General features: G+C 43.4%; 2 protein-coding genes across 4 annotated transcripts; one reads left to right on the forward strand and one right to left on the reverse strand.

Annotated features, from left to right (window-relative positions):
* Nucleotides 1-35,559: 35,559 nt before the first annotated feature.
* grxcr2 (glutaredoxin and cysteine rich domain containing 2) lies at nt 35,560-44,949 on the reverse strand. Its single transcript, XM_080201056.1, has 3 exons — nt 44,611-44,949; nt 39,516-39,707; nt 35,560-35,816 (listed from the first exon to the last, which is right to left on the reverse strand). Exons 1-3 carry the CDS (start codon nt 44,947-44,949, stop codon nt 35,628-35,630), a joined length of 720 nt encoding a protein of 239 aa, XP_080057182.1. The 3' UTR covers nt 35,560-35,627.
* A 6,921-nt stretch (nt 44,950-51,870) lies between these two features.
* Nucleotides 51,871-120,813, forward strand: LOC145351467 (E3 ubiquitin-protein ligase SH3RF1-like). 3 transcript variants are annotated; one of them, XM_080201057.1, is made up of 11 exons: nt 51,871-52,412; nt 58,277-58,684; nt 92,040-92,309; nt 93,475-93,570; nt 95,877-96,176; nt 104,690-104,790; nt 106,971-107,111; nt 110,603-110,799; nt 113,562-113,902; nt 114,766-115,112; nt 117,466-120,813. In XM_080201057.1, the coding sequence occupies exons 2-11, from the start codon at nt 58,292-58,294 to the stop codon at nt 117,635-117,637; spliced, it is 2,358 nt and encodes a 785-aa protein (XP_080057183.1). In that variant the 5' UTR covers nt 51,871-52,412; nt 58,277-58,291; the 3' UTR covers nt 117,638-120,813. The 3 variants fall into 3 exon arrangements, with proteins under 3 accessions (XP_080057183.1, XP_080057184.1, XP_080057185.1); XM_080201058.1 differs by having other exon boundaries at nt 106,974-107,111; XM_080201059.1 differs by lacking the exon at nt 92,040-92,309.
* Nucleotides 120,814-130,010: the final 9,197 nt, after the last annotated feature.

Below are 130,010 nucleotides of genomic sequence, written 5' to 3' on the forward strand. Positions count from 1 at the left end.
CTCTTCCTTTTTATATATTTATAAAAACTCTTGCTATCCTTTTTTATATTAAGCGCTAGCCCAGCTTCATAGTTTCTCCTACCATTCCTTATCAACTTCTTTGTCAATCTTTGTTGACATTTAAACCTCTCCCAATCCTCTTCTCGCCCACTACTCTTAGCTACTCTAAATTCCTCCGCTTTTAGTTTAACACTTTCCTTCACCTCCTTTGTTATCCACGGCTTATTACCTCTCCTCCTACTATCCTTTTTGACCATTGGAATAAATTTCCATTGAGCACCAAGAAAGATCTCCTTAAAGATCCTCCACTGCTCCTTAACAGACCCTCCCTCCAACGCGCTCTCCCAGTCCACATTCGCCAATTCTTCTCTCATCCTACCGTATTTCCCTCTATTCAAACAAAGGACGCGTGTCCGGGAACCCACTTTCTCCTCCTCCAGCTGCACCAGAAACTCCACCATACAATGATCACTCTCCCCAAGAGGATCCTTCACCACAAGGTCCCTAATTCTACCAGCTTCATTACATAGCACCAGATCCAAGATAGCTCGCTCCCTCGTCGGCTCCAAGGATCTGCCTTTGTGAAGCAGGGCCAGTGTGATTAGTGAGGAGAGTGTTGGAGTGTAGCCTCAGTGTATTCCTGGGTGGTGGGAGAGCTGTTCTTTAATACTGAGCATATCCTGATCTTGAAATTCGAAATGCAGCAGCACAGTTTGAATGGAAGGTTCAGTATTCATGGGGACTCATCAACCAATGGAGATGAGTTTACATAGAAACTAGAAGCAGGATCATTTAGCCCTTTCAGCCTGCTCCACCATTCATCTTGATCATCAAATTCGATATCTTGATCCACCCTTCCTCCCATATCCTTTGATCCCTTTAGCCCCAAGAGCTATATCTAATTTCTTCTTAAAATCAGACAACATTTTGGCCTCAGCTACATTCTGTGGTAGTGAATTCCACACATTCACCACCCTCTGGGTGAAGAAATTTCTCCTCACCTCAGTTCTAAAATGTTTACCCCTTATCGTCAAACTATGACCCTTAATCCTGGACTCCCACACTATCGGGAACATTCTTTCTGAATCTATGCTGTCTAGTCTTGTTCGAAGTTTGCAAATTTCTATGCAATCCCCTCTCACTCTTCTAAACTCCTGTGAATATAATCCTTATTGACTTAGTCTGTCTTTATATGACAGACCTGCGACCCTAGGAATCAGCCTGATAAACCTTCGCTGTACACCCTCTGTAGCAAGGACATCTTTCCTCAATGAAGGAGTTTAAATGATTGATATGAAAATGAACCAATGATTGAAGATTAGAGGCTAAATGGACACCCTATCAGCCTCAAAGGCTAAGATAGGGCTGGATTTAACAGGGCACCATGTCCCCACACATCCAAGGCTTAAAGGTCAGGGGGAATGTACCCCCCCTCCAGCTGGTTGCCCTGCAGACAGTTAATGGCAGATTGGAAATTCATTGATTTAAGATGGGACTTCCTTCCCTCATAAACAGGAAATCTCACCTCAGAGACAGAGGTAGCCAACCATCCAAGACCAACAGCAGTGGCAACTTCTGACACTGCTGCAAAGCCAAGAGAAAGGCGAGCCAACTGCAGTTTTTTTTTTAATTCATTCGTGGGACATGGGTGACACTGGTTGGCCAGCATTTATTCCCATCTCTAGTTGCCTGAGGGCAGTTGAGAGTCAACCACATTACTGTGGCTCTGGAGTCTCATGTAGGCCAGTCCAGGCAAGGACGGCAGATTTCATCCCTAAAGGACACTATTGAACCAGATGGGTTTGTTGAAATCAGTGGTCAGTTCTGGCCACCAAATATAGGAATAAAGTGATTACACCAGAGAGAGTAAAGAAGAGATTTAAAAGGACATTTCTAGGAAAGGAAAATTTTAGCTTTGAAGAAAGATTGGATGGGCTGGTGTTGTAGAGGGGAGATTCAATCAAGGTCTATAATATTCTCAGAAGCTTTGATAGAGTCAACAGCTGAGAAATCATTACCCAGGAGGACATAGACTTGGAAAGTAATTGGCAGAAGTGGGGAGTTGAAGAGAAATTTCCTTCACAGAGGTTTGTGGGATCTAGAACTCACTACATGAAAAGATTGGTAGACACATATTGGACATGCACACAACTTAGAGAAAACATTCCTCACAACAGCACGTACCACCTACTAACACAGTAGGAAGTACCAACAACATGAGTGCGTCTTGAGGGTGTAGGATGGTGGCGGGGGTGTGGTGGGTGAATTACTGAGCTGCAAATGGTTCAATTTAGTGAAACACAGAGTAGACAACTGCTAGAATTTTATACAGATGTTGTCTCTAAAGATGATGCTATATCAGGGACACTCAACCACCACACAATTGTTTTATTTGGTATGTGTCAGAAAGATGTACTTTACGTAAAACAATGATCCACCAGCTGGAAACCTTATAAAAATCAGACCTTTTAAAACACAGCTTAAAAATGATTTGAACTCACAACCAAGATGGTCACCTAATTTATATCACTGTTCATCAAATTACAAAACCCATTGAGATATTGATGACAAGTCTGCAGAAATCCACTTACGATGATGACCCTTGGAGAATGAAAAGGACTTATATTTCCTGTCTCATTAACAAGGCATCAATGACAATCACCAGAGACATTCAACTGTTGGAGATGGACAATTGAAGGCAAATTGCTTAGAAAATGTGACCCTAGTTTGTGATATCTTTCCAGATACGAGCTAATTGAATCACCACTGGATTATGTGACACAACATTCTGCACTCTCTCCTTTCCTTCTCTATGAATAGTATGCTTTGTCTGTATAGCACACAAGAAACAATACTTTTCACTGTACACCAGTACATATGACAATAATAAATCCAATTACGGCAGTTAGAGAGGATGGTTACATGCCAAGCCAACCTCTTCATGTGTTTTAAGCACAAGTGTATGTGTGTGTGTGTGTGCATGTGTGTGTGTGTGTGTGTGTGTGTTGTGAAGTTAGTATTTGTCAAGTTATTTAAAAAATGGAAACTATTAAGAGCTGTAACATTTCATGATTCTATTAAAAAGGTAGATTTTTTTCTGCACTGAAGAGATGCGGGTGCATGCAGTACACAGACTGAAACATTGCATTGATAGTCCAAACAGCAGGGTTGCCTTGTAACAGGCTTCAGATATCTGAATCAGAACATGTTTTTGAATTTTAACCAATCAATTTAAAATAGGCATTTGAATAACAGCAGCCTATTAGATTTGAATTTAATGTTTTGGTAACCTGAAAACCAATCCTATTGTGGAGACATTGGTATGTCTTCAGGGGTAGAAGAGCCAGCTCCCAGCTCCAGAGAGCCAGACAGCAACTGCCTCTGCCACAGCAAATTTAATGTCTTAAAAGAGAGCCTCATCTCAATAGTGAAGATAGAAGAAATCAGCAAAGAAGACAGGAGATGACACCTGGTTGCATTTTGAGTGTGACTAAAAGTTCTATTTTTCTGATAATAAGTGGGAATTGTATTTATCTAAACAACATTCCATTAGAACAGTATTTTAATTGGTTTTCTAACAGTTTAGTTAACCTGCTCTCTGTTAGTGAGATAAATAAATTGTTATTTGTTGCTTTTACAGAGTCTCAGATAGTTATTTTGATTTAACCACTACAAGTTGATGAAGTGCAGAAATTAACCCTTCTCATAAACTTCATAATTGTGTGTGTGTGTGTGTGTGTGTGTGTGTGTCAACAGTTGAGGGTCTGGCCACCAAAGGTGAGAGAAGGGCTACAATAGGAGAAGCATAGAGGTCTCCCCACCTTAGTTCAATAACAATGGATGTATTATTTTTCAGATAGTGCCAGGAAACCACCACATCAATAATTCTGTGGCATCTGTCATTTCAGAGCCATCCACAAACACAATCAAATGAATTTGTGAACCATCTCCAGCTTTTTAGGTTACACATAGGGTGATTATGCATGACTTTGGACATAAGATTTAGGAGGAGGTTTAGGCCATTCAATCAAGTCATAGCTGATCTGATGGTGGTATGAACTCAATTTCCCTCTCTGCCACCACCGCCCCCCCCCCCCATATATCTTGACTCTGTTGTCTAAAATCTTTTGTCAAAAATCTAACTCAATCCTGCATAAATCAAGTAATCCAGCCTCCACTGCTCTCTGGGGAAGAGAATTCCAAAGGCTAATGATGTTCTGAGAGAAAAAATGCTATTTAAGATAATCCGCTAGCCAGAAGAGAATAATTTGTGTGGGGTTCATTGATATCCAGGATGGTAGCAGGAGATGGGGTGGGGTTGGGAGGGGAGGGTGGGTAGAATCTGAGCTAGCTGATCCATCAAGACAACTTTGATAGATTTAAGAATTATCTGGTCTTTTCCGTCATTCAATGGTGATCTGTTGATATATTGAGTTTTGAATATATACCATTAGCAATGGAAAGAGACAGGGTGTTGGGGTAAGGTGTAGAGATACTTCCATCACCTTTACCACTGACCTTGTCTTTTGCTGGAGTCATCTATTGCCACTGGGGAGGAATGTTAGTGGGAGCAGTGCAAAATTAATGTTGCATTATGTACTGACGCCATTTTGTTATTGGTTAAGAAACCTCAAGATTGTGGGTCTGATCTCAAAAGGCATCACTTTAGAACTTGAGGGATTGGCCAAGATTGAAGAGTATTTGGAGAGAGATGTGAGTCTTTAAAGAATGGAACTCTTTTCATCAGAATAATGAAGAATTAAGAGAAAATCTGCTGGATATGCTGCATATTATGAGAGCATTTCATGAGAGCAAAGGGAGAAATAGTTCAACTCATCTGCGAAGCACTAACCAAAAGACAGAAATTTCAGATAATAGTCAAAAAGAATGAAATAAAAATTAGAGAATGTTTGTACGTAATGATTGTTAAGTGGACTGGTCACCTGAAACAATGTAAAAGTAAAACCCAGACTAGCATTCAGGAGAAAAGTGATTAAATAGTTAAAAATGCAAAAGTCATTGACTTCAGGAAGGATAGAGAAGGACATGCCTCTATCTACATCAATGGTGATGGAAATGGTAAAGAGCTTCAAATTTCTAGGCGTCCAGAAACACCTTGTGCTGCTGCGCCCGCACTGACACTATGTGCCACAGCTTGGTATGGCTCCTGCTCTACCCAAGACTGCAAGAAACTACAAAGGTGCACGCAACCCAGTCCATCACGCAAACCAGCCTCCCATCCATTGATTCTGGCTACACTTCCTGCTGCCTCGGAAAGATAGTCAGCATAATCAAGTACCTCCACGCATCCCAGGTGTACTCTCTTCCACCTTCTTTGGTTAGGAAAAAGATACAAAAGTCAGAGATCACGTACCAATTGACACAAGGACAGCTTCTTCCTTGTTGCCATCAGACTTTTAAATGGACCTCCCATGTATTAAGTTGATCTTTCTCTGGACCCTAGCTATGACTGTAACACTACATTCTGCACCCTCTCCTTTCCTTCTCCCCTATGCATTCTACAAATGGTATGTTTTTATCTGTATAACGCGCAAGAAACAATACTTTTCACTACATCGCAATACATGAGACAAATCAAATCAAAGAAGGATATGAGGAAGAGAATGGGACAAAGCAGGTGGATTTTTTGCTAATAGTTTTTGCAGGTCTAAATGCTGTAAATTATTTGATTCTGAATATTACCAGAATGATATATTATTGAAGAGTGGCTTTGCATCAGTGAATTGTACATTGTTTGCCCACAAACCTTTAAAATCTTTAATATTCCAAATCAACTTTATAACTCCACGGTGCATAATTCCCTTTCTGATACTTTGACTCCCCCTGTTGCTGAATGCCAGGATATGACATTACATTTGTTGAACGCTTTTGACTGCAGCCAAATGTGAGGAGGTCAACCAACACGTATGGGTAAAACTTGCAACTTAATTGTCCGCAGGAGATCAAAAGGTTTAGGTAACAAATAGTTAATGAATCTGTGCCAAGCATTCTCCCCAGAATTCCTCCTATAGTGTGGCTCTCTGCTGCCATCTTGCTGGATTGAAAAGTATTTCAGAACATAATCAATCTCAGGTGACCTTTCTTTGAGGCGCTTGTCTGCAAATGGTGCATCATTTGTGCTAATCTCTCATTGCGATTAATCTTCAAAGCCTTGACTCAATTTCTCCCACAGGTGTTGCTGTATTTTTTTTGTAATGAACTTGCTTAATTTGCCAAAGATGACACATTGCGTGTATCAGAGACATTAATTAGAACATGGAAGGTCAGCGACAAACATTAGCATATACATGTGTGGTGATTACCTTACGCAACAACTGAGGAACAATATGAATTATCGATGTAAAGGAACATAGTCACACTGGAAAATATAAATAATCAAACCAACCCAAAGCAACGTAGGTTTCTGTGTCTGAGAATCAGCACAGTTATTTTGCCTTCAATAAAACAGGAATAATATCAAACTGAAATGATGGTTCGGGTCATTAGGGGCCCTGTTCTATCCAAAACCTGCAACAGTTACGCTGCTAGAATAATCTTGCCTCCTGCCAACAGTTATTGCATCATTGCACCTTGAAAATATGTGCGGTAGCCTAATGGTATTATCGCCAGACTATTCATTCAGAAACTCAGCTAATGTTCTGGGGATCATGGCAGATGGTGGGGTTTGAATTCAGTAAAAAATGTCTGGAATTAAGAATCAACTGATGACAATGAAACTGTTGACAGAAAAGCCCATCTGGTCCATCCTTTAGGGAGTGAAATGTACTTTCCTTACCTGGTCTGGCCTATATGCCACGGCCACAACAATGTGGTTGATCTCAGCTGCCCTCTGAAATGGCCTAGCAACCCACTCAATTGTATCAATTACTACTGCAACGTTTCAAGAAGGCAGCTCACCATCATTTTCTCAAGGGCAACTAAGGATGGGCCATAAATGCCGTCCAGTCAGCAATGCCCATGTCCCACAAATGAATAAAATAAACTGTTCAAACAGGGATAAAGAAAATTATGGTATAAAAGGTCTGGCACATATTGAGTTAATGTGGGACTGAGTACAGCACAGTGATGTAAAAGATCACATGACCCTGTGATGGTACTGTACCTTTAAGAAATGTATTTTTTTTAATCATGTTCTCTGCAGTTTGATAGCCAGTCTTTTGGTTTTGTTGTGGAACCGGCTGCCTGATTAGATGTTCTTTTATTGCTGCTTAAATGGTTTAAACGGGGGTTTATTTTCTTTTATTCTGGGCCTCATGTAGTGTCTGGATTTTTATGACCCTGAATTGTTGGAGAAAGAATGATTGACAGATCAGGTGAGAGAAGTTCTTTCGCTTTTGGGCTATTGTTTTACTTAGAAGGTAATTTACTTTAGGATGGATGCAGTGTTCTGTCTCTCTCTCTCAGGTGCTTTGGGAAGCAATTCTGACTTCAGGCTTGTGTGTGTATGTGTGTGTCTGTGAAGAAAGCTGCAGAACCCAACTAAATGACTAAGTTCAAGCATCGCATGAGCATCCTTGTTTTCTGTGTTAAACCTGTGGCAGAGGTGCTAGTTTATGGGATTTGCTAGAACAGTATTTAACTGTTAATGTCTATAAAATAATACGGCTGTCTTTTTCTTCTTGTTTGTAATTGGTAAAAGTTATTGCTAATTCTCTTTCAAGGTTAACTGTATGCTTAAATAAACCTTGTTTGATAGAAGTTCCCCAGTGGGTCATTTGTATCAAGCTGATGTGAAATATCTCATGCTTATGATGGCCAAATTCAAAGTGCAAAACTTTGATCCAGGCTGACTTCATAAAATACCTTGGAGTTTCTGACCTGGGTTATAATAACCTGCACTGAAGGGTAAGTATGGTGCTGGATGGAGCCACGTGCAGACCTAAGCATTGAGACTGTGCCTAGCTCACACCCTTTACTGTATATTTGTAAATAGTTTTAGTAGTTAATTACAACTAACCTGTGAAAGACTGCATAGACGTCATCAAACCTCCTGGGATGCAACTATATAACATGGTAGCAGCAGAGGGATTAAAACCCAGAATACAATATGAAGCAGATCGCATCCTCTGGATTTGAGAAGGCAAAACCCAAACTGGCCAGCACAGCGAGTGTAAGTAAGACCAAAATCCTGTAACCACAGGCTAATCTATCCAATAAGCAGGATTAGACACAATGTTGAACTGTGCAAGGCAGGAACTCTGAAACACATTGAAGACCAAAAGATGATCCATAAAGGTTTAGATTGCAAACCCAGGCACACAGCCATGTTTCTTGGGTGAGGTTAAGAATCGTAGTTTCTCATTTTGGAATATGGACATTTCTGTCGATGGTCATTTAACAAATTATTAATTAAATACAGGAGTCAGCGTATTAGTCCCATTGTATAAAGAATCATGAGTAAAAGACCTCTGGCTTCAAAGAATGGACGTATCACTTTATGGGCTCAGAAGAATCCCATTTCTAGCCATTATGTGACCCTGGAACCAATAGGTATGGCAGAGAATAAATCTTCAAGCAGTTACGTGCCTTTAGTAACCAGCCTCTATCTCCCTGAAGAAGGACACCTCCATAGCCTTGGATCTTCTCAGATCAGAAGATGATGCCATGACAGCCACTGTCATTACTCGTACAGAAGTGCAAGTTGCCAAGTACCCTAACAAACAAAGTATCCAGACTGAACTATCCTCTCTCTTTGTGGAGCAGGCTTGTCCATTCTCATTACAGGTGCCAGAAAATCTTCAATGGTCAGACCAGCAAGCAGCCCAGGAGGTAACCACGATGCCCCCACTAAAGTGGGTAAAAGAGAGCAATCAGCTGTACGATGAACATCAACCACTGGCTCCGACCACAGTATAGCGAGTCAACACAGCAGTCATCGAACATAGGCTGCAATTCCCAGCCAGCAAGCCAGAGCCTAAAGACTTCCAGGAACCTTGTATCAGCTGTACATTGTCAGCAGAGAAATACAGAGGCGTACCTCATTCTCATCACCGGAGTGTTCTTCCTTGGCCACAGAGGACCTCGAGACAACCCACACAATGCAAGCAAAGGTGAAATAAACAATAAGGAGGTAAAGTCAACAGGAAATGAGTTAGAATGGTGGCAACAACTACTCAATGCAACAGCCCAACCTAACAGAAAAGAATGGAAGAAAAGGATGAAAAGATGCCGAGATGCCAGTTCAACCTCCAAACCAACAGAAGGAGCTAGCAGTGATGGAGGATACCACTCCCCAACAGTCGCGTGGACAAGATGTGGAAGATGTGAATAAAACAATGTACAATGCAGTCTGATGCATTAATGGTGTAGCAGCCAATACAACGTATGGCTTGCAGTACAATGCTAGCAGTATCTTCTGTATAAGGACAGCTGAGCAATGTGATAAAACAGTGTGTCTGCAGCAGCATGTATTGCATGGTGGCACCAATCCACTCCAGATTCTGTCAGTATTATCTTCATCTGGGACCATCCTGTCATTGTACGATACAACAATAATGGAGTTGTTGACTGATTGGTTGGTTGCTAACAATCTCCATCAATTAGTCTACTGCAGAATGCAAAATGAGACAGGACCACCCCCAGTGATGGGAAGTCTTGAGAACCTTAGGCCCAAAGTCACCTTGCTTCCTCCCACGCATATTCTCCCACCCGATTGTCAAAATAGCTCTTTGGAGAAGACATTAGCTAAAGATTTCCTCTTTGCACTTGCCAGCTTCTGATTTTCCGCTTGTTAAAATTATTCAGAGGAAAATAATTTTGCAGGAAGCCTGGGTTGGTCTGTGCCCGATGTTTAGCAAAATAGTAATGTGTATACAAAGAAGAAATTAGATATAGCTCTTGGGGCTAAAGGGAATCAGGATATTGAATTTGATGATCAGCCATGAATAAAATAAATAGCAGAGCAGGCTCACAGGGCCAAATGGCCTACTCCTGCTTCTGGTTTCTAAGTTTCTATGGCCAGCATCACACATCCATCTGGGATAGCACACAACACCTCAGCAGAATAACATTAATCTTCTCAATGTGTCAGAATCCACTGTAATGTATCTTGTTCCATAATTCTAAACCACACAAGTTTATGAAAGGCAGATTATGCTTGATTATTTCTTTGAGGTAGCAACACAGTTGATTGATGAGAGTAATATAATGGAAGTTATGGATATTTCTGAATTGACTTGGAAAGATGTGTTATGAAAGATAAAAGAGGAAGCAGGTAATAGATTGGAAAGAAAAACGAAACAAAATATGGTGATTAATGGTAGCAGTCTTAATTATAGGACTATGCAAAGGAGAATAGCCCAGGAACTAAATCCTCACACTGCATTGTTCAGGGCACAGATAAATGCTCTTGAAAGATGTCAACCCTGACACATCATTGGATGGGTATATCTGAGTCATACAATCGAAGGGGGTATCCAGTTGGGTTACTGACTTGTGCGAATTTCAACTTTTGTTCGCAAAAACAGCCAGGATTCATATCATGGACTAGCCCATCATGCGAGACAGAGAAGATATTGTCTTCTTGTGGGAGGGGGGAGGTGGTGCGGTGGGGGGGAGTGTGGACACTGAGTTTTGTTGAGGAAATAATAAATATTGACTGTGATTAATTCACAGTTTAATTTTTCAACCATTTCACTGGCCAGATTGAGAAATTAAATGTAAATTATGCCTTTTTTTGGTAATTTATGGAAATGAATAACAGGTTTGGATTATAACCTAAAAAAAATCTGTGACCCCCAGAAAGATAGTTAAGAGAGGAAATCTAGAGAAATGAAAAGCAATGTTTGCAGAGAAACAAATCAGTGATATTTACTCTCCATCCAATGGGGTAATGAGCCAAGAATTAATCAGAGTGTTAACAAATGTCTGGCTGATTTCATTTGTCACTCTCGATACAACTGACCAATTTTCATCCATGGGTAACTATTACAGAGCCATGCATTGCCTGGGTAACGGATTACCAACCATTCTGGGTCTGAATTGCAGAGCTATTACTAATGTGATGTGCTGACTCCCAATGAAAGTTGACTTTTTTGATTCAAGTAAATTACATTATTTTGCGTTGGAGAGCAAGTCCCCAGCTTAGGGGCACATCATATTTGGTGATTCATCTGATTTTCTGTTGGATGTTGCTGTGCATGAATTAGCTACTGATTTTCGCCATATGACAGAAACCACTGAGCACCGCAATGAGTTTCTCATTATGAAAAGCAAATAATAATAAATATACATGTTTGATTGTATAATAATTATTTCACAACAAAACTGGTTGTGTTGTCCATTGAATTTCTGTAGTGGAGAGAGGGTCGCTCCAGAAACAAGAAGGTTGAGAACCCCTGGATTGAATGAAAAAGAATATTTAATGAATAAAGAATGCATAATGACTCAAAGGATTAAATTAATAGCCTTACCTTAGGGTAGTACGGTGGCATGGTAGTTAGCACTGCTGTCTCAGAATGCCAGGGACCTGGGTTCGATTCCCAGCTTGGGTCACTGGTCGCGGGGAGTTTGCACATTCTCCCTATGTCTGCGTGGGTTTCCTTCGGGAGCTCCGGTTTCCTCCCATGATCCAAAAGTGTGCAGGTTAGGTGGATTGGCCATGATACACTGCCCCTTAGTGTCAAGGGGACCAGCTAGGGTAAATGCATGGAGTTAAGGCCTGGGTGGGATTGTGGTCAGTGCAGACTTGATGGGCCAAATGGCCTCCTTCTGTAGGATTCTATGACTCACCCAGTGAGATCAAAAGAACAATGTGAGAACTTCCACTGGGAGTAAGGAAGCCACCATTTTGCATATTATTTTAAGGAACTTTAGTTGCTTTCAGGGAGATCGAGTAGCACATCTGACAACCCCTTTACTGAAAAAAACATCGTATCGGTCCCAACATCACACATAATTACTGTCACTTCAATACTATTTTAATATAGTGGTCGCATTTGTCACGACCTTGCACACAACAAGCTTCCACAAACAGTGATGACATAACGGACAGCTAACCTTTTTAGTAATGTTAATTGAGGGAGAAGTGTTGATCATTGCAGCAGGGAGAACTCATCCACTCACCTTCAAACTGATAGGTTATCCTTTACCTCTATCTGAGACAGTGCAGTATTTCCCCCAGTTTACTGAAGTGTTTTACTGTCATTCATTCATGAGATGTGGGCATCACTGGCTCAGCCAGTATTTATTGCCCATTTCTAAATGCCCTTGAGAAGGTGGTGGTGAGTTGCCTTCTTGAACTGCAGCAGTTTGATGTGGTGTCGGTGTACCCACACCTGTTATTGAGCCAGTTCCAGGATTCTGACCCAACATCAGTGAAGGAACGGCGATATATTTTGAAATCAGGATGGTACGTGGCTTGGAAAGGAACCCCTGGCCTAGATTATGTGTGCAAATCTCTGGGATGGGCATTCAGTCAATAATCTTCTGTCTCACAAAAGGGAGACTTACCACTGTAATTCCAGAGTCTCTACTGGAACACACACCACACCCTACCACTAATGACAGCCCCAACTCTTGATGGTGCCCCTCCATTGCAAACAGCAGAAATCACGACCTGGTAACCAACTCAAGTGGTGTAGCTGGGGGTTTCAACCCATTAAAAAATAATCTGGACACCTCTATAATGTTTGAGGTCCAGGAAAGATGTGGCCAGTTGCTCCATGATGAAAACATGAGGATCAGCTCAAACTGTGACAGTGGTTATTCAAGTCAGATCATTGGCCATACACTGAACTTCAGATACTGAAGCCATCCATGGCTGCAAGACCTGGACAACATTCAGGCTTGGACTGATAATTGGTAAGTAATATTCATGCCATACAAGTGCTAGGCAGTGACCATTTCCAAGTGAGAGAATAACCATCTCCCCTTGATAATCAGAGATATTGCCATCACTAAATCCCCCTGCATCAACATCCTACGATCACCATTGACCAGCATCTGAACTGGATCAGCTAAGTTAATGTTGTGGCCACAATAGCAGGCCAGAGGTTAACGCCGTTATCCGGCATTTACAAGGCACAAGTCAGGAGAGTGACAGAATGTTCTCCATTTGGCCAGAAGGGTGCAGTAAGAACATGCAAGAAATATGACACCTTCCAGGACCAAGCAGTCCTCTTGATCATCCACCACATTAAACATTCACTTCCTCCATCACTAATACTGTGGCATGGTGGCACAGCGGTTAGTGCCAGGTACCCGGGTTTGATTCCCAGCTTGGATCTCTGTCTGTGTGGAGTTTGCATGTTCTCCCCGTGTCTGCGTGGATTTCCTACGGGTGCTCCGGTTTCCTCCCACAGGCTGAAAGATGTGCTGGTTAGGTGCATTGGCTATGCTAAGTTCCCCCTCAGTGTACCTGAACAGGTGCCAGAGTGTGGCGACGAGGAGAATTTCACAGTAATTCATCGCAGTGTTAATGTAAGACTTACTTGTGACTAACAAATAAAACTTTAGCAGTAAGTGTCATCTGGAAGATGCACTGCAACAACTTACCAACCTTCCTTCAACAGTATCAAAGTAATGACCTCTGCTGTTTAGATTGCCAAGAGCAGCATGGGAATGCACCACCAGCAAGCTCCAAGCCACACATCCTCAGATGGAACTAAAGTGCCGTCTCTTCACCATCATTGTATCAAAGTCCTGGTATTCCCTTCTTAACAGCATTGTGGGTGCACCTGATAAATCTCACAGTTCAGCTTCTTCACCTTATTCTCTTTTACAACTCTACATACACACACCCAACACCCAATGCCACCTGTAACCCCTTTACATATCCCCGTGAGTACTATTAAACAATTAACATACAAATTATGTCTAAAGTGAAAAGTCCCAGTTCATCCATTCGAAACAGTACCTACCCCTCAGGCTCTTAGGATGGTCGTGCTTGACCCCCGAATGTGCACATGGTCTCGAGGCAGCGCAGTCATGCAATGGGAACTCGCCCGAATGCTCCCCTGTTCAGATGGAATTCCACATTAGCTCAAAGCCTGTGCTCCCCTTCCCGGGACAGGTGCCCTACAGCATGTGCCGCCTCACAGAAATGTCCTCTGTGCCTTTTTCCACCACATGGAGGCTTTCCCTGTACAGGCTTCTGCTGCACACCTTCCACTACCACATCTTCGCCTGTTGCTCAGATACACCTTGGTGGGCCTTGTTGCCACCGGACGATGGAGGTCCCCAGTGGAGGTCCCTCTACGGAGGGATCGTCCCCAGTTATTTTGGGTACCTGGGCTGGAGGGTGATGCATGCAGCAGTTCCATACAACCATAGATTACACTGGCTCACGGGCTCCCAAGATTATCCCTTCTGTGGCCTTGTAGAGTCCGTGGACCATATCTACGTTTTGTATTTTAGATTGCACTCCTTTTGCTTTCTTGAAGAACCTTTCATTGATGTTTTGTTTGCACTTCAGTCCCATGGTCCTGATCTACGGGCACTTGGTGCAGAGAGGGGTGGGTTGGGATGGCGAGCTCCTCATGAACCTGCTCCTGAGCTTGGCAAAATGCTTCATTAACAGGTCCAGACAGTGGGCAATCAACAGGATCGTCCATCCTGACTGTCTGCCTCTCTAGCACAGCTACGTTTACGGCCAGATGTCCCTGGAGAGGGAGCATGCGGTGTCCGTGGGCACAATCGATGCCTTCCACGCCCGTTGGGCACCGCAGGGGCTGGGGTGCATTATAGACCCCTATAATCACATTATGATTTGATGTTTTAAGTTTTCTTTACACTTCAGTTCTGTTTGGGCTGTTCCCCCTCCTTTTGGGGAGCTGCCCCTTTTACTTTATCCCTGAGTTAATTTGAGTTGGTTTATTTGGTTTGCCCTAAAAGAGGCTTATCCCTCAGGGAGTGCAGCTATTCAAAAAGGCAGCTCACCAACACCTTCCCAAGGGCAATTAGAGATGGGCAATAAATGGTGGTGTAGCCAGTGATTCCATATCCCATGAATTAAATCAATACATATTTAATTTATTTAAATGATAGCGTCGTACATAAAATATGTTCCCACCCTATTACCAGAACTCTTAACTAAAACAGTTGAATGCAAAGCAAAAATGCCTTTGTTCCTCCCCAACTAACTGCTCAATAACAACATGAAATGGAAGCTTGTGATTACAGAGAATGGGACCCTGTTAATGAGTTGTTAATTACATAGAAATAACAGCGCTAAGTTTGTTATTAAAGAACAAATTAGTCCTAAACAGTTTTAAGTACAGAGCGGAACCAACCCACCAACTGACTGGCCTCCCTCATCTGTCATCTTCAGGTTCATCACTTTTCCATTGTTATGCAGATATAAAATCTATGCATCCTATATAGATATGTGTGTGTGTGATAGTCTAAATATGTGTTTATCTTCTGTGTGAGTGTATATATTTTTACGTAACTTCTATATGTGCACATACAGATGTCTATATGTATGTCAAGAATTATTATGCACACATGTATAAATGCTCGTGTTTACTTGCAAATTTGAAATATACATTTACATTAATGTATGTGTTTGTACATATTTGCATGTAAGCTTATGATATGCACATGAGAGCATAAATGTATATTTACCTGTGCTACTGTATAGACACAGAGGAGCAATGTGTATTTGTGCATGGAGCTGTATATACAAAGAGGTTAAATATGTATTTGTGATTGAATCTGTATATACACAGAGCAAAAATGTGTATTTGTGTATGGAACTGTATATACACAGAGTGTAAATGTGTGTGCAGCTGTAAATAGGGTAAATGTGTATTTGTGCATGGAGCAGTGGAGACCCTGGGGGGGGGAGTTTTCTGTCCCGCTCACCACAGGAATCGTAGTGGGTGGGGTCGCACAATGCAAAGGCCCGTTGGCCTCGTGTGGAATTTTCCAGTTTTGAAGCGAACAAGGCCGGAAAATCCCACCCACAGACTGTAAATGTGTATGGAGCTGCATATACACAGAGGGTAAATGTGCATTTCTAATTGGAATTGCATATAAATGGAGCAAAAATGTGTATTTGTGTATGGAACTGTATATATGCAGAGCATAAATGTTGATGGCATTGTATATACAAATGGGGTAAATATGTATTTGTGATGGAACCACATATACACAGAAGGTAAATAAGCATTTGTGTATGGAACTATATATATATACAGAGAGTAAATGTGTATTTGTGTTTGGAACTGCAAGGCACAGAGGGTAAATGGGTATTTATATATGGAACTGTATATGCACAGATCTACTATCTCAACATTCATCTCAACAATTTCAGATCATAACCACATTTTCAGATGGCAGCTACTAGTGATGTTTCTACTATTTCCCCTAAACCAATCTTTCATTGCTTATCTCTTCAGCATCTCATTTTTGACTTGTTTGCAGCTTCATGCATGAGAGGTTTGCCGTTTGCAGGACTGGGCATCAGGAAGTGGGGTAATGTTGAAAACTACCCCTCCTCCCTTGCATGGACCCTGCTTGGCAACTTTCTCTGTACGACCAGGTCAGTCCACTCAGCTAGGATGCAGGGTTCCAGTGACAACGCCTGCAGAAAACCTCAGAACACAACCAGCAGCAGTTTCTTCTCCCAGTGGCGCTCTAAGAGAAACAGGCCGGACCTGCCGATTGACCACCCTGACCTGACAATTGACCATCCTGGATCTGACGTTTGACCACCCAGACCCTGATAATTGACCACCCCAGACCTGACAGCCAAACACCCTGGGCCTGACCTCTCCAAGTTGGATTTCCACCTTCCAGGGTGATTAGTCGCATGGGATGCCTGACGTTGGCCAGTTACATGCCAAAGTGTTTGATCTACGCAGAAGTGGTTGGTTCTCCCAACAAGTCTCCAAGGCAGGGCTGCAACTTAATTCCATCCATTAATTCACTTTATCTCAATCTCCAAATATGCTGCCCAACCTGCTGAGTATTTCCAATATTCTCAGCTCATTTCGGTGACATATGTTTATTCTTAAATATGCACTTAAGCACACGGATCTGTGTGTGGTCATGTGCAATTGTATTTACACTATGGGCATATGCAGTGCACCATTCTGGATGTATCTCCCCAAGGATTTAGAAACTCTGCATCTAACCTGCCACCTAATGGAGATCCTCAGTAGTACAGGCATTGCAACCTTCTTGGCAAACTTAAAAGATTAATCTACAAAAAAAGAAAGAAACAGACAAAAAAAATCCTTTGTCGTTAAAACATATTGATCAATTAATTAATTAATCATACATTTTTGTAATTATTAATTTTTGTATGTCAAGCTTTGAAGATAATTGACGAAAGAAATCTGGTTTGGAGGAAACGAGAAGCCTATTTTAAGGAAAGATATTCTTATGATCTGAGATGCACTGCCTGAAGCAAATTTAATCATCATTTTGTATAGTGAATTGGTTAAATGCGTAAGAGCGAGAAACTCACACGGCTCTGGGCAGAAAGCAAGGAATTAAACTTTTTGGATAGCGTAGACCCAATGGGTCGAATGGCCTCCTTCTGTGCTTTCTCATTCTATAGATTAAGGTGTACTCAGAATAAAGAAGGATAATTGTGTTTCCCTCCCCCATTTGTTGAAATGATCTAAGCCTGCTGTATAAATCAAACTCAGAAGTTTGAATGAGTGCTCAAAGGCTTGCTGATAACAGTGCGGCAATAGCAGTAACCCACGCAGAGAGAATTTGTAGGCAGTTACTACAGTTCCACACATTCTGTGCTGTGGCAGTTAAAATGGCAAGAAAAGCAACAGTGATAGTAGCAACAACAGCCAAAGCAACAACACAGCAGAAATAGTGGCATCAGTGATAACTGTAAATAGTTATGTTTTATTAGTGTCACAAGTAGGCATACATTTATACTGCAATAAAGTTACTGTGAAAATCCCTTAGTTGCCGCACTCTGGCACCTGTTCGGGTACACTGAGGGAGAATTTAGCACGGCCAATGCACCTAACCAGCACGTCTTTCAGACTGTGGGAGGAAATCGGAGCACCCGGAGGAAACCCACGCAGACACGGGCAGAACATGCAGACGCCACACAGACAGTGACTCAAATCGCGAATCGAGCTGGGGTCCCTGGCGCTGGGAGGCAGCAGTGCTAAATACTAAGCCAATGTGTCTGCCGGACAACAGGGAAACGGGAAGGGAAATGAGACTAATGTGATAGTTCATTCAAAGGCTAGCATTACATCTGGGCACGATGGGCTGAATGGCCTCCTTTTCTATTGTATCATTCAATCATTCTGATTAACAGCAACTTGTTCTTTTCAATATACCCCAAGGTGTTTTATCCAGAAGAGTGCAGTTACTGAGCAGTCAACAGTGAGACAGGGGTTAAATTTCATTTTGTCCACTCGCCTTCTAAAATGGACCTGCCCCTCCCCACCCCACTGTCCCTTTGTGAGAGAGCCTAGGGGAAATAAAACAGCTACAAATGCCCAAATGACCAGTGTATCAATCAAGGTTGACTGCTAGGGCCATGAGCTGTGGGGATTGATGGAAGTGTGCTAGGATAGTGTAGTAATAGTGTGACACCAGGTAAGCACCCTGATGCTGCATTGTGGAAGAGAGGCACTGGAGGTTTTGGGTGGTCAAGTTTGTCAAAATGTTTGAGGACAGCAAGATTGCAAATTCTTTGGCAATTCCAATGAATCCGTGGACAAGGAGGACGTCAAATTGAAGACATTCAAGGAAAGGGTTTTGAGGCGTGAGTGTTGAGCTGGGCCATGGACACAAGTCATGTAAGCTTGCAAAAAAAAGAGTGTGCATTTGGTGAGGATTTGAGAATTACATTTTTTAAGAAGACAGAAAATACCTGGAATTAAAGGCCTACTGATGACCATGAAACCACAGTCAATTTCATGAGAACCCACCTGGTTCACAGATGTCTTTTCGGGAAAGAAATTTGCCGTCCTTACCTGACCTAGCCTACATGTGACTCCAGAACCACAGCAATGTGGTTGACTCTTAACTGCCCTCCAAGGGCAACAAAGGATGGGCAATGAATGCTGGCCAGCCAGCAACATCCATAGCCCACAAATGAATAAAGAAAAATGATGATTGCTGTGTTGAAGAGAATGGAACAGTGTTGAATAATCACTGGGGCAAGGTGGGGTATGCATTTCCATGGGTCCTGCTGGGAGATGGGATAATTGAGCAGTCTAGGTCAAGAAGGCAGAAGAAGTTTGACTCTTAATCAAGGCATCATCTTACAAATTCAACAAATTGATAAAATACTTCAAATTACATAAAATGCTTCCTGTTGATTTATTTCTGTGAAACCAAGGGAAGTTCTGGTGAACAGCACAGATCCAGCACCAGTAGGTCTCCACCATTACCCCCCACCCCACCACAAAATTTGAGAACCCATATATTTGAACAATGCATCATGTTGACACAAAGCAAAGGGAAATATACTCAAACATCACAATCCTGCAGCAAGACTTAAATTCTGCAACAAAAATAAAATCGGCAAGCATCTAAATCAAAACATTTAATGGAGAGAAGTCCTTCACCCCAATTCAATCTTCATTCAAGTCACGCCACTTTGGATTCATAACAGTTTGGGTGGATATGACGTCAAATTTATTGCTGGATTGGAACCTGACATGCTTTAATCTGATTATTGAGATGAAGTCTGTGTGCCGTGACATTTGAAAGAAGTTCCAAGTGACTAACGCCAGTATTCTGGTTGCAAAACAGTCACTTACACTATTCATTTGTAGATTTACAGCAGTAATGATCCTTTATTAATCTCTGATTTACATCATCACTGTGGCTATTAGAATAATCCATCACCTGACGATATCATAATTTAAACTTTGATGGATGAGCAATGTGTAGTTTCCCACAGTTACAGCGCCTGTTACATTCATCTTGTTTAATGAGCTTTTGCCATCAAATATGAATGGATTTTGCCTACAGATATGGCACTCTTAGAAAATTTGGGACGTGGCCAATTATATTGGACACACACTCAAGAAATACTTGCGGCAATTCTTCCGAAAGTGCTGAATTGGCGGGAAAATTGTTCTAGATCACGTTTGTTTGTTCAGTTCAGCTTCAAGCTCGAATCTCCGCATTCTGTGCATTGCAGAGGTCCCAATCACGAATCTCATTAAAAACCCGGGGGGGGGGGGTGCAGGCCTATTCATGCCAGAGCCTGGCAGCTCTGGAACTCTGCACATGCGCAGTGGCCACAGTTCAGAAGTAATTCATTAGCTGTAAAGCACCCTGAGACATCCTGAGCAGGTATAGGGTGCTACGCAAGCCTTTATTTAATGGGAATGTTGGAAAGAAAACAGGGGCTGACTCTAGTACCCCACTTTGTTATAAAGGTAAACGAATGAATCTTAAGTGTTGCAGTTTGTTCAAGTTCATTCCTCCAAGAAGAGAATTCTGCTCATAGACTTCAGATTTAACATTCTACTTGTTTTCTTACTTTCTTTTTCTGTTTCTTCTTTCTCACTCTCAATCCAATCTGCGGCAGGAATTTTCTGGCCGTCCAGACCCCACTGCCACTGCCATCGAGAGCGGGGAGTTTGGCACTCAGCCAAATCACTGCAGTGGGACTGGACAACCCCAACAATGGATGAGGTCGGAGAATCCGCCCCTGTAATTTTCTCTCTTTACCTGATTTATATCGAATTCATTTAGATTCCTTCTCCAATGTTCCTGTCTCAATCCTCAATTGATTTAATAATGTAGATCAGGATTTCTCAATTTGTTCCAGCCATGGTGCCACTTTGACCTCTAGTAGAAGCCGAAAGAAACATTCTTATTATATTGAAGAATTAATCCACACAAAATGATTAATGTACAAGCGTATAAAAACAAACTTAAAAGGTGCTTCCATGTCTTACATGCATACATTTAACAAAGAACAAAAAAACAAAGAAGAACCCAGCACGGGAAACAGGCCCTTCGGCCCAACGAGCCCACACCGCCATCTTAACAAAGCATTTTCCTACACCTACCTTGCCCCGTATGTATGCGAATGGTACCCCTATTGTAACCAGATTCAGGGGAGAATAGTGTAGGGTCAATCTGGTACACCAATCAGCCTAAGAGCACATCTTTGGGGTGTGGGAGGAAACCGGAGCACCCGGAGGAAACCCACGCAACCACAGGGAGAATGCACAAACTCCCATAGACACTGGCCCAAATCCATGTATCTGCACAGCTAGCAGTGATAGTCATTTATTATAAGTAAAATTGTTCTGTTATTCCACAAATAATTTCAAGTCTTATCTTTTTTGCTATTTTTAATGGGAGGAGAGCCGCCAAATAAGCACATTTAAAACTGGGAACTCTGCTGGAGAACTGGTTTCTCATTTCAAACATGCACAGACATACCCACTCACTACCCCACCTCCCTCACTAATACACACACTCACCACTCTCTGTCTTTCACACACACATCCCTCTCCCTCACATATACACCCACTCACCCTCTCAGGAAACCGGAGCACCTCGAAGAAACCCACGCAGACATGTGGGAGAAAGTGCAAACTCCACACATACATTGACCTGAGGCTGGAATTGAATCTAGGCCCTTGGCGTTGTGAGGCAGCAGTGCTGACCACTGTGCCACTGTGCCACCTACATGCACATATTACACACACACACACACACACACACACACACACACACACACACACACACACACACACACACACACACACACACACGCGGCCTCTTATGCATCCCTCAGCTTTCAGCTGCTCAAGCTCTAAGCTCTGAAATTCTGTGCTTAAGCATCTTCAGTTCATTTCCCTTCTTTAAGCTGCCCCTTAAAACAAGTTTTTTGGTCATCTGGCCTAATATCTCTGTAGCTCTGTCAAATTTTATTCGACAATGCTGCGGTGAGGCATCTTGTGAGTCTATTACATTAAAGACGCAATGTAGATACAGATCGTTTTGGTTGTACAGCATCTTTAATGAAATAACACATACCAAGAACTTCACAGAGTGTAATAAAGCAATCTCCATGCTATTAAACCAGCTCTGCATACAACCAGTTGCAAAGCACAAATTATTCACCTCAGATCTGACAGGACAAAGATTAATGAGTTTGATAAATAATTTGATCTCCCTTTCCTGACCTCAAAACGTTCAATCCTGTTCATTCACAGGTGCTCATCTGATACTTTATTTTAGAAGTAAATCAATGCCACTTTTATCAAATCTGCATCTTTACAAGCACGAGGGGAGAAAAATATTATTCGAACCTCCGGCCTTGCAGGCACCTTTGTTATCAAATATTCATGTAGTCAGTCTCTCAACCTCAAAGTTAAATATGCTGCTTACATCTGTATTATTCATTTTTTCTTTGATAATCTGTATGGATCGTTGTCCTTTGCAGTGAAAACACCTTACTTATTACATCTCCCCGTGCAACTTAATGTTCTGAATCCTGATTTTATTCTTGTTCCATCAGACATGAACATGAGAAATAGGAGCAGGAGTAGGCCTCTTGACCCCTCAAGCCTACTGTGCCATTCCACAACATCATGGCTGTTCTGATTGTAACCTCAGTGCAACGCTCCTGCCTACCCCCAGTAATATTCCACCCCCTTGTTAATCAACAATCTATTTCACTCAGCCTTAAACATTTTCAAAGCCATCTGTTTCCACTGCCTTTTGTGGAAGAGATTTCCAAAGTGTCATGACCCAGTGAGTGAAAATAAATTCTCTCTATCTCTACCTTAAATGAGACATCCTTTGGCTGGGATTTTACCATCCAGTCTGCCACAGGAATCAGAGGGGTGAGGGATGGGCCATTAAAAGGTCCGTTGACATCAGGCAGCATTTTACAGTTTCAGAATAAGCCAAGCTAAAAAATCTCACACTTTATTTTTAAGTAGTGTCCCTTCATTCTAGATTCTCAGATGGGAGAAAGCATCTTCTTCCCACCCATCCTGTCAATACCCCTCAGGATCAGGTCGCCTCAACTCTTCTAAACTCTAGTGAATACAAATCTAGCCCCTCCAACCTTTCCTCATAAGACAACTTGCCCTTTCCAGGTATTGTTCTAGTAAACCTTTGCTGAACTGCTTCTAATACATGTCCTTAAAGAAGGAAGCCAAGATTATACACAATAGCCCAGATGTGGTCTCAGCAATGCCCTGTACAACTGAAGAATAACCTCCTTACTCTTGTAATCAATTCCCCTCACAGTAAATAATAACATTCTATAAGATTTCCTAATTACTAGCTGTACCTGTATACCAGCCTTTTGTGAGTAATGCACTGGGACACTCAGATTCCTCTGCACCCCAGAGCTCAGCAATCTCTCACCATTTAGAAAATGAACTTATTTTTTATTCTTCCTATCAAAATGGACTATTTCACATTTGCCTACATCATACTCCATTTGCCAGGTTTTTGTCCATTTGCTTAACCTACGTTCCTTTGTAGTCTTCTGACATCCTGTTCAGAATTTACTTTCCTACCTATCTTTGTGTTGTCAGCAAATTTAGTAATCATACCTGCAGTCCCTTCATCCAAATCATTTTGTAAATTGTAAAACGTTGAGGTGCCATCACTGATACCTGTGGCATACCACATCCTGTCAATCAGAAAAAAATCATTTATGTCAACTTTCTGTTTCCTGTTAGCTAGCCAATCATCAACCAGCCAATACATTACCCTTACACCACAAGCTTTTATTTTACACAAAGCCTTTGATGTGGCAACTTTTCAAATGCTTTCTGAAAATCCAAGTGCAGTACATCCACCAGCTCTCCTTTATCCACATCACATACGATGCCTTCAAAATACTCCAATAAATTGGTTAAACGTGATTTCTGTTTGCAAAAGCATGGTGACTTTGTCTGATTATTATGAATTTTACCAAGTGCCTTGCTATAACATCTTTAGTAATGGTTTCTAACATTTTCCCTATGACAAGTGGATTGGTTGTGCTAAATTGCCCCTTAGTGTCCCAAGATGAGTAGATTAGGAGGATTAGTGGGGTAAAAGCATGGGGATAAAGTAGTGGGGGGGGGTGGGGAATAGGGCCTGGGTAAGATGCTCCATTGAAGAGTTGATGCAGCCTGATGGGCTGAATGGCCTCCTTCTGCATTGTAGGGATTCAATGATATGATGTTGAGCTAACTGACCTGTGGTTTTCTGCTTTCTGTGTCCCTCCCTTTTTGAATAAAGGAGTTGCTTTTACTGTCTTCCACTCTAGTGGAAGCTTCCCTTTATACAGGGAATTTTGGAGAATTAAAACCAATGCATCTACTATCTCATTTGTCACATCTTTCAAGACCTGAGGTAAAGTCAGTCTAGACCAGTGGATTTGTCAGCCCATAGACCCAACAATTTGCTTAATACCTCCTTCCCTTCCATTTCATGATTTCCAGATACTTGTGTCCTCTTTACTGAAAATGGATGCAAAATGCCTGTTTTGTTTCATCTATTACAGCCCCACTTTCCATTACCAATTCACTTTCTATAGGAGCAAAACTCACTTTGTTAACTCTTTTCTTACTTAAATATCCATAGAAACTTATATTGTCTGTCTATATATTAATGGCTAGCTTTCTCTCATACTGTCGTTTTCCCCCCTTATCAATCATTTTATTGTCTTTGATGCCCTTTATCTTAGAATCATAGAAACTTTACAATGCAGAAAGAGGCCATCTGACCCATCAAGTCTGCACCAACCACAATCCCACCCAGGCTCTACGCCTCCATCCCTACACATTTCCCCACTAACCCCTCTAACCTGCACACTTCAGGACACTAAGAGGCAATTTTAGCATGGCCAATCAACCTAACCCGCACATCTTTGGAGTGTGGGAGGAAACCAGAGCACCTGGAGGAAACCCATGTAAACACGGGAAGAATGTGCAAACTCCATACAGACAGTGACCCAAGCCAGGAATCGAGCCCAGGTCGCTGGAGCTGTGAAGCAGCAGTGCTAACCACTGTGTTACCATGCCGCTCAACCTTCTTTCCAATTTTCTGACATCCCACTAGTTTATGTGCAAATATATACTTTTTCTTTAAGTTTAATAATGTCTTTAATTTTGTTTGTTAACCATTGATGATGGATACTTCCCTTGGAGTTTTTCTTTCTTGTTGCAGTGTGTCCATTGGAATTCCAATGCAAAAAGAAGAACACTTTAGCATGTGATAGTGGCCAGACACGCAGAACTGAAAGAAACGAAAGCCTTATTTAATTAGATAATCACATGTTGCAGCTCTGTGTTACTTTCCTGGTCTTCTCACACTACCTGCTATATATTATTGAGCTAAATAAAAGATCATGCATTTTCAGTAACTATTCTTCGCAACATCACATAATAGGACACTGTTAATGTCTGACAGAGTAATCACCACCTGTATTCTCCTGAGACAATAAAGAAACACTCAGAACCCAAGTGGGCACTGAATGACTATTAATCCATCTTTAATTGTTGCATTGTCACCTACTGCTTTTCGGCTTTTATTCCCTAACAAATGTGTTTGATTACTGTCAGTGAGAGAGATACTGATAGGAAATGGAACACCTCCGAGCGTTCGTATCAGAGTAACTTGAGCACAGTGTATCTTCCTGCTTTTAAATAATTCAGATTTGATCATTTAGACACCTTTTTGGACTACGCATTAAGAAGTAGAATGAGACTCCGAAACACAATTCAACAGAACAACAAACAAAGACAGAGATGGACCAGAACAAGCTATTGCGTCATTTCTATCTTCAGTGCTCCTTGCATTTTAACAAACAGAACTGGGAAAAGCAGGCAACTAGCTGTACGCCGAACATTTCATTTACCCAGCATCACTTCCTCCATAGCTAACACGCGAAACCATCCCCAATCTTTGAAATTTATTTATTGGCGTCACTCGTAGGCTTACATTAACACTGCAATGAAGTTATTGTGAAAATCCCCTAGTCGCCACACTCAGCTGCCTGTTTGGGTACACTGACAGAGAATTTAGCATGGTCAGTGCATCTAACCAGCACATCTTTTGGACTGTGGGAGGGAACTGGAGCACCTGGAGGGAACCCACACAGATGCGGGGAAAATGTGCAAACTTTGCACAGGAAATGCCCCAAGCTGGGAATCGAACCCAGGTCCCTGGCACTGTGAGACAGCAGTGCTAACCAGTGAGCTACCATGCTACCCAATCTTTCTGCTTTTTTTAAAATGTCAGTGCTGTACAATCATTATTTTTTATTAACAAACAGTAATCCATTGTTCACACAGATCCGCCAATATCTCAGTATTTGATTAATTTGTACAATGAATATAAATACTTTATTTGAAATAAATTAACTGTGATCCCCAGACATGTGACACCATTAGAATGATCTTTGAGGCTTTGCCAACTTTTGTTATTAAAATGTCAAGAGAACAGATGAGGATTTTTTCATTCTCTGCCAATAAGATGCAATAGTTTTCCAGCCATGTGGCTCAAAACTGCATTGCCCAATGATGGGCAGTGTGGAATTCTTTAGGAAAAACTAATTCCTCCTCGACACGGTCTGAGATGGAAATTTAATGAGTATACTCTGCAAGCCTCACACTGGCATGCAAGTAATCACCTTTCTGACTATGATAGCTCTTCCTGAAGAAAGAAGCCTGAGGCAGCTGTCCCCCACTCCATCACCATTACTGAAGTTAAGTTTCAAAGTTTATTTACTAGCCGTAAGTAGGCTTGCATTAACAGTGCAATGAAGTTACTGTGATAATCCCTTAGCCACCACAGTCCAGCTCAATGCACCTAATGCATTTTTCAGAATGTGGGAGGAAACTGGAGCACCCAGAGAAAACCAACGCATACACAGGGATAACGTGCAGACTCCACACCAACAGTGACCCAATCTGGGAATCAAACCAGAGTTCCTCGTGCTGTGAAGCAGCAATGTTAGCTATGCTGCCCCCGGTACTACTTGAATTAATTCCAGGCCTTCACTCTGGAAAGGTAAGCCTTCCACATAGCACTAATATTGATCGAATCAGGATCCCAGTTAATGTTATAACTGGACAAGAAGGTCCCAGAACAGAAGCCTGGATCAAAAGGTGTTTTGTTTTATCGAATGTGGATGAACAGAGTCACAGGACTAGAATTAGTTTTAACAGCAAAACATAATATTTATTAAACAAGACAAAATTGGATAGTAATACAATACTTCTTTACTTCCCCTTTAGCTTAACAATTACACATGCAGCAAAGTACATGTGAAGCTACAATGCATGCATTGACCCATTAAATCCCTTTGGTCAAATACATGCACTTCTCTCTGAACCCAAGTTAGTGTGGATTTATCCTCAGATGATGGTCATGTGAGAATTTCCACTCTCCACTCCCAAAACTTGCTTAAACCACATAATAGTATTTTCACCTAGTGGCTTGCTTTCCAAAATCCAAAAACAGTTTTTAGAATAGAGCTTTTGCTCCACCTGACCAGCGAATCTACTTCAGGTTTTACACCATCCTCTTTTTGGATTTCTTTCTCTTGACTGTTTTAAAACTACAAATTCCACCTCCTTGGGGTGAATGGGATTAAAGTTATGGGGGGAAAGCAGGAGTAGGCTATTGAGTTGGACAATCAGCCATGATCATGATGAATGGCGGGCAGACTCGAAGGGCCAAATGGCCTCCTCCTGCTACTATCTTCTTTTGTTTCTGTGTTCACAGAATCACAGAAACACAGAATACTACAGTCCTGAAGAGGCCCTTTGGCCCACTGAGTCTGCACTGATGCATGAAAGACCCTGACCTGCCCACTTAATCCCATTTGCCCGCACTTGGCCCACAGCCTTGAAAGTTATGGCATGCCAAGTACTCATCCAGGTACTTTTTAAAGGATGTGAGGCAACCCACTCTACCACCCTCCCAGGCAGTGCATTCCAGACCATTACCACCCTTTGAGGCAGACTCCCTCCCCCATCCTCTGGACAGGGGTTGAGGCGGTGGGGGGGGGGGGGGGTTCTGCCTCCTCCGGGGGTGGGTAGGGTGTCTGCCAGGGTGGGGTTGGGGGGGAAGAGGATCATCACTGCTGGGGGTGGAGGGTTGGAGATCAGGGAGCTCCAGGATGGGAGGAAGGGTTGGGGAAGGCCCAGAAATACTCGTGGGGGCCGCGATGAGGCCACAATCAGGCCATGGGGGTTTGGAAGGAGAACACTGCGGGGGTCCCAGGCTGGCCAGCTCAATCGCTGGCCAGCAAACTGCAGGCTGACAGTATGGAACTGTCAGAATCTGGTGCGAATAGGCCCCACCCTCAAGTTTCTAATGATATTCACGATTGTGATCTCGGCATTGCACAGATACAAGTCTGAACTCCCACTGAAAAAAAAATCGTGATTTACACCAGTTTTCCTGCAAATTCAGCACTTAGAAATGTTTTGGGAGAATCGCCCTCAAAGTGTCTGGAGGCTAAGCAGTGCTGAGACAGCAGGAGGTGGACCTCATGGACGAGATTAGCTTTGAGTAAGCATGAGGAAAAATAAGAGGAAGATTCAAGTTCAATGCTCAGGCCAGGTGACACCTTTGAGGAATTTTGGCCTGGTGGGCTAGGGGAAGGGAGAAAAATGACAGGGGCAGGCAGTCAGATGGTTTCTGGTGAGCTCAGTGATAAAGAAGTTCATGAGATCCTAGCAATTGTTGGAGATGAGGCTGGCGGAGGTGATGAGAGGGGTGTGAAAAAGACAGTTTGAGGTAGTGAATAGAAGCTGGGGGTTGTCTTTGCAACCCAGGCTGATCTGGAACCATTTTTACAAATACAAATTCTATCCCCTTGGGGCGAATGGGATCATGCAGTTTTGGCAGAGGATTGGTGAACCCAATGGTGATTTAAGGGCTGGTGTGTGTACCATTGAATGACCAAAAATGAAATAGAGTAATCACTTTAATGGGGACCAGGGCATCCCAAGTGTGGATCATGAAGCTGTTGAAGAATTGCTAACTGAAACAGCAGTGTTGTAGCGAGTGGAAGTCTAGACTGCTGGGAATTTGAAAGTGCAGTCCAAAGTGAATTGGGAAAGAACTTCTTTCCCAGAGGGGAAGCAAGTTTGAAAGTGACAGATAGTGTGTGAATGGAGAGCAATACACAAAGTAGTCAGAGACTGCCTTAGTTGTACTTGATACGATGGACATGGGGAGCATGTCAGATGGCATGGACACAGTTCTGTGAGCAAAGTAAGCAGTCTCACAACACCAGGTTAAAGTCCAACAGACAAACTTAACTCTCCACTCACTTGATGAAGGAGTAACACTTCAAAAGCTCATACTACCAAATAAACCTCTTGGACTTTAACCTGGTATTGTGAGACGACTTACTGTGTCCACACCAGTGCCAGCATCTCCACATCACAGTTCTGTGAGTCCATGTTGAGGGAGTGAGATAAGGAAAGGAGAAGAGGGATTTGTGAACTCATAGGAGAGACAGCATGTTGAGTTAAGATGGAAGTTGGAATCAACTACATAAAGATGAGAAGTTGCTCAGTGCAAATGATGAGGGAGGAAGCAAGGAAGCTATCTCAGTGAGAAACTTAGCATGATCCTTGAGTGTGGTGGGAGAGAATGGGAATGAGAGAGGATGGAACAAGGTTGGTTAAAAAAAGAAAATGCTGAGGAGAGATAGGGGGACCATGGAGAGATGTGTGGACTAGGTGGATTGGCCATGCAAAATTGGCCCTTAGTATCAGGGGATTAGCAGGGTAAATATATGGGGATACAGGCATGGGTGGGATTGTTGTTGGTGCAAACTCGATAGAATGAATGGCCTCCTTCTGCACTGTCGGGAATCTAATTAGAATTGATTGCCAATGCTCTTTTTTGGTCCAAAAAATTCAAATGTTTTTACACAATGATAAACATAATTTACAATTGACACACATGAAGATGTTACAATTTAGATCTTATCTATACCCTACCTAGTTAAAATGTTTTACCATAAGCAAGATATAATGCATGTTTAATAAGGTTTAATGTTATTCAGCAGAATAAATATTTAACATTGCAAGTAAATATTTAATATTGCATAATGTAATTGATGATAAATATTTGATAGCTGTGCTGTACAATATTTAATGGTGTTTAATGAAATGGACCTCATAATGAAACACAGGGAGTGGCAATTTGCAACCACAGTTCCTTAAAACCATGGATCTAAACAACGGTGTAAGAAGCCTCACAACGCCAGGTTAAAGTCCAACAGGTTTATTTAGTAGCAAACACGACTAGCTTTTGGAGCGCTGCTCCTTCATCAGGTAAGTGGGAGTTCTGTTCACAAACAGGGCATATAAAGACGCAAACTCAATTTACAGAATAATGATTGGAATGTGTATTTTTACAGCTAATCAAGCCTTGAAGGTGCAGACAATGTGAGTGGAGAGAGCATTAAGCACAGGTTAAAAGGATGTGTATTATCTCCAGACAGGACAGTTAGTAAGATTTTGTAAGTCTAGGCAAGTCGTGGGGGTTACCGACTGTGTGACATGAACCAAAGATACCAGCTGAGGCCATCCCCATGTGTGCGGAACTTGGCTATCAGTCTCTGCTCAGCGACTCTGTGCTGTCCTGTGTCATGAAGGCCGCCTTCACAAACATGACAATCTAAACAACGCTACCATGAAACAATGCTGAATTAGCAGAGACCAGTCACAATAAGGCAGAGGGTAAGCAGCTCAGTTGTCTTCGCTTGCTTAAGAATTCCTTCTAGTATACCAGCTAAAACTAAAAGTTATGCACCTTGTGTTGTCATGCACACCATCACACATTTGATTGTCTGAAAGCACCAAGTGTCAGACCTTTCCCATTCTCGACAACACTGATTCACTGAAATGCAGCATCAGCCTCCACACACAAAAATATATAATCCTGAGAAAAAATAGCGCTTGAGTGCCACTTTGTGTGGCTCACTGGCACAGTGGTTAGCACTGCTGCCTCACAGCACCAGGGGCCCAGGTTCAATTCCAGCCTCAGGTCACTGTCTGTGTGGAGTTTGCACATTCTCCTCGAGTCTGCATGGGTTTCCTCCGGGTGCTCCGGTTTTCTCCCACACTCCAAAGATATGCCGATGACCATGTCAGGGGAATTGTTGGGGTAAGAACATAAGAACATAAGAAATAGGAGCAGGAGTAGGCCATCTAGCCCTTCGAGCCTGCCCCGCCATTCAATAAGATCATGGCTGATCTGTCGTGGCTCAGTTCCACTTTCCCGCCCTCTCCCCATAACCCTTAATGCCCTCGCTTATCAAAAACCCATCAACCCGCATCTTAAAAAAATGAGTGGGGTTGTGGGAGTAGGGCCTGGTTGGGATAGCGGTTGGTGCAGACCCGATGGGCTGAATGGCCTCCTTCTGCACTGTAGGGATTCTATTCTATGATTAACTTCAGTTTTAATCACATCATTGAATTCATTCTTGGGACACTGGTTCCAGGCACCATTTCATTTCTGTCTCAGCTTAATGTATAACTGAATGGTTAACAGCAATGATTCTTCCATTTCAAAAAAAGCCACAGAACTCACTGTATAATTGTCTCCATGTTCATGTAATACCAGTTAACAGCATTAATTGTTGCCACTTTGCAACTTCATCTCATCATTGAAAATCAACCAGCACAAAATGAGGCCATTCAGCCCATCATTCATATCCTTGCCTGCTCCTTCCCCATTGTGTGATCTTTTGTATGGTTTGCTTATCAGTTAATGCAAGCGACTTCACTTTAAGATATTTCTGCCAATGCATTTACATTTAAATGCTCAACTCTAGGGGTTAACTAACAATGCTAAACTTTAAAACTAACTTGGCCACATTTTAAAACTCAGCTGGGAATGCTGGGATTGGCTTATAAATTGACTGCATTTTTGCAAGGAAAACAGACACTTTCATAAGCCAAAACAAAGCTTTCCATGGCCACAGCTGCAAATTGTTTATTGAAGTTAGAGACACAGTTTGTACCAACAATTTCAATAATACAGATATGAATTAATTTATATTCTAGCCACAGATCCATGTTTAATCAATTCAACCCAGAGTATGTTCTGAGGCCTTTGACCAGCACAATGCCAGCTTTGCTGGTATCTTGCTCTCTCTCTCTCTCTCTCTCCCCCCAACCCCCCACCTCCCCCCCCTCCACCTCTCCCCCTCTCTCTCTCTCGAGTGATCTTTTCTTCACTTTCTGTAATGTCAATTTTAAGTTTTTATTTCATGAAAGAAATTCAACTTCTGACCAGTGCTGTCTCCGACTATTCTGAGGAATGAATGGACCCTATACCCATCAACGTGCAAACTAAAGATATTTATTTTCTCTTATAGGCTGGCTCAATTGCATGTTCACAGCAAACATTTTTATTCTCTCCCGACATGCAATCCCTTGCAATGCGTTACTTTTTTTTGTACTTATACCCTCTTCATTCCCTATCTTTTTTAACTTGCTCTGAGTTATTTATTGTTTTAGTCATCTGTTTCAAGCCCAGTTCAGTGTCCGTATCTTCACCAGAAGGCCTTCTGTAGAAAACCAATTACAAAAAGCAAGAATTCACATTCTGAAGAGAATCGGAGAGAGATTTCAAACTAGTCAGTCACTGAAGCAATTAAAATGACAGAGTGAGGGAGGAAATGAAGGGAAAGCAAAATAAAGAAAACAAGAGAAAGTGCCAGAAAGGGGGGAAACAACATTACAAGTGAAGAGGACTGAAACTAAGAATATGAGTCCGGAAATCCTAGTTGAGACCGGACTAGAGCCCTTTGGATTGAGACTCATAATATAGGATTTGAGCCAATTCCACGCAGGTAGGGGAATCTAAAACTAGTTGGCATAGGTTTAAGGTGAGAAAGGAGAAGTACAAAAGTGTCCAGAGGGGCAATTCTTTCAGTCAGAGGGTGGTGAGTGTCTGGAACAAGCTGCCAGAGGTAATAGTAGAGGATTTTCACAGTAATTTCATTGCAGTGTGAATGTAAGCCTATTTATGACTAATAAATAAACTTTAACTTTTAGCAGAGGTGGGAACAATTTCGTCTTTTAAAAAGCATTTAGACACTTACATGGGTAAGATGAGTATAACGGGACCTGTGCCAAGCACCGACAATTGGGACTGGCTTAATGGTTAAAAAAAATGGATGGCTTGGACAAGTTGGGCCAAAGGGCCTATTTCTATGCTGTAAACTTCTGTGACTCTATGACTCTATGAGATGCACTCCCTTGCAGCCATTTAGCTATGGAAGGGGGAAGATAAGTGGATCTTCTAGCTGTTCTCCCTGTGTCAAAGCGGCACAGATAGGAGATTATCCAAACTAATAAAGAAATTCTACCTTTCATATCTATAAATTGAAACTGGCATTTTTTAAAAAAATGCTCCTTTGGGATCTGAAGATTTTCTGCTTGCCATTTTTCCACAGCCAAGACAGAAAAGGAGTCACATACCTTTACCACATGAGAATACCTCACCATAGACTGGAATGTCCTTTGAAAATGCTGGCAGCAAGCTCCATGATTGGAAAGGCCCCCCTGTAATCGAGGAGATGGTTTATGACTGTATGCATGAGCAGGTAAAGGTTCTGCTTCATTATGCTTGCATTGGTAGATTGCGCACCTTAACCCCCCGGAGTTACAGGCCTCTGGTGTAAACATGCTCAGAGGCACACAGGCGAGGGAGACAACTGCCCTGAAGAACGCAGTTAATTAGTTCTCCAAAAAAAGGATGGAAGACAAACAGGAATGGCAGAGAAGTAAAATAGCGAATTTCCAAGCAGCAAAATAGTTGCAAGAGCCAGAGACAAGTAATTGCTATTTGTTTGTATGAGCAGCATCACAGGATATGAGCTGCTTTTAAATATTTAATGTGCAGCATTAACAATTCATCACAGTGAAAACAACAATATCAAATAGTATTGGCACTGACAGTTGCCTGAGAGCCCATCGCTTTCAGCCTTTCAATTAAGCAAAGAGCATTGGATAGAGACATGAGAGAGAGGAACACAAATCGCAAAAGACAATTTATGTGTTCCTCTTTGTAAGGAACTCCTTTAATGTTCTGTTCTTCCCAGGTTTTTCTTCCAGGCTTGATCCTCTTCTGGATACCGCGGCAACCCCCACCTCTGTTGTGCTTTGCAAGCGGGTACCTCTGCTGACCACATGGAGAACTAGGGCACCAGGAATTCACATGAAGGGAAACCCCGGCCATTGCCCCAACCTCAAGACAGTGGCTTTGCAAGAGCTGGATGAAGATTCAGGACCAATTGGAGACAATCCCGGAAGGTTAGCTGCAGTTAACGATCTGGTGTACCCCAGGATCTTTCTGACTATTTAGTCACTCTTTGCTACTACTAACAGTACACCAGAATGACAACAATTTGTTGAGGGCTAGCCTGCTTCATCGCCATTCAGATGTTGACCGACCTGCTATACAGTTCCAATAATTTTCTCTTTGCAATTCCTGACTGTCATTGTCTGTGGATTTCTGAGTGGACAACTTTGGTTCAGTGACTGGTGAATGGAAGCCTCCACTAGTGACACAGTTTACAGCTTTCAAAGATCAAACAGGAAGAACTATTTATCTCAGCTTGTCAATTGTTTCCAACATGCCATCAGTTCCTCCGCCCCACAACCTGACAAAACCACTAGGTCCATATGTTGAATTCTCTGTTCAATAGAAACTTAATTTAGTCTGAGGCCATTGTGATAATATTCATCACTGTAACTACATCAAAGTGTTCGGAAACATGCCATTCCAAAATATGGTCTAATCTGGCACATAACCTGCCATTTGGCACCTGCACTGACCAATCTTTAGTCAAATGCTTGAAGGTGCATCCAATGCACCGGATTATACAGTAAAGAATATTATTCTACACATTAAAACTCAGCCCCTCTATATTTTTTATTTTATTATCAACACAACCGTAAATGTAACAGTAGTGGGAGGATCATTCTGTTCCAGTTATATATGCATGCATTCACATCATCAACTGGAATAATCAGCAATCCCTATTCTGCGGAAACCATCAACATACTGCTATGTGGTTAAGAAAAAAGGTAGGTAAATAAATAGCGGCACAGTGGCACGATGGTTAGCACTGCTACCTCACAGCGCCAGGGACACAGGCAGGCTTGGATCACTGTCTGTGTGGAGTTTGCACATTCTCCCCGTGTCTGCGTATGTTTCCTCCAGGTGCTCCCGTTTCCTCCCACAGTCCAAACATGTGCGGGTTAGGTGGAATGACCATGCTAAGTTGCCCCTCAGTGTCAGGGAGACGAGCTAGGGTTAATTCATGGGGTTATAGGATGGAATGGAATTATGGTCAGTGCAGGCTCAATGGACCAAATGGTCTCCCTCTGCACTGTAGGATTCTATGATTCTAATAGTAAATTGAAAATGAAACATATATCACTTATTTCTGGTCAGCAGAGGCCGCTTGTTCCAAAGCCCATTGTATAAATGGACTGCTGCCTCTTTCTTCAACTGCCCATCCAATTGGATCAAAAAGGGGTCAGGTTCCTTGGCCAAATACTCCCACAACCTCCACCTTCCAATCATCACCCGTATCAACCCTCACTCCCACAAGTGCAACACTTTTCAACAAAGGTTCAGTATGGAACTGTAAATTCACAAACAGAGGTTATAGGATTTTAGCCATCATTAGTTTATTGAATGTATTAAGGTTTGCAGCGAGCACAGGTCTGGCATGGCTGTACTCCCTTCTCGTTACATCCTGGGCATCGTATGGCTCGAAATGACTCCTTGAATCGGTTGGCAAACATTGAGAGCTTGCTTCCATGGCACAAAGAGCAGGGGACACATCCCGCCCCATCGCACTGTAGGCACGCAGGCTCTGATTCACCTACCTGAAATAGAGTTAAATCAGGAATCAGTCTGGCAGGCATTTCATTACGTATAGATAACCTATTAATAATGTGCAAAAGTTTTCCATTTCTTCTCTTCTTTTATGTCTCTCCATTCTTTGTATTATGGGCTGGCCAAAAGATGATGAAGACCTGTTCCTGATGCTTCTAAAAATGTTGCCGAATAACTAGTGGTGCAGAATTACACAAGAACATTCTGAACTGCCTCTCTTTCCTATTGTTGCTCTGTCCATGTGGAGGAACATTTATTATTTACTCGCTGCACGCCTACGTGAGTGTTTCATTCTCCGAAAACCTATTTCCCGCAACATAGCAGACTTGGCGAAAGGTCAGTGACCTGTGAAACATTAACTCTGTTTCTCTGTCCATGGGTGCTGCCTGATCTGTTAAGCATTTCCAGCACTTCCTGTTTTGATATGATGGTAACTAACTCTGCGCACATCGGCAGGGTTTCTCCAGCTCTCCTACCATAACGTCAGTGGAAGATCAGCAGAAACCTTGGAGAAACAGCTTGGGGAAAGAAAACTTCAGTTAGGTATAGCACTAGGGGCAAATGGGAGCAAAGGTTATGGGGAGAAAGCAGGATTGGGCCATTGAGTTGGATGATTGGCCATGATCATGATGAATGGCGGAGCAGGCTCGAAGGGTCAAATGGCCTCCTCCTGTTGCTATCTTCTATGTTTCTATGTAACTTCACAATCTAGGATCTTTTCCTTTCTTTAATCTCTTTTACCTGATGATGTTACCACTTTGGTACACCACCTTAGCTCTGGGACCCAAATATAATAACATCACCACATGGCATCATGATTTGTTTAATATGTGTAATAACTAACTTCATCATTATAAAAAATACTAGCCATTTATACCACTTTTCCAGGGCTTTAGTTCATTTTCTCTGAAGTTTTAATGTTTATTTATTATTGGCACGAGTAGACTTACATTGACACTGCACTGAAGTTACTGTGAAAATCCCCTAGTCATGACACTCCGGCATCTATTCGGGTACCCTGAGGGGGAATTTAGCATGGCCAAGGCACTTAACTAGCACGTCTTTCAGACTGCAGGAGGAAACCGGAGGAAACCCATGCAGACATGGGAAGAACGTGCAGACTCCGCACATACAATGACCCAAGCTGGGAATCGAACCTGGGTCCCTGGCACTGTGAGGTAACAGTGCTAACCACTGTGCCACCGTGCTGTCCCATGGAAAAATGCATTTTAGCACAGCACAAACTCTTGAATTAAGTCAATAAGCTGAATAGGTGTCAAGAAAAAGTCTCCCACCATCCTCTTCAGGTTACCTGGGAGCCTTGTTTTCTGCTAACCACTGTGCCACTGTGCTGTCCCAATGTGGGGTTCAAAACCACAACCCTGTCTCATGCTCTACCAACTGAGCAAGCCAGGCCTACACTGGAAGAAGAATTCTGTGAATTTTTAAAATGTGTTTTAAGTACTGAAATAAATTTGATAGCTGACAACAGATGTCCTAATCCATAGATACTAGAATTCTGTGTGTATTCCTATTTTACAAAGGGCATTACAGTCAGGCAGTTCAGTGTAAATTGATTAGGCTGACGCCTTGGTTAAGAAGCTACAGTGGTAAAGACAGGTTTGTGATATTGGGACTATATCTACTGGAGCAGAAAAACCTACGAGCACTTTTGACAAAGCCCATTAACATGATGAAGCGTTTCAATGGACTGACTGGGAAAAGATTCTGGTGTGTTGAACTTCAAATGAGCGTTCATGAGATGTAAACAGGGTTCCTGCCATTAATCCACGGGACACTTAACCTACCTTTAAGCCATCATGAAAGTCAGGAGGACAAAATTCCAAATTAATTTACCAACATCAGGAAACTGATTTTTTTGGCCTCCCACCAAATCTTGCTTTCCCCGCCCGTCCTGTGGCTGGTGGAAGTGGAAGATTCCACCCAGGGGTGTAAGGTTATGGGAAGAAAGAGCACAGGGCAGTGAGATTTGTCATGGATTGTTTTAGCAAAAGATTGGCACAGACTCAATGGACCAAGTTTAGGTACTAATTAACCTCTATGGTTCGAGAATTTTATTTATTCTAATTTATGCAAATGACTATAAATTGTACTTTCGTACCAGAACTACCATTTTAATAAATTTGATTGAAATTATTTGTGTTCATCGTGCTGTTCCTGAGGCCCCTTTGCATTAACTTAGCCTAATTGGTATCAGTCTTGATGCTGAGTCAGGTTTAAGCTCTAGCCCATGAATTGAGCACACATTTACAGTGTTAATTGAGGCCCTGTTGCCTATTTTAGTGGCTCAGGGAGAAATTGGAGATTCCAAGGCGCAGTGCAATGAAAAATAAATTCTGTTGCTATCCTAATCAACATCCCTACTTCAACTGCAGAAAATAGATCAATCAGCCATTCCTCAAATTGTTGCTCGTGGGATATTGTTATTCCCAAAATCACTTTGCTTTTCCACATAGCAGCAGCCACTGTGCAATTCATTGCCTGTGAGTTATTTACAGTCAGCAAGGAGAGCTATGACAAGACACTCCACATTTTTGCTTTTAATCTCGAATCTGTTTTCTTTCTCCCTTTTTTCATATCAAGTGTTGACAGTCACTTATCCAGTCGGCCAGTTCTCAATATTGATTTTTACATTACCCCAATGGAGGCCAGTTACTAAATAAAATGACCAAAGAACAAAGGGCAAAGAAAATTACAGCACAGGAACAGATCTTTCGGCACTGACCGTGCTGCCTGTCTGAATTAGAACCCCCTACCCTCCTGAGGGACCACATCCCTCTATTCCCATCCTATTCATGTATTTGTCCAGACACCACTTAAAAGTCACTACTGTATCTGCTGCCACTACCTTCCCCGGCAGTGAGTTCCAAGCACCCACCACCCTCTGTATAATAAACTTGCCTCGTACATCTCCTTTAAACCTTGCCCCTCGCACCTTAAACAGAAGGAACAGAAAACAATAGACCAAAGAGAACAAAATATAATTTGCACAGGTCAGTGACGTCTTATTTCTTGATATTTTTCTCACTAAAAGACAAACAGGACAAAGAAATTCTTGAGCTAACATTGCACTTTGTAAGCTCTGAGAAAGGATGTTACTGTAACTGATGGTTGAAAGTTTAAAATTCTATTCAATACCATGAGAAAAAAATTGGTTTCTCTTTTCGACCTGAGCCTTTCATGTGGATAATGCTGTGGTTGTAACAGAGAGTGAGAAGATTGCTGTCGGAATTCAAACAAGTTGACAAGGAGTAAGAAGCTAAAAATCACACAGTGATCAATGTTTCATGAGAAGCTGGTATCCAACGCCAACAGAACCTAATTTGGGCAGGTCTTTTAATAACTCATTTTAGGACCAAATCCATCCCAATTAAATGGACACCAAATGGAGTTTCAAGTTTCAAGATCTGTTATTCTAAATCCCACAGTGGAGGACCACATGAAGAATCAATTAGTCCCTGTGGATACATATCCTGAGCAAGTCGAGAGAGTGTTTTAAATATGTATAACGGAGGAACACCGAACTGACATCAATACTGATTCAATTTTAAGTCTTTGAACATTGGAAATTTTTCAAAGGGGATGAATATATTTTGATAATTTGCAGTGAGCAATTTAAATCGGGGCTTTTATTTCTTCATTTAAATGAATAAAAATGTATAAAGTACCTCAGCTGTCCCTAACTGCTTTTCGTTGCTTTCTTCAGCCTCTCCCTTTCCGTCCAGGTTTGCTGTATTTCCAGATACCAGCTGACTTTGGAGAAGTTTACTTAGGATTTGTTTCTGAGTCAGCGGTGCCTTTATGATCCTTAGATTGCTGGTGTAGATGATAATTTTCCCAAAATTCAGTATTGTTGATGGCTAGGAATGCAGAGACATGCTGTGTGACTCATACAGATACTGCACTAGAACGGGCAATATTTGAGATTAATAAGATTGCAGAAAAAAGAGACATTAGCAATGCACAGAACACAAGAAATAGAAGCAGGAGTAGACCACCAAGTCTTTCAAGTCTGCCTCACCATTTAATATGATCAACTCCTTTTTAGTGCTATTTCCCCATTGTCCTCTATTCCTCGATCTATCAAATATTTATCCACCTCCACTTTAAATATTTCTAATGATCCAGCTTCCATTACCCTTTGCGGTAGAGAATTCCAGAGTTTCACCATTCTCTGCAAGAAGAAATTTCTACGTATCTATGTTTTAAATGGCCAGCCCTTTATTTTGTAGTGATGTCCCCTAGTTCGAGGTTCTCCCAGTAGTGAAAGCATCTCATTATCTAACCTATCAAGCCCTCTTATATCTGCATAACGTTACCCCTCACTTTTCTAAACTCCAAGGGATACACATTGGAATTATTTAGTCTTTCTTGAAAGGACAACCTTCTCGTCCCAGGAATTAGCCTGGGAATCTTCTCTCAATGGCCTCCAATGTTACAATATCCATTTTTAGGTAAGGGGAGCAAAACTTTACACAGTATTCCAGGTGAGGCCTCATCAACACCCAATACAATTGCAACAAAACCTCCCTATTTTCAAACTCCAACCCCTCTGCAATAAAGGCCAAGATGCCCTTTGCCGTCTTAACTGTTTGTTGGACCTGCATGATAGCTTTGTGTGATTCATACACATGAACACCTGGATCCCTCTGCACATCACTCAACTGCAGTCTCTCCCCACTTGGATAATAATCTGCCTTTGGTTCCTCCTACTAAAGTGTAGAACCTCACATTTCCCCACATTAAATTCCATTTGCCAGGTTTTCACCCAGTCACCCAATCTATCCATATCCTGTTACAGAATCACAATATCCTCATCACAACATGCCCTTCCACCCATCTTCATACCATCAGCAAATTTAGAAACCTTGTATTCTGTCCCTTCTTCCAGATCATTAATGTAAATCGTGAACAATTGCAGGCCAAAAATTGATCCACTAGTTGCATCTTCCTACTCTGAAAAGGACTCAGCATGGTGGCACAGTGGTTAGCACTGCTGCTTCACAGCTCCAGGGACCTGGATTTGATTCCCGGCTTGGGTGACAGTCTGTTATGGAGTCTGCACATTCTCCCTGTGTCTGCGTGGGTTCCTCCAGGTGCTCTGGTTTCCTCCCATAGTCCAAAGATGTGCAGGTTAGGTGGATTGCCAAGCTAAATTGCTTCCTAGTGTCAGGGGACTAGCTCGAGTAAATGCATGGGCTTATGGGGATGGGGCCTGGGTGGGATTGTGGTCAGTGCAGACTTGATGAACCGAATAGCCTCCTTCTGCACTGTAGGATTCTATGATTCGATGACTCATTTATTCCAACTCTGTTTTTTATCTGACAGCCAGTTTTCAATCCATGCTGGCAGACTTCTTCCAATTCTAAGGGCTTTTATTTTATATAGCAGCCTCTTATGCAGTACTTGTCAATTACTTCTTTGAAATCTAAATACACTACATCTACAGGTTCCCCTCTATCTACTCTCTCTGTTTCATCCTCAAAGAATTTGAGCAAATTGGTCAAACATGATTTACCTTTCATAAAGCCATGTTGACTCCTGTTGTAAGTGCTAGTAAATGCTGTACTGTCAAATGACTGAATGTAAGATTGTAAATTAAATTCTCATTTGAGATGCTTTTGATTGGAAAGCACTGTATATTGATAAAGATGTATGAGTAATAATTACATATCAAACAGATAGCTGAAAAAAAAGACTAAACCATAATGAAAAATGATGTATGAGAATACTCATACAAATGAAAATCTAAAATTACTCTGTCATGTTTATGCTTGGTGCACTGGTTTCACATTCCTTTCCCCACATTGTAATGGAGATGTGAATCCTTTTACAACCAATATTGTGTTTAATGGCTACTGTCTGAATAACAGAGAGAAATTTGAGATAAATATGCAAAAACATTCATATGATAATGCTGTTTACTGAGGCTATATCTAAAAACTCAGAATCTTTAGTCCGAAGTTTATATCAGGGGGTTTAATTACACACAGCAACAATTTTTATTTCTTTCATGATATGGAAAACGGCTTCTCAGAATATTTTACAGGTCTGAGAAACTCAAATGGACATAAACTGCCCATGGATCCACGTACAGAAGCTATTAAAATGTAATGGATAAGTACACAAGATAACTTAAAACGGCTAATAGAATGCTGGCCTGTGTGTCTAAAGGATTAGAATACTTTTTTTTTCATTTATGGGAGTCTTGGGCATCCCTGGCTAGGCCAGCATTTATTGCCCATCCCTAATTGCCCATGTTCACAGGACACTGAAGGACGGCACATTTCCTTCCCTCAGATATAGACTGGTTAGAGACTTGGGCTGAGAAATGGCAGATGGAGTTTAATCCGGACAATTGTGAGGTAATGCATTTTGGAAGCTCCAGTGCATGTAGGAATTATGCAGTAAATGGGAGAATCCTTAAAAGTGTTGACAGGCAGAGAGATCTGGGCGTACATGTCCACCGATCACCGACGTGGCAACACAGGTGGACAAGGTAATCAAAAAGGCATACTGCATGCTTGTTTCATTAGTCAGGGCATTGAATATAAAAATTGGTAGGTTATGCTGCGGCTGTACAGAACCTTAGTTAGGCCTCATTTGGAATATTGTGTACAATTCTGCTCGTCTCATATTACTAAAAGGATGTGCATACTTTGGAGAAGGTACAAAAGAGGTTTACCAGGATGTTCCTTGGTCTGGAGGGTATTAGCTACGAGGAGAGGTTGGATAAACTCAGTTTGTTCTCACTGCAACGACCGAGGTTGAGGGACAAAATGATAGATGTTTACAAGATTAAGAGTGGCATGGACAGAGTGGATAATCAGATGCTCTTTCCTAGGATAGAAAAGTCAATACTAGGGGACATAGTCTGTGGGGAAAAGTTTAGAGATGTGTGAGGCAACTTTTTTTACACAGAGGGTGGTGAATGTATGGAACACGCTGTCCAGGAAGGTGGTGGAAGAAGGCACGATTGCAGCACTTAAGGGCATCTAGATGAATAGGATGGGAATGGAAGGATACAGACTCGCAAGTGCATATGGTTTTAGTTTAGGTAGGGATCATGATTGCTGCAGGCTTGGAGGGCCGAAGAGCCTGTTCCTGTGCTATGCTGTTCTTTGTTTAAAGGACATTAGTGAACCAGATAGAAGGGGACAAAAGTCATGCTTCAGCAAGACAAAGCAGTGGTTAGACCAGATCTGAAATGCTGCCAGCAGTTCTGGGCATCACACCTCAAGAAGGATATATTGATCATGGATTAAATTAGTTTAAGTTTAATAAAATGATACTCAGACTCTAAGAGCAGGATTTTATGGTCTAGCTTGTCCTGAAAATGCCACCCAAGATCAATGGACCTTCCCATTGTTTGCCACTCGCCCATTCTGATCCCCGTGGTGGATGGGGTGGTAAATTTCAGCCCAAAGGCGGAAGTTTCCCATCCCGCCTGCCATGGGAACCGTAGTGGGTGGGACACAAACCATGCAAAGGTTCTTTTACCTCAGGTGAGAATTTCCGGCCTTGGGGCAAGTGGGGCCATAATCCCAAGGATAAAATTACAAGGAGATGATACACAAACTTGGATTTTATTCCTTGGAATTCCCAGATTAAGAGTGATTGAATTGAAGTTTGCAAGAGATTCAGTGGAATTGATAGGATAGATAGTGATAAATTATTACTGCACACTGGATGTTTGGAAATGTGGAATATAAAGTAAAATTTGCAATGTCTTTTAGGAGTTCAATTAGGAAACTGTCTACTTACTAAGGGTGGTGCAAGTGCTGGGTTAACCCTAAATTTTAAGGTTGAGATTGAGAGATTTTTTTTTTACTAAAGATATTAAAGGACATGGGGTAAAGGTGATTATATGAGGTTAGGTTACAGATCAGTTATGATCTCATTGAATGATGGGACAAATTGGAGAGCTAAATGGTCAATTCCAGTTCCTATGTTCACCTACTTCAAAGACTGGGACAGAAGGAAGACCACAGATGGCAAAACAAAATGAGACAGGGAATAAGAATGCTTCATATCTTGAAACAAAGAGGTCAGCATTGCCCACGTACTTGTCATCAGCTTATTAGACTGAAAAATAATGAAGATATTGCAGCTGTATGGGAGGTCTGCACCAGAAAGTGGGTAGCCATGTATGTCTCAAGGCAAAAGCATACAGGATGATGAGTTGTTAACCTGTAACTGGAAGAGTGAACATTGAGGGAAGGTTAGAAGAGTTACTGAAGGGTACGGGCAGAGAATCTGTGATTATGGTCCACGTAGGGGTGAATAACATAGAAAGTTATGATAAATGGCTCAAAAGAATTAAATCTCAGGAATTAACGGTATTTATCCAGAAATCAAAAATAGACAAAGGAGTTTGATTTGACACTGAAGGTCATTAAGGGGGAATTGATGATAACTCTGGAGGTCAGAATGGAGTAGAAACCAGCTAACAGGAAAACTACAGACCCATTATTTGTAATGGATTGATTGCTAAGAGTAAATTTGAGAACTATCTGTATAGTAATCCAATAGGTGACAGCCAGCATAAATTCAGAAAGAAAAGTCCCTGCCCAAAACAAACTAATTAACCTGTTTGTGGAAATGTTGCCTTGTTTGGGCAATGGAAAGGCTCGTGATAGTGCATCATTATAAAGTACAACATTCCCAGCTATTTATATCTTAGGTTAAAAACTCTGTTTAAAATGGAACACTAAAATCCGCTTGAGAAATTGATAAGGGTCATAGTGTTAATGAATGACTTACCTTGGAACGGTTTGCTGTTAGATGGCTGAATAAGTTCTGCCCGCCTGTCATGTTATACCTGCCTCCGTCCCTGAACACATTTATTCTTTGTGCTAAGAAGCGTGTTGAAGAAGCGTCCCAACGCTCCTGTGCTTTAGCTCGTCCCATATCAAACCCCTCATCCCTCAGTTGCGTTTTGAGTGAGCCACGGGGACCCTCATCCTCAGGTTCCTCGGACTCCGATCCATCCTCATAAACCTGCTTCAGGACACGGCCGCTGTAAGAGGAAGAGATCCGGAATCTCACTTTCCTGGGCTTGGCTTCAAGCTTCTCACTTATTTTACTGTGGAGTTCCTCCATTCACAGCTTTGGGTTAGTGAACTGCAGAATACCCAATGAACCCCCAAAAAACTTAAAGGCCTCAATCCGCCGGAGAACCTAGAACTCATTCACAGAGAGTGTTGTAGCTGAGCCTCCTCTGCTCTCACGTTTCTCTGCAATGTATAATTCAGTGATGAGATCATTTGTGTGAGGCTGATACCGACTAATTAAACAATTACATGAGTGTCTAAGGTTCTACAACACTGCAGGGCAATTTATCTTAGGCAGCAATTAAAATAAGTGTCTTTGTTGGAGTTGTACTGTTACATTCATTTTGTTAATTACATATCTGAATAATAGTCATTTCGCTGAAGCACATTACCACTGTGTGTGCGTGCTGAATCAGCTCCATTATTCTTAAATAGCTTCGAGTTTTGTACGGCTCCAGTAACCTTTGTTCATTGTTCTAATTTCAAGCTTAAACTAGGATAAAAAAATTTGTCTAATATTTTGATATGTCTACAGGTTATTGTTTTCTAATTCATTTAATTATTTTCTCTCTCCCTCCCCAGTGGAGACAGTGCGGTTTCACGGAAGCTATTAATGTCACTTATCAGCTTAAATCCAGATCCTGTTGGGTAGAGGAATACAGTGAATCTATAGAATAAAGGAACAAAGAAAAGCAAAGCACAGGAATAGGCCCTTCAGCCCTCCAAGCCTGTGCCGATCACGATGCCCTATGCAAAGAAAAAAAGCCTTTTGCCCTTACTCGGTCTGTATCCCTCTATTCCCTTCCTATTCATGCACCCATCTAAATGCCTCTTAAATGTTGCTAATGTGCCTGCTTATGCCACTCCTCTGGAGTGCATTCCGGGCACCCACCATTCTTCTTTGATAAACTTCCCCCACAAATCTCCCTTAAACTTTCCCCTGTGGCCTTGAACCTGTGGCCCCTTGTAAATTCCAGCCTTGGAAAAGGCCTCTGACTATCCACCCTGTTTATGCCTCTCATAATTCTGGGTCTCCCCTCAGCCTCCAACTTCCCAGTGAAAACAATCCTAGTTTATTCAACCTCTCCTCATAGTTAACACCCTCGAGACCAGGTAACGTCCTGGTGAGACTTCTTTGCACTCTCTCTAAAACTTCCACATCCTTCTGCTAGTGTGGTGAGCGGCTCATTTTCCATCCCTTAATTAAACGGACAGGCAATTATGTGCCTGTCACAAAGATAAACTATCTGTCTTTGATTCCTCAATCTATCAAAGTTGACAAGGTTAACCACACCATCCTCCTCCAAACCCTCTCCATCGTTATCCAGTTGGGTGGGACTGCTCTCACCTCAGGCAGAATGTTACCCTCCCCGAGGGCAGGATTACAGGTGGGCAAAGGCATATAGAACATAGAACATAGAAAAACTACAGCACAAACAGGCCCTTCGGCCCACAAGTTGCACCAATCATATCGCTACCTACTAGGCTTACCTATAACCCTCAATCCTATTAAGTCTCATCCAGAAGTCTCTTAAAAGACCCTATCGAATTTGCTTCCACCACCACCTCCGGCAGCCGATTCCATGCACCCACCACCCTCTGAGTGAAAAACTTACCCCGACATCTCCTCTGTACCTACTCCCCATCACCTTAAACCTGTGTCCTCTTGTAGCAACCATATCAGCCCTGGGAAAAAGCCTCTGAGAATCCACCTGATCAATACCTCTCAACATCTTATACACTTCTATCAGGTCACCTTTCATCCTTTGTCTCTCCAAGGAGAAAAGACCGAGCTCCCTCAATCAATCAAATATATAATTGGATGTGAGCTAACTTCCCAGTCCAAACAATTATAATCCTATGCATTCTCCCAGCCTGGGTCTGCCAAACTCTCATCCAATGTACCTCTCCCATTGCATCTAACTCCAGTAAAGATCTCCATGGAAGACTGGACATATTCCCAGCAGAGACCACCACACCTGGTGGTACTGCTGGGACCAGACAGACAGGGACCATTTGATTGGCCAGCACCCCTTAGAGATGGGATGTCCTCCGTGGATGGGGGCAGAAGTCTCGCACTGAACCAATCAACCCCAAACATTAAACAGCCGCAGGGGGATCCCACCCCTGGAGAAGGGGCGGGATCTCAATACAATTTTTGCCACGGGGCACAGGACACATGAGTGAAGCATAAAATCCTGCCCTAGTCTGGTGATTGTCCCTTTTTTGAGTTAGCATTTTTGAAGCCACAGCTAACTGCAGGTTCCCATTTTTACTGGTTAATTATTCCATTTTCTATGCCCTGCATTTCTTGTGCAACTTTTCAGCTTATTCCATAGCCAGCACTATCTCCATTGCTCATTTAAAATTTATGCCAACTTCTGCAAGTAATCTGCATTGAATAATGCCATTGCTCATGCAACAGACTAACCTATTCCATAGCATGTCATTTAGGGTCGCTCCAAAATCACAATACTCTGATAATTGCTTTAGTTTAGCAATGTAATTCATGATTGATTTGCCTGTGGTCCTCATCCTCAAACTAAATTTGAATCTCTGGAGTATGATCGATGGTTAAGGACGCAATTAAGCGTTCACTAAATCCATGAGCTCACTAAATGATGTAGAGTCAGGCATGCTTGCGGCTGTAAGACTGAATATATGATGATAGGTTTGACTTTCACAATCGCTTACAAGAATTGCTTTGCATTTTGCCTCCTCCCGATTTTGTTTGCTTTGAAATAAAACCCAACATATTGTGCCCAGCATCCCTGGAGGAGTTAAATAGATCTAGTCACCCAAAGAGCAGTATTCTGGTGAGCATTTTTTTTTTTATTTTGCTCAGATACTCACTGTTGTCGGGCCAGTGGCAGTGACAGGACAATTCATCCTCATTTCGAGGTGTAATGATGCCCTTACATTGGGAACAAAAAGGCATTTTTAAAAATTTATTTATGGGTTAGAGCAGGTGGTGGTGAACTGCCTTCTGGTACCTCTGTAATCCTTGAAGTCTAGGGGCACCCACTGTGCTGTTAGGGGGTGGGAACCCCCCTGCAGCTATTTAATGTTCAGGGGGAGTTAATTGGCTCAGTGTGAGACTCCTGCCCCCATCCAGGGAGTTCCAGGATTTTGATTGAATGACAGTGAAGGAAAGGTAACAGGATGTTGAGTGACTTGGAAGGGAACCACTAGGTGTTGGTGTTCCCCAGTATCTACTGCTCTTGTCCTTCTAGATGGTAGTGATCATGGATTTAGAAGGTACTGCCTAAGGAACCTTGGTGAGTTTGAGCAGTGCGTCCTGTAAATGATACTCATGGCTGCCACTGTAAATCACTGGTGGAAGGATTAAACATTTGTGGAAGGGGTAGCAAGCAAGTGGGCTGTTTTGTTCTGAATGAGCATTGCTGGAGCTGCACTCATTCAAGCAAGTGGAAAATATTCCATTATGCTCATCACTTCTGCTTTGTAGATGGTGGACAGGCTTTGGGGAGTCAGGAGATGAGTTATTCAGTGCAGGATTTCTGACCTTTGACCCGCAATTGGAGACGCATTGCTTCAGTATCTGAGGAATCACGAATGATACTGACCAATGTGCAGTCATAATGTGGAGATGCTGGTGTTGGACTGGGGTAAACACAGTAAGAAGTCTTACAACACCAGGTTAAAGTCCAACAGGTTTATTTGTAATATAAACCATAGCTTTCGGGGTTTGCCCCTTCGTCAGGTGAGTGGAGCTTCTGATCACAAACAGAGCAGGTAAAGGCACACACAGTTTACAGAATACTGACTAGAATGCAAGTCGTTGCAGCTAATCTGCTATTCAAGTCTTAAAGGTGCAGACAATGTGAGTGGAGACAGCATTAAGCAAAGGTTAAAGAGATGTGTATTGTCTCCAGAACAGTAAGTGAGATGTTACAAGTTCAGGCAAGTCATGGGGGTTACAGATAGTGTGACATGAACCCAACATCCCAGTTGAGGCTGTTCTCATGTGTGCAGAACTTGGCTATCAGTTTCTGCTCAGCGACTCTGTGCTGTTATATGAGAACATCTCCGCTTCTGACCTTATCACGGAAGGAAAGTCATTGATGAGGCAGCTGAAAATGGTTGGTCCTTGCACACCATCCTGAGGAACTTGTGCACTGATATCCTGGAGCTGAGATGATTAACCTCCAACAACCACAACCATCCTGCTTTGTGTTGTTGATGGCTCCTTCAATCACTTATGATCAAGAGTAGATTGATGGGGCTGTAATTCGCCAGGTCAGACTGATCCTGTTTCTTATGTATAGGGCATTCCTGGGTATTTTTCCACATTTCCAGATAAATACCAGTATTACAGCTGTACTGGAACAGCTTGGCTAGGGGTGTAGCAAGTTCTGGAGCACAAGTCTTCTGTACTATCGCTGAAATAAGGCCCATAGCCTTTGCAATATCCAATGCCTTCAGCTGTTTCTTAATGTCACGTAGAGAGAATTGAATTGGCTGAAGACTGACATCTGTGATGCTGGGAACCTTCCGGAAAAGCCGAGATGCATCATCCACCCATCACTTCCGGCTAAGGATTGTTCTGAATGCATTAGCCTTATCTTTTGCATTGATGTGCTGGACCCCTCCTTCACTGAGGATGAGGATGTTTGTGGAACCTCATTGTTTGATTTGTTAGAAAATTGTGATTTGTTCAATTTAGTTTGTGCCTTGACTGCATGTAAATCTCGATGAAGAAATTAGCTGGCCAAATCTTCTGAGTTAACTCATGAGGAGTTATTTTTATTATTGAAAACAGGTAAATTAGCAAGCAAATAGCAAGCAAGTGGGCTACAAAACAGCCCATCTGCTCAGGTAAAGACTTAGTAAAAAGGTAATAACACAGCCCAAATTTTGTGACACACACACGCATACATTTGCATGTGAAACAGAGGAGTAGAATTGATAAGAGCTAAAGACCAGAAAAAAAACTATACGTTCTGATGTTTCTTTGTGTGGTCTTTAAATTCCAAGTGTTGCTTATGATGTAAGTTGCTTATTTTTCTGGAAACAGTCTCTTTTAAACTGTAATCTAATTTTGCCAGAGTGTCAGTTATATCACTTAAAGGGCCCTTCAATTGAACTTCTCTATTTCTCTGATATATTCCAAAAGTAAAAGTGATTGGGCACCAAACTTGGAAATGGCATGCAGAGAGATGTCATTGGTCCATTCTGCTGACTCCTGTGATTTTTATGCCTTTTGCTGCCAATGGCTGCTGTCAGGCGATTGGGTTTTGAACCAATGATCCCTCTTGCAAGGGAATTTTCTCTGACCTGTTGTCAGAAACTCTGTAGATTAACAGTAGTCTCCGACAGGTCAGCCGATTTATTCCTCGTATCCTGTGAGCTGCGACAGTCAAAGATGATTGAATATTAATGTCGTAGAAGCGCTGGGTTCCCAAACGCTGACAACAAGGGCTTATAACAAACAATATTCGCTTGCTGAGCAGCTACTTCATGCTTGTAATCTGGCCCATGCACTGGAGGAGAACTTCCATGCTCCCAACATGTAGCCATTTTTGTAGCTGTATCATCATGTGACCACTCAGTCGCAATCTTCCCCGTTGAAGTTGGGGCAACCCCGTGGTATTGAGATGTAATAGTGTGCCTGGATAGAAACTGTGTAAAAGACAACTTAGAACAAATGGCAGGTTTCACTGCACAAGGAGAACTTCCTGAGCCCATCAGAACAACCACCCTCCTTCTCCCACCCCCGGCAATGTCTACCCCTGGCTCTACTTCCATACTCAACCCTCTCGCCCCCTTCACTGGGACCAGCCATCCTGGCTGCTATGATACTGCCCATCCACTAACATTAGGGTGGGATTTTACAGCCTCATTCAAGTGAGACTGGAAATTCCTGCCCGACGTCAAGGGACATTTCCATTGTCCGCCCCTAGCCCGCTCCAATTCCTTGGCGGACGGGGCAGTAGAATTCCAGCATTGGTGCCCATTGGCAGTCACCCTTGTTGACTGGGTGCAGTCCTTGCGATGGTCACTGCACCCGGTGGCACTTCTAGGACCAAAGAGCTGCCAGTCATTTGCTTGGTGGTAACTGTGAGATGCGTGCCATTCTCCCCAGAAGGCCGGACCCGAGCCAAATCATGGTTTAGTGACCATTAAATTGCCGCGAGGCAGGGTGTCAGAGCAGGGGTGTGTTCACCCCTGATATTAACATCAGGGGAAGCAGGAAGACTGAGTGAAATTGTTCAGTCTCATGGAACTGCCCAGGGATATGAGAGAAACTGGTTTCTAACCAATCCCCAGAAAGTGTTCTAATTTTAACTTCAGCTGGGATTGGCAGAGTCAGAGCAAGTTAATTTTCATCAGAGTTTTGACAGGTATGATTACCATTTGTATGGAGTTAGAAATCTCCCACATTCTTGCCCCTCATTTCCACATTTACTGGTAACAATAGCAGTGAGCCTTCTCTACAATAAAGTGAGACCTACTGGCAGTGCCCACGAGCCTGAGAGCTCATGTAACAGTTGCTGTCTTTCCCTGTGGGTTTCTGGTCAATCTGGAGCAAGTAGACAGCTGCCCACACCTGCCTCTTTGTGGTCAGCCTGGTCCCTTTTATAGTAAACTTTGACTCCGTCCCGGCTGGTCTGGTCTGGCTCCCCCTTTGGAGTTGCAGCACAATCAGGCACTATTCCCACTCTGACAACTGCAGGACTATTTCTGTCCTGCCGGGGAAGGTTTTTCAGAAGTAAACTGCACGTTTGTGCACGAACTTTCATATTGATAAAGGAAAAGGCATTACAGAGGATTCCAGCAGAGGGAACTCTTTGCCCACCTCAGAACAAATCATTTCATACAGTAGCGGTGACATTATTAGTGGGTCCTGACTGGGGTGTGGTAATAGAGGAATAACGATGGGAAAGCTATCTTGTGTTACAAATACCGTTGCCTCTCCGGCTGCCAGACACCGAATTGCCTGGTCTTTGGCTCTTTCAGGCTTATATTGAGTGGGACGCTCTGCAGAACATCTCCAAGGGTAGGGAAGTGGTTAACATTTGTCTTGTAATTCGATCAGTGGTGCAGTTTCTGTTCTGGATCTGGGTGGCGTGATCCCACGACTGGATGCCTAATTGGACTGGGGTTGTTTGGTAAGACCCCCGCACCCCCTCCTCCCCTCCTCCCCACCGCTCCACTACCAAGAGAATGGAGAATCTTTCCTCCTATTTTAATTTGTTTGAACGTTAATGGCATCTACTGCATTGCACAGACAAGGAAATTGCACATCTAAAACGCCTCTGTGCTGTGCTAACATATGATCTGTAAAGGAGGTGCAAAAGCAGCCGAAGGAATCAGATCTGTGAAGCTTGTGCACAGGTGTCTGGGCACTTTTAGCGGCTCGGAGTTGGCCCTGAATTTAGAGCAGGGACCGGTTAACGTGATTTTCCCTTAACCATATCCATCGGAATGAAGCAAGATCTCACATTACTTCTTTCGGGCTTTCTGCCTTCCATCTACTTCAAGTGACAGGTCGGTACAGAATCAAAATGTCTATAGTTGACACTTAAAGCTCTGCTGTGTGTTGAATACTCCAGCGTGCTGCGGCTGGGAGTACATCTGTAATGAGGACATTCGAGTAATTGGTTGAATGAATCGATCAAATAAGTAGCAAGTGGAGCACTGCTGCATTTCCCACACAGGAGAGGTTGGAGATTGCACAGATGTCATTTTTTTTCCCATTGTACAGCTTTAATGTAAAATAGGGGAAAAAAATGAAAATTGACAAGAATGAGAATTTGTTATTTCTTTATTTCATGCTTACAAATCAAGAAGCATGCTGATTTCCATCTTCTGTAGGGTGGAACGATAGTATACTCACCCCATGATCCCCCTTCCCGTCTTAACCATGCTGTTAGCATGAAAGGGAAATTGAACCATAAAGGGAAGGGATGGGCGGGGGATATCAGACTTACCTAGGGAGTTGTTCTTGTACAGGTTCATAGAATCTGAATCAAGGATGCTGTTTTCAGCTGATAAAACACAGATAAAAATATTCTCAACAATATAATTCCATTGACAAAAGTTAGTTAGCCAAATAATAATGATGAGTTGTAGCCCTGTCAAGTATTTTCTTCCAGTGTTTTTTGGCACTTATCGATGGAAGAGATGCTGAGGTTGGGACAGTGAGCATTTTTTCCACGCTCCTTGCACCTCCAGTGCACCAAGGTTTAGGCAGAGAATTATGCAGCCATTTATACCAGAGTCAGCTTGCTTAAAACAACTTTACATGACTGACATAGTTAGGTAATATTGGTTGCATGCTCTAAAAGCTGCAACTGTGTGTAAAACCAGGAGCACCAATCTCTAACAAAACCACATAATATACAGAGTTGAAAACCACAACATCATCTATCATTTACAGGAGCAGTTGTTTCCAGTTTCAAAGGGAATAGAAGCTCAGTTGGTCCTAGCTGGTATAGATCATCACGGCAAGTCTAATGTATCATCAGAGTTATTCCAAGGCAGATTAAGTTGATACATAAATAGGGTTAAGGTATAACGTCACGACGAGTTGCGGTTTCTGGGGACCTGTGCTTCCCTTTTGTGTTGGCTTGGATTTGACACAACCTTAATCCACCATAATCTATACAGACATCACTCTTTCCAGCACACTAAGATAACATGTACAGGCCTAAAAATTCTCCGAGCCATCGTTACCTATACATGGATTTACCGTAAAACTTACGAAAAGCTCTCACATCTTTTCCCCAAACTTAAGCCCAGAACCCGCCTGTGAAATTTTCCATTCCCCTTATGACACTTGTTCACTGTCTCGCTGAATGTGATTGCTCAGTTAGTGGCAATGACTATTGGATTTAGGGCAGTTTTGTGCATTGGATTCATCCCACTTGAGATTGACTTATAATCTTAAAATGCCTTTAATGTAAGACTCTCACATCTATCACAGAGCGGAGGAGACATTTGTTCCATTTGTCAATTTAGTCTGCATTTAAATCCAGGTCACAAAGGCACCAAAGCAATCTTCTAAATTCTGAGCTCCCAATTCTCTTTTGAACCAATGACCCAACAGAAGTCATTTATCTTTTAGATGGAAAGATAACAAGCATTGAAATGTATTACAGCTGTCAGAATTGTACTATCATTGGAAGTGTTTAGAGAAAAAAAGGAATGATTATTGTAATTTCTTCAAGAGGTTAAGATTAAGAACATAAGAACATAAGAACATAAGAAATAGGAGCAGGAGTAGGCCATCTAGCCCTTCGAGCCTGCCCCGCCATTCAATAAGATCATGGCTGATCTGTCGTGGCTCAGTTCCACTTTCCCGCCCTCTCCCCATAACCCTTAATCCCCTCTCTTATCAAGAACCCATCAACCCGCTTCTTAAAAATATTTAGCGAGGCAGCCTCCACCACTTTAACGGGCAGAGAATTCCAGAGATTCACCACCCTTTGAGTGAAGAAGTTCCTCCTCAACTCCGTTCTAAACCGCCTCCCCTTTATCTTGAGGCTGTGCCCCCTAGTCCTACTGTCTTTTTTGAGCGGGAAGAGTCTCTCCACCTCTATCCTATCCATCCCATTCATCATCTTATACGTCTCAATGAGATCTCCCCTCATTCTTCTAAACTCTAACGAGTACAAGCCTAGTTTATTCAGCCTCTCCTCATAGCTCAATCCCCTCAACTCCGGTATCAGCCTAGTAAACCTCCTCTGCACTCCCTCCAGGGCCAAAATATCCTTGCGCAGGTGCGGCGCCCAAAACTGCACACAGTACTCCAGCTGCGGCCTCACCAATGCCCTATACAGCTGCAGCAAGACCTCCCTACTTTTATATTCAATCCCCCTCGCTATGAAGGCCAGCATCCCATTCGCCTTCCTGACCACCTGCTGCACCTGCAAGCTGGGTTTTTGCGACTCATGCACAAGGACCCCGAGGTCCCTCTGCACCGTCGCCTGCTGCAGTTTTTCGCCACGTAAGTAATAGTCCTTCCTACCATTCTTCCTACCAAAGTGGACCACCTCACACTTGCCAACATTAAATTCTATTTGCCATTTCCTGGCCCATTCGCCCAGCCTATCTAGATCCTTCTGCAGACTCTCCACACCCTCCGCACAATTTGCCTTTCCCCCAATCTTGGTGTCATCAGCAAATTTCGACACCCTGCACTCGGTTCCCTCCTCCAGATCATCTATATAAATGGTAAATAGCTGAGGCCCCAGCACCGACCCCTGGGGCACCCCACCAGTCACCAACCGCCAATCCGAATAGCACCCATTGACCCCCACTCTCTGCCTCCTATTTGACAACCAATCCTCTATCCACGCTAACACCCTACCCCCAACTCCATGTCCCCTGACCTTCTGCAATAACCTCTTGTGAGGTACCTTGTCAAACGCCTTCTGAAAATCCAGAAAGACCACATCCACCGGCTCTCCTCTATCCACTGCCCTAGACACATCCTCATAGAACTCCAGTAAATTTGTCAGACACGACTTCCCTTTAATGAAACCGTGTTGCGTCTGCCCTATCAAGCAATTCCCTTCAAGATGCCTCGCAATTTCCTCCTTAATGACGGATTCTAACATTTTACCTACCACAGACGTTAAACTAACCGGCCTATAATTCCCTGCCTTTTGCCTGGCACCCTTCTTAAACAACAGCGTAACATTAGCCGTTTTCCAATCTTCCAGCACTTCCCCGGAATCCAGCGACGTCTGGAAAATAACCACCAAGGCATCCACTATAACCTCCGCCATTTCTTTCAGAACCCTCGGATGCATTCCATCCGGTCCTGGGGACTTGTCCACAATCAGCCCCTCCAGTCTGTCGAGCACCACCTCTCTAGTAACAGTAATGTCATTAAGACCCTCCAGTCCTACCACCTTTCCATGATTAGAAGTGGAAGAGTAGACCTTTGAGAGTGAGCCACATGTGGTAACCTGAACCAAGGGAGTTTATTGGAAATGGGAAGTGCAATTTTCCCTTACTGGCCCAATCATCAAAGGCTGTCATCAATGTGGAAATCAGCCACATAGACTGTAAGGTCAATTCTTCAATTCTTAGTTTTGTATTATGTTAGGAACCACACTGATATTCAAGATGAGGGCCTCCCAAACCCCAGAAGGCAACCTTGGAGTGGTGGTTCTCAACTATTTACTTTTGTGATTTGGAAAAACATATGAGAAAAGAGATGAAATCCGGTGAGGAAAGTCTTGTTATAAATGTTCAAATAACAAAACATTTATTAAACTTTGAAATATGCAACAAAGAAGGCAACAGTGAAGAACTTTTATGATTAACTATAATGTTTACCCATACAGTGAGCTTAAATTACCTACAAATCTAAATCTATGTACTTTCATAAACACCAAGAACACACTTTCCCAAAACAGCAAGCAATAGGTTTTAACACTATGAGGCAAATCTAAAAATAATTGCCACACAGGTCATGTAACTTTCTATTGGGACTTTCCCCCAGCTTAGAGTAGAACGTATGGAGTCTGACACAAAGACTTCTTACGCTTTCTTTTCTGCACAAAACTTCTGAGAGAGCTTCACTTTGTAACTTGGGGTAGCTATACTCTAGGTCGCTAAGTCCCCAGACTGCGAGTCTCAACTTTGTTAAAGTATCTGTTCCACCCTGCTACTGGGCTAATGTGAACCTCACAAGTCACCAGTGCAGCTAAATCCCTATCTGTTTTGGTTTTAGCTGAAGGGATGTTGATTGGCTGAAAGTGGACTTGGTTGATAAGTGGGTTCATTTATGTGTACGGGGAAATACATTTAGTCACAGACAGGAGCCTGTCCTTGGAAAATAAAAACAACTTGTACATATTTTACACCTTTTTCAACTGAACAAAAGCTTTGGGGTCAGCCATTCCCTGGTTCATTCCACATGGCAATGCCTTGATCAATTAGAGTTGACTTGCCTGGTTTGAATTTTATAAAAGCCTGGCAACTAATTGTTCCCTGGTGCATTCTCCATAGTAATGCCTCAACCAATCAGAGTCCACATGCAAACCCGTTTCTCTTGAGTATAAATTGTTATTCCCTTTGAGATTTGATAGTCTTGTGAATCTGTCCTGATGAGTGCAAGACGAAAAGCTTTGACAACATGTGTCTTTTTTCAGCAGTACTCAAGTTCTGTACAACCAAAGATGTTGTAAAGTCCAAAGATGTGCAGGTTAGGTGGATTGACCATGCTAAATTGCCCCTTAGTGTCAGAGGAACTTGTGAGGGTAAATTCATGGGTTATAGGGATAGGGCCTGGATGAGATTGTGGTAGGTGCAGTGGGCCAAATGACCTCCTTCTGCACTGTTGAATGATTCTATGACCAAGTGACTAGGTTTTTGTGAAAAGCTTCCTGGTTCTGTAATACACTTTAGGGAAGGGAATCAGCTGTCCTTACTCACTCACAAGTTGCGCCGATCATATCCCAACCTTCCACGCCCATCTATGACCCTCAATCCCATTAAATCCCATGTACTCACCCAGAAGTCTGTTAAAAGACCCCAGCGAGTTTGCCTCCACCACCACCAACGGCAGCCGATTCCACTCACTCACCACCGTCTGAGTGAAAAACTTACCCCTGACATCTCCTCTTTACCTACTCCCCAGCACCTTAAACCTTTGTCCTCTCATAGCGACCATTTCAGCCCTGAGAAATAGCCTCTGAGAATCCACCCTATCTATACCTCTTAACATCTTAGAAACCTCTATCAGGTCACCTCTCATCCTTCGTCTCTCCAGAGAGAAAAGACCTAACTCCCTCAACCTATCCTCATAAGGCGTGCCTCCCAATCCAGGCAACATCCTTGTAAATCTCCTCTGCACCCTTTCAATAGCTTCATCATCCTTCTTGTAGTGAGGCGACCAGAACTGCACACAGTACTCCATTTGGGGTCTGACAAGGGCCTTATAAAGTTAAATATGATGAAGGGTTGTTCAGATTCGAAACATTGGTTCTATTCTGTCTCCATAGATGCGGTCAGATGTGCTGAGAATTTCCAGAATTTTCTGTTTCAGATTTCAGCATCCGCAGTATTTTACTTTTATCTTTTCCAAGTAAATATGGTTGACTTTTAACCGCAGTCTGTAATGACCTAGCAAGTCACTCAGTTGTATCAAACTATTACATTTGGATTGATAAAGGAAGGTGGTTGACCATTACTTTCTCGACAGCTATTAGGGAAGAACAATAAATCTTGTGAATGAATAAAAGCTAAGGCACAGTAAAGAATGATGAGCTTGATAAACCATAAAGCTATATTAATGAGAATTAAGTATTTAAACCAATTTGTTGCATGAGATCAATAGTAATTTCGATTTAAATGATTGAGAAATTCTCTGAACCTTTGGCCTGTTTGATTTTCAGAGTGATTGTGTTTTGATGAGATGGTATTGTGGCAGTACAATGGATGATCTGGCTTTGCTGGACCTACTGGAATGCCCCGTGTGCTTTGAACGGCTAGACGCCACTGCCAAGGTGTTGCCATGCCAGCACACTTTTTGCAAACCTTGTCTCCAAAGGATATTCAATGCCCGGAAGGAGCTCCGATGCCCTGAATGCAGGACTCCGGTTACTTGTAGCATCGAAGAGTTGCCAGTCAACTTACTGTTGGTTCGCCTTCTGGATGGCATTAAGTATGGGCAAAGCAATGTCAGGATCATTCCTGCTCGAATGCCTCAAGAGCCAACATATCAGGATCATGGACAAAGAGGCACAGACACAAGAGGTTTGCAAGCTAGTCAGCTGAGCACAAACAGGAGCCCTGTAGAGAAGGTAATGATTAAGCTTATTTTTATTTCCTTACCATACAGAAAATAATCTGTTATATATTTGTTTTCAGGGTGTGGCCATCACTGACACGGCTGCATTTATTAAGTTTATTTATTTATTTATGTCACAAGTAGGCTTACATTAACACTGCAATGAAGTTACTGTGAAAATCCCTTAGTCATCACACTCCGGCACCTGTTCAGGTACACAGAAGGAGGTTTTAGCATGGCCAATGCTCCTAACCACATCTTTTGGATTGTGGGAGGAAACCGGAGAAACCCGTGCAGACTCCGCACAGACAGTGATCCAAGCCGGGAATTGAACCCGGGTCCCTGACACTGTGAGGTCGCAGTGCAAACCACTGTGCCACTATGCTGCCAGTCCAGCCCGAATTATTCGGAGAATCTGCTGATGGATTAGTTGAGTGATAATATTTTCAACCAAGTGGCTTTCAAGGGCAATAACCATGGGCATTTCCTCAGGAGTTCTCCCTATCAGTTGCCATGACTCTGGTGGAACTTTGGGCGCAACCAGTCAAAACGGTATCAGTTGAATGCCTGATCATCTCTCTTTGAAGTTATCATGGTGGATTGGAGAACTTAAAGAAAGCTGCAAAAGCTCCTTGGGATGGCGTTAGAAACACTTCATATCAAGTTTTTTGAATTATTTGCAGATGGATGTCTGCGGTGAGAAGTGGGGAGGATGGTGGATGAGAAGATGGTGCATCTAGATCTCCCTATCACCACCCCGGCAGAGCTCCTCCCCCAGCCAACCTTCCCTGTCCGCAGACTCCACCCCCCATCCCCCCAAAGGTGACCATTCCCGATCTGTTGAGCTCCCCCCCACTTGCCTCCCCCCCTCATTACTCCAACCCCTAACGTGCAACTTCCAATCAGGCTCCACCCCCTTGGCACTGCCCCTGGCACAGTTATGGTGCCCAGTGGGCAGTGCCAGGAATCCTGGAGAGTGCTGCCAGCCTGGCCAATGCACCACCATGCTCCCAACCACTCAGGGGCTTCAATGGCTTCCGATTCCCCCAGCAAGGCCACCATGTCTGGTCTCTGCTGATAGATTCTCAGTGAGGGGGTTAAGTATGAGTGAGTTCGGACATGCTAACATGTTATTAATATTTAAATCAGCTTAGTGCCAGCAAAACAAGGCCTTTAAGATCACCTGAGGCAAGAAACCGCGCACAAACCTCATTTTTCATTTCTCACAGAAACTTATCATTTCACCTCACTGAACAATAGGCTGTATGAGGTCATAAGGTCACATCTCTTGCTTCTAGAGGAGTAGAATTGAAAAGCAGAGAAGTGATGTTAAGTTTTATCAAGCCTTGGTTAGACCTCATTGATGCACAATTAATGATGTACAGTTCTGGTTCCCAGATTGTAAAAAAGATACAGAGGCATTGAAAGCAAAAAAAATTCACAAAGACAAGCACTGAGAGAACATACCTATCGGGAAAGGCTGAATGGACAGGTGCTCTTTTCTCTAGAAAAGAGAAGACTGAGTAGTGGCCTAATAGGGGCCTTTAAAATAATTAAAGGGTTTTGATAGGGTAGACGTAGAAAAAAGGTCTTCTGGAGACAGGTCAAACATAGAGGTCATAAATGTACACAGGTCCACAATAATCCTATATTTATCACGCCCTTGTACCACATCTCCTCTTCTCAATCTTCCTCAATATCTCTTTACTGAGCTGTGGGTCGTGTAGGGATGTGGAGGAGATGCCTCCTGTTACTGGGATGCCAACCAGATAACAATGCGATTGGTCATTGTCCTTCTTGTTGACAGTGCCCTTTCTCTCTCTCCCTCAAGGTTTTTATCTAGGCCTTGTCATCCTTTCATAGTTGAGGCATCTGTCTTGTGTGGTGTCTTTTGTTGTGGGCAGAAGCCTGCTCCTGCCTGTAGGGCTGTTCTCTTTCTTGGATGCCCTGGGAATCCTGGATTACCAATCCAGGTATTTTTCAGCAGGATTGGAATTTATGTGCAGACTTTCCTGCTCATCAGGTGTTTGGCTGGAACCAGGCCACTTTGTAACGGGGGGGACTTGCATGTGGATGGTGCTGTGGGGAAGTCCTCCTTCTGTTCTGGGAGGAATTTTACAATGCGCACCCACTTTTCAGTCTCCCCATTTGACTGTGGGCAAGTCGGGGACCTGATACAGTGGTGAGAGCCAGATGTGGTGGTGAAATGCACAAAATACTCATGTGAAAATTATGGGTGTTTATTGGACACAATCTTATTCGGGATGCCCTGGTTCATGAACATCTCTTTCGGCGCCTTCAGTTTTTTATTTATCCATTTGTGGGACATAGCCATTTCTGGCTGTCCACAATTTATTGCCCATCCCTAGTTCCCCTTGAGTAACTGAGTGTCTACTACATTGCTGCGGCTTTAGTCACATATAGGCCAGACTGGGTATGCGCAGCAGATTTCCTTCCCTAGAGGACATTAGTGAACCAGATGAGTTTTCCCAACAATTGACAATGGTGTCATGGTCATCAGTAGATTCTCAATTCCAGTTATTTTTATTTTGTATTGAATTTGAAGTGCACCATTTGCCATGGCAGGATTTGAACCCACATCTCAGAACATTAGCTGAGTTTCTAGATTAATGGTCTAGTCATAATTAGGCCATCGCGTTCCCATCATTAATTAATCACTGCCTCTGTGGCAGTTGTGTATGGTTGTTTCTTCTCAACCCATCTGAAAATTTAATCCATCATTCTGAGGAATGATTTAATGTTAAAGACAAATTATTGATACCCAGCCTCTCCTATGGGGACATTGTAGGGATGAGGGGTTCCCTTGATCCTGCCAATGCAACACATACACGTGATGGTTTGCTGTGGTGTCCTGAAGACAAAGGGTTTGTTTCACGACAAGGGCTAGAATGTTACGGCCATTCACACCAACAGGATTTTCTGGGTGCCAAACTCTCTGACTTTGCTGCAGAGAGAGGATGGCATGAACAATCGACCTATAAAATTGTACCCAAAGTCTGTTTCTGTGCTTGTCAGGTTTGGGGGGCTCCCATTCTGATGGCCTTGAAAAGGTTTTCAAAATGGCTGCTTGGACCGACCGGCTGCATTCTTCTCCGTTTCAGTGCATAGGGGCAGAAAAGCATCAAATCCTGGTCTTTGTTGATTTTGAAGCTGGTTCTTTAGTTGCAATTCTCCCTAGTTAATTAATTAGTTTTTCTTTTCGGAATAAGCTCAAACGCCATATGTTCAGGTTCTGACTTGGGAATTCTAATTTCCTGCGATGGAGTTTAAGCAGAAATTTCTGACTGCTGAATTCTTAAAGGTTTCTCAGTACGTGCTGTATTCTGGAATTTAAAAGTTTTAACTCACTCCTTCTAGGTCCGCCGATTTTCCCCTCAGGCAGTTGATGTTGTATTTCTATGAGATTTCTATAGACTCTTAGAACATAGAACATAGAACACTACAGCACAAACAGGCCCTTCGGCCCACGAGTTGCACCGATCACATCAACACCTACCAATCTATAGGCCTATCTGTAACCCCCAATCCCATTAAATCCCATATACTCATCCAGAAGTCTTTTAAAAGACCCCAGCGAGTTCGCCTCCACCACCACTGACGGCAGCCGATTCCATTCACTCACCACCCTCTGAGTGAAAAACTTACCCCTAACATCACTTCTGTACTTGCCTCCCCGCACCTTAAATCTGTGTCCTCTCGTAGCGACCATTTCAACCCGGGGAAATAGCCTCTGAGAATCCACCCTATCTATTCCTCTCAACATTTTATAAACTTCTATCAGGTCGCCTCTCAACCTTCGTCTCTCCAGGGAGAAGAGTCCCAGCTCCCTCAACCTAACTTCATAAGGCATGCCTCCCAGTCCAGGCAACATCCTTGTAAATCTCCTCTGTACCCTTTCAATAGCTTCTACGTCCTTCCTATAGTGAGGCAACCAGAACTGCGCACAGTACTCCAAATGAGGCCTGACAAGGGTCTTATAAAGTTGCAGCATTACCTCCCGATTCCTAAACTCAATCCCTCGATTAATGAAGGCCAGTACACCATACGCCTTCTTGACCACATCCTCCACCTGCGAGGCCGATTTAAGAGTCCTGTGGACCCGGACCCCAAGATCCTTCTGCTCTTCAATACTACTAAGACTCCTGCCCTTGATAGTGTACTCGTTCATCCCATTGGTTCTGCCAAAACGGACGACTACACATTTATCCGCGTTGAAGTCCATCTGCCACTTCTCCGCCCAGTCCTGCATCCTATTTATGTCCTGCTGCAACTTTTGACATCCTTCCAGACCATCCACAACACCACCGACCTTCGTGTCATCAGCGAACTTACTTACCCATCCCTCCACTTCCTCATCTAGGTCATTTATGAAAATGACAAACAACAAGGGTCCTAGAACAGATCCCTGGGGCACTCCACTGGTGACTGACCTCCATGCTGAAAAAGACCCATCCACAACCACTCTCTGCCTTCTGCAGGCAAGCCAGTTCTAGATCCACAAGGCCAAAGGCCCTTGGATCCCATGCCCTCTCACCTTCTCAAGAAGTCTTGCATGGGGGACCTTATCAAACGCCTTGCTGAAGTCCATGTACACCACGTCCACTGCACTTCCTTCGTCAATGTGTTCAGTCATATTTTCGAAGAACTCAGCCAGGCTCGTAAGGCACGACTTGTCCTTGACAAAACCATGCTGACTATTTCTGATCATGTCAAACCTCTCCAAATGCTCGTAAATCTTGTCCCTCAGAAGCCTCTCCATCAGCTTACCAACCATTGAGGTCAGACTCACCGGTCGGTAATTTCCCAGGCTATCTCTGTTCCCTTTCTTGAAAATAGGAACTACATCCGCAATCCTCCAATCTTCCGGAACCTCTCCTGTCTCCATCGACGACGCAAAGATCATCGCCAGGGGCTCTGCAATCACTTCCCTCGCCTCCCACAGTATCCTGGGGTACATCCCATCTGGTCCCGGCGACTTATCCATCCTGATAGAATTCAAAAGTTCTAACACATCCTCCTCCTTAATATCCACATGCTCAATCTTTTCCATCTGCTGCAAATCCGTAGCAAAATCTCCCAGATCAGTTTCCACTGTGAATACTGAGGCAAAGTACTCATTAAGCACCTCTGCCATTTCTTCTGGTTCCACACAGACCTTTCCCCCTTCACCTTTTATAGGTCCTATCCCTTATCTTCTTATCCTTTTACTTTTCACATATTTATAGAAGGCCTTGGGATTCTCCTTAATCTTACCTGCCAAGGTCTTCTCATGACCCCTTCTGGCTCTCCTAATTTCCCTTTTAAGCTCCCTTCTACAGTCCTTATACTCCTCAAGATCCTTAACATCTCCTAGCTCCCTAAACCTTTTGTACATCTTCCTTTTCCTCCTGACTAGGTTCACCACAGCCTTCGTGCACCACGGTTCCCTCAACCTACCAAAACCCCCTTGTCTCATCGGAACGTTGTCATGCAGAGCTCCAGACAAACATTCCTTGAATATCCGTCACCTTCCTTCGGTACTTTTCCCTAAGAACGCCTCCTTCCAGTTTATTTGTCCAAGTAACTTCCTGACTTCTTCGTATTTCCCCTTACTCCAGACAAACACCTTCCTAGCCTGCCTGATCCTATCTCGTTCCAATGCAATTGTGAAGGAGATAGAATTATGATCACCATTCCCAAGATGCTCTCCTACCGAGAGATCCATCACCTGTCCTGGTTCATTCGCCAGTACCAGGTCAAGTACAGCCTCTCCCCTCGTGGGCTTATCCACGTACTGTGTCAGGAAACCTTCCTGAACACACCTAACAAACTCCTCCCCATCCAAACCCCTTACCCTAGGGATATTCCAGTCGATGTTTGGGAAATTGAAGTCTCCCATCACGACAACTCTGTTATTACTACATCTCTCTAGAATCTGTTTCCCTATCTGCACCTCAACTTCCCTGTCACTGTTGGGCGGCCTATAGAAAACACCCAGCAAAGTTTTCGACCCTTTGCTGTTCCTAACTTCCACCCACAGAGACTCTGTAGATAGTCCCTCCACGGCATCCTCCTTCTCTGCAGCCATGACACTGTCCCTGATCAACAGTGCCACTCCACCACCTCTTCTGCCACCCTCCCTGTCCTTCCTGAAGCACCTGAATCCTGAATCCTCTTCTGTTGGAGTACGAAATTTTACATTTCTGCCTTTAGCTTCCAAGTTTCTCCCTGACAATTTTCCTCAACATGTCTGCTTCTCAAGCTTTTCTTTATGTTAGAATGCTTCCTCAAATTTTTCTTTGTTCTTGCATGATTTTAGCTTTTCTCTGCATTTTTTGTGAGGTTTGGGGTTTTTCTTCCATTGACTGCCACTATGTTGTAGGGTATTGGATCCTGTTTGTGAGGTCTTAATGAAACCTAAGTCTGTACTTATTAACGACAGAGACTATGTACATACATACAACTAAAGTTCAGTCCAGGAGCTGTCTCCATGCTTGCTTGTGCACATGGCTCTGTCCAACACTAGACTGACCCCTAGGTACAGGTCATGTGTTTACTTACATCACTGTATGGGCAGTATATACTCAGTCCCATGTTAACTCTATATGTGCCATAACCTTATACTACAAGAGGAATACAAAATTATTCTCACCCAAGATTTGAAACCCTTAGTTTTTTAATTCCTAGGTTTCTGTTCGTTAGTTGTCCATCCAGAATGGGCAAAAAGCAGAAACGAGTTGAGAAATGGAAAGAAATGCCTGGGCCAGAGATAGAGAGAGGCTTTTGGGAGGGTCTCAATAGTGAAGAGGGGACAACTGGGCTGGGTAACTAATGATTTTCCTTGTGGTGACTTTTTCAAAGGTGCTTCTCTGCTTTTGACATTAGAAATGCACTTACCAACGAGGGCTTCTTTGTTCTGCAATCCCCTGACTGGATTGGCTGACATGATGTGGAGATGCTGGCGTTGGACTGAGGCAAACACAGTAAGAAGTCTCACAACACCAGGTTAATGTCCAACAGGTTTATTTGGTAGTAAACGCCACTAGCTTTTGGAGCACTGCTCCTTCGTCAGGTGAGTCTGACGAAGGGGCCTGACAAAGGAGCAGCATTCTGAAAGCTAGTGGCATTTATTACCAAAAAAACCTGTTGGACTTTAACCTGGTGTTGTGAGACTTCTTACTGGATTGGCTGAGGCAGAATCAATTAGGCTTCCACTAACCTGATGAGAGTCTGACATTGCCCAAGTTAATAGAATTCCTGCATGTTTCCCGCAGGCTTCTTTCCCCCTGAACAGCGAGCAGTTAAAATGTTGGCCAGCACAATTCCTGTGGGAACAAGACGTTGAGTCTGAAAGCTGAATTTCAAAGTGCATCCAGCCCCCACCCATACGTCCTATTCCTGTTAGAAAGGGTGTGTGTTAATTCAATCTGTGCTGACTGACACAAAAGGGTCACTCGAAAGATGTTGCTATTTTGCAGCCACCTGTATGCATTCAAATCATTTTATCCTCCACCTGATTCAAGGGTTCTGGTATTATCTCTGTTTTTTTTGTCATTATGTTGCCAAGGAAACGTGTCCGAGACTTATGTGTTGTGTGCAGTAGAGTGTTCAAGTGCTGACAAATATCCACTTGGGTCTTCACAGTCTGACTTACTGAAGCTGCATCAAAGCAGCCACTTTTACAATATGTGATCAAATGAAGCTCATATAATTGATAGAGTGAGCCAACAAAGCAAGCACCCTCCCAGAAAAGTGGTCTGTGCACTGAGAAAGCTGGTGCGTCCAGGGTTACGGATGCTGGCTAAATCAGCTTTCAAGCTACTCAGCAACAAGAGGAATTGAATTGTAAGATCTGGCTTCGAGAACAGTGGAGCATCACCGCTGGTTAGAATCACATTTTGTACATACGCGCGAGCAGGGTTGGCACACATGGTACTGTCGAAGGTGTCACTGATAAGGGGGCAGGAGGAAAAGCAGCCCGTGACCAATTTATTGCTACCGAAACAAGAACAAGAAGTTATTTGTTAAAAGAGAAATTAAACCTTTCCACTCGCTGTTGTAATTACAGGAGTGCGTCAGTCCTAATTGAAGGCTGTAAGCATAATCCTAAGTAGAATTCAACAATCAGCCCCACTCTTGCTGTGCCAGTACCCTCAAGGCACTACCCTGACTGTGCCAGCTGTCATTTCAGCTTTAATTATGCTTGCGCTGCCAGCTAGCACCAGTGTGCCAGCTAGCCTCAATGTGCCAACTGCTCTCATTTGCCAGCAGAACACACTGTGTTAGCTATCTCTTCGGGTCCAACCAGTAGCAGGTGTCTTTGCGTTACCCACGATCTTCACAGCACCAGTTCCATTAATTGTACCGAATATCCATGTGTGTTAATTACCCTCACTCTGTTAATTAATCACACAGATTACTCTCACTGCAATAATTACCTCAGCGTGCCAGTTATTTTCACCATGTTAGCATGTCCTTCATGGAGTTCACTTGGTTGGGAACGGTCCCACTTCTATCTCAGAAGGCAACTGTCTCAAGCTCCAATTCAAATTTTCAATACTTGGGTGGGATTTTCTGCATCCCAGCCACCCTCCCCACCCCCGGTCAGGGGATTGTCAACAGCAGGGCCTGTGTCACCGGGAACAACCAGAAATTTCACCCATAATTCAGGTGATCTCTTCTGTGCAGGACTCGGATCATACTGAATTGAAACATTACCTCAAAGATGAGAATTTAATCCATGGTTATGTCATTCTAATCTCATGCTGTGTAATGTCCTGGGAAATCAGCCAACATTTAGGCTAAGAACTTGGTACGGCATGTCTGCGACAACCCTCACCAACTTTTATAGATGCAGCATAGAAAGCATTCTTTTTGGTTGTATCACAGTTTGCTATGGCTCCTGCTCTGACTGCAAGAAACTACAAAGGCTCGTGAACGAAGCCCAATCCATCACGCAAACCAGTCTCCCATCCATTGACTCTGTCTACACTTCCCGCTGCCTCGGCAAAACAGCCAGCATAATTAAGGGCCCCACGCACCCAGACATTCTCTCTTCCACCTTCTTCCATCGGGAAAAAGATACAAACTGAAGTCATGTACCAACTGACTCAAGAATAGCTTCTTCCCTGCTGCCATCAGATTTTTGAATGGACCTACCTCACATTAAGTTGATTTTTCTCCACACCCTAGTCATGACTCAAACAATACATTCTGCACTCTTTCCTTTCCTTCTCTATGAATGGTATGCTTTGTTTGTATAGTGTGCAACAAACAATACTTCTCGCTGTGTGCTAATACATGTGACAATAATAAATCAAATCAAGAGGGGTAGGGTCAGGGTGCACTATCACGGTGATGCAGATAACACCTAAAATTGGTGCAAATAGCATCTACAATTGGTGCCTTGCACTGAGAACACTGCCTGCTGCAAGGGGCCCAAGAAGAGCACAGATCACAGCTTTACACTTCTCAAAGACAGGCTGCACCTCTTAAAGAGGTCCTTTGTTTTCAAAACAGTCTCAGAGAAGGGCCATGGCGGTCATCACAGCCACTGACAGCATTGGCGTTGGCAGCTGGCATGGTTAGGTAAACACCTCCTTGGCGAATCACAGTTGCTTCAATGGATGAGGCGGAGATAAGGATTTCTGTTGAGCCCCCCCGCAACCCCCCTGCTGTGAACATCTTCCCCTCTCTGCTATCCTCTTTCTCCTCCCCATTAAGCTGAATCCCAAGAGTAGCAGCAACCATAGCCCCCATGAATGACCACAGGCTCTCTGCTCAGAAGTCTTGGAAAAATCCAATATTATGCCCTTCCAACTGCAGCAGCTTGTATCAACTCCACTGGCAATACAGTCAATGCAGTGTTTCCATTAATTTCATCGCAAGAAATAAAAGTCAACAGCTCCTCAACTGAAAGTGCCATACAGATTCCTTTAAATAGCACCCATAGTGGACCCACGTGTTGCTCAGCATTTAAGAGAGGATGTGAACTGGACAAGTGAGTTCCACAATGATCAATCGGGTGCCAAATTAGTGTCAGGCACCGATCGTGTTCACCATCTGCCCAGTCTGCAACTTCCCCACATGCATACCATGCCTCGCTAGTGCTCTTCCAAGTTCGGCATGCAGGCCAAACCAGAAGGGGCCAGAAGAGGATTATCAGCTAATTTGGAACTCTGGTCCCCAAAGAACAATGCTACAGAACTTCATTTCGTGGCTTATATTTCTGCATTTTCTGATCTGTTTTTCTGATGGCCATAAATAGATCTGAGAGCAATAAGATAGGATGTCAATCTCATTTATACAAAACATCAGAGTGAAAACCATCACAGAATCGTACAATAGAACATCACAGAAAGATGCCATTCAGCTCACAGAGATTTCAAAGAGCAATCCAGTTAGTTTCACTTTCTCTCTCTCTCTCTTTCCACCATCATATCAGGTCATGCATTCTCAATCAGAACTGTTGTTTAATAAGCGATGGGCACATAACCTCTCCAGCAGTAAATAAGCACGAAACACAGTCAGTACTGTGTGATTGAAATTATTCTCTGCTCTGTCGAATGTGAGATCTCAAAAGACGTAATCTGCCAGCCACAATATTCATCAGCTCAATGTGGAATGAAAGTGCACCAAATTCAGACAGTGATTCTGCATTATCCTCCTGGACTTGATTGCATCAGCTCCTGCTACTGCAGATTTGTCAATGCAGCAAAATTTGGAATACCTTTTGTTAAAGCTGACCATTATAACACAATATCAAATTGTTGAGTGACTCCCCATACACTCAGAGTGCACTTACTGGCTGTGTACGCTCTTCTGTAAAGAACAGCTTGCATTATTAATGCTTGCCATCGAGCTCACTACATTGTACATTAACAAAGTAATGGCTGTAAAGGACCTGAATGAATATTGTTGGTTCTTTTCCATCATTTTCACTCTTCCTGTCATTGAAGTTACCCCTGCATTTACTTAAGAGGCGCAATGGATTGCTTGCAATGGGAGCCATCATCTTACCTTATCATACCTCCTAAATGAAAGGAAAAGAACATAAGTTTCTTTTGAGCCACAGTTGTTGGAGAACATATCATAGGGATCCATCTACTAATTTCCCTTTCTGTTGTGATGCTTGTACCTGCAGTTGCCCCATCCTACACCTATTTAAGGTCCTTTCTCATGAGGTTAAGCCTCTTTATTTTTGAAAATTTGATTTTTCAACTTTCTGGGCATTTTGTCCAAATTGAACTGAGAGAGCAAACTGCTTAAAAAAAAGCACCCTAATGGGAGTGTGGAAAAACATGATGTTTCCTATAATATAGACACCCATCACAACTGTAACTGTCTAAAGTTGAGACATTAAAAATAAAAAGTACTGGATATTGAAACAATGGCTGCCGTAGATAGATTCACCCAAAACCACGAGGAAATACACAATGGGTGAAGCATTTCAAGGCAAGGCTGCCCATCACTTGAGGGAGATTGCAAGTGATGCAGGTGGTGTCAAGAAGGTCATCAGCAGTGGAAGCCGAAGGTTGTTCTTTCTCTCTCTCTCCGTCTTTTTTGGAACAAGGATACTGCCCATTTCAAGAAGCCAACTCTCCCAGGATATGTGTACATTTGTGTGTTTTAATTATTTTTCTTGGGTTTACTGATTGATAATTTGCTCCTTTGTCCATTCAAGTGAAGCTTGTTTGATTGACTCCTTGTTGCTCACAGCTTAAATAGTAAAATACATTCTGATTTGGAAAATGCATTTACTCATTAAAAAGAAACTTAACCCTTTGTTGTGACCAGCCAAGGAGGTTGAATAAAGGGGAGTAAGTTCACCCCTCCTTATCATGGCCATAACATCTTCAAGTAGAGTAGCTGTAAGAACATAATAAGAACATAAGAAATAGGAGCAGGAGTAGGCCATCTAGCCCTTCGAGCCTGCCCCGCCATTCAATAAGATCATGGCTGATCTGAAGTGGATCAGTTCCACTTTCCCACTCTCTCCCCATAACCCTTAATTCCCTTGTCTGTCAAAAACCTATCTACCCGTGACTTAAATATATTCAGCAAGGTAGCCTCCACCACTTCAACGGGCAGAGAATTCCAGAGACTCACAACCCTTTTGAGTGAAGAAGTTCCTCCTCAACTCCGATCTAAACTGCCCCCCCTTTATTTTGAGGCTGTGCCCTCTAGCCCTGCTATCCTTTCTAAGCGGGAAGAATCTCTCTACCTCTACCCTACCTATTCCCTTCATTATCTTATATGTCTCTATAAGATCCCCTGTACTAAAGCTGTACTAGAGGTGGTTACATTCAGTCAGGACATTTTACATAAGAACATAAGAACATAAGAAATAGGAGCAGGAGTAGGCCATCCAGCCCTTCGAGCCTGCCCCACCATTCAATAAGATCATGGCTGATCTGTCGCTGCTCAGTTCCACTTTCCCGCTTTCTCCCCATAACCCTTAATCCCCTCTCTTATCAAAAACCCATCAACCCGTGTCAAACTTGTTCTAAAGAAGCTTTCTTATTATTTGGGGTAAGGATCTTTGATCCAATATTTATTGCAGAAATATTAGAATTGTGTAGAGCATGCAGCCCAGAAAGCCCAGTAGACTAGAGGGTTTTTCTACATAGACCAGAATGTTACCACTGTTCTCGCTGGTTTGATATTCCCTTCCTGCCTGCAGTGAATGGAAATTTGTCTGGCTGCCAAATTCCCCAACCTCGTTGCAGCGGGAGCATGACATGAGCAGCCGGTGAGATCATGGAAGTGCAGAAGAAGGCCACTCTGCCCACTGAGTCTGCACCAACCACAATCCCACCCAGGCCCCATTCCCATAACCCCACATATTTATCCTTCTAACCCCCTGACACTAGAGTCCATTTTACGCGGCCAGTCAACCTGATCCACACATCTTTGGACTGTGGGAGGAAACCGGAGCAGCCGGGAGAAACCCACGCAGGCACGGGGAGAATGTGCAAACTCCACACAGACAGTGACCCGAGATCGGAATTGAACCGGGGTCGTGGTGCTGTTGAGGCAGCAGTGCTAACCACTGTGCTGCCCCACAATATTTAAAACATGGCATTCCTATTACGATCTTTACCGTAGAAGGCTATTTTAAAGCCACACGGAATTGGCTATACAATGTTTGTAATAATGGGCTTTGTTTTAATAATTGTAATGGGACCATGCTTATAGTATTTACAGCAAAGAGGCTCTTCTTTAGGACTGGGGTAACAGTCTTTTTCAGTGTTTGCAATTGGACCGGAAAATCCCACCCGAAGTCAGTGGATCTTTGCATGGTCCTGTCCTGCCCACTACAATTCCCACGGCGGGCGGGTCAGAAAAATTCCACCCTGTGTGTGTTTTGAACAATGGATGTGTGTGAAACCAAGAGAGAAAATGATAACATACATGCCAATGACATTGATTAAGATCACAGCCCAATTTCTGCATCATTCCTGTCCGATCCCCATATCCCTTAATTATTTTCAGTGTTTGCAATTCTTGTATTTATAGAAAGGGATTTTTTTTAACCTCCTTTTGATGTTTTGAACGTGATCTATCAAAGGGAGATTGTCAGACTAAAGACGCTTTGGATGGAATTTTTGGCTGTTCCTGCCGGCAGGATTCTCTGGCCCCGTAGCAGTGAACAGAGAATTGGCTGAGCGCCAAATTCTCCATTCTCGCTGGCAGCAGTGGCGAGTCCTAAACAGCCAGGAAATTCCGGCCTTTGTGTTGAAAACTCAAAATGTGGAGGCTTTTATACAAGTGCTTTTGTTTTTTGGCAGCACTGGCACGCGATGTTATAAGATCTCAGTCTGTACACAACATTATGGGCCACTAAAGCATTCTTGTACTTGCAGTGTGGGTTTGTTTAGGACCCACTCTGTGGCATTTAATGAACTCCTTTTGCTACTTAATTGCTGGTTCTGTCAGGGATTATATAAACAGGTGTTAAAATCACAAGCCAACAAATCACTGTTGATAAATTTCCTTCCTGCATCATCGTCACTTGCATGGTAGTCAAACCAGTAACTTCTAACAGACTGAGCTCTCCACAGAGATCACAGTCTATGCAATGTTAACAGGCAGATTGTAAAACACCTTTGTGTTAATCCTGTCTCTGCAACATCAGGTTTGAGGTGTCAGTTTTATCTGGTTTCTCAACATTCTGAATGTGACAATATTATAGAATTTCATGTTTACCAATGTGGAATGTCAATGAGCAACAATAGGGGAAGCACACAAGTTTTATCATGCGTGTCATAGAGACATTCATGGCACAGCAGGAGCCCATTGAGACCGTGCCTGTTGTGTCATCATGATACCGCCTGTGAACAACACTGTGGAATGTAATGCATTCATCACCTGTGTGCAATATTACATGTATGTCATCATGTGTTTTAGTGCAGAGTGATAGGTGTGTGGCAGAAATGTGGAGCGTCCATGTAGACTTTGTGGGCGGCATTTTCATCTCAAGACCAGAAAATCCCACCTGAGGTCAATGGACCTTTGCATAGTCCTGTCCTGCCTACTACAATCCCAGTGGTGGATGGGTCAGAAAAATTCTGCCCTATGTGTGTTTTGAACAATGGATGTTTGTGAAACCAAGAGAGAAAATGATAGCGTGCATGCCAATGACATTGATTAAGATCACAGCCTAATTTCAGCATCGATGCCACATTCCTGTCTGATCACCATATCCCTTAATTATTTTCATACTATTTGTTGATAGTATTCAACAACTGAGTATCCATGATCCCCAGGTAAAGCAATGTCTCCTCACCGGGGTCCTAAATGGCTGACCCTTTATCTTGAAACTCAGAACCCTAATTCTCAGCTCTCTCACCAGAACAAGTAGCTTCTCAGGGCCTACCTGTAACAACCACTACAGGAAGTTTTTTATTAATTTGTGAGGCATGGGTGTTGCTGGCTAGCCAGCATTTATTGTCCATCCCTAGTTGCCTTTGAACTGAGTGGCTGGCTTGGCCATTTCAGAGGGCAGTTGAAAGCCAACCACATTGCTGTGGCTCTGGAGTCACATGTAGGCCAGACCGGGTCAGGACGGCAGATTCCTGAAGGACATTAGTGAACCAGATGGTTTTTTTCTGACAATCGACAATGGTTTTGTCAGTAGATTCTTAATTCTAGATATTTTTTATTGAATTCAAATTTCACTGTCTGCCGTGGCGGCATTCAAACTGGATGCCCAGGGTATTAGCTGAGTTTCTGGATTAATAGTCTCGCGATAATACCAGTAGGCCATCGCCTCACCTATTACACTTCAATTACATCACCTCTGATTCTTCTAAACTCCAGAAATAATGGGCCCATTCCTCAGTTCTAAACAATGGGTCACCATAGGTCATCCCAGGAATCAAGGAAATGAACTCCATGGCAACCCCATTTATAATTCCTTAGGTGAGAAGGCCAAATCTGTACAAGGTGCTCCACGTGTCATCTTGTGTCCAATATGATTGCAGCACACTTTCATATTCCAATCCTGATCTATGGTCTTCTTTTATCTAGCAATTCCTATGTGTCTGTTATATGCCATGGGACAGGTATCTTTACATTCATTAGGTCAGGGAAGTTGCACAGATGTGGAATGATCTTGGAGGAAGGATGAGAAATAAGAAAATGATTTAATCATAGACTCTCTGCAGTGAAGAAGGAAGCCAATCAAGTCTGTATCGACTCTCCGAAAGAGTATTCCACTGGGGCCCACTGCCTTGCCCTATCCCCAGAACCCTGTGCATTTACCATGACCAATACCTCTAGCCTGCACATCTTGGGACACTAAGGAGCAATGTAGCATGGCTAACCTGCACATCTTTGGATTATGGGAGGAAAATTGAGCACTCAGAGGAAATCCAGGCAGACAGGGGAAGAATGTGCAAACTCCACATAGACAGTCACCCAAGGTCAGAATTGAACACGAGTCCCCTGGCGCTGTGAGGCAGCAGTGCTAACCACTGTGCCACCCTGATGCACCATAAAGAAATTAAATGAAATTCAAAAATATGTTTAAAAAATTGTTAGCGGACAATGTCTGGTTAGAGAGGAGTTTCTCAAAGCAGCAAACATAGCAACGTTTCAGCATCAGCTATTACTGGAAGTTACAATGTTCCCAAATTAGTGACTTGGTCTCATTCAGTTCATGTGGACTGCAGACAATTAACAAAGCTATAGAGCGGTTACCGCACAATAAAATGTAGCAAGCAGCTATACAGTTAACCCGCATAACCTTTTACATTGCTGGCAATCTGAGAACTTGTTTGGATGTTAAGTGGCTTCGTGACTGCAGAGAGAAAGATTTCATTGTCAACAGCATTAGCACCATAGAATTCAATTAGTCTAACTTGTGGTCATGAGAACAGGGTCTGTCTTTCTTTTCTGCAAAGAAAGATACTGTTTAATGAATGATGGGATGCAAATAATGCAGTGAATAATCCAAAATCTACAGGCTTCCTACAAGACTCAGAATAGATTTGTTTAAAATTGATGTTTTACGGCAAACACTACTCGGGGTCTCATAATCTGAATCAGCGTTAATCAAAATATTATCCAACTGGTTAGAATTTGAATCATAGAACAGAACAGCACAAAAAGAGGCCATTCATCCCATTGTTCCTGGGTCAAAATTATACTTAACAGGTATGTTTGAGAGTCAAAGCATTAACCTAACCATTTTAATGGCTTGTCCTGTATTGTACATAATAGTGGAGTGTGGCACAGTGGTTAGCACTACTGCCTCATAGTGCTAAGGACCCGGGTTTGATTCCCGGCTTGGGTCACTACCTGTGGAGTATGCGCATTCTCCCAGGTGCTCCAGTTTCCTCCCACAATCTGAAAGATGTGCATTGGCCATGCTAAATTCTCCCTCAGTGTACCTGAACAGGTGCCTGAGTGTGTTGACTAGGGGATTTTCACAATAACTTCATTGCAGTGTTAATGTAAGCCGACTTGATACACTAATGAATAATCTTAAATTTAAAATTTAAACAATTATCACCTTTTCAGTTCCACATCAATATGGCTGATTCTTAATTTTAATGGCCTCAACGAGGCTCATGAGATGGTTCCCATTGAGTATGAGCTCCCTGATTGAGGTAATGACTGCCTGCCCAATCAGGGAGTCTGACCTGCATATATAGTGAGGAATGTCAGGTCCACTGGCACTCCAGATTCTGACTTTGTGCCTGAAACACTCTTAGGAGCGGAGATTGGTTTGTAAATAAAGGGAAGCTGTTGAAGGGATACCAGTTCCTAATGAGTTACTTCATTAACTCCCCTCTAAAGTAAACCGCATGGATGTATAAAAAAACGGTACTGCCATCTTTTCAGAGTACCCAGTGAGAGGTAACAAAAGCTGGCCTTTGGCCAATGATGCCCACATCCTGAGGATCGATTCACAAGAGTCGATTGCATGGTTTCCACAATCAATATTTAGACAGTTAGCTCTGTCACAAACACATTTAGCTCTGTTACATCCACAGTCAGCAGTTTAATAGTCAGCACTGTTTAGACATAATCAGCATTAAGGTCATCTGCCTATCTTAAATTCACAGTCAATATTCCAGCAGTCAATTATGATACTCGGTCTTGTGTTGTACACAGTTATCACCGTGTTTTCATGTTACAATCCATACCAGGATAGTCAGTTATTCACATAGTGAACATCAAGTCATTCATTTGTGCTATGTATATATTCAGTATTAAGAAGGATCTGTTATATAAGCCACAATTCTACAGCCTCGTACATCCTTTTGCCACTGCCAGCAAGAATGGAGAATTTGATGTGCAACCAAATCTCCGTTCACTGCAGTGGAACCAGAGAATCCCAGCTGCGGGAAAAATCGAAGAATCCAGCCCTGTGTTAGTGGTTGTGGGTTTTATGCAAAAAGACATGGGGCCAGATTCTTTGGCACCCCCTCATCCCCCCAAGTTGGATTATCCAGTCCCCTTTTAGTGAACGGAGATTTGGCTGAGTGCCAAATTTTCCATTCTCAGTGGCATCAACGAGTGGTGTGAATGGCTGGGGAATTCTAGCTGTGGTTTTCACACATAGATTAAAAATAACAAGAACAGATTTGTTGCAGGAGCTGCTATAGAAATGGAAAGTAAAGCAGGAGCCTTTGAAACACCCCAATTACATCACTGTCAAACCATGTGACCAGTTCTGAAAGCAATCATGCAACCACTTAAATATATAACAATAGCGCTCACAGTCAGTCCTGCTAAGTGCAGTCAATGTGGAACATTCCATATTTACACATATTAAATACTGTGTGATTACCAATCCAGCAACATAACCACTATGCTACTCTATCTGGTAATGTAGGAATATCAGGTACAGTAGTATAGTGGTTGTGTTGCTTTTTTTTAATTCATTTGTAAGACATAGGTGTAGCTGGCCAGCCAGCACTTACTGTAGTTGCCCGAGGACAGTTGAGAGTCAACCACATTGCTGTGGCTCTGGAATCAAATGAAGGCCAGACCAGGTAAGGGTGGCAGATTTCCTTCCCTAAAGGACATTAGTGTATCAGATGGGTTTTTCTGACATTCGACAGTGGTTTCACGGTCATCAGTAGATTCTTAATTCCAAATGTTTTTTATTGAGTTCCGATTCCACCGCCAGCCATGGCGGGATTCAAACCCGGATCCTCAGAACATTCACTGAATTTCTGGATTAATAGTCTAGTGATAATACCACTAGGCCCTCGCCTTCCCTTTAGATTGGTAATCTAAAAGCTTGACCTAATATATCTGAGACATGAGTTTAAATTGCATCCTGGCAGTTTTTAAAACTGAAAGCAGTTCATTAAATAAATCTAAAATAAAAAGTTCACTGATGATGAGCACAAAGCTGAAGATTGTCATAAAACAAACTCTGGTCCTTTGGGGAACAAAGTTACCTTTTCCCAGATTGGACTGGAACCAGTGCAGTGTTGCTGTCTGAAATATTAGTGGTTGGTAAGCTGATGGAGAGGCTTCTGAGGGACAAGATTTACGAGCATTTGGAGAGGTTTGACATGATCAGAAATAGTCAGCATGGATTTGTCAAGGGCAGGTCATGCCTTATGAGCCTAGTTGAGTTCTTCGATAATGTGACTGAACACATTGACGAAGGAAGTGCAGTCGACGTGATGTACATGGACGTCAGCAAGGCGTTTGATAAGGTCCCCCATGCAAGACTTCTTGAGAAGGTGAGAGGGCATGGGATCCAAGGGCCTTTGGCCTTGTGGATCCAGAACTGATTTGCCTGCAGAAGGCAGAGAGTGGTTGTGGATGGGTCTTTTTCAGCATGGAGGTCAGTCATCAGTGGAGTGCCCCAGGGATCTGTTCTAGGACCCTTGCTGTTTGTCATTTTCATAAATGACCTGGATGAGGAAGTGGAGGGATGGGTAAGTAAGTTCGCTGATGACACGAAGGTCGGTGGTGTTGTGGATGGTCTGGAAGGATGTCAAAAGTTGCAGCAGGACATAAATAGGATGCAGGACTGGGCGGAGAAGTGGCAGATGGACTTCAACGCGGATAAATGTGTAGTCGTCCATTTTGGCAGAACCAACGGGATGAACGAGTACACTATCAAGGGCAGGAGTCTTAGTAGTATTGAAGAGCAGAAGGATCTTGGGGTCCGGGTCCACAGGACTCTTAAATTGGCCTCACAGGTGGAGGATGTGGTCAAGAAGGCATATGGTGTACTGGCCTTCATTAATCGAGGGATTGAGTTTAGGAATCGGGAGGTAATGCTGCAACTTTATAAGACCCTTGTCAGGCCTCATTTGGAGTACTGTGTGCAGTTCTGGTCACCTCACCATAGGAAAGACGTAGAAGCTATTGAAAGGGTACAGAGGAGATTTACAAGGATGTTGCCTGGACTGGGAGGCATGCCTTATGAAGTTAGGTTGAGGGAGCTGGGACTCTTCTCCCTGAAGAGACAAAGGTTGAGAGGCGACCTGATAGAAGTTTATAAAATGTTGAGAGGAATAGATAGGGTGGATTCTCAGAGGCTATTTCCCCGGGTTGAAATGGTCGCTACGAGAGGACACAGATTTAAGGTGCGGGGAGGCAAGTACAGAAGTGATGTTAGGGGTAAGTTTTTCACTCAGAGGGTGGTGAGTGAATGGAATCAGCTGCTGTCAGTGGTGGTGGAGGCGAACTCGCTGGGGTCTTTTAAAAGACTTCTGGATGAGTATATGGGGTTTAATGGGATTGGGGGTTATAGATAGGTCTATAGGTTGGTAGGTGTTGATGTGATCGGCGCAACTCGTGGGCCGAAGGGCCTGTTTGTGCTGTAGTGTTCTATGTTCTATGTTCTATGTAACCTAGAAAATCACTCAGTTGTATCAAACCATGACAAGAAAATGCAACAAGAATAAAACCAAGAAGGGCCACTCAACTTCACTCTAGGAATTGGGTCTGGCCCAATCAAAAGTTCTTCTCAGTAACATCTGGGAACTTGTGTCAAAATTGGAGATCTGCCTCACAAACTACTTAAGGCTAACTCAGAGGTTCATACCTATCAGCCAATATTCCAGCGTTCTCCATTAGTGGAAGTGTTACAGTGGTCCCTTGGATTTCACCACATTGACTACAGATCTCATCAACTAGAAAGCTCTTGATCATTATCACATCTCATCCGCTTATAAGCGAGGGAGTTACTTCTCATTGGTAATCCCCCCTATTAAACTCCAAAACGCAGAGATTGTATCAGGTGCACAGAATATTCTCTGGTTGGGGGCTTCAATACCCATCATCAAGAGTGGTTTGATAAAAGTTTGGTCGAGTCCTAAATGACTGGACCTGCCAACTTGGTGATGAGAGCAAAGAAACAGTTAACTTTGTCCTCATTGGTCCTTCTGTCATGGCATGGTGGCACAATGGTTAGCACTGCAGCCTCACAGGGACCTAGGTTCAAATCCAGCTTTGGAATTAAATTCTGTCTGTGTGGAGATTGTACATTCTCCCTCTGTCTGTATGGGTTTCCTTCGGGTGCTCTGGTTTCCTTCCACAGTCCAAAGATGTGCAGTTTAGGTTGATAGGCCATGCTAAAATTGCCCTTTAGTGTTGGGGAGATTAGCAGGGTAAATGTGCGGGGTTACGGGGAAAGGGCTTGGGTGGGATTGTGGTTGGTGCAGTCTTAATTGGCCAAATGGCCTCCTTCTGCACTATAAGGTTTAATGATTCAATGACTCTAGCTGTGTCTGCCCATGACATTCTTTATAGAATTGTATTAAATCCCTACAGTGCAGAGGAAGGCATTTGGCTCATCAAGTCGCACTGATCACAATCCCATACAGGCCCTCCTCCTGCAACCCCACGTATTCACCCCGCTAATCCCCTGACACTAGGTTCAATTTAGCAAGGCCAATCAACCTAACCCACACAGCTTTGGACTGTGAGAGGAAACCGGAGCAGCTGGAGGAAACCCATACAGACACAGGGAGAACTAGCAAACACCACACAGACTCTTGTTAGGAGCGACCACCACACAGTCCTTTTGGAGACAAAGTCCTATCTTCTTCCCCTACAATCTATTGTATGCCACTGCCACTGTGCAAAAGAGAAGATCTAGCAGCTTAAAACTGGGCACCCACCAGATGTTGTGGGCCACCCGCAGCGACAAAATTGCATTCAACCACAATCTGTGACCCAGCCTATCCCCCACTCTACCATCACATTGAGACTGTTTATAACACCTGGCTCAGTGGGAAGTGGAGAAGAGCATGCTAGGAGCAACATCAGGTTTATCTGAAAATGGAGTTTCAAACTGGTGAACCACATGCATACTAAAGCAGCACATTATAGATAGAGTTAAGCAATCCACCAACCACTGGGTCAAGTCAAAACTATGCAGATATACCATATTCAGCTGTGAATAGTAAGACAATTAAACAGGAAGGAGATGCTCCACAAATGTCTCCATCCTCAGTTATGGTGAACCCAGCACCTGAATGTAAACAATGACATTGAAGTGTTTGAAACCATCTTTAGTTTGAAGGGTCAAGTGGGTGTTCCATCACAGACTCAACTTGAAGTCCCACCATCGTAACAACAATAGCATCTGTAATGTAATGACACACTCTAAGGAGGTTCAGAGGAACCTTACAGAACAATGTAAGGCACCAAGTCACATAACGAGATTTTTGGTTCGGTGACTAAATTCTTAGAGGTTGAATAAAGCAAAGAAATAGTTTTGAAGGAAAACAGTTAAAAGTAAGTTATAGAGACAAATAGAGAGCTTGGTTATCTAGACACCTGAAGCCCCAGCCACCAATGGTGGCACAATTAAAATTGAGGACAGAAATGATCCCAGAATTAGATGAGTGTAGTTATGTTGGAGGGTTGTGGGGCTGAAGGAGATTACAGCAACAGAGAGGAGTGAGGCCATGCAGTGACTTCCCGCTTGACTTCCCAAAGCCTCTCTACCGGCTGCAAGATATAAATCAGAAGTACATGGAAATGCTTTCTGTTTTCCTGGATGAGTGCAACTCCAATACTCAGGAAATGTGAAACGTTCAAAAACACAGTACTCCATCATCATAAACATTCCCTCCCTTCACCATCAGCTCACCATGGCTGTGGTCAGTACCATTTACAGGCTGCATTGCAACCATGTGCTAAGGCTCTTTGAACAGCACTTTCTGAACCCACAATGCCGCTGGGGAGATGAGGGCCAGCGGGCACATGGGAATGCATCTGAAGTTTTAAAAAAAGTTTATTTATTCATCACAAGTGGGCTTACATTAACTGTGCAATGAAGTTACTGTGAAAATCCCGTGGTCGCCACACTCCAGTGCCTTTTTACACTGAGGGAGAATTTAACATGGCCAATTCACCTAACCAGCAAGTCTTTCGGACAGCGGGAGGAAACCAGAGCACCTGGAGGAAACCCACGCAGACACAGGGAGAACATGCATACTCTGCACAAATAGTGACTGAGCCGGGAATCGAACCTGGGTCCTTGGCGCTGTGAAGTAGCAGTGTTAACCATTGTGCCACTGTGTCACCCTTGATCCTAAAAGTTCATCTCCAAGTTACACACCATCCTGATTTGGAATTATATCCTCGTTCCTTCATTATATGAGATGTCAAAGTAGAGATGGACATGTTAAGTAAAGACTTTTTGTGAATAGAGATATTAAGAGAGGATATAGAATCATAGAATCTCTACATATAGAAGGAGGCCATTTGGCCCATCGAGGCTGCACTGACTGTCTGAGAGCATCCCACACTATTCCCGTAATGCCACTAATCCCTCTAACCTACACATCTTGGGGCACTAAAGGAAAATTTAGAACCCTACAGTGCAGAAGGAGGCCATTCAGCCCATCGAGTCTGCACTGGCCACAATCCCATCCAGACCCTATCCCCATAACCCCATGCATTTATCCTAGCTAGCATCCCCAACACTAAGGGACAATTTAGCACAGCCAATCCACCTAACCCGCACATCTTTGGACCGTGGGAAGGAACCGAAGCACTCGGAAGAAATCCACACAGATGTGTGAAGAACGTGCAAACTCCACACAGACAGTGACCCAAGCCGGGAATCGAACCCAGGTCCCTGGCACTGTGAGGCAGCAGTGCTAACCATTGTGCCATCGTGCTGCCTCTCTGCAAAATGTCAGAGAACGATGTGGAGATGCCAGCGTTGGACTGGGCTAAATGTCAGAGGAGGCAGAGCTAAGGTATTTACAAACTCCAGCATTAAAGAGACAGAACTGATGAAACATAACACCATCTTTTTGTTTATAATAACTGTGTTCCAGACTACAGATTACTATTACCAATGCCACAGGCGATCAGCCAGTTGTGTCCCACATAGATATATTTCAACAATATAGACACACAGAGCCCTATTTTACCATTTTGATTCTAAGTGCTGGGCAGATTTGAAACCGGGGAGTGTTTCAGATCTGACTTTTAGCCCCATTCTGAGGTGCCCCAATACACATTCTCTGGGCAAAAATATCAGCGATTCCAAATCGCGCTGCACAACCCTGTGGGAGGGGGGTGTTTAATGCACCCAAAACCCCGCAGCTCCGATCAGAGCCTCCAACTGTGCATGCCCAAAAAAAAGATAGAATGCTGCACCACTGCCACATCCTTCTTGGGTTGGGTAATTCCTCCCTCTGGCCCTCACAGACATTTCCCCACCCCCACAACATTACTGACTCCCTTATCCTCCACCATCTTATCACCCAGAACAGTCGCAGGTCCCTTTCCCCTCTCCTCCTCTCCACTGATCTCAGGCAGAGTGGGAGCAGACCCTCCTTTCCCTCCACTGATCACAGGCAGAGTGGCAGTGGACCCACCTTCCCCCACCCCACATCGATCTCAAGCAGAGAGCCATCGGACGCGAGGCACCTCCCTCCTCACTAACTGGAGCGCCTGAATCGGAGCATGTCTGTTTCGTGCCAGTTCTGAATGGGCGAATGTGGTGGTAAAGTTGGGCATGCAGCACATTAAGTCAATTTAAATGCATGCTGTTTTGGGCGCAGTCCCAATCACAGCCGTTTTTGGGCCTTGGTAAAGGGAACCGCGGAGTCGGGCACTGATCGTACTACCTGGTTCATGCCCAACTTTACCAAGTTTTCGTGCCTGGAAATGGGCGCAACTTGATGGTAAAATCGGGCCCATTGAGTCATAGAGGTTGACAGCATGGAAGCTGGCCCTTAAGCCCAACTTGTCCATGGTGCCCAGTTTTTACCAGTAAGTTATTCCCAATTGCCTGCATTTGGCCCATATCCCTCTATATCCACTTTGCCCATATAACTGTCTAAATGCTTTTTAAAGGCAAAATCGTACTCGCTTCTACTACTACCTCTGGCAGCTCATTTCAGACACTCACCATCCCCTGTGTGAAAAAATTGCCCCTTTGAACCTTTTGTATCACTCCCCTCTCACTTTAAACCTATGCCCTCTGGTTTTAGACTCCCCTACCTTCAGGAAAAGATGTTGACTATCTACCTTATCTATGCTCTTCATTATTTTATAGACCTTGATAAGATCATCTCTCAGCCTCCTACGCTCCAGAGAAAGAAGTCCCAGTCTATCCAGCCTCTCCTTATGACTCAAACCACCAAGTCCCAATCACATCCTAGTAAATCTTTTCTGCCCTCTTTCTAGTTTAATAATATCCTTTCTCTAATAGGGTGACCAGAACTGTACACAGTATTCCAAGCATGGCCAGACACATTACTTTTGTCACTGTGAGCGATACATATGTTGCAATGTTTCTTTAAAAGACTAATCAAGCTAAAGATTGTCAGAAGCCTTGTCAACAACTTTTGGAAAGGCTACCCCTATCTAATCTCTGAGGTGTTTTGTACGCTTCCCTTTATTTGGTCAAACAATTACCTGCTCTAGATTCCTCTGCTGATCCTTTGAAAATATTTTTCAATGACGTTTTCAAAGCCAGCGGACAGTGCAAGTTATTCCAGCAACACCTGCACAGCTTCTGCTGATAACAGCGCTTTCATCAGACAAGTTACCACGGAAAAGTAAAACTTTAAAGACTTCCTTTGGAGTCAGACAGGTGTGCTAACAGACCAATCATAATAGCAACACTATTTAACAAAGTGTTGTTAGGATTCAAGCTGGTATGACTGATTGGCACTGGAGATCAGAAGATATGCTTCAAAAGAGATGTTTGGTTTTGTGTAGCATTGTGGAATAAGCTTCTGTTGAAAGCAATTAATGCTGATTGTACTGGAGTAAAAATGGAGTTCAGACATTGACTGAGACTTTAACTCCTCAGAATCCATCCCTTTGCACAAGAGCTAAAATAGGTTAATGGATTTATAATAATTCGGTATAGAACTGAGGTGTAAAAGTCACAACCACTGGATCGTGTTGAGTAACTGATCAGAACCAAAATGGTGGAAGGGGGGCATTGGCATTGAACATCCGGAGATTAGAGAGAATGAATATTATACATGATTCCTGTTCCACATCACATCCAGTGACTTGGGCTGCAAATTCCACATGTGTGGCGATTTGATTAACTGCTGTGTTGTCCCTCAGAGCTTATTAACCTGCCGAAGCTCAATAGTTAAGCTTCTGATTGAAGAATGGCAATTTTAATCAGGTAGCAAATGGACATCTGAACTATGATTCACCTGGTACATGACTCACAAAAATATAGCATGTAGGTACAGCAAGTGACTAGGAAAGCAAATGGAATGTTGTTTATTGCTAAGTGAATGGAATATAAAAATAAGGATGTTTTGCTGCAGTTGTACAGGATGTTGCTGAGATTAATCTGGAACACTGTGTGCTTCTTTAGTCTCCTTATTTAAAAAAAGTATGTAATTGCTTTAGAAGTAGTTCAGAGAAGCTTCACTTGACTGATATCTAGAATAGGAGAATTACCTTGTTAAGAAAGTTTGAACAGATTAGATCTGTATCTGTTTTATTTGCTCCACTATTGGTGTCAAATCTTGGTTTATAATACTCCTGTGGAGCACCTTGGAAGTTGGTATTATTACGTTAAAGGCAACAAGTTGTTCTTGTTGACTGTTTTGAAGAGAGGTGACTGAATAAGACTCGAGCAAAGTTTCTCAGAGTAGTTGCAATAGGGAACGTTCTCCTAAAAGATTGTGTTGGAGTATCACTTCCATTCATTGTATACAATCTGATCCAGCTATAGTAGTGTAGCAACATACACTAAGAAGGGCCCCGTTTTCAATGTAAAAGCAGTGTGTTGATAAGGGCTGTGATTTCAGTTTGAAGACAGGCTGTGTGATGAAGGATTGATTTGGTCTCAGTGTTGTGAGTTTGATTTCTGAAGGTTTGCAGTATTGTGGGGGGACTGTATGGCAACAGTAAAGTGCGTGACATTTATTCTGTTCTGTAAGCAAACCAACTGGTCAATAATTGGCAAAGCATTTAAGCTGCAAAATAGAATTTTTACTTATTCAATTTTCCATCAAGATAATGGGCACTGAAGCAATTGTGACTGGAGAATGTCAGAGAGGCAGAGACAGCCGTCCTTGAGAGTTCACCCAGTGACAGCTGTTGGAACATAGGTCACAGCTACTAGTCTGAACATGTAACTTATCAGAGCTGTGTACAGGCTCAATTTTCATAACATGACCTGATCTTTGATTGCATTGTCTTCCATGGATTGTGTTTACCCAGTAGCAACTCATCAGTATATGTACAATACAACTCTGATATGCAGGGTTGCTTTTGTTTGGCATTTGTGGTACAGAACAGGATGAAAACGTATTTATCTCAGCCGTATTGTGATTAGCTTTTCGTCCACACGCTGGACTGAATTTTCCCAGGAGGATTGGAATCCAAATGTCAGCATTAATTCCGGGTCAAGGGTCTGGAGGGGAGTTGTGATGGCACGTTGAACACGACCTTCTCAGAGGCAGCCAATTAAGAAGTCACTTCTGGGAGCTCTATCCAATTAGGAACAGCAGCAGGGTTCCAGTGCAGGAGATCCATTAAACATTGTTTCTGAGTAGGGCCAGCCTTTACAGCATAGCTGGTCCTGAAGGAGAAACAGCAGGAGTGTCACCAGGGCCAGCGAGGCAGCTTGAGTAAGTGTTCAGCAGCTGCCGTTGCCACAAGAGTTACATTGGTAGCCTGTACGATAGAATGCCTCCTTGGGGTGGCCCGAGAACTGTGATTTAACGCTGGCGACTTTAATTAAAAGTCTCATGTGGCCTTTGACTCAGGCCATCTGTTATGAAGCCACCTATTATGAATTTCTAGCACTTCACACACTCGAGGGTGCGGCGCATGCACCATTGGGAAAAAAAACGATCCAATTCACCAAGGACTTATTTGCCTCATAGCCATCGCCATTGGCTACCAACTGCTGCCAAGTGGGTAGCCATGATTACTGTGATCACACGTCAGGAAAAGTGCAGGGAGTTAGAAATGTGCTGAGGAATGCCTCAACATCAATCAATCGCATTTTTCCTCATCTTCCCCCTTGCCACCATTGAAGCCATCTACACATGGCTGGGAAAATCTGGCTCATTATCCTTTAGCTCCTTCCTTCAGCACCAATTTATAAGGCCCAATCTTACCTGCCGTTCAGCCCACACTCCCGCTGCAGTGAAGTCGGACAATTTGACGGCCAGCCAATTCTCCTTCACCGCGGCAGGATGGGAAAATCCCGCCAGTGTGAACGACGATAAGATTTCGGCCATAAACATTGAGTAATTAATGCAGCAAAAATAGTGACAAGACATTGCAAATCTGAATCAATATGGGAGTGCAACTTCTAAAGTCCCTGTTTGGAACTTATATTTATTCAGCAGAGTAAGAGATAGTGTTTGCATGTTTGGAGTTTCAATGAAGTTTTGTATCAATGGAAATCATTCATGGTAAAATTGAGTGCTTTACCTATAAATTTAGTAGTGTAAGCTTGACTCTTTGTACAACTATAGAGAGCTGCTGTACGTTTAGTCAGTTAACGGATACACACTGTATAATTGATTGAGGTTGCTGGTGAGATGATAGCAACTACTCATTGTAGAATTGTTATAGGCTTATTTGACAGAGGGAGTTACTCTGTGCAATTCTCTATATAATAGTGCTCGTGTTTGTTTAGCAAAGGTTAATTATGGTCTAATTTTGGGAACTCGTTTATTCAGCAGAATAAAATGTGCACATTGGGCAGGATTTATACATATATCAGGAACAAGAAGGTAGCTAGAGAAAAAGTTGGTCCATTAAAGTACAAAGAAGGGAAATTATTTGTCAAATCAAAAGAAGTGGGTGAAATCCTTAATGAATACTTTACATCAGTATTCACAAAGGAGAGGGACACATTGATTGATGGTTCTTCAGAGGGGGATGTAAACCCTCTAGAGCAAGTCATCATTATGAGGGAGGAAGTGTTAAGTATATTAAAAAGCATTAAGGTAGACAGATCCCCAGGGCCTGATGGCATCTATCCCAGGGAGACAAGAGAGGAAATTGTTGGGCCTCTAACAGAAATCTTTGTTTCCTTGTTGGCCAGAGGTTAGGTTCCAGAGAACTGGAGGATGGCCAATGTTGTCCCATTATTTAAGAAGTGTACAAGGATAACCCGGGTAACTATAAGTCAGTGAGCTTGATGTCAGTGATAGTGAAATTGTTGGAGAAGATTCTTAAGGACGGAATCTATACACATTTGGAACTGAATTATTAACAACAGATAGCATGGTTTTGTATGAGGGAGGTCATGTCTCACAAATTTGACTGAATTTTTTGAGGCAGTTACAAAAATGATTGACGAGGGAAGGGCTGTGGACGATACCTACATGGTCTTTAGTAAAGCATTTGACAAGGTCCCTCATGGCAAGCTGGTGCAAAAGGCTAAATCACATGGGATCAGAGGTGAGCTAGCTAGGTGGATTCAGAACTGGCTTGGCCATAGAAGGCAGAGCATAGCGGTGGAAGGGTATTTTTCTGAACAGAGGTCTATAGCTAGTGGTGTTCCACAGGGATCAGTGCTGGGACCTCTGTTATTTGTTCTATAAATAAATGATTTGAAAGAAAACGTGGCTGGTCTGATTAGCAAGTTTGCGGATGATACTAAGGTTGCTGGAGTTGTGGATAGTGATGAATATTGTCGGAGAATACAGCAGGATTTAGATAGGCTGGAAAACTGGGCGGAGAAATGGCAGATGCAATTATATCAGGACAAATGTGAAGTGATGCATTTTGGTAGATCCAATTCAGGTGGGAGCTATGAAATAAAGGGCAGAGCCATCAGAAAAAGACACACAGGAAGATTTCGGAGTACTGGTAGCACGGGTGAAAAAACTGGTGAAGAAAGCACATGGCATGCTTGCCATCATCGGCTGAAACATTGAGTACAAAAGTTTGCAAATTGTGACACAGTTATATAAATCATTGGTGAGGCCACATTTGGAATACTGTGTCCAGTTCTGGTCACCACACTGCCAGAAAGACGTGGAGGCTTTGGAGGGAATGCAGAAAAGGTTTACCAGGATGTTGCCTGGTATGGAGAGTAATGGCTACGAGAAGAGATTGAACAAACTGAGATTGTTCTCTCTGGAAAGATGTGAGGGGCAACCTGATAGAAGTTTATAAAATTATGAAGCGCAAAGGTGAACAGTTGGAAGCTTTGTCCCAAGGCAGAAATGAAAATTGCAAGGCGGCACAAGTTCACTGTAAGTGGGGTGGGGGGGGCAAGTTACAGTAAAGATGTGCGGGGGATGTTTTTTACCCAGAGGATGGTAGGGGCCTAGAATGCACTGCCAGGTGAGGTGCCTCCTGCTTTCTTCTCACATCCTCCATTTCAGCCTGCACTTGTGAGAAGGTGGGGAGGACACCTAGTGCCAGGGTCCTTTAGGTATGCAGCCTTTCAGCAGATGCATAGAAGCACCATCACCAGCAAGCTCCCCTCCAAACCACTCACCATCCTGACTTGGAACTATGTCAGCGTTCCTTCAGTGTTGCTGGGTCAAAATCCTAGAACACCCTGTCTAACAACAAGGTGTACCTAGACTACAAAGACTGCGGTGGTCCCAAAAGGTAGTTTACCATCAGCTTCTCAGAGGCAATATAGGATAGATAATAAATGTGGTATTGCCAGCAATGTCCACATTTCATGAACAATTCTAGAAAAGTAAGCCTGACTTTGAAGATTTGATTAAGGCCTGACTGCTCTGTAAACAGTGACCTGAGTGGGGATGTCACTGTAACTGAAGGGCAGAGTTGAAATCGATGATTGAGTATGTGTTTATTCACATAAAGGTGTAACAGTGTGGGGTAAAGTTGAGGGCAAACAGCCAACTGGGCACAAATCACGGCCAAAATTGCACTAGTTTAGAGAAGTTTTCTTTTCTCAAGATTGCACTCAAATTCGCAGGACAGGACACGCAGGACAGTTTTGGCATCTCGACCAGGTCAAAGTGACTCTGTAAATGGATCCCAGTGGAGGCCTCCTGAAAACCGCTTCCCCCCCCGCACCACCACCCTCTTTAGCTTTGCCATTGAATGAATTTGAGGTTACCTCTTCCCTGCGGGACAGCCACAAGTGGCCATGTTGCTCTCAATTGCAGCACAACTTTCTGCAGAAACAGCTTACAGGAGGGATTTGCAACTAAGGACTGTAAGGAAATAAAATGCTGCCATTTGCGCAGGGAGGCTGGCCTCACCAATGCCCTACACAGCCGCAGCAAGACCTCCCTACTTTTATATTCAGTCCCCTTCACTATGAAGGCCAGCATCCCATTCGCCTTCCTGACCACCTGCTGCACCTGCAAGCTGGGTTTTTGTGACTCATGCACAAGGACCCCGAGGTCCCTCTGCACCGTCGCCTGCTGCAGTTTTTCGCCACGTAAGTAATAATCCTTCCTACCATTATTCCTACCAAAGTGGACCACCTTGCACTTGCCAACATTAAATTCCATTTGCCATTTCCTGGCCCATTCGCCCAGCCTATCTAGATCCTTCTGTAGACCCTCCACACCCTCTGCACAATTTGCCGTTCCCCCAATCTTGGTGTCATCAGCAAGGATGTAGGTGCTTAATTAGATTGGGGAAGTTGCCAGTGTGTTGGGAAGGGACAGCTTCTATCAAAGAACAAAAAACAGCGCAGCACAGGAACAGGCCCTTCAGCCCACCAAGCCTGCACCGATCATATTGTCCTATCTCAGTCAACCGCCCCTCTCCCTCATCTGCCTATCCAGATAAGTCTTAAATGTCGCTAACATATCTGCCTCAACCATCTTGCTTGGCAGTGCATTCCAGATCCCCACCACCCTCTGTGTAAAAAAAACTTCCCCCGCACGTCTCTACTTTTGAATCTTTCCCCCCTTATCTTGAACTTGTAATCCCTTGTAATTGTCATTTCCGCCCTGGGAAAAAGCTTCCAACTGTTCAACTTATAATTTTATATGAGAGGCAGAATGTTTTTTAAATTGGGACAAAAGATAACAGCAATGTGAATAGCATTGGACATGCTTTTCATCCATTCAATCATTTGTGTCAATTTTTAGGCAAACAAAACAGCAAACCCTAACAAACTCCTCTGCTTGTGTTTATTCTGCACTGCAATTCTATGCGTTAGCTGCTTATTCACTGCAGGTGGAAGCCCTTGTCAAACAAGTAAAGGGCATACCTTGCAATGTTCAGTCATATTGTGCAGAAACAGCATTATCGTTAGGTTGATGAACTAATTATATTGCAGCGTGACAAGGTAGTGCAGGGACTTGAGTATGCGCTGAACTATTAATAGCTGCCACAACTCAGCCTGTGCATTACTAAGTGTGCAACAGGAGAGAAAGCCTTTGTGACGACTCATGTCAGAGGTTAACACTCACTTTTTCTCTTAGTGGCCTGCGATGATGTTAAAATTTAGGATTTCCCTCAGAGAATTCACGCTCCGCCACTGTAACTCTGTTAAATGTTGAAGGTTCCATGTGTAAATTGAAATTCCGCTTACTCTCGGAATTGGAGTCTGGGGAAATCCCTGACCAAAGCAGACCTGTTATTGAATTTTATAAATGAACATGGAAGGATATGAATTAAAAGCCAGAGAAGGCCATTCAGCCCCTCGATCATGGCTGATCTGAATGTGATCGCAACTCTATTTTGGTGTCTACCCCCTATAACCTTTAGATTCTTGATAGAAAAGAGAGTCAATCTAATTCAAACACACTCAATTATTTAAACTGCACTCTGGGGAAGAGATTTCTACAACCTATGTCCCTCGGAGAGAAAAGCATTCTCCTCACCTCCACTTTGACTGGGAGACACCTTTACCAGAATCTTACTGCCTTGTCCACCACGGAATCGGAGGGGTGGACTAGGGAAGTGTCCATTGACATCAAGCAGGAATTTTTGGTCTTGCTCGAGCGGAGCCGTAAAATCTCCCCCCTTATTTTTAAATCCTGACCCCTAATTCTAATCTCTCTCATAAGGGGAAACCTCGGTTCAGCATCGGTCCTGTCAAATGCCCCCAGGATCTTATGGGGGGAGTTTTCCCATCCCGCCTGCCATGGGAATCGTAGCGGGTGGGTGGCGAGCCATGAAAAGGTCCGTTGACCTTTGGCAGGATTTTCCAGTTTTGGGGTGACCACAGCTGGAAAATCCCACCCTATAAGTTTAATAAGATTACGTCTCATTGTTCTAAACTCTCATGGACACAGGCTTAACCTGCCTAACCTTTCCTCAAGATAGTCCCTTCATCCCAGGAATCAGTAAAGAGAGCCATTTTTGAACTGTTTGCAATGTGATTATATCCTTTCTTAAGTAAGGAGATCAAAACTATACATTGAGAGAATGAGGAGGAAAAATGTTTTTACCAGTAATGCAATGTTGCTTTTGGCATTTGGTAGCATTGAAATCCCATTTGCTGAAATTGGTGGTTATTGCAGGTGCCGTGTGCGAGAGCGTTGTACACGTACGGAGGCCAGAAACCAGGAGACCTGAGCTTTAAAAAGGGTGATGTCATCATTCTGCGTCGCCAAGTGGATGAGAATTGGTATTATGGGGAAATCAATGGTGTTTGTGGAATTTTCCCTCTCAATTTCGTTCAAGTTATTAATCATTTACCTCAGCCTCCTCCCCTCTGCAAAGCTCTTTATGACTTTAATCTCAAAGAGAAAGACAAGGAAGCCAACAAAGATCTCCTACCATTCCTCAAGGTAAGAAGTCGAGAGATTAATCCTGCATGTGTTTGCGAGCTTGCATGGGAACAGCTTGAAGCTCAACGGCATTCATGAATTGCAATGTCAAAGGGGACTTTGATGTGGAGATTCCGGCATTGGACTGGGATGGGCACAATAAGAAGTCTCAGAACACCAGCTTAAAGTTCAACAGGTTTATTTGGTGTCACGTGCTTTCAGAGTGCTGTTCCTACATCAGCTGAGTCTTTCAGGTGAGTCACACTCACCAGATGAAGGGGCAGCACTCCAAGAGCTCGTGATACCAAATAAACCTGTTAGACTTTAGCCTGGTGTTGTGAGACTTCTTAATGGGAACTTTGTAAGAATGCATGGCTTTGTAAAGAACATTAAAGGGGCAGTGTTCATACAATAGCTTCAGTTAGAAGAACAGAGATTAAATTATATCTTTAACGGTTGTCACGAAAGTGATTGTAGCAAAACAACAGCCCATTTTATACCCCGTCTGATTTTAATTTCCATTTTCTCTGCTATTCCTCATCCAGTTAAATAATTTTAATAAGAATGGCTCAATTTTGAGACCATGAAAATGTAATGTTTTCTGGGTTAATGCTTCAAGTATATGATCTTGTGCGCACCATGTAGTTTCAATCAAAATAATGCGTGGCACAGTGGTTGGCAACTGCTGCCTCATAGCGCCTGGAACCCAGCTCCAATTCTGGCCTTGGGTCATTGGCTGTGTGGAGTTTGTACTTTCTCCCCGTGTCTGTGTGCGTTTCCTCTGGGTGCTCCAGTTTCTTCCCACAGTCCAAAAATATGCAATTAGGTTGATTGGCAATGGTAAATTGACCCTAGTGTCAGGGGGTTAGCAGGGTAAATATGTGGGGTTGCGGGAATATGGCCTGGGTGGGATTGTGGGTGGTACAGACTCGATGGGCCAAATGGCCTCATCCTGTACTGTTGGGATTCTATAATTCTATAAATGCAACATGCATTTTGTAATTCAGCTTTCACACTGGACTATTGTATCTGTGCCTTCAGTGTTGGATGAATGACTTATCAAATACGTTTGAAATCCAGGAAAAGGACCTGCTGCATGATGCACCCTCCCCAGAAATGCCTCTAAGTCACTGTTCACCTTTATAGGTTGTGGCGAATTTAAAGCAATTTCAAACTTGCCTTTCAGAATGATATTCTAAAAATGATCCGGAGAGTCGATGAAAACTGGGCAGAGGGAAAATTAGGAGATAAAGTAGGAATATTCCCCATTTCGTTTGTTGAGGTAGGTATTACCTGGAATTCCACCAATCATTGGTTACTGTGGTGTTTCCTTTATTTGAGCCCAGTGACCGTGACCAGGACTGTGTATTTATTTTTAAAGAGGACCCACCTTTGCGTTTGTGAACACAACTGGACGAACAATGGCATCAAGCATATTGATGTCCATTATCAGATTACCTGTGAATGGAAGTGTCACGTTGAAAAATGTACTCCTGGTTCTTATAGTTTCCAAGAGAATTTGTTTGACAAACACACTTTTCAACTTACAATATATAATTCGTGCAACCTCATATTCCAGAATGGTCGAAACATAGTGCTCACCTTAGAACAAAATGAAGAATGCCTTTTAACTAAGAGCTGTACAAAGCAAAGCAGCCAGAGGGAAAAAGGGTGTTTGGAATGTGCTAAGCTTATTGTCTTTCATACTTATCAATCATTCAGATTTTGAAAAGAAATTAATATAGAGTCACATCACATCCAGCCGTCTAAATGAGTTTGTCTCCTGTACCTTTTAATTCTATTAAAATTTAATTTAATTGTTTTAATTCTGTAATCAGTTCCGCACGCTCCACAGCCTTTAGCCAAAGATTTGCAGCTGCGATTTGAAGTGCCATTGATACATGCTCATTTCATGGTTACAGGGAAATTATTTAAATTTCAGTATTTTTATTTTACGGAGCAATTCATGAGCCATGTTTACAGTTTGCTCCACTGCCCCAGTAGGGAGAAACTGTGTCGCAGTATTGTCTTGTTCCTCGTGTGAAACAATCCATCTCCAGCATTGAGTTGTGATTGGAAATGATCTCATTCAAATGAGAAATCGCTTTGGGTATATAGCGTCACCGATCAGGGCAACTCACAGGAGCTGTAAGGAAACATGCTACAAAGGAGAGCAACATTCCATCCTGCTTCAACCAGAAGGCTAGAAACATTTGTTTGATTTGATTTATTATTGTCACATGTATTAGCATAGAGTGAAAAGCATTGTTTCTTGCACGCTATACAGACAAAACATATCATTCATAGAGAAGGAAACAAGAGGGTGCAGTAGTGTTACAGTCATAGCTAGGGTAGAGAAAGATCAATTTCATGCAAGGTAAGTCCGTTCAAAACCCTGACAGCAGCAGGGAAGAAGCTGTTCTTGAGTTGGTTGTTACGTGACCTCCGACTTCTGTATCCTTTTCCTGATGGAAGAAGGTGGAAGAGAGAATGTCCGGGGTGCATGGGGCCCTTAATTATGCTGGCTGCTTTGCTGAGGCAGCAGGAAGCGTAGGTGGCTGGTTTGTGTGATAGATTGGGCTACGTTCACGACCTTTTGTAGTTCCTTGTAGTCTTGGGCAGAGCAGGAGCCATACCAAGCTGTGATACAACCAGAAGGAATGCTTTCTATGGTGCACCTGTAAGAGTTGGTGAGAGTTGCAGCTGACATGCCTAATTTCCTTAGTCTTTCTTGAATACTTGTTTGCATATCAACATCCTGTCTCCTTTACTGATACAGAAGTATCAGCTAATTTATAATAACAATAGTTTTTACTAAAGCAGCAGCAAAAGAAATGTAATGCATTTGTATGTAATTTAAAGTTAATTTATTTATTAATCACAAGTAAGGCTTACATTAACACTTCAATGAAGCTACTGTGAAATCCCCCTAGGCACCACACTCCAGCGCCTGTTTGGGTCAATGCACCTAACCAGCAAGCCTTTCAAATTGTGGGAAGAAACCGGAGTGCCCAGAGGAAACACACAGACATGGGGAGAATGTGCAAACTCCACACAGACAGTGACCCAAGCTGGGAATCAAACCCATGTCCCTGGCGCTATGAGGACCACTGCTAACCACTGGGCCGCTCACAGATTTGTTCTGTAATTTCCACTGCAATAACAATCAAAAGCTCGATGCCACCCTGCTGGGAATGGCGACTATGTACTCTATGAACTCTATGAAGGGTATGCTTTGTATAGCATGCAAGAAACAGTACTTTTCACTGTATCCCAATATATGTGACAATAATAAATCAAATCTAAAAAATGATAGACAGAATCTTCCCTACATTCTTGTGAAACATCTCCTGTGAATGTTTCCTCAGCTTCATTGACAAAGGTTTAAGAGCAAGTGACCTTTCTGCCAGGATTTGATGTCCAGCACAAGAAACCCAAAAACAAAGGCAGAAGTGAAATGATTATTTATAAATCGAAAACAAATGGGGAAAGATATATTTATGATTTTAGTGATGTTTTGATTTCATTGACTGTGTGCGTAAATATGCAGGTACAATATTCACTGGGTTCCTTTTCTGTCCCCTGTAGATGAACTCAACAGCAAAGCAGTTATTAGCAACAACAAAAAGGCCAGATGTGAAAGATGGTAAATGCCAAAGCAGTGCAGCAGCAGCCAGTACAACGACCAAACGCACAGAGGCAGGGAAGGCAGGTGCTAAAGAGACCCGTTGTCACACCAGCGCTATGAATATGCTCAACAGAATCTCCCACCTGTCTCCATCCCATCAGCCATTACAGATCAGTGCGCCAGTGCTGATTAGCTCAAGTAACCCAGCAGTCGTGGCCCAGATTGCCGAACGAAGGAGTCCCTCCAGCCCTACCAGCAAGGTATCACTTCTTCTTTATCTCAAGGTTCTTGTTGCCTTTATCAATGAAGGTTTCTGTGCTAAGATGCCATGTCCATTAAAAGCAATGATGTAGAGATGCCAGTGTTGGACTGAGATAAACACAGTAAGAAGTCTCACAACACCCGATTAAAGTCCAACCAGTTTATTTGATAGGATTGTGGAATTACAATGAAATAAACTGGTTGGACTTTAACCTGGTATTGTGAGACTTTTTACCATTAAAATCAAGGCAGACTTTACTTCTGCTATCTTAGGACATTTAATATAGATCAGAACCCACTTTCATTTTACCTGAGTTGAATAGTAGGGTCACATCTATCATCCTAAATTTTCAAAGCCACTATCATTAGGAGGAAGCTAATGTGTTTTAAAGCTGGTGAGTTTTATAATTGGTTCAGCGTTCTAGAGATAGACAAGGAGCTAAATCAGTTATCAGTGTATGCATTGTTTTCAGGTAATTCAGACTGCAGTTTTTTTAACTGGAAGCATCAAACACATCATGAAATTTGACCGTAGTCAGTCCCCTGTCCTGGTATCATGACCATGGGTCAGAATTTTGTGGGAGAGGCTGAAAGTTTGAGTCAGGGAACTTACACAGAATCCTTGGTAGTACAGAAAGAGGCCACGTAGCCCATCGAGCCTGCACCAACAACAATCCTACCGAGGCCCTATCCCCATAACCCCACATATTTACTCTACCTGACCCTAAGGGAGAATTTAGCATGGCCAATCCACCTAATCTGCACATCTTTGGAATGTGGGAGGAAACCCACATAGACATGGAGAGAACGTGCAAACTCCACGCAGTCATCTGAGAGTGGAATTGAACCTGGATCCCTAGCGCTGTGATCAGCAGTGCTAATCACTGTGCCATCATGCTGCCCCAACAGACCTGTCCCATATAACAATGTCCCTTGCCCAATGTATTTTCTTGTTGAGGAGGCAGGTTGGGATGGAGTAGAGCTCACCATCTCCAGCATCAGGTCTGAGGCAGGAATAGAGGTGGGCGGACAGCGAAGCCGGCAGACTGGAACGCCTGCCTCTGGTAACTGGGACATCAGCCCAGTTTTCATGATGAATGTCAGGCCCTTAAACTCTAATCCCTCAAACCACGCCCACTCCACAAAGGGAGTCACTTTCCTGTCACTTGGCTCTTCAACACACCACCCTGCTCTCCTGTCCACTTGGCCTTATGTAATGTTCTCGTAAACCCCAATGCAAACTGGAGGAACAACACCTCATCTTCTGATTGGGCACTTTACAGCCTTCTGGCTGAACATTGAGTTCAGAGCATGAACTCTCCCCTCCACCTTCACCCCATTTCCATTTCTGTCATTTCATTTTGTTTCTTTTTCTCATCTCATTCATTTTTATCATCCTTTCTCACTTCCATTTTTCCACTTCTCCATTCTCACTCTCCTTGAGTCTAACTCCCCTCCCCTCTTCAGGGCAATTGCCTTAACCATCTGTACCTCTGTTCCGCCATTCACACATTCTGATCATTTACTGGACACTTTTAGCACCTCTCTGAGCCTTCTCCATCCTCATTTACATTTGCTTTGTTCCCCCAGCACCTCCTGCCCTCACAGTATAAATCTTTTCTCATTTTCTTTACTCTTAGCTCTGATGAAGTGTCTTCCAGTCTTGAAACATTGGCTCTATTCTTTCTCCACAGATGCTGTCAGACCTGCTGGGATTTTTCAGCATTTTCTGTTTTTGATTCCCTTTTTTTCCCTGTTTTTGATAACTTTGTAGGAGGCTTATTTATCTTTTTGGGTGTTGCTATGTGTCTTTGTACAGCGCACCCCATTGATAAATTTCAGCAGAATGCCACAAAAGCCAAGACTTTTAGTGTGGCACAAATCAATAGAATTCAACCTTGTGCCTATAGCTCTTCATGTTGCTACTTAATGACCTAGGTTCTGTCACCGAGGTATATCCACACACCTCTTCTATGCCCTCTCATACCTGCATGCTTGTCTTGCTGAGCATTGTTCTGGAAGAACTGAAGCCTCTTTTTATCTACATTTACCATCATCTGTTCCCTTCTCCTTTTGCTTGTCTAGCTCCCCCTTAAATGCACCTATTTTCTTCAGCCACACTTATGTAGTGTGTTTCACTTCCTTCTGATGCTTTGGATTCAAAAATTTCTCCTGAATCCTGTTGTGTCCTTGATAGCGATCTGATACTGATACTCTGGAGCTGGCTGTTGTAAAGGTTTAAGAGTGCGCCAAGGTAACTGAACCTTTCTCGTGGCAGAACCAAAATTATTACGTAGCGACATAAGGAACTGCAGCTTCCTATAAAGTCATCAAACTGATTTCACACTGACTAAAGGGATATCTCCCTAGATAAGGCCAGCTGGCACCCACAACTGAGCTGCAACTGTCTGAGAGTGAGAATCGTACCATTATCATCACAGCAATTCTATTAATTACAAAAGCTGAGAAGATTTATTAAACATAAATTTATTGGTGGATACAGAAATATCTTTTTACAATAAAGGTTTGGAACACAGCATATATTAGGCATCTACAAATAGGCCATCACCTGTTTGATAGCCCATCCCTCCCCCCAACCACCCCTCCACCGTCACCCCACCCCACTGCAGGATTGGTTTGTCCTGAGACAGCTGGAACCAACAGCAGCTGCACAGATGAAAACTAGGCCTACAAAGTCCTTAAGGGACCATCTGTTAGCCAACAATGTAAGTACTTAAAATATGTTTGACTGAACGTAGGGCTTGAAGGATCAGCAACACTGTCCCTCTCAAACTGACATCCACTACTGTCAATGGTCAATATACCAGCTGGCCACCACTCTCCTCCCAACACATTGCTACTCCCCTGATTACTGTCGCTCCCTTCCTATTAACGCCACTACCCCAGATCATCGCTCATTGTCCCTCCCTGATCACCCCAGCATCGCTGTCCCTTCGTAAAGTATTGCTTGTCAACACTCCCAAGCTCCCGTTGCTCTCTCGCTCCCAAGTTGTCCCTTTCCTTACTTGCCTGAGGGCTGCCAGGAGTGACCCAAGCTTCACACGTGCCTCCCCTGCAAGCTGCCTGTTGCTCTCAGAAATGTGGATCGAGGTCCAATATCAGGGCCATCTCGGGCCTTACCATTTAGACCCAAACTTCCAGACTAAAGACTTCACAGCTGCAAAAATAATAAACATTCCCAAACTAAGTGCTTTCTGTTTTAAAACCCTTGTGGCAATTTTACAGATTGAAGGCAGGCGTTGTATAATATCTGATAGAATCAAGCTCTTATTGCATTTTTAAATATTAATTGGACTCTAAATGACTTTAACATTGTAATTCGCTGTTTATTGCAGCTTAAAGCTATAGTGCTGTCTTCCCTGTCACAATACAGGAGCACAAGTTGCTAAACCTGATGAACAGTCACCTTCAGCCACTTCTGGACCATTTTTTGCTGATTGCCATGCTTGGGAGGGAAATAGTGCAGTCATGCAATTTGCACCTGCAAGCACCGGCTTCAAATGAGCATCATTGCTTCTATTCAAGTAATCATCTCATGCCTCAGATGAACCTGCCTCCACCACACTGCCAGGCAGTGCATCCCAGACCCAAACTAATCTTTGTGTGAAAGTTTTTTTCTCATGTCACATTTGCTTCTTTTGCAAATCACCTTAAATCTCACAATCTTGAGCCTTTTACAAATGGGAACAGTTTCTCCCTATCCACTCTGTGCAGCCCCCTCATGATTTAGAACGCCTCTATCAAATCTCCTCTGAGCTGTCTTCTCTTCAAGGAGAACAGTCCCAACCTCTCCAACCTATCCTCATAACTGAAGTTCCTCATCCCTGGAACCATTCTTGAAAAATTATTCTGCATTCTCTCCAGTGTATTCACATCCTTCCTACATTGTAGTGCCTGGAATTGTGCACGATATTCAATTTGAGGTCTAACTAGTGTCTTGTATAAGTTCAGCATAACCTCCTTACTCTTGTACTCTATGTTCCTATTAATAAAGCCCAGAATATTATGTATTTTATTAAATGCTCTCTCCACCTATCCTGCCATCTTTTAATGATCTATGCACATATATGCCCAGGTTCCTCTGCTCCTATACCCCTTTTAGAAATTTACCCCTTATTTTATATTGTCTCTCCACATTCTTCCTATCAAAATGCATTAGCTCACAATTCTCCACAGTGAACTTCATCTTCCACCTATCTGCCCAATCCACCAACTTGTCTATGTGCTTTTGAAGTTCTACATTGTCATCGACACAATAATTCCAAGGTTTGTGTTGTGCGCAAACTTTGAAACTATCAAGATCTAGATCATTAATATATACCAGGAAAAGCAAGTGTCCCAATCCTGACCCCTGGGGAAATCCACTAATAACCTTCCTCCAGCCCGAAAAATATCCATTGATCGTTACTCTCTGCTTCCTATTATTCAGCCAGCTTTGTATCAGTGGAACTTTTGACTGCCTTTTTGCTGCTAAAGTTTGTGGAAGTGGAGGAGTTCACATGAGCTGTTGGAGTCACACAGGAGTGATGTTAGACCCTTTGTAACCAATGGAGTGGAGTTTGAAGGCCTCTGAGCAAATAGCTTGCCCTCACTCATGGGGCTATAGATACAGTCCCTAAAGGGCTGCATTTTGACAGCGAGTTGGAGTACGGACAGCAGGGAGGAACAATGTCTGAAGTGGCTGTGATTCATCAAGCAGGTGGTTATTGAACTGAGCCAGCCCATCCAACTAAGCCTAGACCTCACCACCTTCCACCTTTGCCAGAATTAATGTGCAGGCAGGAATGGTCAACCTTCCCGCCTGTGCCACTTGAGGTCTTTAAATGGCCATTGAATGACCACTTAAGGCCTCATTCCACCGCCGCTGGTATTAATCCAGCCTCAAACAGGCTTGTCGCTATGCAATGTGCATGACAGGTTCACGATAACACAGTTAACACTGCTGCCTCACAGCGCCAGAGGTGTGGGTTCAATCCCAGCTTCAGGTGATGGTCTGTGTGGAGTCTGCATGCTCTCTCCGTGTCTGCATGGGTTTCCTCCAGGTGCTCCAGTTTCCTCCCACACTCCAAAGATGTGCGGTTGATTGGCCATGCTAAATTTCCCTTTAGTGTCAGGGGGATTAGTAGGGTTAAATATTCGGGGTTGCGGAGATGTGGCCTGGGCAGTAGTGTTGGCTTAATGGGTTTAGTTGGATGGGCTGGCTGCAGAGGAGGGTGAGGACAGAGCTGGCAGCGCTGCTTCAATTCCTGTGGCTCAGGATCCTTCCAGCTGGAGCCAGTGACAGGGTCAGTTCCTTTTCAGATCACTGTGCCTCGCTGCATCAGCGAGGTGACAGAGGCCCTGTATGTAAAGGAGAGGGGCTTTCATAGTCTGCTCTCAAAACGAAGAGAAGCAGAATGGATGGGCATGTGCAATTTTCCAGGATAGTTTACTTCCCAGTAGTGTAGGTGCACACATATGTACACATCTGAGTGGAGAGATGTGCTGGTACTGTGAAAGATTCCATTCCTTTAAGATGCAGTTGATGTGTAACCATGCACCAGGTATTGCATTGGTAAATACCCACTGTCCTGGCAACAGCCACAATGCCTTACCCTTTTATACAGTTTATTTATTTATTTGTGTCACAAAGTTGGCTTACATTCACACTGCAATAAAGCTACTGTGAAAATCCCCTAGTCGCCACACTGTGGCACCTGTTCAAAATGCTGAGGGAGAATTATTTTTAGCATGGCCAATGTGTCTAACAGCACTCTTTTTTGGACTGTGAGAGGAAACTGGAGCACCTGGAGGAAACCCATGCAGACACAGGGAGAATGTGCAGATCCACACAGACAGTGACTCAAGCTGGGAATCGATCCCTGGTGCTGTGAGGAAGCAGTGCTAACCCCTGTGCCACTGTGTTTTCCACAGGCTAGTCAGCTGTACTTGCCATATTCAAACCACCACAACAAACCAGAGAGTGATTGTTTCGCAACAAGAGCTATCCACTCTCTGCATTGCTCATAACTGTCTTCAGCTGCCTGTCCACACCTGGGCAGTGGCTCATACAATGGGAGTGATGCAGCAGCCAAGATTGTTGTGAAGGAAAGCATCAGTGTTTGAAAAGATCAGTTCATCACCTCACAATCACACATCACAATCTCCCTTCCGGCAAGCCAACCATGTCAATTTTTTTAGCTCAATGCCATATTTTCAAAGGAATGTAGGTGATGGACCAGTAATATCTAAAAATATGCAGATAGCAGATTCGTCAACTTCATGTATAAACATGTTTAAATCTTAGAGATATTTTAGCTATGATTTGCAGCAGACGTCACTCATCATTGAGACTTTGTTACAGTCAAAGGATTAATCTAAGTGGACAGCATCAGATTTTTTTTCCTCTACATCTGAATTGTGTTAAAGCAAAAACTTGATCCACTAGCTGTCTGAAATCTTTATAGCTGAACAATATCAAAGAGATGTCCTTTCTGGGAAAAAAAAGACCTATATTTACATAATGACTGTTCGTGTCTGTCAAAAACATCTCAAAACACTTTACACGATGAGTCATTTTGAAGTGCAGTGACTTGTTGTTTGACAAACAGAGAAAAACACTTTTTCCACAGCAAGTTTGCACAAGCAGTGTTGAGGTGAATGATCAGTAAATCTTTATTTGATGGTTTCAGTACTGGGAGATGTTTTGGCTGTCCGAGAGCATTTCATTTGGTGGGATTGTGGCACACCTGGACCTCACCACCTTCCACCTTCGCCAGATTTAATGTGTAGGTGAGAATGGTCAATCTTCCCGCCTGCGCTAATTGAGGCCTTTAAATGACCATTGAATGACCACTTAAGGCCTCATCCCACTGCCGCTGGTGTTAATCCAGCCTCATCCAGGCTTGTTGCTATGCAGTGTGCATGACAGGTTCACAATAACGCAGTGGTTAACAATGCTGCCTCACAGCGCCAGAGGCATGGGTTCAATTCTGGCTTCAGGTGACGGCCTGTATGGAGTTTGCAAGCTCTCCCCGTGTCTGCGTGGGTTTCCTCCAGGTACTTCAGTTTCCTCCCACACTCCAAAGATGTGCGGTTGATTGGCCATGCTAAATTGCCCCTTAGTGTCAGGGGGATTAGTAGGGTAAATATTTGGGGTTGCGGAGATGTGGCCTGGGCAGCAGTGTCGGCTTAATGGGCTGAATGGCCTCCTTCTGCACTCTAGGGATTCTATGAACCACACAGTCAGCTTGTCAACTGATGTCCCTCCATCAAAGGCGCTCTCCTGGAAGAGTCAGCCCTTGCCCAATTCCCTGAAACCTTCTCCCTTGTGATCCCTAACCCACAAATCTTCTCCCCCTCAGCATTACTCACCCAGGTTGCCTGACTTACCAGCAGCAGCCGTGAGGAAATTTTGAACAGATTGGGCCAGTACTCATTTGAGTTTAGGAGAACTTATAAGACTCTGCTGAGAGGGCTTGACAGGGTAGATACTGAGAGGATGTACTCCCACCTGGGGGAATCTAGAACTAGGGGACACAGTTTCAAAATAGGGGTCTCCAATTTAAGGCAGAGATGGAGAGAAATATCTTCTTTTAGAGGGTTGCTAATCTTTGGAAGTCTCTTCCCTAATGAGTAGTATGGGCTGGCTCATTGAATAAATTCAATATTCCTCGGATTTAAAGAAGTCAAAGGTTAGCAGGGGCAGGCAGGGAAGTGGACTTAACAGATCAGCCATGATCATAATGAATAGCAGAGCAGGCTCGAGGGGCTGAGTGGCCTATTCGTACTCCCAGTCCTTACGTTTTAATGTTCCTGTGATTTGTGAGAATGGTTTTAGGGGTGAGGGACTCAGGTGGATGTATAGATGAGAGAAGCTGGGGCTGTTCTCACTGTAGAGAAGAGGTGATTTGGTGAAAACCATGAGGGTTCTGGCCTGAGTGGACAGGGACTAAACTGTTCCCATTAACAGAGGGGTCAAGAACTAGAGGACCCTGGTTTCAACTTGTTGGCAAACAAATCAATGTTGACATGAGTAAATATCTTTTTACGCAGCGAGCGATTAGGATCTGGAATGTTCTGCCTCAGCATGTGCTGGAGAAAAGATTTGCAATGCTGCGGGAAAACAGTTCAAGGAGAGTCACCCAAAAATATGTGGGTTGGGTGGATTGGACATGCTAAATACATTACCCCTTAGTATCAGGGGGATTAGCAGGGTAAATACATGCAGTTATGGGGATAGGGCCTCGGTGGGATTGTTGTCATTCAGTTGTGCAGGCTCGATGGGCCAAATGGCCTCCTCCTGCACTGTAGGGGTTCTATGATTTATGAGTGGGTTTAGGTGAATTACTCCAGCAGAGATCCAGCACAGACACAATGAACCGAATGGCCTCTTTTTGTGCTGTAACCATTCTCCAATTCAATGGCTTAAGCATGGTTTATGATTCAGGTCTTCGCAAAAGTCACAATGGTAGCTGATAACGGGTTTTTCTTTCAATTTTCTTTTGTACAGACACAACGTGCTCCTGCTGAAGGTATCAGCAGTCCAGGTACTGTTGAAACCAATTCACCGGTGTATGCTGAAAATCCAAATTCAAAGCCACAAGTACCTGTGTAAGTATCAGAAGTAGGTTGTGAGTTATGACTCTCAGTCATTTAAAGAATGCTGAATTTCTGATAGGTTTGTTGCAGTAGCAGCAGAACCCTAACCACAACTGATTTACATCAATCATTGGGCTTGTGAGATCCACAAGACTTGAATTTGCTGTAACAGTTACAGCTTCACTACCGATCTTTGCAATACCTTGTAACCTTGGATATCCTTTCCTCTGCTGTCACACCTCCAAGAACTGATAGCATTGGAAACCCTGGGCTGGCCAAGCTTGTATATATAACATGTCTTTGGAGTAGGAGAATCACGGTGGCGCAGTGGTTAGCACAGCTGCTTCACAGTGCCAAGGACCCGGGTTCGATTCCTGGCTTGGGTCACTGTCTGTGTGGAATCTGCATGCTGTCCCCACATCTGCACATATTTCCTCAAGGTTTTCCGGTTTCCTCCCACAGTCCGAATGGTATACTGGTTCTGTACATTGGCTGTGCTAAATTCTCCCTCAGTGTACTCGAACAGGCACTGGAGTGTGGCAACTAGGGGATTTTCACAGTAACTTCATTGCAGTGTTAATGTAAGCCTGCTTGTGACAATAATAAATAAACTTAAACTTAAAGGTCTGCAATATTGCAGGACCACATCTGTCACAGACTTTCCGTATCTCTCAGTGTTCTTTTCTCCCAGAAATCTGGACATTGATGATAAGCCAACGGATCATGTTAGGAGTGGCCTAACGTGAGGTCACTCAAGTTAACCAAAGTCCACAGATTAGGGCCATGGTCTGAATGAACCAAGACACGCTGATTGGGGTTGATCAGTCAGAGGGATCATATTTTTGACGTTTGCCCGTCAATGAGAACTCCAGGAAGTCACCCAGTAATTCACCTTCCTCCATCTCTCCATCTACAGTGGGGTCTTAAGATGCTTCTCTACTCCTGCAAGCACCTGCAGGTTTCTTATCCTGACTCCAAAAGGTCTGGATAGAGTGGACGTGGGAAAAATGTGAGAATCCGAAGCCACAGCCTCAGATTAAAGGGACAGCCCTTTAGAACAAGATTAGGAGGGATTTCTTCAGCAACAGGGTGGTGAATCTATGGAATTCGTTACCACAGAAGGCAGTGGAGGCCGGGTCATTGAGTGTATTTAAGACAATGATAGAAAATTACCAGCCTTGACTGAATGGCAGAGCAGACTTGAAGGGCCAAATGGTCAAATTCTATATACCTTAGGGTCTTATGGACCCTGAATATCGCAACAGAGTCAGGAGCAAGTCAGTAGAAAAGTCAAATTCTCACTCCAGTGAAGGAATGGAGCTAGGGTTTTTGGTTTCTTGTCATCTGTTACAGTCGTCAAAGCAAAGCACAGAACAAGACAGAGAGTGACCATTCGGCCCATCAGGTCTGCATAGCTCTTTTGCAATGCAACTTTATTAATCCCCTATTCTTTCCTTGTACAACTGCTGTTTTCCCTCTTTCAAGGCAGCACGGTGGCACAGTGGTTAGCACTGCTGCCTCACAGCACCAGAGACCTGGGTTCGATTCTTGGCTTGGGTCAATGTCTGTGTGGAGTTTACATGTTCTTCCCACGTCTGCATGGCTTTTCTCTGGGTGCTCCGGTTTCCTCCTGCAGCCCAAAGATGTATGGGTTAGGTGCTTTGGCCATGCTAAATTGCCCCTTAGTGTCCTGCGATGAGTAGGTTAGAGGGATTGGCGAGGTAAATATGTGGGGTTATGAGGATGAGGCCTGGGTGGGATCGTTGTCAGTGCCAGCTCGATGGGTTAAATGGCCTCCTTCTGCACTGCACGGATTCTATTGATTCTATGAAGTATTTTCAATTCCCTGTTGAGCATTACATTGGATCTGTATTCACCACCTGATCAGGTAGTGCATTCTAAATCCCAGCAATTCATTACATTAAAAAGCTATTCCTCAATAAGGGTTATGGGGAGAGAGCGGGAAAGTGGAACTGATCCACTTCAGATCAGCCATGATCTTATTGAATGGCGGGGCAGGCTCGAAGGGCTAGATGGCCTACTCCTGCTCCTATTTCTTATGTTCTCATATCGCCTCTGATTCTCCTGCCAGTCACCTCAAATGTGTGCCCATTCCAAGAGAATTGTCTAACTGTCACTCATTACTGATCTCCACCACTGCGTGTTCATTTATTCTCATCATCTCCAATTAGAAGAGCAGAAGAACTGGAAGCACGGACGGGGGATATGTTTCGCATTTATGGGATGTCTCCAGATGGATGGATCAGAGGGATGTCAATGCAAATAGGCAAAGCTGAGAGCCCCAGCAGCAGTTACACTGAGCTTGGTAGGAGGTAATTAATTTTTGATTTAATTTGATTGATTATTGTCACATGTATTGGGATACATTGAAAAGTATTGTTTCTTGCACGCTACACAAAGTCTCCTATTCATAGAGTACACAGGGGAGAAGGAAAGGAGAGGGTGCAGAATTATAGAATCTACAGTGCAAAAGGAGGTCATTTGGCCCATCGCACCTGCACCAACAAAAATCCCTACCACAGGATCAGGTTGGGGTTGTTTAACAAGGTCCCTCATGGCAGACTGGTGCAGAAGGTGAAGTCGCATGGGATTAGATGTCAGCTGGTAAGGTGGATACAAAACTGGCTCAGTCAAAGGAGACAGAGGATAGCAGTGCATTCCTGAATGGAGGGCTGTGACAAGTGGCATTCCTCAGGGATCGGTGCATGGATCTTTGCTGTTGTAATATAAATAAATGATTTGGAGGAAAGTGTAACTGGATCGATTAGTAAGTTTGCAGACGACGCAAAGGTTGGTGGATTTGCGGATAGCAATGAGGACCATCAGAAGATACAGCAGGATATAGATTGGTTGGAGACTTGGGCTGAGAGATGGCAGATAGAGATAAATCCGGACAAATGTGACGTAATGCATTTTGGAAGGTCTAATACAGATAGGAAATATACGTAAATGGCAGAACCTTTAAAAGTATTGATAGAGGGATCTGGGTGTACAAGTACACAGGTCACTGAAAGTGCAAAGCAGTTGGAGAATGTAGACAAGAAGGCATTCAGCATGCTTGCCTTCATCGGCCAGGGCATTGAGTTTAAAAATTGGCAAGTCATGTTGCAGCTTTGTAGAACCTTAGTTAGGTCGCACTTGGAATATTGTGTTCAATTCTGGTCGCCACACTACCAGAAGGATGTGGAGGCTTTCCAGAGAGTACAGAAAAGATTTACCAGGATGTTGCCTGGCATGGAGGGCATTAGCTATGAGGAGAGGTTGGAGAAATTTGGTTTATTCTCACTGGAATGACAGAGGTTGAGGGACAACTTGATAGAAGTCTACCAGATTATGAGAGGCATTTACAGAGTGGATAATCAGAAGCTTTTCCCCAGAGTGGAAGAGTCAATTACTAGGGAGCACAGCTTTAAGGTGTGAGGGGGAAGATTTAAAGGAGATGTGTGAGGCAGATTTTTTACACAGAGGGTGGTGGGTGCCTGGAACTTGTTGCCGGGGGAGGTAACGGTAGCGGATAAGGTATGACTTTTAAGGGTCATCTTGACAAATACATGCATAAGATGGGAATAGACAAATAGAGGGTTTCAGTTAAGTCAGGCAGTATGCTTGGTGCAGGCTTGGAGGGCCAAAGGGCCTGTTCCTATGATGTAATTTTCTTTGTTCTTTGCTTATGTCCTATCCCTGTAACCCCACATGTTTACCCTCCTAACCTCCCCTGACACTAAGGGGTAATCACAGCCAGTCAACCTAACCCGCACATCATTGGACTGTGGGAGGAAACCGGAGCACCTAGAGGAAACCCACGCAGACGCGGGGAGAATGTGCAAACTCCACACAGACAGTCACCTGATGTTGTGTTGCACTGATAGCTAGCGTGTAGAAAAAGATCACCTTAATATAAGGTTGGCCGATTCAAAAGTCTGATGGCAGCAGGGAAGAAGTTTGGTACATGATCCCAGACTTTTGTACCTTTTACCCGATAGAAGAAAGTGAAAGAGAGAATGTCCGGGGTCTGTGACGTGCTTAATTATGTTGGCTGCTCTTCAGAGGCAGTAGGAAGTATAAACAGAATCAATGGATGGAGGCTGGGTGGCTAATCAGGAGATGGGAAGGCTAATACGTCTCGGCACCAATTGCATCCATCAACTATGTGAATGCATGACCATGTAGTTTGCGCCAGCCTTACTCCAGATTAAATACTGTGCATGAGGAGCCATGAAGACAATTGAAAGTATCACACATTGAAACAGCTGACCACACATAGCAATAAAATTTACAGGGAATATTGTTACTGATTGTCATTCTTAGTGTCAACGAGAATCCCTGATTAATGTGAACAGTGGGTGCTTGTGATAAGTAATAACACTGGGAAATACCATTTTTAATTTTTACTTTCTATTGCAAGTTTGAGGTGTAAAATAAACCCATAACCAATGGCTAATACAAATATGTTTTTTCATTTTGTAAATGGAGTCTACCCTCATTATGATATGCAACTGTTTCAATTTGATGCATGAGCAATACCAAAACAATTGTGCTTTTTTGAACCTTGTGCATCTATTATCATTCAAAAATCATTAAACTTCAATCGTAAACTGATTAACTGAGGGGAGGGGTAGAGGTTGAGTAGGGGGGCCCAAAATGCCAAAGAAACCAGTCAGGCCATAAACACAGCCGTCCTGCCAAATTGGAGCCATTGTCACTTTTTGGATTTGTTTCCAGCCTAGAAACCAGCCAGATTGACAGGCTTTTCCACAGCTGGGAGGGAAAACTGGCAGCTGGGGGCCACCATTGGGATGGTCCCCAGCACTTGGGAGATAGGACAAGGTTAGCGGTCATGATCAGATAGTCAGAGAGAGAGAGAGAGAGAGAGGAGCTATGATCAGCAATCCAGCGATTCAGGCTTCCTTGAGAGGGTGGGGACTGGGTGCTTCTGCTCCTCCTGGCCCAGTGGGGTTGCTGGAAAGGCAGCTTAGCCTCTGGAACCTGTACTACCTATCTCCTTGTCACCATTAGATTCCCCAGCCTTTTGGAACCGTACACAACTGCAGTGGATTTTAAATCAGGTTCCCAACTGCACCATGGCAACCCAATTTAAATACGTGGCACAGTGGTTAGCATTGCTGCCTCACAGCACCAGGGTCCCAGGTTCAATTCCAGTCTTGGGTCACTTTCTGTGTGGAGTTTGCACATTCTCTCTGCATTTGCATGCATTTCCTCTGGTGCTCCGGTTACCTCCAACAGTCCTTAGATGTGTGGGTTAGGTTGATTGGCCATGCTAAACTGACCCTAGTGTCGGGGGATTAGCAGGGTAAATGTGTGGGGTTAGAGGAATAGAGCCTGGGTGGGAATGTGGTTGGTAAGGGCTCGACAGGCTGAATGGCCTCCTTCTGCACTGTAGGGATTCTGTGATTCTATGAAGGGTCCCACTTCTCCATGATATTCACCACCATAAGGTAGGGATTTGTCTGAGATCAAGCTGAGGATGAGGTGTCATGCCTCATCCTGTCAGTTTGCATCTTGTTTAATTCCCTTGTGGGGACCATGAATTGGATTCAGTTGGGAGTTGAATTTGGTTGGGTTTGCCTGGTACACGCTGAGCATTGGCTTTATAACTTTAAAGATGAAGTAAAACAATTTTAAATGAAATAAATAAATACAACAGGGATTGGACATCCATGTGGCACATTAAGGATCTGTTCTTCATAATTACACCCAACCCTTTTCCATGCAGTGTGATGGGTTACTGTTGAAGTCAATGGGTTTTCAGTGCAATTGACCTGTCAGTATTATTGTGTTGCAGAAGCACTTGTGGAGTCACAGAGCGGAGAGGTTCCGATGGTCTCTCAGCAGCTGCGAGTACTCCAGAAAGTGGAGCAGCAAGTGAGGCCAGCCTGAACTTGCAGACAAGTCCCAGTGGTAGACGAGTAGCAGTGACATCACCTCCAGTTCCTTCAGGGGGTACAATATCAAGACATATCTCTGGGAGCAGTTACAGGGGTAAGCTTATTGATGTATAGCATAATAATCGTCAAGAACTAAAGGGATCCAACAGTATTACTCAACTCGGCACCTGCCTGCTTGAGATTTGATCCAGGGCTGCAGTCTACCCAGTTAACAATGAGACATCTCTTGTAGGTTGCGTATTTTTCTCCCATGCTTTCTTTATGGTATTCCCCTTTGTGCCAATATGGGTGGCATGGTGGCACAGTGGTTAGCACTGCTGCCTCACAGGGACGGGGATTCGATCCCTGGCTTGGGTCACTGTCCATCGGAGTCTGCACATACTCCGTGTCTGTGTGGGTTTCCTCCCACAGTCTGAAAGCCGTGCTGGTTAGGTGCATTGACCGTGCTAAATTCTCCCTCAGTGTTACCCGAACAGTGTGGCGACTTGGGGGTTTTCACAGTACCTTCATTGCAGCGTTAATGTAGGCCGACTTGTGACACTAATAAATAAACTTTAAAATTTATAAGAGAGAAAACAGAGCAGGATAAAATTATGTAAACAGTGAAATTGTTGAGATGGTTTTAATAAGAACATAAGAAATAGGAGCAGGAGTAGGCCATCCAGCCCTTCGAGCCTGCCCCGCCATTCAATAAGATCATGGCTGATCTGTTGCTGCTCAGTTCCACTTTCCCACCCTCTCCCCATAACCCTTAATCCCCTCTCCTATCAAAAACCCATCAACCCGCGTCTTAAAAATATTTAGCGAGGCAGCCTCCACCACTTCAACGGGCAGAGAATTCCAGAGATTCACCACCCTTTGAGTGAAGAAGTTCCTCCTCAACTCCGTTCTAAACCGCCCCCTTTTTATCTTGAGGCTGTGCCCCCTAGTCCTATTGTCTTTTTTGAGCGGGAAGAGTCTTTCTACCTCTATCCTATCCATCCCATTCATCATCTTATACGTCTCAATGAGATCTCCTCTCATTCTTCTAAATTCTAACGAGTACAAGCCCAGTTTATTCAGCCTCTCCTCATAGCTCAACCCCCTCAACTCCGGTATCAGCCTGGTAAACCTCCTCTGCACTCCCTCCAAGGCCAAAATATCTTTGCGCAGGTGCGGCGCCCAAAAATGCACACAGTACTCCAGTTGCGGCCTCACCAATGCCCTATACAGCTGCAGCAAGACCTCCCTACTTTTATATTCAATCCCCTTCGCTATGAAGGCCAGCATCCCATTCACCTTCCTGACCACCTGTTGCACCTGCAAGCTGGGTTTTTGCGAATCATGCACAAGGACCCCGAGGTCCCTCTGCACCGTCGCCTGCTGCAGTTTTTCGCCCCGTAAGTAATAGTCCTTCCTACCATTATTCCTACCAAAGTGGACCACCTCACACTTGCTAACATTAAATTCCATTTGCCATTTCCTGGCCCATTCGCCCAGCCTATCTAGATCCTTCTGCAGACTCTCCACACCCTCCGCACAATTGGCCGTTCCCCCAATCTTGGTGTCATCAGCAAATTTCGACGCTCTACACTCGGTTCCTTCCTCCAGATCATCTATATAAATGGTAAAAAGCTGAGGCCCCAGCACCGACCCCTGGGGCACTCCACTAGTCACCATCCGCCAATCCGAATAGCACCTGTTGACCCCCACTCTCTGCCTCCTATTTGACAACCAATCCTCTATCCACGCTAACACCCTACCCCCAACTCCATGTCCCTCGACCTTCTGCAATAACCTCTTGTGAGGCACTTTGTCAAACGCCTTCTCCCCCTTCCCCACTAGAGCCATCACTTTTCTTCAAATTATTATTATCAGATTATGGGCCTGGATCCCAGTCTACCTCCCTCAATCTGCCTCTTACTGCTGCCTCTGGAATCCTCTAGTGGAAGATATGCCTGTGGCACTGGTGATGTTGGTCGCGATGTGAGGAAATGGAGGAGATGGACTCTTTCTCAAATGTAGCTATGTTTGTAGGCCCTAATTTATATTCCTTGAATCCATTGCCCCCGCTTCTGGTGCTGAAAAGTTATACCCATTCCAGATGGGTTTTCAAAGTCCTTTTGCAAATCTGAGCACATAACCTTGGCTGACCCTTCAGTACAGTACTGTGGGAATTAACTGTTCTGACTTTTCAAGTATATGGCATTGTTTGAACAACAGCAAGCAGTTCTCTTGGTGACATAGCCAATATTTATTCCTAAACCAACATCGCCTAAAACTGATGATCTCGTCATTTATCTCATTGCTATTTGTAGAGTTTTGCTGTGCTTAGACTGATTGCCACGTTTCCTTACATTACAGTGGCGATTACACTTCCATAATACTTTCTTGTGGGATGTTCTGAATTCATGAAAGGTGTTAGAATTATAGAATCCCTCCAGTGCAGAAGGAGGCCATTCAGCCCATCGAGTCTGCACCAACAATCCCACCAGGTCCTATCCCCAGAACCCCACATATTTATCCTGCTAATCTCCCTGACACTAAGGATCAATTTAGCATGGCCAGTCCACCTAACCCACACATCTTTGGACTGTGGGAGGAAACTGGAGCACCCGGAAGAAACCCACGCAGGCACGGGGAGAACTTGCAAACTCCACACAGATAGTGACCTGAGGCCAGAATTGAACCCAGGTCCCTGGCACTGTGAGACAGCATTGCTAACTACTGTGCCACTGTGTCACCCATATAAATGTATAGACGTAATTTCTTTCTTTCTGTCTAGTCTCTCATTTGCGCATTAACTCTGTTGGAATTTATTTTCTGCGGTGGAAGATTTACCGCTAACTCAATCACTATGTTTCTTTGCTCTTTTAGTAAACATACATCGACCAATACTTGCGGTTCCTCCAGTGCAGTTTCAGAGCACAAACAGCAGGTGTGTTCCAGCTGTTGTCATTCAAGCCCAGCCTTTTGCATCTCATCAGATCCTGCACCCCGTCACTGTGCACACCGCACATTCCAATGGAACAAATAGATCTAACCGGCCCAACAGGCCCACCGCCAACACTGCCTCAACAGCACCCCACAGCAGTAAAACATCAGCACTGCAAGACCAAGAAGCTTCCAGTTTTACAACTGTGGGCCAAGGACGTGTACCAGTGTCAAACTTCATACCAGCGCATTGCAAAAATGAGGACAGAGGCAGTCTGCACAAGGTGGGTTCGATTCATCTTATTAAAACTCACTTCCTTTTGACTCTGGCATGTTCCTAGCAAGCTTTGGGAAGGGAGAAGGGGAACAAACCAAAGTGTAAAATTAAAATGGTCATGTTTTCGAAGATAATGCAATGCGTTACAGGTCATGCTTTGAAAGATGTAATGAAGTTGATGTGAGATGGGGTTGTAGGAGAAGTGGAATGGATATCAGCTTGAGTTTGTTGTGTCCAAATGGAATGAGAGGGCAAGAAGAATGAAACTGTGATAATGTCTCCTGGTAAGGGGAAGTTTACGCTCTCCACGGCTCTACAAGGGGAAAGGGGAAGTTATGAATTCATTTTCAATCTGCTGATATCTCCAAGGGCAGGGAAAATGGGAAACAAGAAATGTGATGAAGAAATGAATATGGGAGAATGAAGAAGATGCATATATGATTTACGCATGTCAGGGAAATGCCATGAAAATTCCACAATGCTTCATCCATCTCTCTCTATCTCTCTCTATTTAGTTCCCACTACAGCAGACATTATTTCCTAGCTGAGAGATTGGACAGGCATCTCATCCCATTGTCTCTATCAAAGCCAGTCTTGAACCAATTGTTGTAAAAGTCTGACTTTAGTTGATCTTTTTCATCAATGAAGCATCTGTCAAAAAGGGAAAATGGGATGTGTTATGCAGGAAAAAAAATTAATCAGAGAGTGTTTGACAAATTTGAAATGTGCAATTTGTGTTAGACTTGTTTCACAAGGAGTTCATCAGAACCAGGATGATTCTTGACTGTTCTCTTCCACTCTGACCATCTTTGAAAGCTAACGTGAGTGAGGCCACTTCATGATAACACTCCATGACTGTTTCTTTTTCAGACTCAGACCAGCCTGGCAGCTTTTCCACCACACTGTGCTACATCGTCCACGAGGCCTAAATTCCAGCTCACCTCAGTGTGCAGCCCAACTAAAATCTTAGTCAAGCCAGAAGTGGCGGCTGCTGCACAACCAGTTTCACAGGAAACCAGAGGTCCCCTTGTCCCTGTCATCTCCCACAATAGAGCTGGCTCATGCCCCATAGGGAGTGAAGAGGAGGTTCAGGCAGTGCACAGAAAGACAGGCTCCTGGGATTCTTGTTATCGTTGCACCCCACCATCTCCACTGCACAGCTCCGCTGCCGAAGAGTGTCCGAAGCCATCACAAAACCGTTCAATGTGTTTCAACAGGTAACAACCCTTTTGAGAATGGCTGTTATTTAAAATAAACCTCTACAAAATAATGAGGGGCACAGATCAGCTAGATAGTCAATATCTTTTCCCAAAGGTAGGGAAGTCTAAAACTAGATTTAAGGTGAGAGGGGAGAGATACAAAAGTGACCAGAGGGGCAATTTTTTCACACATAGGGTGATGAGTGTCTGGAACAAGCAACCAGAGTTGGTAGTAGAGACAGATACAATTTTGTCTTTTAAAAAGCATTTAGATAGTTACATGGGTACAATGGGTGTAGAGGGATATGGGCCAAATGGGGGCATTTGGGATTAGCTTAGGGATTTAAAAAAAAGGGCGACACGGACAATTTGAGCCGAAGGGCCTGTTTCCATGCTATAAACTTCTATGACTCTGTGACTTTCTTGCCTGATCTCTCACACCTCTTATTGTCCTTAGTGTCCAGTCATGCATATACTTATTGACTGTGCATCTGCAGTCCATTAGGGTAAAGAATTCAAAAGAAAAACACCACTTTGATTGAATGAATTTCTCCTCAACTTTGTCATGGATGGATGATTCCTTATCCTGAGATTATGATTCCAAATCCTAGACCCTGCAGCCAGGTAAAACAGCCTCTCAGTATTTCCCCTCTCAGGCCCTCAATTTTCAAATGAGATCATGCCTTCTAAACTCCAATGAAAGCTCATTCTACTTAACTTCTCCACATAGGGCTGCCCTCTTATGCCTTGAAGCAACCAAATGAACCTTCATTTCACTCCTGCAAAATCAATGATATCTTTTCTTAAGTAAAGATACTGAAATGTTACATAGTAGTCCAGGTGTGATCTCACCAAAACTGTACATGATTGTAGCAAGACTTCTTACGTTTATACCCAAAACCCCTTGAAACAAAGACTAGTATATCATTTGCCTTACTAATTGTTTGTATTATCTGCACTTTTAAAAATTCTTTCATGGGATGTGATTGTTGTCCATCCATAATTCTCACTTCTGTGATTCATGCATAACAATGAATATCAACATGTTCTGATTTTTAATCTTATAAAAAATATTCTGCTTCTCTATTCTTCCCACCAAGAATTTACTTTTCTCAACGTAACGCTTCATTTGTGGAGTTTGCACCTTCCTCCCAGGTCTGCCTGGGTGCTCCGATTTCCTCCCACAGTTCAAAGATGTGCAGATTAGGTGGATTGGCCCTGCTAAATTGACCCTTAATGTACTAAAATGTGTAGGTTAAATGGATTAGCCGTGGGAAATCTGTGGGGTTACAGGATAGGATCGGGGGGGAGGGCCTGAGTAAGATACTCTGTGGGAGTGCCAGTGCAGATGCGATGGGCCAAATGGCCTTTTCTGCATTGTAGGGCTTCTGTGATTCCATGATCTCTCACACTCTTATCCAATTGCTTAAGCGATTGTCCTTCTCACAACTTACTTTCCTATCTAGCTTTCTATAGTCAGAAAGCTTGAATATATTGTCCTCATTTCAGTCACTGATATAGATTGTAAGGAGCTGAGGCTCAAACACTGATTTGTTGTTTACTTAGCTTTCTAAATATTTCTCTATTGAAAGACAACAAATCTGCCCTATTTATTTTGCTGTCCCTCACAATTAAATACAAGCAGTCCATATGAGTAAAGGAGAGGAATCCGAAAGGAAAAGTATTTGGCTCAAACTGCTGGTAAAATAAATATTCAATTCTTAACTCATCGTCAAGTCTCAACAATCAGACTCTGGCACAAGTTTCCTCATTGAGAATGTTTCTTTTCAGACTGAAAGGTAGGCTGAGGTAAGAAAACTTGAGGGATAACAACAGAATTTGTTACGTTTGGGCACAATCTTACCAGCTGCTCACACCATTTTCCAGTTGCAATGAGGTCAGAGAATTTGGCGCCCAGCCAACTCTCTGTTCACAGCAGAGAGAAGGGAAAATCCTGCGGAGGCCATAACATTCTGGCCTTTGATAGAGTGGACACGGAGAGAATGCTTCCAAATGTGGGAAAGAGCATAACTGGAGGCCATCAATATAAGATAGTCACTAAGAAGCCAACAGGGAATTAAGAAACCTCATCACCCAAAAGAGTGGTAAGAATGTGGAACTCACTACCTCAGAAAGTGGTTGAAGTGAATTGTATGGATGTAGTTAAAGGGAGGCCAGGCAAGCATATGAGGGAGAAGAGAGGGAAGGCAGGAAGAGTCTTGTGTGGAGCATGAACACTAGCATGTACAGTTGCACCAAATAGCGTGTTTCTGTGTTGTATATCCTGTGTAAACTACACAGTATATATACAGTTTCTCTGTTGCTTTCTCATTACTCCCAAAGTTAATAGAAACCCTTTCTGTTCCCACAGATGCAGAGCAGTACTTTCTTATCCAGCCCAAGGTGAGGCGGAGCTCGGTCTGGAGCAAGGTGACATTATACTGGTGCACAGGAAACGTCAGGATGGCTGGTTCCAAGGAACGCACACAGAGAGTGGGAAGACAGGACTCTTTCCAGGAAGCTTTGTCGAAAGTTTACAGTGAGGCTGAAATCTGAAATTAGATTGAAGTTGAAAGGTGACAACAGCATCTCAGTGAGGCAGTTTTGCCCTATGACACTGTGTACAAGATAATAGCCAATGTGTGGTAATGCTGTCATGACGAACTTTCACCCATATTGCACATAAGAATGGACAGTAATCTGAAGCACATCCATTTGTATGGGCAGCTTTGGAGAGAAGCAACATGAACTATTCTCCAACTATGTATGTGTCATCCAGCATAGCAAAAGTACCAGGAACGCATTCTGCCCACATTACCTCCCAAATAGACTGCAGCGTCCTTTCAATCACAACATGTTCCCAAGGTTCGTGCACCAGCAGCACAGCTGTGTTGAGCTAAATATATCAAAGAGCACACATAATTCAGTCAGATGGTCAGTCTGTCAATCGCAGGTCAAAACCAGACAGCAGAGTAATCCTCTTTATAATGGCTGACTTTGGAATAATATATGAGACAGCTAAAAGCATGTTATGAAGATGTTTCCAGATAAACTAAGCCTGTTGTGTTATGTTGGATTGTTACCAGAAAGTGTGTGTTATTGCAATGTTTACAGGGTGGAATGGTATCTTAGAAAAGATGTGGTCTATTTCAGTTTAGTTTTATGATGCTTAATTATGGCCATTTTTCAGTTGCACTAATGTTGGTGTTGTTCCTTTAAAGAAAGTAAAATGTACATAAAATATATTTGCTAAAAACCTCTGACCTTATCCGGGGCTGCAATCCTCCAGTCCCGCTGCAGTGAATAGAGATTTGGCTGAGAGCCAAATTCTCCATTCTCACTGGCAGCAGCGGCAGATCTGGACGAAATCAGTGGGTGAATCCTGTCCATTACCTTAACTCATTTGATTGAACTGATTGTTTCGATTCAGATGCATATGAATTAGCAGCAGATAATACTCCCATGAGATAATTTTCACCGTTTGCTTTGAAGAAGTTCAAAAACCTAAAGGTCATTAAAGTGAAATCAAAATTTGTGAATTGGACTTTAGGCATATTGAATGTTAAAATAAATGCTCATTTTGAATTTTATTACTGGGATGGGTTAACAGGGGGGACAATTGCACAGAAAGTTTCATTCTATTTAATTTTAATTTGGTAGACAATGTTTCTGGGATTTGTGATTCCAATTTCCCCCCAACCCTTTTTTTTTACAGCATCTCATTCTCTGCTGAAAGTGACTATGACGGGAATGTACCCTCACAGGAATTGTGGTGGGTGGGTCAGGACCATAGGTCTGTTGACCCTGAATGGAATTTTCCAGTTTTGGGGTGAGCGCAGCCTGAAAATCCAACCCATATATGATGGTTTTGATATTTCAATGGTGTCAAATAATGGAAGTTGTGTCATCCATTAGACTTTGCAATATTGAGGGTATGCTGGAAATGAGGGATGTCTGGATGATCCTGGAAGCTAGCCTACTAGGCAGTTGAGTGGAGGGTACTTAACTCTTTGAAGATGGTGGAATTGATCATTGAATGAAGCATCAGGCAGCAATTTTGAATTTTGAAGATCAAGTACTTTAACTGGTAGCAACTAGACTGGTAGACAAGTTGCACTGAGACAAGCCTCTGAGGCATGCCAATCACATTCTCTACCTCCTCTCCTCCCTCTTCCTGTGAAAATCCCCTAGTCGCCACACTCCAGCACCTGTTCGGGTACACTGAGGAAGAATTTAGCACGGCCAATGCACCTACCTAGCGCCTCCTTAAGACTGTGGGAGGAAACCAAAGCACCCGGAGGAAACTTACGTAAACATGGGGAGAATGTGCAGACTCCACACACAGACAGCGAACAAAGTTGAGAATTGAGCCTGGGTTCCTGTGAGGCAGCAGTGTTAATCATTGTGCCGCCGTGCCACTCAGAAACCCCAATGGCAGTGGTGGGATTCAATCCCCCATGCCATCGAAATGACTGGAGCCTAAATCCAGCGCCACAGACCACTCAGCCAGGCTACCGCGATTGTGAGGATACATAAAGTCGGAGATATGTGAATGCCCTTTTGAACATGTTGTTTTCTGTATTGCAAGGATCAGGATAAGGAAGACAAATAGCCAAAGATGAAATGAGAGGTTTTACTTTACTTAGGATGGTGGAAAAAAGAAAATTCCTTTAAGGAGATTGAAAGGGTTGAGTACCAGTGGAATGGATTGAACTTTTATCGTGGGCTTTACAAACTTTTAGATGATGGAAAAGATGGATGAGTTGTATCTGCTGTTGATAAAAATCAAAATTGCTTTTTGTCTTTTCTTCCATGTAAAAGTGCGTGGGAGGAACAGGTTTGGACTTCCCACATAACAGAATTTTATTGTGAAGATTTGGGAGTTACGTTAAGTGTCACAGGGAGCAGCAATAATTGTGTTTATACACTTTCCCATCTGACTCTTCTGTCCATTAATGTATGTAAAATAGCGAGTATGCATTCTGATTGCAGCATTGTCAGTTATTGAAGGCTGGGACTTCTCAAGTGGATGAATAATTATTGTTTTTTTATAAAGTAACTCAAGCAGCTCACTTAAAGGAAGCTGTTGTTTAGTTCCAGTACATTTTTTGCTCTGACCAAGGGATTTCCAAAACATCAACATAATGGCCATCTTTCCTTTCTCCATGAAAAGTAAGTACAGTGTGTTCCAACAAAAGGAACTTTGTGACAATTTAAAGCCAAGGTCGGGTTTAATCCAATTTGGTGTATTGAATACAGAATATAAAAACAGGGCTGTTTGACAGAGATACCACAAGGAATGTTAAACTCTGTGCACAAAACAAAAATGAATGCTTTGGAAGCAGCCAGTAATCACTTCCCTTATTGTTGGATTTTCTAAAGCTGGGAGGCCTGAAATGGCTGTCACACCACACCAGAGTATGGAGATCTGATGCCTACCCAATACTAGACCTTGGGCGTTGGTGATATTATTTGGGTGCATATTACACAGATGCCCAGTGGTTAGCACTGCTGCCTCATGGCACTAGGGAGCCAGTCACTGTCTATGTGAAATCTGCACCTTCTCCTCGTATCTGCGTGGGTTTACTCCAGGTGCTCTGGTTTCCTCCCACAGTCTGAAAGATGCGCTGGTTAGGTGCATTGGCCATGCTAAATTCTCCCTCAGTCTACCCGAACAAGCACTGGAGTGTGGCAACTGGGGGATTTTCACAGTAAGAACATAAGAAATAGGAGCAGGAGTAGGCCATCTAGCCCTTCGAGCCTGCCCTGCCATTCAATAAGATCATGGCTGATCTGTCGTGGCTCAGTTCCACTTTCCCGCCCTCTCCCCATATCCCTTAATCCCCTCTCTTATCAAAAACCCATCAACCCGCGTCTTAGTTTTTGATCCACAAGGGATTCAAGGGTAATCAGGGTGGGGGGATAGAGGGGAGGTTGGCAGGAGAAAGTGGGGATAAGACCACTATCAGGTCAGCCATGATCTAATTCAATGGCACAGAAAGGCATGATGAGTCAAATGGCTTATTGCTGCTCCTATTCATTACAATCTTATCATCCTTTGGTCTTAAGTGGGAACTTATAGGTCCAATTTCTATGCCAGGGTGTTCAGTCTCAGTTGAAAACTGATTAAAAAACCTTTTATTCATGTCACCAATGGTCCCTTCTCAAACCCAAGAGGACTCAAGCCAATTGGAACACTGCTACTGCTGATCTAACTGAATCCAGGCAACCAAGCACAAACTTAACAGCAAACCTTGATTATTTGGGTCAGCTGTATCACGGTGTTAAAATATCCTGGCACGATCGCGACCACATTTGTAGATTCGTTCTGCAAATACTGGGGCCAATTCTCCCAAAGAAATTCAAAGTGTTGAATTCACATGAAAACTGGAATTTTTTTTCAGCGGGAGTTCCAGAATGAATCTCCCACACGCTGAGCACTGCAGAGTGTGCTAGTGTAAATCCATCTAAAAATCAGTGGGTAGGCCCCATTCCCACTAGAGAGGCTGACAGCACAGCGCTGAGCGAGCCATTGCGCATGTGCAGATCTGTCATAGCCAAGATTGGTGCATGCGCAGTGGTCCCGCACTGCTGGCCTCCCAATCCCTCTCCAGCCTCATGACCCCACATGCTGGCCCTCTCACCATCCCATGGCCTGATTGCTGGACTCCTGGACATGTCCAGAACAGCCTCGATCCCCCCACGCCCCCAGCCCTGATCTCATGTTGATCCCCAACAGCCCCCTGGGCCCCGACTTTCCTCAGCAGGTTACCCCCTCCACCCCGATGGCCAGCCCTGATTGCTGGTCTCCCTCCCTCCCCCACTAATCCTGACTGCAGAGTGGCAGCGGGACCCCCTACCCTACTGATCACCCCTGCCCCCCACTTCCCCATGCCTAGTGGGCAGCACCAAGATGCCCCCTGGCCATTGGCACTTTGCCCCTTGGGCAGTGCCAAAGGGGCAGCTCCCCCCTCAGACCCGGTCCCCTGACATCCTCGATTGCCTCCTCCTTCACTCCAGTAGAGTTGAGCTGCCAACTCCCCCCACGTGGGGAGCTACTGTAAACACTGGAGGAATGAAACACTCCTGCCGGGGGCGGATACTAGCAGGCCTCGAGATTTCATAAATTATATTAAAATTAAGGGCTGCATTCAGCTCTCTATTTGCCGATGCGGAGCTGACAATGCTGGAAATCTGGCAAGCACATTTATTTTTACGATACATTTTCAGTCTCTGCACGGCAGAACAGAAGAACAAGAGAAGATAAGAACATAAGAAATAGGAGCAGGAGTAGGCCATCTAGCCCTTCGAGCCTGCCCCGCCATTCAATAAGATCATGGCTGATCTGTCGTGGCTCAGTTCCACTTTCCCGCCCTCTCCCCATAACCCTTAATTCCCTTGCCTACCAAAAATTATCTATCCGTGTCTTAAATATATTTAGCGAGGCAGCCTCCACCACTTCAACGGGCAGAGAATTCCAGAGATTGACCACCCTTTGAGTGAAGAAGTTCCTCCTCAACTCCGTTCTCCGTTCAACTCCGGCAGCTGTGAATATACATTAAATTTAAAAAGAGAAGAAAACATTACTCGTCATTATGTCAGTAATCAGATTAGGGATGCATTGAATTCTTGAAGAACAGTGTTTGATGTCCAGCCATAGAGCTGTAAGCCCAAAGGGCTTTTTGGTAATCTAACAACACACAGCCTGGATCAGGTGCTATGACACATACTGCAAAATGGATCCATTTTACTGTCCCTGTCATTACAAGTAAAAACTTGTTTCCTACTGAATGAAATCCCACTGTGATAACGTGAAATGTTCAAACTCCTACTAAGTTTTCTTGTGACCCAGAGTTTGTAATAGAGAGGTTCAACTGATACAGTGACTGCTAAACGTGACTGCAGATAAGGTGCAGTGCTTATGTTAGTCACTCATCATTTATCTATAATTTAAACAAAAATCACAGAATTCTAGTTTTCCAATATTATTGCCACATAAGCAGATACTTTTAGAAAAACCATAAAATCTCTACAGTGCAGAAGGAGGCCATTCAGTTCATCAAACCTGTATCAACACCAATCCTACCCAGACCCTATCCTTGAAACGCCACATACATACCCTGCTGGCCCTCTCCTGATACTAAGGGACAATTTAGCATGGTCAATACACCTAACCTGCACACTTTTAGAGTGGCAGGAAACTGGAGCTCCAAAAGTAAACCCACACAGACATGGGGAGAATGTGCAAACTCCACACATGCAATGACCCGAGGCTGGAATTGAACCTAGGTCTCTGGCGGTGAGGCAGTAGTGGTAACCACTGCACCACCATGTCACCCCTCCCTCCCCCTACTGGGCTGTTGATTCCCTACAGTCAAGTTCAACACAACCATTGTAAATTGCACTTAACCCCCTAGTGACTGCTGAAGACGTACACCAGCCGGTCACGCTCTCCAGTCCGGAAACCTACTGCTCAGAAAGACCAGTTAACTGGAGAATGTTTCAGCAGACCCATTGACTTGATAACTGACTGCTTGGGCATCACAACAAGTCAAGAAGGCATGGGCTCAGTAGAGATAATTGGTACAGGTCAGACATTCAAAATCCGTACCCTCATGACTAAGACATGCCAGCTTTTGGATTTTTATAGATTTTGGATGTCCAACCTATTACAATGCCTGAAACTGTTACAGATGATGATAATACAGACTCTGAAACTAAAACAGAAATTAGACAAAAACATTCAGTTTCGGATAGCTGGATTGGGCATTCAACCTGAATTTAGAGACTTAAAACAATTCTTATCACAGCTGAATAATGTTTTAATGCTATTTTCTGTTTTAGGGAAAATAGGGGTTGCACCATAGCACAGTCCCTGCCTCACAGCAGCAGGGACCCACGTTCAAATCCGGCCTTGAGTCACTTGTCTATGTGCAGTTTGCCTGTTCTCCCTGTGTCTGTGTGGATTTCCTCCAGTTTCCTTCCACATTCTAAATATGTGTGGGTTAGGTTGATTGAACATGCTAAAGTGATCCTAGTGTCAGGGAATTGAGGGGGTAAATATGTGGGATTACAGAAATAAAGCTGGGTGGGATTGTGTCAATGCAGACTCGATGGGCTGAATGGCCTCCTTCTGTACTGTAGGGATTCTATAATTCTGTTTATATTGATGGCATTTTCCAGTTCACACATCTGTGATTAGACATTCTAATAGCATTGTACAATCCCGAATGCTTGGAAATTCAGAAATGATTTGGTCTCAAGCGTTCCAGATGGAAGTGGCTACAGTGTCAACACTTTGGCCTGCGGTATCTGCTTTTAACGAGTCTCAGAGGTAAGTATCCTGTTTGCCTGATACAATAATAGCACACGTGTAGTCAGCCAGTAGGTTGTGAATATGAATTCCACACCAGTAGACTTAAGTTAATTATCTAACACTGTGGGAATGCTACATCAAAGCAACTTAGTCACTGTGCATGTTAATGGCTATCATTACACACTATTGGAAAGACAGCAGCAAGATCTCCTCATTTGACATTGGCAAATTATAAATGACCTGGGCACTTATTGCTGTTTGGGAGTCAGAATGGTTGGTGCATTTCTTTGCAGAACAGCTGCACTGCCCAAAAGTAATATTTTATGCCAAGTACTCAGAGGATTTTCCGGTGAGGTGGTAAAGTACAAGAATTTCTTTCTTTTGCTCTGATTGGAACCACATTGATCGAGGAGGTGCCATTTGGCACATCTCCCTGTGCAATAGATGGGAAGCCAAAGGGCAAAAGTTATATCTTGGTGATCTATGGTGCCCTCAAAATCATTACACAGGGCATCACCAGTCACCTCTCTGAACCCACTCTCTTGGGGCAGTCATTGGATGAGGCAGATGGAAAAGAGATCAAAATTTAAAAATAAGGGACAAGGGGGAGGGTTGATCATTCAAATGTTCATGTAAAGATAAATATTTCAAACATTTGCATAGATGGTGAGGCACAGCTGACCAGCAATCAGTTAAAACAAATCACGGGGCAGCAAAGCATGTTAAAGGTTCCCAATCCCATTTGCGTCATTGACAATGTATTAGCACAGCACATCAATCTCACTGTACCTGTGGTATCACTGTGTGCTATATGTGATCTTTCTCATGCCATGCACATTTGTTATGTAACGGTGTAGTATTTAAAATGTACGACGATTTTTACATATGGCTTGGTCCACTTTGAGTGTAAAAACAGGTAGGGGGCAAGTGCACAATGAAAATACTGCACAGCAATGAACCTGTGACTGTTGTACAAGAATGTGGTTTTCTTCAATAATTTATGATGTGTTTTTTTTGTATCATGTTAATGGAATCCTGGATGAAGGAGACATTAATAAAACAGGGTTGAATTCTGCAGAATAAAACAAAAATTCTGAATCATGACTGGAGCAAGTGAGAACTTCAATATCAAGGACTTCATATCGCAGATTCCAGACCAGTACTAATGGAGAATGATGAAAGCAAATCCAAGTTACATTATCAGCAGTTATGTTACTCTTCTCTTAAAGAAGGGAGTTGTCTGCATGTAGAAAGATCAGCTCCATAGAAGTTTAGGGGATAGTCAAACGAGCCAATGTTAGAAGATAGGAAATGATTGAAATACTCTTGTCACGGAAAATACATTGCGGAAAATGGTGCCCCAATTTGTCAAAGTAATTGCAAATCATAGAATCATCATAGAATCCTTGCAGTGCAGAAGGCCAATTGGCCCATTGAGCCTGCGCCAACAACAATCCCACCCAAGCCATATCCCCTTAACCCTACGTAATTACACTGCCAATCCCCCTGACACTAAGGGGCAATTTAGCATAGCCAATCCACCTGAGCTGCACATCTTTGGAGTGTGGGAGAAAACTGGAACCCCCAGAGAAAACCAAATGAGGAAGGCCATTTGGCCCAAATCAATTCATCATTCTAGAGAAATAATGATCTCTTCATGCACAGTTTGGCATCATTTGCTTCTCAACTTATGTCCGGGCTTTTGTCTCCAGTGCTATATTGGAGGTTTATTCAATGTGTCGATATCACAAAATCGTCCTTCACACAAATAGTTACCAACTCAAATATGATCTTTTACTCATTTCGTTTTTATGATCCAGTTTCACTACTTTAATTGAAAGTAACATTCCAGACTAACATTGCCCAACCCTCACCACTCAAGAAGCCTGTGCAATTTTCCTTGGCTGAAAATAACAAAGAACAGTACAGCACAGGAATAGGCCCTTTGGCTCACCAAGCCTGCACCGATCACATTGTCCTATCTAGACCAACCAGCTGTATCCCTCTATTCCCCACCATGTGCCTATCCAGATAAGTCTTAAATGTCGCTAATGCATCTGCCTCAACCACCCCACTTGGCAGTGCATTCCACCACTCTATGTGAAAAAAACTTCCCCACACATCTCTACTGAACCTTTCCCCCCTTGTCTTGAACTTGTGCCCCCTTGTATTTGTCATTGCTGCCCTGGGGAAAAGTTTCCAACTGTTCACTCCATCTATACCTCTTATAATTTTACAAACTTGTATCCGGTCGTCCCTCAGCTTCCGTCTTTTCAGGGAGAACAATCTCAGTTTATTCAATCTCCCCTCATAGGGGATTTTCACTGTGGCTTCATTGAAGTGTAAGCTCACTTGTGACACTAATAAAAAAAAGTAAACTAATAAAACTAAACTTTAGCTAATAGCCGCCGTACCAGGGAACATCCTGGTAAACCTTTTCTGTACTCCCTCCATTGCCAACAGTCCTTTTTGGTAGTGTGTGGGATTAGAATTGGACACAGTACTCCAAATGTGGTCCAAACAACGTTTTATGTAACTGTAACATAAAGACTGTAACCAAAGACCAAAGGTTTTCTTGTCTTTCCTCCTAACTCAGATCCCTTACACTGAAAGCCAGTGCTTTTCTGATTACAGATATATGTGGTAGAAGAAACAACAAAAACATATATTTTTACAAAAAACAAAAGATTGTGCTTTGGTCACAACCATCTCACATTTTAATGCGAGTCCAACAGCAATCAGCCAGCAGCTGATGACCCTTATAAGATGTAGACTGTGAACAGCTGGAACCAGCCTTTTCCCCGCACCATTTAACAGACGTTGCACTTCCCACACTGCCAATCCTCTTAGCATCGCAGTCATCTACTGCTTAAAGCACAGACGGTTGCCTTGGTGACAAGAAACTACGAAAGCGGATGGGGGAGAAAGTGAGAGCAGTCTCAGAGATGAATTTTTTTAAAAAGCGCAACTGCACTGAACTCACTGGAGATCTGCGAGCAAGGACTTTAATGTTTTACAATTATGTGCATTCAAGATGATGCTTGATTTGCATTTCAAAGGTGCAGGGATCCCAGATGTTGAAGTAATGGCACTGCGGAGAATCGTGATACCAAATAGCTCAACAGCTCTCCCTGCTGACAGTTTTTAGGTTTCACCTTTCAGTTAGAATTTTTACAAGTACAAATGGCTGTTCTCCAATGAAACTAAGCTGCATCAATGTATCTTGGATTTTTAAGAGTGCGGATTAGGAACAGCAGTAAACTGCCTCACAGAATCCCGACGTGGAGATGCCAGCGTTGGACTGGGGTAAATACAGTAAGAAGTCTCACAACACCAGGTTAAAGTCCAACAGGCTTATTTGGTAGCGAACGCCACTAACTTTAGGAGCGCTGCTCCTTCGTCAGGAGACAAACAGGGCATATAAAGACACAAACTCAATTTACAGAATACTAATTGGAACAAGAGTCTTTACAGCTAATCAAGTCTTAAAGGTACAGACCATGTGAGTAGAGATTTTTGCCTTCAAACAACCGCGCAACCTCAAACAGTCCATTGTCCGTAGCAAACTACCCAGCCTTCAAGACAACAGTGACCATGACACCACACAACCCTGCCACAAAAAAACCTCTGCAAGGTATGCCGGATCAACACGGATGCCATCATTTCATGTGAGAACACCATCCACCAGGTACATAGTACATATTGTTGCAACTCGGCCAACATTGTCTACCTGATATGCTGCAGGAAAGAATGCCCCGCGGCATGGTACAGTGGAGAGGCCATGCAGACACCATGACAGTGGAGGAGTAAACTCTGCTCGACAATTACCAGGCAAGACTGTTCTCTTCCTATTGGGGAGCACTTCAGCGGTCACGGGCATTCAGCCTCTGATCTTCGGGTAAGCGTTCTCCAAGGCGGCCTTCACAACACACGACAGCGCAGAGTTGCTGAGCAGAGACCGATATCCAAGTTCCACACACATGAGGACAGCCTCAACTGGGATCTTGAGTTCATGTCACACTATCTGTAATCCTCCCACAACTTGCCTGGACTTGCAAAATCTCACTAACTGTCCTGCCTGGAGACAATACACAAATCTTTAACCTGTGCTTAATGATCCCTCCACTCACATTGCCTGTACCTTTAAGGCTTGATTAGCTGTAAAAACTCGCATTCCAATCAGTATTCTGTAAATTGAGTTTGTGCCTTTATATGCCCTGTTTGTGAACAGAATTCCCAATCACCTGACAAAGGAACAGTGCTCCTAAAGCCAGTGGTGTTTGCTACCAAATAAACCTGTTGGGCTTTAACCTGGTGTTGTGAAACTTCTTACTGTGTTCACAGAATCCCAACAGTGCAGAAGACGGCCATTCAGCCCATCGAGTCTGCACCAACAATAAACCCACCCCAGTCTGCCCCTCACGTCTGGTCCATCATCAATGAATTTATTGCTGATCTATGACCCAGCTCCATGTATCCACCCTTTGCCTTATGTCACTTAATACCTTGGCATCAATTGTCATTTGTGGGAAAGTCCCAAACTTGTACCACCTCTTGTGTATGTTGATGTTTCTTAACTTCACTCCTGTCTGGCTCTGATTTTTAGATTATGTTCTCATCCTAGACTCCATGATTAGTAGAAATAGTTTCTATCACCTCATATGTCCCCCTTCAGTATCTTGATCAAATTACTTCTTATTATTCTAGATTTTCAAAACCGTGGCATTTAATCTCCGTCATTCATGCTGGGTTTCACCCCACTGCAATATGTAAGTTAGAATATCTAAATTTATCTTGGTAAAAAGCTTTACCTGTACATCCTGTCTGTGTATTTGACTTTCCAACTTTTCTTCATTCCGTATTCCAACATCAACATTTATAATGGGAATTGTCTATATAAAAAATTCACTCTACTTGCACAAGCTAGCCACCAGATTTCAGAAGTTCTAATGTCTAAAACAAGGGTTGAAACTTCTCTTCAAAAACATCATCATGCAATTAAGTTTAGAACATTGGCCAGAATTTGACGGCTGTTCACATCAACAGGATTCTCTGGTCCCACCGACAGCGCGTGCCTACCCATTGGTTTTCCCAGTGGTGTGGAGTGGCTTCAGCAGGAAATTCCACTGACAGTGGAAGGACTAGAAAATTGCGCCACCAGCGAACAGCATGCTCACTCCCACTGCTGAGAACCATGTGGCTGGGAGGCCAGAGAATCTCACCCATTGTGCTTTAGTAACCTTTTTAAGGTTTGAGCTTGATAGTCCCTGCCTTTCCAAAAGCACATTATTTGACTGGAACTGTCCAGCCACTCACGCCAGTGGGATCTGCCAGTCCTGCCCATGGTGCACCCCTGCAGCAGGCTTTCTGATAGTGAGGGGTGCATTCACTGGGAAACAGGCCTTTGGCCAATAGTGGGCCAACTCCCCAGAACATGCGGCAGATTGCATGGAACATTCCACTCTTAGATGGGATATTTTTGCTGGAGCAATGACTATTTTAACTAAGCTTGAATTGTGTAGATCGTGTTTGCATGAGATATATCTTGAAGTTAAAGTCACTGCTGCAATACAGAAAAAGCAAAGGTAAATTTGCACAAA

Source organism: Carcharhinus amblyrhynchos, chromosome 13, assembly GCF_965287045.1.
Source record: "Carcharhinus amblyrhynchos chromosome 13, sCarAmb.v2.hapA, whole genome shotgun sequence".
NCBI lineage: Eukaryota > Metazoa > Chordata > Chondrichthyes > Carcharhiniformes > Carcharhinidae > Carcharhinus > Carcharhinus amblyrhynchos.

What these genes read in the sequence shown, in the direction of transcription:
- grxcr2 (XM_080201056.1), bottom strand. Translation starts at nt 44,949, where the DNA reads ATGGAGGAACTCCACAGTAAAATAAGTGAGAAGCTTGAAGCCAAGCCC. An exon ending in TAACAGCAAACCGTTCCAAG is followed by an intron (nt 39,708 to 44,610) that starts GTAAGTCATTCA and finishes CTGCATTCCTAG; the next exon opens with CCATCAACAATACTGAATTT. An exon ending in AGCAGTTAGGGACAGCTGAG is followed by an intron (nt 35,817 to 39,515) that starts GTACTTTATACA and finishes ACTCTATTTCAG; the next exon opens with GTAGGTGAATCAGAGCCTGC.
- LOC145351467 (XM_080201057.1), top strand. Translation starts at nt 58,292, where the DNA reads ATGAGATGGTATTGTGGCAGTACAATGGATGATCTGGCTTTGCTGGAC. An exon ending in CCTCCAGCCCTACCAGCAAG is followed by an intron (nt 96,177 to 104,689) that starts GTATCACTTCTT and finishes TCTTTTGTACAG; the next exon opens with ACACAACGTGCTCCTGCTGA. An exon ending in CGTTCAATGTGTTTCAACAG is followed by an intron (nt 115,113 to 117,465) that starts GTAACAACCCTT and finishes CTGTTCCCACAG; the next exon opens with ATGCAGAGCAGTACTTTCTT.